The 110987-nt window shown below is 40.8% G+C and overlaps 7 protein-coding genes, 1 long non-coding RNA gene and 2 other non-coding genes across 12 annotated transcripts; 4 read left to right on the top strand and 6 right to left on the bottom strand.

Annotated features, from left to right (window-relative positions):
• Nucleotides 1-3529: 3529 nt before the first annotated feature.
• ube4a (ubiquitination factor E4A (UFD2 homolog, yeast)) lies at nt 3530-23862 on the bottom strand. The gene is made up of 20 exons (XM_049576052.1): nt 23772-23862; nt 20326-20491; nt 19956-20132; nt 14300-14412; nt 13899-14051; nt 13601-13760; nt 13308-13510; nt 12908-13099; nt 12463-12796; nt 12163-12289; nt 11719-12026; nt 11168-11300; nt 10848-11038; nt 10429-10529; nt 8632-8745; nt 8089-8263; nt 7806-7986; nt 7443-7590; nt 6761-6918; nt 3530-6131 (listed from the first exon to the last, which is right to left on the bottom strand). Exons 2-20 carry the CDS (start codon nt 20450-20452, stop codon nt 5996-5998), a joined length of 3231 nt encoding a protein of 1076 aa, XP_049432009.1. The 5' UTR covers nt 20453-20491; nt 23772-23862; the 3' UTR covers nt 3530-5995.
• A 1950-nt stretch (nt 23863-25812) lies between these two features.
• Nucleotides 25813-49883, bottom strand: si:ch211-235m3.5 (BICD family-like cargo adapter 1). The gene is made up of 10 exons (XM_049576062.1): nt 49326-49883; nt 45599-45814; nt 35682-35801; nt 33885-34031; nt 33221-33403; nt 30685-30849; nt 29475-29558; nt 28826-28938; nt 28431-28551; nt 25813-27480 (listed from the first exon to the last, which is right to left on the bottom strand). Exons 1-10 carry the CDS (start codon nt 49569-49571, stop codon nt 27241-27243), a joined length of 1635 nt encoding a protein of 544 aa, XP_049432019.1. The 5' UTR covers nt 49572-49883; the 3' UTR covers nt 25813-27240.
• Nucleotides 49884-54640: 4757 nt separating this feature from the next.
• im:7138535 (uncharacterized protein LOC797998 homolog) lies at nt 54641-63472 on the top strand. Its single transcript, XM_049576066.1, has 8 exons — nt 54641-54873; nt 55130-55236; nt 58114-58239; nt 58356-58606; nt 58695-58775; nt 58871-58987; nt 60524-60670; nt 60761-63472. Exons 1-8 carry the CDS (start codon nt 54830-54832, stop codon nt 60929-60931), a joined length of 1044 nt encoding a protein of 347 aa, XP_049432023.1. The 5' UTR covers nt 54641-54829; the 3' UTR covers nt 60932-63472.
• Nucleotides 63473-63611: 139 nt separating this feature from the next.
• On the top strand, nt 63612-66097 carry chchd2 (coiled-coil-helix-coiled-coil-helix domain containing 2). Its single transcript, XM_049576068.1, has 4 exons — nt 63612-63779; nt 64517-64775; nt 65309-65498; nt 65956-66097. Exons 1-4 carry the CDS (start codon nt 63730-63732, stop codon nt 65964-65966), a joined length of 510 nt encoding a protein of 169 aa, XP_049432025.1. The 5' UTR covers nt 63612-63729; the 3' UTR covers nt 65967-66097.
• Nucleotides 66098-66522: 425 nt separating this feature from the next.
• LOC125888614 (phosphorylase b kinase gamma catalytic chain, skeletal muscle/heart isoform-like) lies at nt 66523-75634 on the top strand. The gene is made up of 10 exons (XM_049576064.1): nt 66523-66784; nt 67623-67799; nt 69833-70011; nt 70250-70304; nt 70387-70452; nt 70535-70698; nt 72453-72543; nt 72677-72830; nt 72994-73119; nt 74522-75634. The coding sequence occupies exons 2-10, from the start codon at nt 67717-67719 to the stop codon at nt 74786-74788; spliced, it is 1185 nt and encodes a 394-aa protein (XP_049432021.1). The 5' UTR covers nt 66523-66784; nt 67623-67716; the 3' UTR covers nt 74789-75634.
• Nucleotides 75635-75765: 131 nt separating this feature from the next.
• LOC125888618 (uncharacterized) lies at nt 75766-78693 on the bottom strand. Of its 3 annotated transcripts, none has more exons than XR_007449347.1 (6): nt 78525-78693; nt 77513-77741; nt 77267-77343; nt 76673-76726; nt 76241-76346; nt 75766-75950 (listed from the first exon to the last, which is right to left on the bottom strand). It is a non-coding gene; the product is annotated as an uncharacterized LOC125888618 (long non-coding RNA). The 3 variants fall into 3 exon arrangements; XR_007449348.1 differs by having other exon boundaries at nt 76245-76346; XR_007449346.1 differs by having other exon boundaries at nt 75766-76346.
• LOC125889582 (small nucleolar RNA SNORA15) lies at nt 76041-76177 on the bottom strand. Its single transcript, XR_007449472.1, has one exon. It is a non-coding gene; the product is annotated as a small nucleolar RNA SNORA15 (small nucleolar RNA).
• LOC125889580 (small nucleolar RNA SNORA15) lies at nt 76495-76635 on the bottom strand. The gene has a single exon (XR_007449471.1). It is a non-coding gene; the product is annotated as a small nucleolar RNA SNORA15 (small nucleolar RNA).
• Nucleotides 78694-83534: 4841 nt separating the features above from the next.
• On the top strand, nt 83535-88265 carry psph (phosphoserine phosphatase). The gene is made up of 6 exons (XM_049576452.1): nt 83535-83655; nt 84429-84572; nt 84773-84907; nt 87087-87232; nt 87496-87644; nt 87729-88265. The coding sequence occupies exons 1-6, from the start codon at nt 83612-83614 to the stop codon at nt 87837-87839; spliced, it is 729 nt and encodes a 242-aa protein (XP_049432409.1). The 5' UTR covers nt 83535-83611; the 3' UTR covers nt 87840-88265.
• Nucleotides 88266-88267: 2 nt separating this feature from the next.
• Nucleotides 88268-103636, bottom strand: LOC125888831 (protein NipSnap homolog 2-like). The gene is made up of 10 exons (XM_049576451.1): nt 103494-103636; nt 101370-101509; nt 101232-101277; nt 100720-100814; nt 98696-98766; nt 98437-98577; nt 96141-96172; nt 91659-91753; nt 89471-89554; nt 88268-89292 (listed from the first exon to the last, which is right to left on the bottom strand). The coding sequence occupies exons 1-10, from the start codon at nt 103583-103585 to the stop codon at nt 89228-89230; spliced, it is 861 nt and encodes a 286-aa protein (XP_049432408.1). The 5' UTR covers nt 103586-103636; the 3' UTR covers nt 88268-89227.
• Nucleotides 103637-110987: the final 7351 nt, after the last annotated feature.

The following is a 110987-nucleotide window of genomic DNA, read 5'->3' as shown; positions in this document are numbered from 1 at the left end:
GCAAGGAAAGGGAAAAGCTTTTTGCAAGCAATATGCAGCATATTGTAATAGTAACTTGTATTTGTTTTATCATAAGGCAGGGGTGTTGCAATAAATCCTGCACCCCAGGAAAGAGTAATGCTTTGCTGTCCAACAACGTGTGCGAACCACTTTTCACTTGTCTTTTTAAAAAACTGCTGTAAAAATGAATTAAGCTGAAAAAAATTCAGCAGAGAAACATCTGTACCAAAGGGCCTCGTCACCAGGTACTCACCTGCAAGCTCTCCAGGTAGGGCTTTTGAAAACGGTCCCAGCTTCACTGATCCAGACAAAAAACTTTCACATAGTTTCTAATCCTTACAGGCCTTTGAATCATCTTATCATATTTTATTTTACATGCATGTACTTAATCACTTTAACACATCTCAATTACAGTTAACAATTAGGTTATTGACAATTAGGCCTAACTACAAAAAGGCAGTTTAGTTCAGCTACCACTAAGTGCATGCAAAGGGTACATTTAAACTTAGTTTAATCATATGTAATAAGTGCACAATAGTAAAAGTCATGATCATATTCAGGGCCAATTTTCAAAAATATTGAGGGGGACTTGCATTGCACCTGTAACACTTGTGCACAGAACAATGGAAAGGTGAGAGCTGCTACTTTTAGTAAAGACACACAATCCGATATTTCCTATTTAACTTGAGAGAGTTTATCAGTATTCATTAACAGAAACAGGTAATTGTTAACAATAAATGTTTAAAGGTCCAGTCTGCAGGATTTAGTGGCATCTAGTGGTGACATTGCAGAACTACAACTTCTCCCACAAGAGTGTAGGATGGGTGGGCAGCCTTTACTATCAAAAGAGCCACGTTTGACCAAATTAATACATAAAACAAACATATTTGAGCTTTATAATAAAGGTAACACTGTCTATTAAGTCTTAATTATCCTCTCAACATTACTAACAGGTCTTAATGAACATTTATTATGTTTTACCACAAAGTGGCTGCTCTGCAGTGGGATATTTATGATTATTTTGTACTTAAACTTTACAGCGTTGATGATGATAGTAAATGAAAATGTCCATGCACTATTAAATTCCATATTTCCCTCAAAGACTTTTCCTTATTGTGGATTTGGGATCCATAGCTAGACTAGCTGGAAACACTCAAGACTAGCCATGGCTATTGAGGTTTGACAAAGTTTAGAGGACGTATGATGCATAGACATATGATGCACATTTTAGCTGATGAAATGTTAAAACATTATTTTAATTTGGTGTATAGGCTACACATTTGTACAACTGAAGAATGTAAGAATCACTTTAGACCTACAACAATTGTACATGAACATTAAAATGTTAAAAAAAGAACTGTTAGGGGCATCAGTGGCTTAGTGGTAGAGCAGACGCCCCATGTACAAGGCTGTTGCCGCAGCAGCCCGGGTTTGACTCCAGCCTGCGGCCCTTCGCTCCATGCCTCTCCCACTCTCTCTCTTCTCCCCCTCACACTTAACTATCCTGTCAATTAAAGGCAAAAAAAATAATCTTTAAAAAAAGAACTGTTATTCATTTCCATATAATTTTTTCCAAAAGCTACAGGGCACCACTGGACAGCCAAATGTAGCTCCAGAGCCACAGGTTGCCTACCCCTAGTGTAGGAGAACTACCGTGGCCGACAAGAAAATGAAAGGGCCCCGTCTGGAGCCAGTTGGAGCGAAGGCTGTTGGTTTTAGGCACCACTTCCACTGATCATTTATTTGCAACCGTGTTATAACATGGTGTTCACAAATATCAATTACTGGAAAATAATTAGGCTGATATATTTAAGTCTTGAGGCCCTCTTTTACTGCTATAATAAGAAAAACACCCATTTTGCAAGGATGTTGCAAGGACTGAACTCAGTCATATTTCAAACTCATAATTATGTCTTTTAAGAGTATGAAACAAGTCAGATCCTCATTCACTGACATTTACATACTCAGCGCACCACACCCTAAAATGGCGGCAGCACCGTTGGCCTTGGGAAGCTTGACCATGGCTAATACAGGTAGCAACTTTGGCTTTACAGAAAAAAGACCACAAATACACAATATAAACTCATTCACACAGTATTAGGGTAACTATGTGCAATCTTTGACAGCGTCTTGTAAATTAATTATAATCCACAACACAAATTTCATTTATTTGCTTACATTATAATAACTTTTTTAACCATTTTTTTGTTAACTGTTATCTGAACCTTGGTTACAGGAGCACCACAGAGAAAATGTATGTAGTGAGAGATCTGTAGAAGGTGCTATTGAGCAGACTAGAGGCCTGTACTACGAACCCAGTTTAACTTACCCAGGATATCTCTTTGTTATCTGGCTTGACTAACCCTAACATTGTACATCTGGATAAGCGGTACTACAACAAAGTTGGTTATCAACTTGTTCAGTCAACTCTGGGTTTTCCTAAGCAGCCACCTGCATGTTCATGTGGAAGAGGCGGGGCTGTTAATTACATTTGACATCAACAGAACCTTGAATGAAGTAGGTTACTTTCAATCATATAATATGAAATGGTACTGAAAGTGTGTGGGACTGGAAAACAGTACAATGTCTGTGGCGTGGGATGTAAATGATATGTTGGTGAAGATTCTCAGTCATCCAGGTCATGGTACCAATTCGCACCTGGACCTATCTAACCCTAACGACACACAAGATGGCCAACGAGTCAACGACTCACATGTGAGGGTTCACACCCACATGGAGTTTAAAGCCTGTGACTCTACAGCAGTCAGTTAGAACTGAAGAAGCTCCTTGGATGAGAGGCAAAACATCTTCAAGAAACTCAAGCAAGTCCAGTTGCCTACGATGCAGCACTGACGTAAATGATACTTTGTGATCTTATAACGGAAATTCTAGAGACATTGAAAACACTACCCAAAAATAAATTACGTGCAGGTACCGCTGAGCTAATCCTTTTACAATGTAAGTCAATGGGAGAAAGTTGTTGGGCCACAGGGTATCAAAGACCTTCTCCATATGTAGATATACACAGCTTATTCTAAGGCAACAATTTTCATGATTCTCATTTACAGGTGATTCTATCTGACAAAAACAGTTATGAATATTATATATTTCTGCCAATATATTCCCGCTACATCCTACACACTGGACCTTTAAGTTCATAATGAACAAGATGTTTAAGTTACAACCAGAGGCAGCTCCGTGCACAAAAATGGGACCTCATGTGGCCCAAAGCAATTTTTTGAGCTCTCCTGTGAGAATTGTTAGCACATACAGTACATGGGGGATCTGGCTTTTAAGAATTTCTCATATAGTTGCTGAGATTGTCTGACATATAGATGTCACTACTATACAAGTTGCTTGGGAATAACTTAAAATACATAATAAAGCAAGTAAAGAACCCCTTAAACTTGAGACACAGTCAATACTATTAAAGATCTATATATTTAAAGTCTTTTGAGGCCCTCTTTTACAAGGGTGTTGCAAGGACTGAACTCACTGTCATATTTCTGAGACAAAACATAACAATGTCTTATTAATGCACATTAGTTTTATTTTTTAAATCATACTGTACATCCAAAATAAACATTTTAAAATCACAATTAAAAGAAAAAAATATTGCATTATAATTTAACCCATGTAATCATTCGGGTGGTAGATATTCAACATACAGTATGAGGGCATGCCAACAAATACACCTTTCTCTCACATGTTGCCATTTAATACAATACTTCATTTTGAATGAAAACCTTTTCATTCAAAAAGCAACTCACAAACAGGTCACCTCTTTCTGATCTTCATTCTTTTATATTTTTACCCCACAGCTTCGTGTATGCCCTAAAGAAGCAAACTCATAATTATGTCTTTTAAAGAGTATGAAACAAGTCAGATCCTCATTCGCTGACATTTACTGCAAGGCTGTTGGTTTTAGGCACCACTTCTATTGATCATTTATTTGCCCACATGTTAATACACTACGCTTGCACACAACAAAAAAAAACATCTGTTCAAAAATGCTATATCAGGATACATCTGTTAATCTGGTGAACGTTAATTCAAAAGATGACGATTATTATACACTGTCAGTCAAAAATTATTGAACACCCTGTAGTCTGGCTGTTTTTTTTGTTTTTTGGTTTGATCACAAGAAATGCATTAATTGTTAAGACCTTAAAATTATACAGTACATGAGAAAATTTTGGAATATTTAATCTTCTTGGAAACTAGAAGGGCACACAGAGAGCGAAATGCCCGATTTCGCAATGTTTAAGAAAGTGAAAATAATAAGTGTATCCACCCCGTGATTCGGATCCACTCCTAAATTTAATGGGTTTAATGGGTACACTTTTCCAACAAGTTTAAAAAAATCACCAGTAGTTTGTCCGTAATCCTGCTGACAAACAGACAAATGGCACTACAAACATGGCCTCCTTGGCAGAGGTAATATGATAGCCAGAACACATTTTGTAATCTCATGTTTTGCCATGATATTTGAGTTTAGAAGCGTCAACCTGAGAGGCCATTCGGTTCAGTCAAAGGTGCTCTGCATAAATAAGCAAATGTCTTGCAGTCTCTCTACATTTTTATTAAAATTAAACATGGCAGAAATATTAAGAAGCATATTTCTATGACTCCATAGCTCATTTCTCACATTTCCTTTCAGTCAGTTTGACTTTGGTGGAAAGTTTTGGAGAAATATAACATTTCAGGAACAGCTATCCTGTTTGTCCAGTTTGAACAAGTGGAATTTGAGATGTTATTTTGTGTCCCCGATCACTGCTGAGTGTCTTAAATGGACATTTCAAAGATTTTACATTGGAGTCGGTCGTTGCAAACGGTTGCATTATGACTTCTGTAACACTGTCAGGGGCTTTCTAAAATCAAATAAATTTTCACTTGCTAGTGAGATGAACTGCGAGCAAAAATGTTTTCCCGAGGACGAACTCCTCAAGATGCTCATCAATGTCACGCTCAACAATCAAGCATATGCAGTCTGGTATTTTTTGGTAAACTTCATATTATTTTTTTTGCATGTACTTGATCCTAAAATATGGTTAAAAAGTATACTTATTGTATAGTAACTGAAACCCAAATCCGCACACCCAGCAACCTATTAGTTAGCAAGCTCTCATATCTAACGAGGTCTTTAATTAGTGCTTGATTAAAGGCAAGTGCCCTTGAAGATGTGAAGACACTTTTCTATATATGTTTAAATACAGAAAAAAGTGTACACAGTATAGTTTTGTGCTTCAGGTGTCCTATTACAGTGAACAAGACTTTGAACATCTCCAAGTAAATCTAGGTTATTTCTACTAAAATAAAAGTCACACACACAATTAAATTTGGTTTTACCTGTGCATTGCCTTTAATTGCTAACGTTATTTACAATGCTGCTTGAGATTTAACCAAAAGTGCGGAAATGTTGGGTGTTCAAGAACTTTAAAAGGCAGTGCATACTGTATTCTTTGTGAAGGTGAAATTATGGTAAAATCAGAAACACTTCCACTCATGTTCTGCCTTAAGACTTCCCAAAAATACTTACCTTGCAGTATAAAATCTGGTTAGGGCCAGCTGGTCAGCCAGAAGTTCGTACAGTACATTCAACAAGTCCTGTTGAAACTGTTATTTCTGGCCACAGTTCTGATTGTGATAATAACTAATTAATACACAGTATTCAGGGAGAGAGGAACCAGCAGTTGCATCACCCTACTCAGGGCGTCATGGGAGTTGAACAGCTACTGTGTGGATCGGTATGGATTTTGAAGTTGTCACCAGCCGGTGGGCTACAGTTCGCCTGGACTGTTGTCACAGAAAGAATCCACTGAGCGTGAAGGCTGCATGAAAAGGCTGATGCAATGTTAGTCTGACCGGAGGAGTCAGAAGAAATCCACAGAGGCAGCACACCATGGATTAGCCGAGAAGCAGAGGAGCACGCGAGATGTGAGCTGGGAGGGAAAACAGGGATGCAGTCATTGTTTATCACAGCGAGGGATCCCGGCTAGCCACTGGGTCCCAGCTGCAGCCTCTCCTGCTTATGCTTATCCAGCCACTGTGAGATCTGCTGTTTGAGTTCCTCGTTTGGCCTGATCTGGTCCATGGTTAGAGGACTGCGGTTGAAAGGGTCTGTCTGGTCACTGCCAGGAGGAGGACATCATTAAAAAATGGTTAATTATGCAACTTAAACACACCAAGTTTTTGTTTCCACATCTCATCCACAAGTTTATTTTTGACCTTACAGTAATAGCGATTAATTAGGGCTGTCGCGGTGAAGGAACTTTCCCTGCGGTGATTAAGGGTGGCTCAGCAGCGCAATATGCAGTACTAACACCATTTTCTGATGTTTTTGCAAGTTACTTCATTTATTTTAGTGCTTTGTAAATAAGCTTTAGACTATTATATGGTTTATTATTGTTTTTTAAAATGCAGAACACAGAGGGGCAAAGAGGAGCAATAAAGAGGCGCAGCATGTTTCAGCTGAGACGCACTGGTTCCATCTGGTTACTATGATACAGAATATGTGCGCCAGTAAGTGTGTCTTTAAAGAGAGAGGATGGACCCACCAGTCTCTGTGGGTTCAGTATTAATTATTTTAATATATTAATAGTATTTTAATATTGCGGTTATTGCGACAGCACTATGATTAATCAGATAACAATAGATTAATATAAAGACGCAGATATCCCAACTTCTCTGCTCACAGGAAAGACAAATATGGTAATGATCATCACAACAGAATTTGTATGCTATGTAGGAAATAACTAACCTGAGGAGATGCCTTGCTATAGTGGAGCGGTCAACTGTCACATTGGATGAAGGGAGAAGAACAGGATCGAGCATCAGGGTGGACATGATGGGATCCAAGAATTCATCAGGCGCATCTGCATATGTCTCCTCTTCCTGCTGCTGTCTGTCTGCATGGGACTTTAACAGAGGCACAATGACAACAAAGTTTTTTAGTGTCTCCAAAAAAGATTGTATAGTAAAGATGGATGATATTACAGCTCAACAGAAACAAAGCCAAATAAAGATGGTTTCTGTCATTTTAGGTTGTTCTTATCACGCTGATGTTCGAGTGTTAATTTTTCTGATAAGTTTGGTTATAACTAGTTATTTGAGGCTATAAAAAAAAGGGGTTTGACGTCATGATTGACAGCTACGTGTGCCAATTCGTATGCTGGTGATTAATGACGCTGCTTGTAACTGAGAGATCGCTACCGCACAGACTCTGGCTCCAAATGATGTCACCAACGCAAGATGGCGGCAGCCATATAACAAATAGTTTGGCTTCATTTTTGTGCAGTGGGAGGAAAAGTATTATCCATCTTTATATACAGTCTGCGTGTTCCACCTGTATTCACCACAGTGAAATGTATAAATTGACAGAACAAAGAATTGTAAAAATGCACTCTAGTGTTATCTGGCACAGTTTGCAGGTCAAGTGATACCTTTATTTTATCAGCAAGGAGTCCAAAAGCCACAATCATGTCCCCAGGCTTGTTTATCTTCTTTAGTACCCTAACTGTTTGGGAGAAGAGTGTAGGAGAGTACGATCGTCCATCTTTTGGGACTGTAGCACAGAAATTCTCCTCATCACTGCCAAAGAGAAACAATCATTTTTAAAAAACTGGAAACCACTATAGTGATCATACTCAGCAATGTGTCACAGTATTTCTTCTCCAGAGGATTTGGCCGCACTAAAAGACAAGAGATTAAACAAAAAATATTTAAAAACGGCTGCTAAATGCTTTTTTTTACCGTTTTATTTTCTAAAGTTAACAATTCCACAAAGAGGAGTGTTCACAACATACCCCAGATTCAGGTAGATGGTGCAGATGTCAGAGACAAGCTGCTGGGGCTTGAAGTCAAACTCACTGAAGTCCTTGACTTTAAGGGCACCCATCTTAGGACCCACCAGGTGTTGCAGAAAGTAATTCAGCATGGAGATGATCCTCTCAGCCAAGAAGGGGTGCACAAAGATCCCCTTGATCTCTGAAAATGTGGAAAATGATAAAGAAAAACACACATCGGACGAATGAAGACAAAGTTTAAATGGGGGAATCAATATGAACAATCAAATCTTTTCTGCCTGACCTGAGGTGAGGAAGGCCAGTGTGCCGATGGTCTCATTTGACATGATGTTGTGGAAGCGCCCCAGCTGTCCAAACATCTGCAGGCTTGACTCTTTCTCTCTTCTGGCATCGGGGGCCAGGCCTTCCCACTCCCCTCGATCCCGCTCCAGCTGCAGGACCTTGATTTTACTCAGGTACTACAACACATGGAGACAGACTTATTTTTTTGTTGAGCTAATGAAAAAGACTGACAGTCTGACTAAGAATAAAAACACAGCTTAATAAAAACATGTTATTAGTCATGAAGATTTCACTTAAGATTTCCGGCGAGCAAGTTTATATCCCTCTAGTCAACAAAATCTGTGCCAGATTCCCTCCTTGTGTACAGAAATTTCTGCTTATGCAAAGCTAACCTTTACCACCAGTTAAAGTGAATTAACACCAGACAAACACAAGTGAAAACATAATGATAGTTTACTTCTACTACATACTAACTTATTGTAATATGATGGAAAGCTTATTTCCCAAAACTGGTGTAAAGTTTTGCATGTATGAATGATGTTACCTGAATAGCCTCATCCAGTAGGAAGATGGCATCGTTCATCAGTAAGTTGAGGAACCTGAGGAACAGAGGGGGGTTCATGGCCTCCAGGTTCTCAGATGCATAGTGCGCCAAATGCTGAAACAAGAGAAGTCAAACTAAATGGAGAGAATACTGGGATCAATCTGCTTAAAGTGATAGTTTTGATTTTTTTTTGGAAGTGGGACTATATGAGGTACTTATCCATAGTCAGTATTTTACCTACAGTAGATGTCTGTCAGCATGTCCTGTTTGGAGAAGCAGACAGAAGTACCGCCACAGCAACAAAATATATGTTAGCTATCTAAAAAATCCCTAGCAGTTTAAGTGTATGCTACATTTATATTACTTTCATCCCTTTATCTTCCTGTCAGACACCAATTTCCAAAAGAGAACTGAGTGAAACAACTCTTCAAAGCCACTTAACAGTAATTCTACCTCACAGGAAACGGGATCTACTGGTATACCTCTGCCTTGACCAGCTAGTTTGTTTGTGTTATTGTGTGACTTTGGTGTTTTTACAGGGTTGGTAAGGACTCACCTAAGTCACACAATAACACAAACAAACTGATCAAGGCAGCGGTAAACCAGTAACTTCCGTTTTCCGTGCGGTAAAGTTCCTGTTTGTCAAATGATGCTGGTCGCTTTGAAGTGAGCGCAGATAACAGCTTATGTTCTCAGCCTGAAAGGGCTGAACAATGACAAGGTGAAAATATTCTAAATATAGCGTGCACTTAAACTGATATTGATTTTTTTTTAGCTGGCTAAAATACATTTTGTTGCTGCCCCTCATCTACAGCAGTATACCTGCTTCTCCAAACTGGGGGCTTGCTGAACACCATCTACTGTAGGTAATACACTGACTATGGAAAAATACCTCATATGGCCCCACTTCCTGTTTTTGCTCTCAATCATTATATTTTTCTATTTCACTTACAAAAATTGTGGGTTACAAACAGCCAAAGCCATTCTTGGCATGCACCAAGTAAAATATAATAAAGCATAAATCCTGAACAGTTTACCAGTCCATTAAATTTTCTTTCCTCTGCTTTTCCACCACCTTTCCTCCCTACTACTCCTCTCACAACAGACAAAAATTTGAATGACATGTAGTGAGAGTCTTTCTGGAGGAGTTTACTTGCTGCTTGTCACCAAAAATCAATATCTGCTATTGATGAAGCTGCCCGATCATACACTCATATTACTCAGTAATACATCTCAAAGCTGATTATAATCTTGATGTACATCCACGACAAAAATGTTATCACCATATTTCTGTTTCCTATTCCTACATCTTGTCAGTGCTCATCTCATACCAATGTTACTACACACTACTGTTTTACATCTGTTCATACCTTTATATACACATATTTATATTTATCACTATGCACATGCATTTACTACATCCCTGTTTATATTTTGTTTTTCTTGCACAATCTCTTTTTCTTTCTTATACACTTTAAATCAGCATCGTTGAAGGGAGCCTGAGATTTAAGATTTTCATTGCCAGTAACTGCGTCTCTGTAACTGTTGTGCATATGATTAATAAAGTACTTGAACACTGTTATACAGCTGTTCAACAACATGTGGTCTGGATGTGTTATTATGCCTGTAGTGGTGGGTGAATTTGTAGGTGAGACTGTTCTTAAAGAACGGGATTTAATCTTGATATTTCTAGTTTTGGGACAGCAAACGATATGATTGAGACAGGATTAGATTTTTGAGGATTATCAGATGCACCCAAACAGTCTCACAGCATACCACTATCCAGCTTCTCATTACCTTGATACTTTCTCTGTAGTTATCTTTGCCCCAAATGTACTTGAGGATGGGATACATAGGTCTTCTGTAGTTGAATTTCTGTTCAAACTGATGAGGATCACCTGGAGAAAAAGAGAGGAAAACTAAATAAAGGCAAACACTGCAACTTTTTTTCCAGCTTCTCTCCTTATCTTTAACACACACAGGTGTGCACACACAATCTATCCTCTACACCTGACTAGAAAAAGACCCCAAATGATCCAAAGTCAATCTTTTACAGTACTTGTATTTTTTATGTGAATTCTTTTTAAGTGTGCATACTTGTGATAGCACCTGTTAAGAAATCTGTGGATTTAAATGTGGCTTTATCAAAAACAGTTCAATGCTGCATCCATCTACAGCGACCACTAGCAGGTCAAAACTTGTGAGGAATACAATACCTGTGAATTCAATGTCCACAAACACAGTGATGAGGGCCTCTGCCAGCTGAGCTGCGTGTCTATAGGAGCAGAAGACTCTTTCTCGCTGGTACACGATTGGCTGAGCAGCACCAGGAGCCACCGGCTCCATGTGGGGCATCACCGCCTCTAAGACCTCGGCAAGCTTTGCCCTTAAATGAGGGTTCTTCATCCTGTTGTGCATATAGGACAGGAGGGATTGAAGCTAAAATTCCAAGATGGTCTGCACCAATCAAGCCCCACAGCCACAGTCACTGACATGATAGATCAAGTCATGCACCTGTCTAAGCCATGTACCGTACCTCTCTACGTTACCCATGAAGACAGTGATGAAGTTAAGAATCTGCTCCAGGCTTTCTGCAGACGTCTCCAAAACATCGTCGGCAAATCGACGCAGGAAGATGAAAAAATCTCCCAAGTTCTCTGCAAAAAACTCTGACAAACAAAAGGCACACTTTAGTAATGACTATCATATGAAGGAATGTTCAGCATGAATGAATAATCGTGCTACAAGTGACTAACCACTTCCTTGAATGCAGTCATTTCAAAACATTTTGTCGTATCAACTATTTATTAAACCCAGAGTTAGAGATTAAACATCAGCTCTAAAAATACCTGTACTGACGATTTTCACATGACCTGAGCCTGAGTATTATAAACTCATTCATAAAAAGTTAATTTTGCCAATAAAATGGTCTCAAAAATCATTAATTACATGCTGGCAAGGTGTGGTGACATCCAGAGATAAATGCTGTTACATTCAAATTATGTTTCTATCAATTATTAAACACACTGTTCCACACGCTCCATTTAAGGAGGTCAAAAAGATTAAAAAGTAGAAGACCTGACGTACCTGGTACGTAGCAGAGCATAGTGTTCTGTAGGGAGGGCAGGGGAAAACTGAGTGCTACATGCTCAGGCCCCTGGTTCCCCATACTAAGCTGAACCAGCAGAGCAGCAGTGGAAGCTTGGAGGTTAAGGCAGCATTGCAGCATGGCAGGCTGCGTGGTGGCAGCTTTGGTTGACAGGTAAACAATCATCAGACGCTCGAACTGCTCCAGGAGCTGCTCCGTCATGGGGTTGCCTGTTCGCTGGGCCTCCTGACACGTCACCTGGAGCCGGTGGAGAGACTGGTTCATCTTCACCATCTGCTCATGGAGTCTACGCGTGCATGTAATGCATGTGCGCAGGTGCATGGACACAAAGAGAACAAGACAATATGGGTTACTGCTGACAACCGATACTCTGTTAAAGGTCTATATGGAAGTTGTGTTGGCGCTCGTTTGAAGATACGTACCTGTGGAAGCCGAGATGAAGGGTGAGTTGTGTGAGGATGAGATTTTCAGTCAGCAGGCTGTAGGACTGCGCAGACTCCACCGGCTGCTGAGGGGGCACTGGGATCAGACAGGTTTCCTTGTCGAGACCTGGTGTAACACATTTAGGATTATTTAGTCATGAAATGTAATGTATACTCCTCTGCTGCTACAGTTACAAACCCAAAACAAACACCAGAGCTGCTGCATTCATACTGATACATAAAGATGTTGAAATAATGCAAATAGACTTATTAACACTCATTTTCACATATATTATTAACCTGTTGCATGCACATTGCGATTGCGCCTCTCCTCTTCACTCAGCTCTTTGAGGGCGCAGTAGGTGGGGTTGAACGTGAGTAGTTTGGGCGACCGTGGCCTGCAGAAGGGCTGGCACAGCTTTAGCAGCGCCGCACCCAAGTTTAAGAAAAACGCATCCGAAGCATACATCTGGAAGAAGATCTCTGGCATCTGATTGGCCCAGATCTTGGCCCGGCCAGCGTTAGCCTGCAGACAGCTGCCCAACCACGAGAGCAGCAAGTGGCGCATCTCGCCAGATCGCTGGAGCAAGTTTTTCAAGATCTGGTAAAGCTTCTCGTGAAAGTGACCCATACACTACAACACAAGGAGAGTGGACATCATTAGCCCTGGAACATTTGTAGAGACAATCACTGAATAGTTTAATTTATTAAAAAAAGGCGAACAAACTGAAGAGAATCTCTTCACCTGGTGGATGTTGGCCTCCTGAACTTTGGTCTCCTGGGCGCTGGAGCGAGACGGGTTCAGGAAGTAACCATGTCCCTCCACCACACCCGGAGTTTTTAACAAGCAGGAGATACTTAGCACCGCTCCCAGTAAGGTTTTTTGGTACTGCAAACCATTGGCTGGGTCTTTGGGTTGAATGTGTTCCACCAGTACCTGAGACAAAAATAAAAAAGAACAATTGTTGGAAGGATTTGAAGAGTTAAACACATGGGAAAGGTTCAGGTAGCAGTGTGAAATATTAGCCCATTACTGTATATCCGATTATGATTTTAAATTAATTTGTAGTGGGTATTATAATTAGCAGTCAAAAGGAGGCAACTTTACAATAACATTTGCAAAGCATCCTTGAGTGTCTTCTGACCTTAGCAATATCTTTATTGTGGCTGAAGTAGAGCAGAACATCCAGGTAGGAGTAGAGGAGAGGCTGGCACAGGTCCAAGTCTTTGATGCGTCCCTGGAAGATATCAAACACTGGTACTATCACCTCCTCGAAGGTACGCACCTCCTGGTCAGAGAGCAGGCCAGCGATGACCTCCTCCACAAACTCGACCACCTCCTCTGGCTCTGAAACACAGCGACTTTGTAAGAAACTGAGAAGAGAAAATTCAGTGAGTACAGACGAACACATGGGAAAAGAAATAGTCCTGAACCTACGTGCTCCACTGAAACCTTCCAGCAGCAGGTCAAGAAGCTGTTCGTAGATATTCTGGCTGGTGTAGATCTCTGGGGTGAGCAGAACCGTCCGCGTGTTGGAAACTGTCAGGTTCTTACAGCGAACAGCAAACGGCAGTAACTTCTCTGGTACCTTCTTCACCTTAAGTCATGAATTATGGAAGAGCGTGGGTTATCTGTATGTTCCAATCATCAATAACGGTCTATAAACAGCCAGTAATCTCTGAAAATGGTTGCATCAAAGTGCTTCATATACAGTTTGATAGGGAAAAAGTCGCACCTCTTTTTTAGCCCTCTGGTAAGAAGCGAAAAGATATGGGATAGCACACTTCTCTCCAGCATCCCGGTCAGCGGAGAGATTAACAGCGCTGCATGATGTCATGTAGATGAGGTGGTTTCCTGGCTCTAGTACCAGCAGACGGTTAAACAGAGCCTGGAGGACACATAACAGACCATGTAAAACATTTTGCACATCTGCTTACTCACTCATTCATTTTCTAAGCACCTAATTTGTAATGCGATCCCTTAGACTTCTGCATCGATTTCTTACATAATGCATCCATGAATGGCACCCTTGGCACAGTGTAAAGGTGGTCATTCCTTCACTGACTGTACCAGACATTTAGTGGTTTATTAAGATGAGAGAAAGAAAATGGGAAGAACAGAGTGATGACATCTGACCTGCTCTATGTTATCCATGTCCAGCCAGTCCTGTCCATCCAGATCTGCAGCCATCTCCTCCAGGTAAACACAGCGAGGAGGGATCCCATTACCTCCTCTCAGACTGGGGTCACCTAGGGTTGAATAAAACCAGGGTCCTTAAAAATAAAGTGTGCTCAAGCTTTATTATACATAACAACCCCTGAAGCTTAAAGCACTCCAAGCATGAATACTGGAGTGGAGTGGACTGTAGTTAAGAAATGAATCAGCGGCATTAGCATCAACATTAGAATAAATAAGACACAGGAGGATTAAATGTGCAGCATGTGTTTTCTCTGCTTTATTTCAGACTGAGGTGGCAGAGGAATGCATTACTCTGTGAGAAAAGAGGGGCTTTTAGCCTGCGTTTCCTGATCATCTTGACTCATCCTCAGGCTGTCTCTGTGGTGGAGAGACCCAGCCAACTCACAGAGAAGCTTCACAGTGTGCAAGGTCTCTGTATTGTCTTTGGGGTGGTGAGTCATTTGTTGCAGTGCTTACTGGAAATTTAAAAACTGACTTTCAAGATGGCTGGCGACATCTAATAATACCACTGAGGACAACACAACACACTGTGCTATTAGTTAGGTACATGATCAGACACCTGCCTGTCTGTCTGTCTGTTGCTGTACGTCTGTTTGTTTCTGTCTGTTTATTTCTGTCTCTTTGTTCCTGTCTCTCTGTTTGTTTGTTTCTGTCTGTCTGTCTGTCTGTTTGTTTGCTTCTGTCTGTTTATTTCTGTCTGTCTCTTTGTTCCTGTCTCTCTGTTTGTTTCTGTCTGTCTGTCTGTCTGTCTGTCTGTTTGTTTGCTTCTGTCTGTCTGTCTGTCTGTCTATCTGTCTCTGTTTATCTGTTTCTGTCTGTCTCTGTCTGTCTATTCCTGTATGTCTGTCTGTTTGCTTTTGTCTGTCTGTTTCTGTCTGTCTGTTCGTTTGCTTCTGTCTGTCTGTCTGTTTGTTTGTCTGTCTATCTGTCTATTCCTGTATGTCTGTCTGTTTGCTTTTGTCTGTCTGTTTCTGTCTGTCTGTTTGTTTGCTTCTGTCTGTCTGTCTGTTTGTTTGTCTGTCTGTCTATCTGTTTCTGTCTGTCTATATGTTTCTGTCTGTCTGTCTGTCTGTCTGTCTCTCTGTTTGCTTCTGTCTGTCTGTCTGCTTCTGTCTCTGTTTCTGTCTGTCTATCTGTTTGTCTGTCTGTCTGTTTGTTTGTTTGTGTCTGTCTGTTTCTGTCTATTCGTCTGTCTGTCTGTGTCTGTCTGTCTGTCTGTCTGTCTGTGTCTGTCAGCCTGTTTCTGTCTGTCAAATGTTTCTTTCTGTCTGTCAAATGTTTCTTACAGACTGAAGCAAATACCACAGGTAAACATGGTTTACTAACAACTAACAGACCCTTTGCTAAGTCCCGCCCCCAGACACAGACTGGCCAATCGTAACATAGCATCAGTCCGCCTCAGACCAGCTGTGCTCCATTCGTTTCAAATTTCCTTCATTTTCAGGCTGGTTTTGTGGATTTAGAGCTAAATGTTGTGCCTGGGGCACGTCGTGTATTAATGATACTCATTACCCGGAGAGGTTGGAAAAAGATATACGTTTCTTCCCTGTTCCAAAACCAAAATCAAACCCTGAAAAGTGTAGGGTTAGCTAGCTAGCTACTGAAGATATAGCCTACTGAATGTATACACATGCTGCTTTTGCTTTTTAATGATTATATCAGTGAAACAAAGACCGACCCTGCTGTACAGGAACCAGTGAAGGGAAGCAGGAAAACTTTGCTGATATTCAACCAGCTGTGTGTCATCACATTGCGCACAGATGAACGTTGTTTGACTTCCCCTGAAAATCCCTGCCTATCCGGCGTGAAGGTCCAGGTGTTGGCAGCGGCATGAGGGCAAAGCCAAACACCGTTCATCTGCACACACTGTGATGTCACACAGCTGGTTCAATATCAGCAAAGTTTCCTTTTATATTCATTGTCTTGTGTGGCGATCAGCAGTGATGTGGTGGTTCACTTTTACACTGTGATCTGTAGCCTATAGTTCGGCTTTAGCTTCTAACTATCTTTGTCTTTTAACCTGTTGTTGCTGCTGAGTCAGTTTGACATCCTGGATATATCCTTCAAACACAGACTGTAGACCCCTCTGTCTGCTTCTCTCTGCAATCACTGTTTCATTTTTCCAAAAATATGATAATATTTCTTCAGGGAGTGCAGTTAGATGTGACGCTGTCCCATAATGAAGGATAGGTGGAAATCGGTAATGTGGAAATTGATGTCATTCTTAATGGACGGCTCAACAAATTTGCACACATGACGTATTCATCACATGTGTCATATCGATTTTGTAAGAATGTTGATGTCATTTCCAAATAGGGAATTGGTAAGATTTTATTGATATCAGTCACACTATTGATTGTGCTTATCAATCCTATTCTTTATTGATTCTCTTATTGATTTTGTGGAGGAAACAAATAAGGCCTACACATTTGAGCATTTTTGTAACAGAGGATATTCACCCCCCCGGTAACAAATGTGCTGCTGAATTGGTAGGCAGTGGCACTCGTGTCAATACACAGCATTCCTTCATATAAGCCCATGTTGCATAGAAAGATGTTTCAGCAGATAGCTGGTGTTTCCTTACTTGAAGTTAACATTTTACAGACATTACAAGAGCAGCACTGTTAGTTATCTTTCTTCGTTAAATGAAGCCATGCTTTGGACTGTTTCTTCCTCTCCAACATGACTTGTTCTTGTTCCAAGTTTTCAGCAACGTAGACGCATGAGTTTGACATCAAAGGGACAATGTGCCACCTTGTATGTGGGTGTCCAATCAGTGTTCATGATAAATGTAGTCGAATGAAGCAATAAATTCCTCAGTGTGTGATAAACTGACCAGGTAGGCTGAGTTCAGCTGCTGCAAAGCCTGTTGTTCTTCCTCCTTTCAGCGCCGTCATTTGACGCAACAGTGACGTGGATGGAAGGAGGAAAACTAAAGGCTGAATTTTGCCCTTGGATAGCCAGGGGACTACTAGATGCCGCTCGAGAACACAACTTCCTTGTTGTCTACGCTTGTGCTGCAAACTGGCTATGTTTCCAACAGTGAAAATAGTGAAAAGTGCAGAGGATGTTATGGATGAGGATACACTTTACTTTAGTCTTTTGGCTGACTCAGATATTCAGCTGTATTTCTCTGAGCCAGAGGATACAGCCGAAGAAATGCAGCAGAGAGAAGCTGAAGCTGCATGAGAAGATATGGATGGCAGGGACGTTCAAGAACCAGAGCTGCCAAGAGCAGAGCCCAATTGGTGGTGCCTTTGCTCAAATTGCCCTCCAATGCCAACGGAAATGGAAACATTTTGAATTTGAGCGTGGGTAGTGCTGTAGCTGTTGCTGATGCCAGGAGAGCCCTGAGAGAGCTTGTGTGTGCATTACTATACGTGAAAGTTTTACCCTGAACTTGGACAGAGGTGTGCTGGAGACCTTCAACTGGATCCCAAAGATATACTAGAAAAGACAACTGAAACTAGCAGGGCCGAGAGGGCAGGTGATCCAAGTAATCTAAGGTAACCTAAGTTAACACTATTTTGTTGAGTTGCCTTAGGGCATGCTGGTTCAGACTATGGGGCTTCCATGTTTTTATTTTGTTATGTGCAGCAGTATACAGTACAGGCCAAAAGTTTGGACACACCTTCTCATTCAATGCGTTTTCTTTATTTTCATGACTACTTACATTGTAGATTCTCACTGAAGGCATCACTACTATGAATGAACTATGAATGAACACATGTGGAGTTATGTACTTAACAAAAAAAGGTGAAATAACTGAAAACATGTTTTATATTCTAGTTTCTTCAAAATAGCCACCCTTTGCTCTGATTACTGCTTTGCACACTCTTGGCATTCTCTCCATGAGCTTCAAGAGGTAGTCACCTGAAATGGTTTTCCAACAGTCTTGAAGGAGTTCCCAGAGGTGTTTAGCACTTGTTGGCCCCTTTGCCTTCACTCTGCGGTCCAGCTCACCCCAAACCATCTCGATTGGGTTCAGGTCCGGTGACTGTGGAGGCCAGGTCATCTGCCGCAGCACTCCATCACTCTCCTTCTTGGTCAAATAGCCCTTACACAGCCTGGAGGTGTGTTTGGGGTCATTGTCCTGTTGAAAAATAAATGATCGTCCAACTAAACGCAAACCGGATGGGATGGCATGTCGCTGCAGGATGCTGTGGTAGCCATGCTAGTTCAGTGTGCCTTCAGTTTTGAATAAATCCCCAACAGTGTCACCAGCAAAACACCCCCACACCATCACACCTCCTCCTCCATGCTTCACAGTGGGAACCAGGCATGTGGAATCCATCCATTCACCTTTTCTGCGTCTCACAAAGACACGGCGGTTGGAACCAAAGATCTCAAATTTGGACTCATCAGACCAAAGCACAGATTTCCACTGGTCTAATGTCCATTCCTTGTGTTTCTTGGCCCAAACAAATCTCTTCTGCTTGTTGCCTCTCCTTAGCAGTGGTTTCCTAGCAGCTATTTGACCATGAAGGCCTGATTCGCGCAGTATCCTCTTAACAGTTGTTCTAGAGATGGGTCTGCTGCTAGAACTCTGTGTGGCATTCATCTGGTCTCTGATCTGAGCTGCTGTTAACTTGCCATTTCTGAGGCTGGTGACTCGGATGAACTTATCCTCAGAAGCAGAGGTGACTCTTGGTCTTCCTTTCCTGGTCGGTCCTCATGTGTGCCAGTTTCGTTGTAGCGCTTGATGGTTTTTGCGACTCCACTTGGGGACACATTTAAAGTTTTTGCAATTTTCTGGACTGACTGACCTTCATTTCTTAAAGTAATGATGGCCACTCGTTTTTCTTTAGTTAGCTGATTGGTTCTTGCCATAATATGAATTTTAACAGTTGTCCAATAGGGCTGTCGGCTGTGTATTAACCTGACTTCTGCACAACACAACTGATGGTCCCAACCCCATTGATAAAGCAAGAAATTCCACTAATTAACCCTGATAAGGCACACCTGTGAAGTGGAAACCATTTCAGGTGACTACCTCTTGAAGCTCATGGAGAGAATGCCAAGAGTGTGCAAAGCAGTAATCAGAGCAAAGGGTGGCTATTTTGAAGAAACTAGAATATAAAACATGTTTTCAGTTATTTCACCTTTTTTTGTTAAGTACATAACTCCACATGTGTTCATTCATAGTTTTGATGCCTTCAGTGAGAATCTACAATGTAAATAGTCATGAAAATAAAGAAAACGCATTGAATGAGAAGGTGTGTCCAAACTTTTGGCCTGTACTGTAGGTGCAACTCATAAACCTCAGCTACATTATGTTTTGGCCAATAAAGCAATAGCTATAGGCTAGTAGGCTAAAAGCTATGGGTGTCAGAAGCTTGAGAGCAATGCATCCTGGTACATGTAGGCACTGCTTGCAGGAGAACTTGGCTTTCTCTGTCAATATAGCATGCACTGAGGAATTTACTGCTTCAGTGGACCACATTTACCATCAACACTGATTGGTCATCCATCAGCCGTCTCATATCAATGGGTCCAACACATATTCAATAGAGCTGAGTCCGATGCACATACGGTGTATGAAAGGGGTATGAGTTACAGATCAAGGTCTGATTAGGATTCTCTTTTTACTTACTGTTGTCCAGAGTGATGAGAAATATTCGCTGGATCATGTGATTGACATTGAGCTGTTCGCACAGCTCCTGCCGGGACCGGAAGGAGCGGCTGATCTCTGCCACGGAGTCGTCATTATCATCAACACTGTCTGACACAGAGTTTTCTGACTCTGACTGGCTCTCTCCTGAGTCCTCCACTGTGAAACAAGATACAGGGGGTAACAATGAAACCATTTGGATATTCATACATACAATAAATTAAAAAAACTGATATTTCTTCATAATATCACTGAAATGATGTTATTTATATATTTGTGTGTATGCATTTTGATTCAGCACTGACTATACTTCTCATTCGAGGACTATAGTAGCTCTGATAACTCTACCCACCTGGTGGTTCAGCAGACTGTTCTGGTCTCTGGCCTGATGCGAACTGCCTGGCATCAGCCAGTGAGCTGAAGAGGGCAGCAAAGGGGTTGCAGGAGATGTTCTGGTTGTTGTTGCCCTGGTCAGTCATCTCATTGGGGCTCAACACTTATCCATCCAAGATCCCAGCCTTGAGGAGCAATGCGGACACAACAGCTATGTGACAATGGAACTACACTTACAAAATATAAATAACATACACACAAAATCAACATTCTTTTCCATCATTGTCCAACTATATCATCATCACCTCATGCTTAGAAGCAAAATGCAGAAGTGCACAACTTCAGCACCTTATCATTAACAGCTGTGTTTGAACTTGTGTCTCAAGGCCATAGAATAACTTTGTCTGACATTCTTTACCAAATTAGGTTCATATTTCACTTAAAAATGTGCCATAATATATGCAGTTCTCACTTTTCTGTAGGGGAGTTGTTTAAGTCAGCATAATAGGGTGCTCAACAGTTCTTAGGACAGCCTTCTCTTCTTCTTTGAGGTTTTAAGGAAGACGGTGTCCTTGATGTCACATTACTTCTTCTGGGATTTAATGCCCCTTGTTGCCCACTGCCTAAAGTCAACCATCAAAACAACCATGTTCTGCCTTTCACACTGTAGTCTACTCCTTACATCATATGTCTCATATGTGCAATTTTGCAGGAGGCTTGGGCGGCATCGAAGTATAACAGCACAGCACCTGAGGTCAGCCTTTACTGGCAGAATAGGGAGCTGCGCTAAGAAATATGGGGACAGTGAGTGGAAGGGATAACAGTAAGTAAAAAGAAAAATGCCTCTGCCCTTGTTTGGGAGTACTGCCACATATAACTTTCTCTTGAGATGACTTCTTCCTACTACAAAAGCAATTTATTAACCACATGATTTCATTCAGTACATCATCTTCACTCAGCCCACTGATGTGATGGTATCCCCAGAGACAATAAGTATCATCAGTCCTCCAGCAAGAGGGCACTAATTTTCTATGTATCCATTATTCTATGGGCCATTAGAACGTAAACCCAGCAAGACTTGTCAAAGTAGACTAACTGCATATTGGAAACACAGCATTGTAGGCTAGACAATAACATACATGCTACAATGACTTCTATCACTAGTAGCTAAGCTTTAGTTTACCGTCATATTCTGTAAACCCCAGTAAAATATCAGGAAGGTATAAAGTTATAAAAATTAGGTACTGCCCGAGCCTATTGTGCAGACATTTCCTGTCTTTGTACCCCATATTGTTTGCATGTTATAAGGACATGCTCTACTGTTTCTATCTCCTGACACTGATCACAATTAAATGCTGGATATTTAGTACTGTTCAGATTATAGTGTAAAAACAATTAACTGATTCACCAATTAGTCCACTGACTAGGAATGAATCAGCTACTATTTCGATAACAGATTAAAATACCTTGAAAGATTTAAATGCCTTTCCACCTTCAAATCCTGTCTGAAAACACACCTTTTCGAGCTGGCATACTTGTTCTGATTTAGTGGTGACACACATATTGAGATTTGCACTAATGATGCTTTTATAATAATGATTTTATACCTAATATCTATAATCAAGATTTTTGTCATTTTATTAACTTTTATTGTATATTAATACTGTTTAACAATAATAATAATAATAATACACTGGTTTTATGTAACGCTTTTCAGGATACTCAAAGACGCCTTACAGAGAGCAAGAACAGAAACTAATAATAATAATAATAATAATGATAATGATACAATCCATAGGGAGGTAGTAAGGAAATATTCCAGGAAGGGCAGGCGAAGTACACTGAATTTAGAGGTTAAAGGCAGTTTTGAACAGATGTGTTTTGAGGGTTTTCTTGAAAATCTTCTTAATACAGAATTGTTTGATTTTATGATCTAAAAATGATCTGTATTATCATTATCATTATCATTATTATTATTATAAAAACGCATTGGTTCCAGCTTCTCCAATATTCAGATTATCTGCTTTTCACCATATTATAGTAAGGTAAACTAACTATCTTTGGGTGTTGAAGTGTTGGTCAGACAAAACAAGATGTTTGAAGACAACAACTTTGGTTTGAACGAAATTGTGATGGACATTTTTCAAACAACAAACCAAATAATCAATCAATAGAAAAATAATGATGATGAAAATAATTGTTAGTCTCAGCCCTTTTTATATCATCCTCTCCTTCTCACAACACCTTCTCTACATTGGATTTATGAATAAATGTTTTATTTTGCTGCCTGATCCTGATGTTTCACTCTTGATTTTTTTTTCTTCCACACAAACTCCTACGGCTGCAACTATTGATTATGTTTGTTACCGATTAATCTGTAGATTATTTTCTCAATTAATCGTTTAGTCTTTAAAACATCAGAAATTAGCGAGAAAAGCCTGTTACACTATCCTAAACTAGAGCCCGAAGTGACTTCATCAAATGGGTTGTTTTGTCAATCCAATATTCCCAAACACACAAATATTAGTTACTGTTATACAAGTCCAAAGAAAGCAACAAATCCTCACATCTGAGAACATGGAAATATAATTTTTTTTGGCATTCTCACTTAAAAAAATGACTTAACAGTTAACTGATTATCAAAACAATTGCCTTTTTCTTTAATTCACTAATGGCTGTAGCTCTATTTAGGTCATACCCCACTGTTTCTCTATATCTGTCCTTTATCTCTTGTCACTGATCACATCACATTGCAGAATATTTTTGCTGTAATGGAGAGTGTAGTTATTGTTTAGATTACTGTGTCCTAGTTTCTATCTACTCATTGTTGAATCCTATTTACAATGTCTTCCTTTCCTTCTCATCATACTAACTTTACATTGGATTGATAAATAAATACCTTCTCCAGCTGCCTGATCCTAATGTTTCACTAGTGATTTATTATCTTCCACACTACTGATGAGCTTGGAAACTTTTTGGCACGACATTCAGAGAAATCAATAACACATCTACTGTCCGCTGCTGCTTACAGCTGCTCACGGAGCAGTGAACATATGGGCTGCCTGTCATTATCGCTCACTCGTGTGTTTTATCAGGACTCACCTCTTTAACGTTACAATGTGTTGTCACGGTTACCCATCAGGTCAGCTCAGTAGCATACAGATATACTCGTGTTACTTTGTGGAGCTAGCTCTCCAACTATTACGCCATTTCAAAAGTGTCACATCAGCCGTTCAGCATTTTAAATAGCAGCTTAGCTACTTGACGCTAGTTAGCTAACTAGCTAGCAGCAGCTAGTAGCATTGACCGTCCTGCAGCAGGGTTAGTTAGCTAGTTAGCTAACAAGCTAAGCTGTCATGGGGTCACCACGACTCTATTGCAGCATCGATTTTATAAACTATCCTATTCATTTCGTGTATTGCTAGTCTAAATAATGTATAAAAACGATAAAGAGGGCTGTCGTACCTGTTTTGACGGGAGGAAGTGTGTGTTTTTGATTAAAAAAAAATTGCTTCTCGAAACCAGTAGCAGTTCCTCAGTAAACTGAACTGTAAACGTCATCAAAATGAGACGGAGCGTCTTCTTTGCTGAGTAACTTTTACAAAACATGACAACAATATTTAAAATGGTTTAATAAAGCAACCTCTCTCCGTGAATTTATTAAATATAGTCAACATGTGTAAGTGCACTAAATATTAATCCAATATTCCCCACGTTTAAGCCTGATTCGCAGTCCATGGGCTATTTGTGGAAATAATTCATGACAGTTATGTAAGACAGATAAGCCTTAGGCACGAGACTACTTCCACTTTTGATGCCCCTGTTTTGGCAATGTTCCCACAATAAGCAATTTTGGAAAAATGTATTCCTGCATGTTGTTAATAACACTAAATCAGATTTTTACTCTGAATGATCTTGTCTATATTAATGACTTCTTTGTTTGCATGTTTTCTATAATGTCAATAAGGGCTTGAAAAAAAAATCATTTAAAAAATCAACGTTAAAGTGTCTGATACCTGTAGACACCCTGATCTCTAAATTAACAAACACTAATTAGCCTAACACTACTTAACTGAATCATTAGTCTGATCTTACTGTTTACCAACTGACGCTGCTGCTATTATAAGCTATAATGTCACATAACTGTTACTTTAACTTGCAATGTTTGTCTCCATATGTTCCTGTGTGGTTTTTTTTGTTTGTTTTTTATTTGTTTTATTCTTATTTTAGTGTTTTCCTCATTTTATTTGTCCTTTACTGTCTCTGTTTATGTGAACCTTTTATGTGTAGGCCTACTACTGTTGCCTTTGTGTTGCTACAACTGAATTTCCCAGCTGAGGAAATCTTATCATGCACACCAGCATGAGCAATATATATCAAAGATATATGGCATTTCTAAGCCAATTTTTTCCAGTATTTGTACTCAGAGTTCAGTAGGTGTCATTTGTTGAAAACGTGTCTTTCTTTTTTTTTTCTTTGTTATCTGTGATGAAAGACTGCACTGTCTGTATGAGGTTAGTTGACGTTTCAGCTTTTTCAGCTTGTTCTGTGTTTTTTTGCTGATGTGTGCTGACCGTCAGCAGAGGGCAGCAGCAGACTGCACCTCTGACTGGGTCTCTGGCGCTCAAACCTCGGGGAGCTGTCTGAGTTGGGCAGATGTGTCTGTAGATTTAATGCATGGTTCCCTCCTGTGTTTATGAAACTGTAGTTTGGGTTTGAGAGTTTGTATTTGGACAAAGGCTTGATGAAATTGCCTAACTGTTCTCAGATGTTGGTTATGTCGAGAAAAAAATGAATGTATGCATGGCATCAGTAAACAAATGGCTGAATTTAAAGCTGTGATAAAGATCCAGTAGTTGATTACTACTTCAGTCAAGTTCATTTAATTTATATAACTCAATATCACAAATCACAACTTGTCTCAGGGGGCTTTAAAATCTGTACAGCATATGGCACCCTCTGTCTTTGGACTCTCACTTCAGATAAGAAAAAAACTCCCCCAGAAAAACCCATTTACAGGGAAAAAATGTAAGAAACCTCAGGATGAGCAACTGTACAACTACTGCGTAAAGACCCCTTGACTAATCTTGGACTTAAGCTAAAGGTTTTTCAAGAACTGCCTTTTGTAATGAGACTAACATACACCCTCTTTAATAAGTTTGTCTGATCCTTTTACTAAAACATGGTGACTGTGCCAATGTCTCCTGTGTGTATTCTTTGGTATATGGAGAACAATGTCTTTGTGCACTCATGTCCTGTCCTGCAACTTTTTCATACTGCTAACACCCAGTGATGATGGCATTTCTGAGCATTTGTGAGTGCGTAAAAAGCCCAGAGGAGATTGATCTGTGTGGGAATTGTCTTAAAATCCATTTTGTATGGACTGCAAGTGACTTGCAAACATGTCAAGTTGTAAAAAGCATTATTTATTTTTAAGTACAGTGAATTTCTGGCACAGAGTTGCATTTTTGAAGTGCTGTTTCCTGCTGCACTGAATGTATAAAACTGTGTGGACCTAGAGCTAATGACTAAGGAGAAAACTGGACCCTGAGGCTGGACCAGTTGGGAACCACTGGTTTACGAGGCAGGTGTTTGAGCACCTGAGCATCATGTCATTACTGCTATTGAGGTTTTAACGTATCAGTCTCTGTGGATATGTTATAGGCAAAACTAAAATACTATAATGACGATTTCTGCAATTATGCTCAATAATTTTGTCAAAAATCAATTTCAAATGGCAACACCATGAAATGTCTAAGTAGTCAAGGAGGTTGAATGTTTTCTAAAGGCTCTCTACACTGAGTGCATCTCAAGTAAATCACTAAGGACAAAACATACTTGTTTTCAATTCAGTCTCATGGTCATCCTGGGCATTGCTGCATTCTGATATTGTTCAGGAGAAAAGTAGTTTCAACTCCACATTGAAGACATTTTCAGTCTTTCGATTCTTTTGTGTTTCTGTTATCAAATTCTCTTATTAGACAAAGTAGGACAAGACTAGAAAGAAAGACAATACGCAGGTCCTTCTCTAGAAGTAGGTCACCTTGATTTAGATCATTCCTTTGAACTGAAGAGTTTTCTAACGTAACATCTTAAAGTGTTTCTTGTTACTGGTCGAGCACTTATCTTGGCCATGTGTCATCAGCTGCCTGACTCTTCAGTTTATTAACAAAACCTCAAAGAATTATTTGATGTTTTATGAGATTATCCACTGATCATTCCAGATGTGGCCACTCAGACATCTTAGAAAACAACCCAGCTTGTACTCAGCAGCTTTAATATTGAACACTGAGCCACAGAACGTACACATACATGTGTCTGCAATACAGACTCGTTCCACACCAAGTCGTCATTCAGAGAACAAAAACAAAATTATAAAAAAATAACAGCTATTTCAGTCTACGTGAAAACATTCAGTGTTTCTTTTACAATCAACATTTTTACACATTTAGCTTTTAAACAAAACTGACAGTAACAAATGTAACGCCTCACATCAGACTTGGTGTGTAAAGACAGTTCAGTACGATTACAAATTGATCGTAATTTCCTGACCGTCTCTTTCTCTTTGATCTGTGACATTAAATAATCCGAAAAACTCATCTACATCTACTCTGTATAGCATACAAAGTCTCAGACTTAAAGACATTCACAATGTTACAAAATAAGGCACGATATTTACAGTCTCAAACCTTCAAATGTAAATCTGTGAAAAAATTAGTGTTCCAGGTTGTCACAGTTTAGATTTTTAGAAGGCTCAGCCTCTCAGTGAAATGTGCACGATTAAGTGCCTGTTCAACAAGTCTTTGTCCGCAGCGGCTCTGTTGTTCGTCACTGAATTACAAGTGTCTTTATGGCTTCTTTTCACCATACGTGACGTGCAGGAAGCTGCACATGTGACTTCTGACCTCTCTTCAGCACTCAGCAGGTACAGCACTCACTGTCCATTATTCGCCCCTTTCCCTCGTCTTAACCAGTCCCTCCAGGGCGATTGGGCTTTGTTCTGATTAGTGTCTGAACTCCACGTGGAGGAGGTGGAGGGCTGGCGTGTCCAGGTGGAGGCCGTCCTGCTGGGCCTGCGGAAGAAGGACACGCCGTTGTTGGTGGGCTTCTTCTGAGGATGCTCCGACTGCTGCTGGGTCCTGAGCTGCTGGTTGATGATGATCTGGATGTCGTCCTGAGGAAAGGTGGGGAGGAAGAGGAAATGAGCAGGAAGTCTGAGGAGCAGGAACTCGGTCTGGTGTCTCATGTCAACGAGAACAGCCCTCTTATCATTTAAACTCACTATGTGCAGCACAGTCATCGGACCAAATCAGATTCAAACACTGCTTGATTATTAAAGGAATACTTCACCCACAAAATGAGCATTAGTCATGCCGTGTTACCCTCAATTCATGAAGAAAAATTTATTTTTCTCAGATGTCTCCACGGAAACAGCCATTTACAAACTCTCACACAACTCGTGCAGTATAACCCAAGTCTCATTTATCCTGTCACATGCTCAGTACTTCCCCAACACATGCAATTTTGCTGAAAAAAAAAACCTTAGTATTGGAGTGTGGCTTTGAAGAGAGCACAGATTCATTTTCAGTTCTGTTTTAAATATCAAATATTTTGTATTAGAAATCCAAAGCCACTTTTCAACAGATTATTTCTGATTTATTATCGATTAAAATCATATATTTCTACTTTCCGCTAACAAATAGAATTTCACCACATGATAATATTATCTGCATTATCTGCACCAAAACGCTACAGACCCGACCCTCCGGCAGATGGCTCTGCTTGGCACAGTGTGTCAGCAGCAGACGGACTCGTAGACAGAAACACCTGCCACTCATATTCTTCCAAACTGACAAAGCTGAGAGAGATAAGGCTGCGTCTGTCCCTGACCTCCCACTGAGGACATCAAACTGAGAAGCATCCATCTCCTGTCTTGTCAAATTATCACCAAAAATGTGGACAACATGCCTCAAAAAGTGTTTTTTTTTTACAGTTATAATGCAGAGCTTAAAGGTGTGAATTAAATGCAATGATTAAGGGTTTCATAAAGCAGGAGATGTGCTTACAGATTGCTATTGGCAGTTTGTGACAAAGAGACAGCATGTGTAGAGAAAGGGATCTCACCTGCCAGGCCTCCAGTTCCTGTGACAGCTCCAGTTTACGTTGGATGGCTTCTAATAACTGGTTGTTCAGAGACATCATGTCATTTTTACTTCTCACCAACTCGGCCTCCATCAGGTTTTTCCTATAGAGAAATAATTACAAGTCTTTAGTCATATACAAGAATCAATTCAAATTTATAAATGTGGCTGCAAAGGTAGCTTTCTCTATGAAACCAATTAATTAATGGCAGTAATTCATTGATTGTTTTCTGAATATTCAACCCAAAATTTGCAGAATTATTATAGCAAATGTAATAGCAATCCTGTAAAACAAACAAATGCTGTCAAAGAAATTAAAATATATTGGATTTATTATCATTTGCATTGAGAACATTGAGGAAAAAATGAGCTTCTCACTTGGCTATGGCTTCATCTCGGTCTCTGATGGCCTGCTGGACGACTTCAGCCTGCTCCTGCATGCTCTGCAACTTGTGCTTCAGCTCAGCGTTTTCCTGCTGCAGCTGGACGTTCTGCAGGACGAGGAAACAAACTGTAAAATTATCCATTTATCTGTTTACACAATGATGACGTTGCTGTGGCAATCAAGTGGTTTCTGCCCTCCAAGGACTCACAACAACGGTGATTACTTCCTTTGAAATTTCCCTTTTAATCTTTTTATTCTTCTGTACTTTCAGACAAGCCAATTTGGGGTAGAAACTATGTTCTTTATTAAAGTATATTGTCAAGTACTCTGGCACACAACTGAAATTTTAAAGGGAGCATTTGATAGTTTGTGCATGAAGGTTTGTTGGACAAGAAAGATGTGCATGTGTTTAGTCATGCACTAAAGCTGGTAGCCAGCCGTCATTTCGGGGCAAAAGACAATCAACGCTGAAGGTAAATCTCGAATAAAAATGCTCTATGAGGTCACTGAATCTTTCTACAACACTTATATGGATAACACTGACAGTAGCACGGTCAGTAATGACTCAACCAAAACTAAAATAATGGGTCGCTATGTGCGCTGCTCCTCCCTGACAGACATGTTCGTTCATCACTGGGTTACCTGATCTCTCAGCTCCTGCGCTGCGCTCGTATTCCCACACTGATCGCTGGTCCGGTCAACAAAAGCCCAATTCAGCTCCTGCGACTAAGACATTAACAAAGAGATCAGGTGTCAGCCGTGCATTTCACAGAGATTTACACCAAAAAGGGGCCTCTGTGGTGTTGGCCTATTTGCAAAGTGCTCCGAGGGAGGAAGGGGATGGGCTGGGATATTCAGTTACGGGGATAAACGCCTGTTTAACGCAATGATACACAACTAGACAATTGTATATCCTTGCTTGTGGCAAATAGAGGCTTGGCGATGCAGCTATCAATTGCAACAATTCATTGGCATCCATTGCATAAACAGGGACACACTTTCTCAGCATGATCCAGTGTGACGACAGTATGGTGCCTCTGACAGCCACAAGGGGGCAGAAAGGCTGACTGTGAATAAGCTGATAAATGTGGTATGTGAGGAGGCTACTTTCTGAATCATTTGACCTCTAACAATACAAATAAAAAACAATGTGCGGAAGTTATTCCTCTTTCAGCACAGTTTCCTGTCCTGTCCTGTCTTCCTTAGAGGTTCAAGGTTGTCTCCCAACAACTGTGATATATTAAAAAATGTGCACGTTTTTAAAAAGAAACAAACTTCCTGCATCGTCCCACAAATGTGCACCTCTGTTTTTAGCCTCTGTCTCTCTAGCACTTTCATGTGGTGTTGGAATAATCGAAAAAATGAGTTTCTGACTCAGAAAATTCATGTGAACGCCCCTCAAGTCACAACAACTCGGAAAGTCTAAGACAATTCTGGTACACAACTTGCCAACATTGTCATCATATTCACAGAAAATAGCAGCTTAAAGTGCGTATTACATAATAATCTTTTGCTCACATGTAATCTGTAATGTGCTATCAGGTTGTGACCGTTAGTTGCTGTCCACATAGAGTGACCTAGATTAGTTAGAAAAGTTATTTTTTAGCATTAGCCCTGATAACAAGTCAGGTAAAGTGATATGTTAGTGGTTAAACACTGCCAAACGCTCTGAGCAACCTCAGAGTTTTTCACATATACTCTACATTTTTATGCAATAATTAAACATGATACAAAGCCTTAAAAGACGCAACAGCCACAGTGTAATATCCCCTGCCCTCCTTTGGTTTCAAGCATCAAGGTCAAGCCTTTTGTTTTGCATTTCCTCTCCTGCCTCACACTCTGTCTATCTCACCTGAGGGCTGGATGCCTGCGCCAAGGTTTGGGCCACTCCCTTCAGCTGGTGCAGCATGGACTGCAGGTCCTCCTGTTGATCCGTGACCTCTGACCTCCCTGAGCTGCTCAGTTCCTGGGTCAGCGGGAGCAGCAACTGAAGGATGGAGCCCATTTCTTGTGCTATCTGAGTGACACAGGAGAAGAGGCATGTTAATTTAAATCAATTAGGACTTTGAAGTGTCAATTTAAAGGGACAGTTCACCCTAAAATCAAAAATACATATTGTCCCTCTTACCTGTAGTGCTATTTATCAGTCTAGATTGTGTACTGCCCCTTTAAATTGAGTGATTTAAAATATTGTGTAACTCTTTCAACACAATTGTTATAGCTTCCAGGCTGTATATGTGGCCTGTATTAAAAAGCTAATGTTTCAAGAACTGGGTCAAAAACAAAGTATGACCTGTCCTCTTTTCCTTGTGTGACACTTCTTAACACATCAAATCTGTGATGAGTGACATCAAGTATTTACACACTGGGAGGTGCAAATATGACCTCATCACTTTATTTAACTTCCTTGAGCCAAATATATCACATGATGATAGTGATCTCATGATAGCTCAACAAAGACATGGCAGCAGGGATAACCATGTTATCTATGATACAGACGCAGGTGTGAACCTATGCTGAAAGCTGTAAACCAGTGAAACTCTCCCACAATGCGGCTATGACAAACAGGAAATGGTAGTGAATGACTCATGAGCGCAGCTATACATCACATTTTCCTGTTGGAACAAAACAATAACAGCAGACACACAGAGAGTGTGAACTAACAGCAACATATTTCTCTGCGTCTTCACTGGGAAAATCAGAATTGTCGCACCTCCTCATGTCGGTCCGTACGTCACATACAAGTCACACTGTCACACAGGACTTGCACAAAATGTTCTGTCAGCATGTTCCTCTCACTGCAACATTTATACACGCTCCCATATTTCAACTTCTACACCATGTCTTTCTGGTGCCATCATTCTGTTGTCTGACTTTACACCTCTCTGGAAAGACGTTTAATATCCTGTTTCCAGTCATCACAGGAAAACGATTTTCCCTCAAAACATGCGTGAATCATTGTGGGCAGGATCAAAACACAACGAGCCCAAAGCTAACACGTGTCGACCACAGTATGGAGATAAAGTCAGCGCTAACACAAAATGATCCTGGCTGTGTTTCCTACTTCTGGTAACAGACTTACTTTCACTTTGCACAATTACCCTGCAGCATTTACTGTAAGAAGAATTTGAAACTATTTTCCCATGCTCTGCCACTTACTCCTCACTTTTAAAGCCATCCACAACCTAGCTCCTCTGTACCTCTCCCAACTCTTGCATATCCACACCCCCACATGCACTGTCAGGTCTTCCTCTTCCATCAACCTCACTGTCCCGCCAGCCCGCCTGACCACCATGGGGTCTAGGGCCTTCAGCCACTCGAACTCCCTCCCACTCTCTCATCACTCTCCACGTTCAAATCCAAATTGTATTTTTATTTTATTTTTATGTTACTTTATTCCTTATCTCATTGACTTCTCTAATCTGCTTTTATTTTTCTATCTTTGCCTGTAAAGGTGACCTTGAGTGTCGTGCATGACACCCAAAAATAAAATATATTATTATTAAAATGTATTATATCACTATTTTATTCTATAACCACTGAGTTTTTCTACCATGCATATGACAATGAACCTCTTGAATCTAATCATACTGTCTCAGCACCCACACATGCCCCCCGCCATTATAACAAAGCTGGTTCTTCATTAAAACATGTCCTTATCCTGATTCAGCTGATATAACTGAGATATCTTAGGGAAAAAGTGGACTTGAGAGCTACTTTCAATCACAGATAAATACACACTTGGTGCTCTATTGAGTATTTCTGGTACAAGGACAGTGTATTCGTGTATGTCTGGTTCAAACAGATGAAGGAACACATCACCCAGTCAGTGTAATGGTGTGGCTCACCGATGTGTTTTTAATCAGTTTTGGACAATGGAGAAGAATAGGCAAAATCAGAATTTGGCATCACAGGCAATTCTGTTAATTGGAACAATTGTTTGTTTTGGTATTTCCATGGGATTTATTAAATATAAGAAAAAGAATTTCTCATATAGAGCATACAGATATTTTTTGATTTCACTGATGAGATCTTGGCCAAATCTTTCTCCACTTATGACTTGATGGTTTAAAATACTGAAGTCTGACTAAAGGGTGTAGGTCTTGTTTTAACATTAGGGGCAACACATATGAAATGGGGGCTTTGAGTGTTCTGTGTTAGAAAATTATGAGTGTCAAACATTTAACTTCCTACATTCTGGTGATTTTTATGCAACAATTTGTGCCTTGTCTGCATAAATTCATGGTGTAAATGTCTTTAACACTGTCAAAATAAAAGTCCTCTGCTGTTTTCACATTTTTAATGCATATTTTCTAAATAGTGAGGGGCACATATCCCCTGCGTTCCCCCTGAAATCTATGCCTGTGGCGAGTAATCTGCTTTGGTACCTCTTCTTTGCTGACTCCCAGCGCTGCTGTCTCCAGGCTGCTCTCCAGCTCAGACAGCAGGGAGGCGTCTCCCTGGCTCCTGCCTTCCTGCAGGGACACCTCCTCCTGAAGCTCCTCCACCTGGGCCTGCAGCTGCTGTGAGCGACCCCGCGCCGCCTCCACCTCCTGCCACGCCTCGGCTAGCTGAATCACAAATAGTAAACACACACATGAATTTAGAGACAAACTCAGCAGGTACAAAAGTGAATAAGACAACACTGTGACTCATCAGATTATATTAATGATAAACAGAGAGAGATGAATGTGATAACACAAAAAGGCCCAAGGCCATGTGTGTTATTTAAAAAGCGCACATGTGAGACTTGTTTCGAGTGACGTTCAGCACGAGAGAAATCCTGACATGCCAGATTCCAGCCCAACATGAAACTGAACGAACACGAGTGGAATCCAGAATTGCGAGGGAAAGTTACAATGACGGGGATGAGGTGATTGTTTAGCAATGCTCTCCACAATCCCGCCGAAACCCAGGCTGCAGGGCAGGGAGCATAAAATCCCTTTGTTATTGAAGGCTCTTTCATTCATACACTGCCTGTGCTGAGCTGTTTTGTGTCGCCTGGTCTGTGTGTGTGTGTGTGTGTCTGTCTATGTGTGTTTGTATACGTACCTGCTGGCTGTGCTGCTGGTTGAGTTGGTCGTGCAGAGCCAGGCGTGAGTGTAGAGAGGCCAAAGTCGCCCTTAGCTCAGTGTTTTCTTGACACACACACGCTAAACGCTCCTCCAGCGCCTGCTCCTTCTGGGTGAGACGCAGCACCTGAAAGAGAGAGAATTGAAGAGATCTTAAATTAACAAAATAAAGTTATTTCTTCTCGGAAAGAAAAACTCCCACTATTCCCTTGCATCACACCGTATCCACCAATGCTGATACATGAGAGTGTTTGGAGAGGTGCCGAAAACATCTGCAAGTGAAAAAATGACAGGTACTTTCCATCATTTGGAGAATGTTGCTTTGTTTCTCTGTTTTGGAAACAAGTAACCAACAGTATGGAGGCGTGACTGAATAAACCATCTCCAGAGTCTCCCCAGCTGTTTATCAGGAGACAGATCTCTTCTATCACCAGGTATATCCAAACAAGAATCTAGACTGGCATGGGCAGGTTTTAAAAGGACTGTCCTCCATCACTGGAAGAGCAAAGCTAGATTTTGCTTAATGATTAAAATTAATGAAGGATATTCTTCTTTTGAATCTGTAATTGAGAGGACTAATCGTCAGCAAGGGAAGTTCTGTGAAGTTGAGCGTCATTTTTAAAAGAATTTCATAAAGACAGAAACATAATAGGAAGTAAAAGTTACTACTTTATTGTGAAACTGCCCCATTTTTGTTGTATTTATTGTGCTTTTTTTTTTTTTTTTTTTTAAACTTTTCTTAGTTTTGTCATCTTATAATATTTATATTGGCTTCCTCTGTGTGCCCAGATTTGTTCTGTTAGGGGACGTACACATGCTGCGTTTTTTGTGCCCTCAAATTCACTCTTTTCAATGTAGTGGCACTTGTTCCCGTGCGCCTATTTTTCAGGGCCCAAGATAAACCCAGTTCAATTTTTGGAACACAGCAGCGTGCACCACGTCATGTGACAAGGAACAACCAATCAAAGCTGACAGATATCTTTCCTTTCTTCCGTAATTATCAGTCTGTGATAAATATGGAAAAGTTCATCGTCTTTGTTCAGGGCTGCCAGAGCTTTACATCTGTGCCACTAGGCAATAGGTCTACACACATAAACAGCACCTGGAAGAAGATCAGCTCTGCACTCAGGATTTCTGGTAAACAGGCTATGATGCAGTGCTTGTTAAGGTTGCTTGGCAACCTCAGACGCAAGCTGCCACCGCGCTCTTGAAAGCTGGCTCAAAAAAGGCACAAAAGTACTGTCCAGTGTCCGACCTCGCGTTTTCCAGGCAGTTAAAGACACGCCATGTGTACGGCCTCTTATCTGTTCTTCAATGTTTTACTGCAATGTAATTTTGTGTCAGAATATTCTGAAAGAGGCACATGAGACAAATAATCTGTGAAAAAAAATCATGTTCCTCCTCCTCTTCCTCCTGTTAATCTACTGGTATTTGCTGCAATCAATTGAGGTGCACCAAAAACAACCACTCAGAGCTGAGGAGTCTCTAACACAGCTCTTCATCATCAATCAATCACAGCTGGTGAACTATGGTCAATTAATCAAGTTTCTGTTACTGCATTGCCTATTTCTTGCCTCAAATGTTTTAGAAACATATTTTAGTGTACTGTTTAGCTGTAAAATAAGAACCCTTGTGTCCCATCCGCCGTTGGAAATAGTCCACCAAAGCACCAAGCACCGCCCACCAGCTGGACCAACTTTCTCATTTTACAGCTGAACAGTACACTAAAATATGCAATGCAGCATTTAGAGGTTCACATAGAGTTCACGGTAGCTACCTGCTCCTTCATGGCACTGATCAGCTCCTCGTCCTGGGGCCTGTTGTGGCTTCCTTTTTGTTGGAGCTCCTGTTTCAGAGCCTGCAGCTCACTGGACATGGCTCGCTCCACCTCCATCGCCTACACACAAACACACACCAGAGAGAAACACAGACATGAGATTCCCAAAATGGATTGAATGTATAGAGATGTGGCTTTTGGATTTACATGACAGCCTTCTTTGTGCATTTTTGTTAACTTTCAGGAGAGAGATAGACACAGAAAAAGTCCAATAACTATGACCAAGACAAGCAAAGTGGTATATTTGGATCTGTCAACTTGAAACTCCAAAACAAATCCCGCCTGAGGGATGAGCTTTAAGAGAACTGAGACCTCAATCTTGGATCTTAAAATAACCAAATATATAGCAGGAGGGATCTAAATCCTGTAATCTAGAGCCAGATGAGGACAAACACAATATGATACCTGACTGAAAGGTAGGGATTAGGTGACTAAAATTGAACATGTGTTTGGTTTTTGCTGCAGGCCATGCTGTACAAGGAAAATGAGTGTTTTCTTTTCTCCCTTTGGAAGACTTACTTAGAGAATATTACCAGTTTGGAACACAGTGACCCCCAGTGTGGTCTAAAGATAAAATCGAAGGGGTCACAACATGAATAAAAGGGTAAAAAAGACAAAAATAACTTTATTTTTTCTTCTTTTCTCTCATTTTTGCTGGAAATAAAGATATTTTCACCTCTTTAACTTATAACTTAAGTTATAACTTAACTCATAACGTAAGTCCACATGTTAAAACCATAACCTGAGATGAGAGTTCACATACTGGCTCATTTAGAGTTACCTTTTGGAGGTGACAGAGACACACAGGAGAGGCAGGGGAGACAGAGGGTTAAGGACTCAGCCAATAAGGACTCGGCCTTGTGCACTCTACCCAGGACTCTACAATGCACAGTCCTGCCGATGGTTTCACACAGCAGACAGGGCAAGAAATGAGGCAAGGCACCAGCTAGCTACCTACCTAACATGCATATAAACAACGTAGGATTTTAAATAAGAACAAAAATGCAAATGTTTTATGAGAGAGGAAAAGCATTCAGCGTGTTTGTCGAGCATGTTTCCTGTCTACATCTTAATTGTCAAACTGTCCAGCACAATGGCCAAAAATAATCTTCAAAAAATCTCCTTTAAGGCCAGACACAAACCAACAAACAAAAGAAACATGAATCCTGTGATGATTCATCCATCAAAGGAACGATTTTTAAAATTTCGTCATACTTGTTTATGTGAAAATTGGCTTTCTCAGCACGTATCTCTCAAACACAAGATTTTGAAACATCAAAAAATAAAATTCTGGGATCTTTGGAGTGCTGTTGTGCCAGATCTGAAGCCTCGGTGAACACCAACCAGTCACCCTCCCAATCCCCCTCCCGTCCCCCCAGCCTGGTCTGGGACTCTCAGGTCCCCTTACTCAGCAGTTTGGCGGGCCCCTGTCAGGTCCCATCACCGCCGCATAATACAAGATGAAAGGGCGGCCTCTGCGGCAGATGGAGCAGAGGGCATCTTGGTCTTGTCTGTGACATCATCATGCCACATTAGACAACAATGTGGCGGAGGGTAAACTTGGACATCACCAGGGTGAAGCAGAGGGGGGACCGCTTGTGTGTACGTGTTTGTAAGAGTGTACGGAGGAAGTGAGGCAGGCGTGAGGGCTAAAATTAGTGGGAAGTGTGTGTGTGTGTGTGTGTGTGTGTGTTTGTGTGTGTGACAAGAGCAAAGCCGGCACTGATGGACAAAAACAAAACATGGCATGCAGACACACTATGGAGAAGAAAAGGGGGGGGTTAAGGATGAACGTCTGTGTCTGTGTGCCGTCATTACTGCTGCCTTGTCTCGTCAACACGGGCCCCTTTTCCACAATAGAGGCAGCGACCCACTGAGAATCACCAAAACAGGAGTAGAAGGAGGACGCTCCATTTGGTAGAGACATAAAGATGATATCCCCTCACACGGCCCCCCAAGCCTCGGGCCCTCACCGACCCAAACGCTGAGGTATCTACCAGCTGACCACCCCAGCTACAGCCGAGCCCCTCAGGGAGCTCACAGAAAAGATGGCTTTCCCCTGGGATCAGGGGATGTTGGGGTATAAGGGGCGACATCAAAAGGGCAAATGAAAGATTTATATCTCTCTCAGTGTATATTGTCTTTCCCTTTTTGTTCCTGAGCTGCGTGATGCTGGCAGAGGGAGCAGAGGTCACGGGGGCTTGCCTCAATTCAGGCATCTCTTTTTACAATAACGGAAATCTCACAGCGAGGAATTTGTAACAGTTGTCCAATAACACAGTGATCCACAGCCAGGGCAGGTGATCATGTAACACTGGGTGGGAAACAGGAAGTGAAAAGGTAATGGGTTTTTCATCTGTTAACCAGACACAGAAAAATGATCATTTACACCCAGTTTTAAATATTTGGGCACCATTGATTAATTTGCAGGTTCGATTTTCAGTGAATCCATGAATCATTTAGACTATGAAATCTAAAAAACAAAAACAAAAAAACATCGTTTTCACTTAATTTCTGAGGATCCTCATTAGCTATAGCCAAAGTAGCAGCTATTCTGCGTAAAGTTTGATAACTGAATATTAATTTTTAAGCAATAATGGCTCATATTTGCTGGTTCCAGCTTCTCAAATGTGAGGACTTGATGCTTTTGGGTGATATCTGATAGCAATCTAAACATATTTGGTATTTGTACTTTTGGTTGGATAAACCAAGAGATCTGAAGACATCATCTTGGGCAGTTTTTCCCTATTTTCTGCTGTTTTTATACAGCAAACAACCAGCGGATTCATTGAGAAAATAATGCAACGATTAAGCCCAACCTGAAGCCCAATCAAGACACACAGAACAAAATCCTCTATTCCAGTTGTAACTGTGGGAGCAGAAATACACAGAAACACCGACACAACTCAACACAACAGAGGCAACAACACCCGCCTGGTAATTTAAACACATCAGACATGGAGCTTCTTTACTCTCTTTCTTTTGTGCTTTTGGTTGAACAAAACAAGATATTTAAAGGCATCACTGTAGGAGTTGAGAGAATTTTATTGACAGAATGGTTGACCGAGGAAATAATTGGCAGATTACTCAAACAGCTGCAGCCTGAAAAGAATAGTGAACAGAAAATTGCTTGTTTCGTCCAAAAGAGAAGTCCAAAACACAAAGACATTCAGTTTGCCATCATGTCTGACCAGAAAAAGAACCAAACCTTCACATCTGAGAAGCTGGTGCTGCTTTAAAATTAACCATAATGATTAATCAATTATCAAAATAGTTGCAGATTACATTCCTGTCGACCAACAAATCAATTTATTAACTAATTGTTTCAGCTTTACAGAGCATTAGAAACACCTGCTGGTATACCCATCCTGGTTTCACAGAAATACGTTAAATGGACACAACGTCTTATCAACACATTACGAGGCGGTGGGCACGAAATGGGTTTAAGTGACTAGCTGGCAAATTGAAAACAATGCCAAAAGAATGTCAGTGGTTTGTCATGGTGGACACATGAATTAAAGGATAACTTCGGTATTTTTCAACCTGGGCTCTATTTCCCCATGCGTATGTGTGCGTATGATTCATAGGTACAACTCTTTCTAAAACTGGTTCAGTACTGAGGGAGGCAGATGCAGCGGGGAGCTGCGAAACAAGCTAAAACCGTAACGGGGGCAAATGCATCCCGTATAAGTTTGCGCATTAAAAGTGCTTTTTTTCGCCACTGACCGGTTCAGATCGCCAGTGCTATCTCTGTAAATAGCATAGTAAATGTTACCCTTACCTCTGGGCTGTGTGACGTCATCTCATGAGAGCTGTGCTCCACTGTATCTGTAGCTCTCTCTACTCGTGGGGCAGCCGTTTTCTTGAAGAGGTGTTTTGGGATTGGATGTCTTCTCTTCTTCGGCTGGCAGTAGTCATCTTGGGAGAAGTGCAAGGCGCAGTGTCTGGACAGGAGTGTTGTTTTGTAGCACAACTAACCACAACTTCAGCATCTCACCGTCCAACAAAGGCAGCCTATGAAAGCTGTACGGGGTGTTGCGCGACATCCTGTTCTTGCAATTTGGATAAGCACAAACACGAACCATTGTTTTCAATCGATGCAGTAAAACTCTCAGCTGTACTCTGGGACAACCATCGCCACTCTGAGCGGCGCTCAGCATGGCTCCTCTGTTTTCTTCCGGCAACAAGCAAAGCTCTCGCGAGATGACGTCACAGCCCAGAGCAAGTGAAGGGTAAGGGAAACATTTAGTATGCTATTTACAGAGATAGCAATGGCGATCTGAACCGGTCAGTGGCGAAAAAAAGCACTTTTAAAGCGCAAACTTATATGGGACGCATTTGCCCCCATTACTGTTTAAGCTTGTTTCGCGGCTCCCGGCTGCATCCGTCTCCCTCAATACTGAACCAGTTTTAGAACGAGTGGTACCTATGAATCATACGCACACATACACATGGGGAAATAGGGCCCAGGTTGAAAAATGCCGAAGTTATTCTTTAAGTATATTAAACGAGAGTGTTCATGTAGGGCTGACTTGAGAGGTGGTGGATGGGTCAATCAAACATGGACTTTTATCCAGGAGACTACTTTTCGTGCCCCACGTGAGACCAAAAGTTGACGTAGTTATGTGACTTTAAGGACTTTCTGAAACTACTCAAAGTATGTAAGTTTATGTCACTTGTGTCCTGTACATAGTGCAACCAAAACAATCGTTTTTTTCTAAACTTGACCAAATATTTTTTTGTTCTCTAAACCTAACCAAGACCTTTTCTTTACTTAAACCTTACCAAAGTTCCGCTGTTGGTAATAGACTTTGCATTGGCATTGCCGTTGTGTTTTTCACTCAGGACGTTAACATGACATTAGAGAAAACTGATTTAATTGTAAACATGTTAGTCTGACTGAAATCACACTAATCGAATTTCTCAAAGTCAGACTAACACACCCAGACAATGAAATTGGGAGTTGATTTACTCCAATCGGACCCAAACTAGCCTAGGCACTCTGCACATGCTCGATAATTTCCACCCCAGGCTTTGACTCAGAAGTCAAACAGCATTAAATGCATAAAAGAAGAAGAAGAAGCCATTAACAACATGGTGAAATCTACATCCAGAGCTGTGTATTTTTGGATGGACGGGGTGACACGGTTCATGCTGTGTCAGCTAAGAGAGGTAAATATTTCAAAATACATGGATGGAATGAAAATGTGGAATGGTGACTGTCTGGTCTGTGACGTAAACTGTCAACCGGAAAAAGGTCCAATGCTAACAAGCTGATAGGGGGCATATCGTCACTTATCTTAGCGGATCTGGACATACTTCGGTCAATAAATGGAAATTCTGTCACATGTTTGTACTCTGGGACAAGGACAGTAGTCCAATTAAATGGCCTAGTCAAGCTATATACCGTAGCTCGACTTGACTGTGCATGTAAAAGTGCTGTATGAGAATGTGTTGCTCTAATGGGATACTGGTTAACAGCACCACACACTACAGCTTCTAAAAGGATCGTAAAGTTGAATCAGCGCCTCGCTATATAAGTTTACACAAAAGATGAACATTAAAATCTTTCTAAATGTAGGATTTATTGCAGGACATTTATTGCATTGACTTTTCTATCAGACTAAATCAGTTATTAGCAAAGTGTACTAAACAAACAGGCAGCTGAGTTGTTAGGCTGACTCTTACATCACACCTTTTCGGTCGCTGGCTGGTGTAAACATCATGATAGCAAAAACTGATGAATCATTGATGGTTATACTTCATTTAACTTGACACAGGTTAAAACCAGTGACCTGAACTTACCTTTAAGGATCTGTTATCGAATTCTTTTCCCAGTAACCAAAGTAATTTTTATCAACATTTCCAGCTTATCGTCCAATAGTCATACTCCCTTTCCAGTCTGGCATTTTTTACCCAGTAGGTGTGTTTATATCCAAATTTCTAACGCACTGATAACAGTTTGCTGTGGAACATTTTCTTGCACAAGAGTCAAGCTAAACTAGCAAAATGTCGGACTCTCCTTCTGAGAAAATACTGTCACAAGAATCAGATTTTATGTATTTCCTTGTTAAACATTCACTGAGTCAAGTGATACACTGACACAGACATGCAGCAGACACAAGACAAACTCATTAATGCTTGACTTCGGTGTTCTCACGCTGTGAGTCAGTGGCAGGAATGATAACATTTGTAATGTAATCAGAAGAAAAACACCCTGACACCAGTCAACACTGCCTCATATTTTAACACCTACTTTCCTCAGCTGCTGTCCAAACAGTCAGCACTGGACCATGTGACAATCTGGCACACGTCAACATTGTTTTTATGCAGCCGCTTCCTCAAATGCGCCAGGATGGAGAGTCTCGGCAAATCTTTCCTCTCACATCAGGGCTTTGCTTTGCTGGTAAACATGATGAATTCTCTCAGGCTTCTGTGGTGCGATATAAAGACGCCCTCCTCCAGATTCGCGGCATGCTCTGGTTACGCTCTCACAATTAGGATATAGTGTTTCAAGCTCTCTGAAACCTCTCTGTGTTTCAAGCTCAGTGAAACCTGCCACAGCATCAGTATATCAGGACTCATGCAAAGGTTTAGTGCTGTGAGTTGGATAAATCAAGACAATTTGGCATAGTTTCACTTTTTTCTGTCATTTGTGAAGAGCGATTCAGATTAAGCCTGATTTGAAACCCAATCAAGACAAATAAAAAATTACCATGTTCCAGCTGTAACTGTAGGAGCGCTTTTTCAAACACACAATGACAGGAATACACACTCACCGCAGCAGGAGCAGCAGCACCCCTCACCACGTCTGGTAAAGACACGTCAGACATGGAGTTTCTTCACCGTCTTCAACACATTCACCCTCTCATCTGGCTACAGAGTCCAGAGCTGCCCACTCTGATGCCAAGTAAAACATTTTCTCCACTTCCTCCTGCCCAAACAGTGATAGCACCCTTTATCTAAATTGACTTTTTCCTGAACTTCTGGGGAGTCTGCTTTCCTCAGTAAGTGTTTCAAAGATATTCATAGTTCCTTATTCTGTGGACCTTGACACATGGGAGGGTTGTTCACCGGTGTTTGGATTGGATTTTTAACTTTGCCAGCTCAGGTTTGTTCGTCACTTTGAAACAACACAAGGAACCGGCGTATGTAACGCAACTTGTCATGACCGTAATGTTTAGCAAAACATTCCCTTCTTTCTCAGGGTGGAAAAAACCCAAGGTTGTCCAGCTGTGTGATTCAATCAGATCCTCTATATTAGCTGATAAGAGGCTGTAAAATATGTCACTGGTTTGATTTTCCGCCCAGTGTTCCCTTAACATTCAACACTAAAGATCATAAACGTATGAGCTGATAACGCTTTGAATCAGCTGTATGTTGCCAGTTCTATGGTCATTACGTAATGCAAGAACCTAAGCACCTTGTTAAACGTTAACTCCATGTTACTAAATAAGCTGGACGTGGTTAAATAGGTGATAATGTTCTCATGCAGGGCTGAAATGAATGATTATTGTTAATGTGGCAACCATGGCTCAGGAGGTAAAGTGGGTTGCCCAGATTATCAGTGGTCCAGTCCCAAGTTTCTCCAGCCACATGTCGGAGTATCCTTGGTCAAGATAGTGAACCCCAAATGACTCCACCTGCGTGTGTTAGGTGAGTAGCAGGTGGCACCTTGTATGGCAGCTCTCAGCCATCAGCGTGTGAATGGTTGAATGTGGTCAGAAGACTGGAAAGGCGCTATACAAATGCAGGTCCATTTACCATAATGGATTCATCTGCCTTGCTCGAACACAATTGGTCATAATTTACTAGGGCCCAAGGAAAAGTCAAATACCTAGCTCAGTTCAATTGACAATCAAAACTTAAATATATTCAGTTTACAGTGATTAGATAGAATTAACGCCTTGTGTTTGTAGACCTCCACTAACCAGTCAAGTTGCAGTTACAGTTAAACATGGATGCCTCAAACACATCTTCAACATGGCAGCACAGAGGATCTATACAATCAGTACAGTTTCAAGGTGTGCACCCAAAATTAGTGTCACCAATTCAGTATCTGACCAAACCTCTCCTGAGTTGAGACGCTGAGTAATGGCCAGAAAAGTCTTTCTGCAAAACATGATGATGTCACAGTGAAGTTGACCTTTGACCTTTTGGATTTAAAATCTCATCACTTCATATTTTTATCCTGTTAGACATTTGTGTAAAATTTTGTCATAATTAGCGTAGGAATTCTTGAGTCTAAGGGTGCTTTCAGGCCTAGAGTTGTCTTGCTTTGGTCTGAATCAGGGACTAATTTTGTTTCAAAGTTTCATAATTGCCTAGAGTTGGTTTGTGCTCTCACTGCAGCATTTACAAGCGGACCAGATCAAATGCCTTGCTCGAGAAAGCTGCACCTGATTGGTCAGAATTTCCATGTGGGAAAAATCCAGGTAGTAAACAAAACGTTGAAGAAGAGTACACTTGCAGGATAAATGTGACACTTTCTAATGTCACAATGGAGGGACAACTACGCAGGTTGATTTTGGCGCTGCTCATCGTGGACTATATTGCTGTCATTGTTCATTTTAGTCAAACCATGCAGTTTGAAAACGAGGCGCAGCTCCAACTAGAAAACAATGTTTTGATGCATTGGATGTGCTGAATGTGCATATTAAGGCAGTACAGGAGGAGGTGCACATTAATAATCCTCCAGGACTGTAACATGCTCATGTTTAACCCAAACAATGCGTAATTTAACTGCAGTTGGTTCAGATCCAGGTCGGAACACGTTCTCACAGTTCATTTGTAACCGGACTGAGACCACCTCTTCAAGAAGGTCTCGGTTTTTGTGCCTACCCCAGTGCAATTGCTGTGTTCACAGGTGCCCAAACAAACTGCACTTAGGGGCAAACCAACTTGAGGGCAGGTATAAAAGCAGGTTTGTGCCCAATTAAAAAAAAACAGCTCCCTCAAGGTCTTCTTGAGGTCTTGTGTTCACTAGGATGGGACAGACTAGGTCACACTGACCATAACCTTTGACCTATGACCACCAAAATCTAATTATTTCATTGTTGAGTCTAAGTGGACGTTTGTGCCAAATGTGAAGAAATTCTTTCAAGGTGTTCTTGAGATATCATGTTCATGAGAATGAACTGACGGACAGACAACGCAAAAACATCTGTTGCTGTCGTGGAGGCATGTGAAGCAGAATATCTTCACATTTGAGAAGCTGGAAAAACAGCATGTTTGGTGTTTTTGCTCAAAAAATGACTACATCAAATTAACAAACAGGCATGACTAGAAGAGATAAAAGTAAACGCAGCATCTGTCAGAACTTTTCTGTACTTTCCTCCCTCTGAAATCATGCCATGGCATTAACTTTCACTCCCTTCCTTGTTTGCATATCGTTTCCATGCTGCGCCAAACCAGCACAGATCATTTGCCTGAAGCCAACCATTTTGTTTCATACTGTTTGACCAACTTCTGTCTTTCTCTGCTCAGATGAAAACTTTCCTTTTATAAAATCTTGTATAAGTGAGCATTTTGTCACAGCTTTGCTCTGAGGCTGTGAACAGCTCTGAGAGTTTGGCCTCGCTCTGGAGCACATCAGACTGAGTCAGAGTGATACTGATAGAGGTTGTGCAGAGAACATTGAGTTTCAGTGTGAGGATTGGGTGACAGCCCGTCTTATCTAGTTTGACTGAGAAGGCCGGCAGCTCTGGATCCACAGCTCAGGTGTTTGTTTCACAGAGGCTCAGTTACCTGTTACAGCCACAAGGCTTCTTTGAGCCAAGGTCTACAGCTCCACAGTTCAGCCAGAATAACTTCAAATACACACGCTGACTAAAACTCTACCCATGTGTGGGACTCACAGTGTTGAGCTGCTCCCTGAGTCGCTGTGTCCGCTCGCTGTGCTCCAGCTCGACTCGACTCTTGTCCCTCTCGGCCTCGCTGAGGGCCCGGGTGAGCCGCTCCACCTGGCCGCTCAGCTCCCTCACATCCCTCTCCAGGTCTCCCACCTGGCTCTCCCACTGGGACTGGCAGCCCTCCAGCTTCACCCGCAGCTCATGCCTGCCCTGCTCCAGCTCCTACACAGGGGTGCAAAGATCCATAATCACAGTTAATCCAACATATGCTGTTTATACTTCACATAGGTTTAAAATTATGAAGCTTATCACTTATAGGACATTACAACATTTTATTTTGAAAAGGAATCTGAGTTACAAAATGGACTCAATCAGGGCTGTGGAGGATTACAGGAAATGTATGACAGCTGGAATCTGAATGAAAATGGAGTAGTGAGGTTGCACTGTAGATTTACAATTGAATTTATATGTGTGTATATGTTGCATTAGAACCAAGACTACTTAATAATTGATTAAGTGTACCAGTGTAACTATCAATGTTTCAATTAGTTTCTAGGCAAATAAGTCCTTGCCATATCTTTATTGCACCTTCTACAGTACAGATGTAAGTCGTACTCACACCTGATAAGATTCAAGACTCAACATCTGATGAACACATTGGCACTGAGGCCATTATTTAGTCTGCTGTAACCACTGCAGTAATACTGATAACATGTAAAAGTCTGCAGACAGCCTCACTTCACCTGCTGCCTCTAGCTTCACCGCTGTTAGATTTGTTGTCTTGTAGACATGTATTAAATTTGGACTCTCATCACTAATTCATCTCAAGATGCTCAGTGTGTGTGAGCGTTTTGAGGCTCCAAGTAAATCTATGAGCCTCGCTGCTGACACTAACTGCAGTCCTCTCCTTGTGTTATATGTACAAATTAACTGCTGACGTCTCATAAGAAGTTAGTGTCGCACATGTTTGAGTCGTCGACAGCAGGTTGCCAATTTCTTTAACAACCTGTGAAGATAGCCTGAGAAACATTCCAGTAGAGATGTTTTTCGTGAGCTGGAAATACTTTTGTGGTTACTGAACAACACAACAGAAAGAGAGTAAAGTGAGAACACAAAGGCATGAACCTGATCGCACGGAGGAAACTTTGTGTGTATTCTTGTCAGTCATCTTCACTGATTAAATAGCTGCTGCTTTGTGTGACAACTGCTCAGTGCCAGGACAAACTATTAATTCTTGAACTTCTCATCCAAGGACGGTCTATGAGGTGTTGAAGGGATTAGAGCAGATTGAATCAGGTTGTATTGTTAATTAGCCGCTCCTCTTGATGAGCCCAGCCCACAGCCCAATGCTTTAGGGTGACCTTGATGTAAGAGTGTGAAACCTTTTTCTGAATGTTGAACTTTAGAGAGAATTCCACACCCTTGTTGTGAACAGTCTCCACTGCGCGGTGCATAAAACTCACAAAACACTCGTCTGAATCAGCCACAGAAATGGACCTGAATGATTTTTTTCCTTCAACAAACCTTGCTGACTGTCTGCACTTTCATATGTGCTTTTCTATTGATATCTATTAAACAGAATATTTATGTTGTCAAGTTTGAAGCAGTCTTTATATTGACACTGATTTACAATGTATATTGGGTAGGCCTATATTAAATGTTGTACAGTCTGTTGCAGATCACACAGTATGCTTACAATTGTTCACATTGTTTCTCACCACATTATTTGTGTTTTGTACATTATTGTATCACATGTTGCTCTCTATCATTACAAATGAATATTTAAAAACTCGATACAGTATAGTATCACAATATTTTGCATGGCATTATTATATCAAAAAAGGGATGCCAAGTACCCAATTTTTAATTATATATAAATTATTAATATTGCAACAAAATTAAAGGTCCAGTAGACACATTTTGCTGTAATAGAAATTGTTAAAGTAAGTAATTTGCAGTTGGAAAAAGGTAATAAATCAAACACTGTGATACATATCACAATATATATTGTTCATATACTCAGCATATCGCAAAACATATAAAATCATATTAATATTTAATCCTGACTTAAAGACAGACAATGAACTGAAAAATAATAACACAAGTATGTTTTCTTTAGTCTATAATCACCTGAAAATAAGAATTGTTGTGTTATTGTTTCCTTTGAATGCGCTGTTTATATCTACACAAAGCGCGGGTCCCCATCTAAAATCACCATGTTGCACCACCATGTTTCTACAATAGCCCAGAGCGGACAAAACAAATAGTGGCTCTAGATAAGGCCATTGACTTTGTTTAGTAGTTAGCAACCCCTCCGCGATGAGCCAAACAACAACAGATTTTTAGCGTGAAAGTGCTTCATTCAATGTTTTTACTGGTTTGAATCACCGAGTCTGTTTGTTGTGGAGAGGAAGAGACCTCTGCGGATAATTCTGCTCCCTGTAAAAAAAACCTGAACACCTGGGTCTTCAGTTATCAGAGCACACATTAGCTGATGCTGGGCTAGCAGCCTGTCTCTGACATACCGGACAGCATCGGAGAAACACTGAACTGTAACGTGAAGCTGCTTTATTCAGTGTTTTTATTGGTTTAAAGCACCAAGTCTGTTTGTTGTGGGGAGGAAGAGACCTCTGTGGATAATTCGGCTCCCAGTAAAAAAACCCTGAACGCCTGGATTTAATGTTATCAGACAAAAAAGGGGAGCACACATTAGGTGCTGGGCTAGCAGCCTGTCTCTGACATGCCGAACAGCATCAGTGAAACACTGATTTGTAATGTGATGCTGCTTTGATCAAAGTTTATACCAGGGGTGGGGGGGGGGAATCAATACAGCATAGTATTGCTATATATTTGAGTGGCAATATCGTATCGTTACACAGTGCCAAGTATAGTTTTTTTTTTTGTATTTTATGCATTATCTATATTACAAATACAAACTAAACTTTAGGTAGCCTACTAGAATACTTAAGAGTAATAGTATCAGTTGCTTTTTCAGTCCACTAGATACATTTTGCAGCTTCAAAAAATGGCTGAGGTGAAATGAAAAGAATGAAAATCGCATATTAACATATTTAAAATTGCAATAATATTGTACCTTGACATAAGTATCGTGATAATATCGTATCGTGGATCCACTGGTGATTCCCACCCCTAGTTTTTATAGGTTTACCTCACCAGGTCTGTTTGTTGTGAAGAGGAAGAGACCTCTGAGGATATTTCGGCTCCTGTTGGAAAAAATTCCTAAGAAATGGACACTGAGGAATCCTAACAGGGAGACTTTTCAGCTGGCTGTAATCTGCAATCCTCACCTCTAGATGCCAGTAAATGCTCCTAAATCTTACACATTATTCCTTTAAGTTTGGTAGGGTGTGATTTCTGGTGATTCCCACAAAATCATTTTGAAATATAATAATACAGTAACTGCCAACTAGGTGTATTTTTTTCACATTTACCATATGCGAATAAAGATAACATAAATTGAGTATAACTTTCTGTTCTGGATTCATTTTGTTCCCAAAGTTGCTCTGCAGTCTGATACTAGTGTAAGTTACATGAGTTGTGGGCGTTGTTGTTGAGTTTACGCACATTAGTTCAGTGAGGAAACATTTGATTTTCACAGCCCCCGTTTCAAATATCATCAGCAACCGTGTCGTCAAATCTTTATAAATCATTTTCCAATAAAAATCTTGCATTATACACAATATATTTAAAATAAAAGGCGGATGAGTCTTACCTCCAGCTTGTCTGCGTATTGTTCATGAAGTTTGTCGCTCTGCTCTTTCAACTGTCGGTTTTCCAGGAGCAATGCGTTTCCCAGCTGGGCTGCCAAAATAACCTCTTCCTCCTTTTGTTTCAAAGCAGCCACAAGTTCATTGGGGTCTTGATAATCAGTCATTTCCTCCGCGCCGTAGTCGAAGTAGAAATCCTCCTCCAGGTCCATTTTCTTGGGCTTGAAGCTCCATTCATCCAGCCGATCCATAATAACCGAGTTTAATCAAACGCACCACCTGAATAAATATTATTTTAAATACACAAAGACACAGAAACAAGTTGAAGTTGTGCCGCACATGTGTGAGTGACTTGTCCGTCCATGTCACCTGAGTGTTGCTACTGCTCTGAGTATCAGTGTGTGTGTTGGTGTGTGTGAAGCTGGAGGTTTGAGCTCCACAGTGAAAGTAGGCTGGTCCGTGTGTCGCCAGCAGACGACTGTTTGTCTCCAGGGGGATGTGGCTTCAGTCACCTGAGCAACTGTTACCAACCACACTGACACCTGTCCTCCTTCAGGACTCACTGTGTCATGGTGGGAAAATTCCACGTGGTATAGAAACACCTGTGCGATGCGTCAGTGGGGGAGTGGGGGGGTTACTCAGATAATTTACTACAGTGAAACTAGCAGTACCACAGTGTAGTAAAAATAATCTGTTACTTGAGTAAAAGTACAAAAGTATTAGCATCACAACATACATAAGACAGTTCATCACAAAATCTAAGTGACATATTTTCCATCCTACTTGTAGTGCTGTTTGTCAGTCTAGATTGTTTTGGTGTGAGTTGTCGAGTGTTGAAGATATCGGCCATAAAGATGTCTGCCTTCTCTCCAATATAATGGAACTAGATGGCACTCGGCTCAACAGCAATGTCTCTTTCCAGAAATCATGACCCTTGTTGTGAGCAATTTTCATGTAGGAACTATTTTCTCTCACCCCAACTACACCCACCAACTGTATCACTGTGCAGAAGGAAGTGGCCTCTACTCATAGATGAGAGGCTCCTGCTTGTGACAGTACAAGATGCAGACATTGATGGTGTCCTCCTAGAGACATGTAGGCCTATAGCTGCAGCCACGTTCCACTTGGAGCCTACACGACATGCTCCTATGCTCATCTGCCGCCCACCACCACTACCACAAGACAAACCCAGCAATGCAATGGTTCTTTGAACCCTGCTACAGCGCAAAGGGTGCAGTGGTTAGCATTGTCATCTCACAGCAGGAGGGTTTTGGTTTGAACGCCTGGGTGGGGAGCCCACAATGTCAGCTTGGGTTTTCTCTGGGTACTCCAGTTTCCTCCCACAGTCCAGAGTCATGCAGGTTACTCTAAATTGTGCGTAGGTGTGAATGTGAGTGTAAATGGTTGTCCGTCTCTATTTGTCAGTTCTGTGATAGTCTGGCGACCTGTCCAGGGTGTACCCTGCCTCTCACCCAATAGCCCCCAGCCCCCCTGCAACCCCCAACAGAATATGCTGTTACTGAAAAATGAATGGTTGTAGTGAATAAATGAAGTCAAACATAGCAGTTATCCACTTTATTGTACATTATACATGAAGACATGATTCACCTTATGAGCAACGGGATGTAACCCTTACCCTCGCGTAAGAATATCACTGTTGCTAATTATCATCGCATTGTAACAAGCACAAGCCTTTCGTCGATGAGTAGATGCACACTTCCTTCAGCGCGGTGATACGGTTGGAAGATGTAGTTCGGTAGAGAGTAAGTAGCTCCTACAGGAAAACATCTACTTCCATTATATTGGAGAGAAGTCAGACATCTCTGCAGCTGATATCTCCAACACTCGGCAACTCACTAAAACAATCTAGATTCATAAATAGCACTACAGGTAAGAAGAAAAATATGTATGTTTGATTTTGGGGTTCTTACGTCCCTGCCAGAGGTCTTGTGGAAGGGGGGGGGGTTACAAAGCGAAATGGAGGGAAGAATAAATTAGAGATTGCACATGGATTTCTAACTGTCCAGTCATTAGAATAGATCAGCCTAAAAATCAAGCATTTCCATTTTAATTTCACCATGGATGGATTACTGAACAGGCCTGACAGGCACAGGGGCCAAAGCGTCTGGGGGCCCCTGGACATCACCTGCAAAATGTTAGTTAAATTAACATGTAACTGACCAGGAAGAGACTTATAATGACCACAAAGAGATGCAAATGTACTGCAAAGACACACATAGTAACTACAACAATGGGCAAAACAACTATTAAAAATGACCAAAAAAAGACACAAAACAATAACAGAGACACAAAAACCACATTGTAGTTGTAATTGGCACAGGGGTGTGATTTTACGTCATTTTACCTGTTCATACACTGGTGTGACGGCTTTTAGACAAAGAGGGTAACTTTTTGGCTCTGAAATTTTCTGTTGAGTGTAATCACATCACGTAATATTTTGTTTCATCTCATTTTGCTTCAGTTATCCAGTTGTTTGTTTAAAAAATCATTGTGAAACACGTCTTTGGATGTCGGCATGGATTTCTTTGAATGAGTCACAGTTAAGAGCCTAGTCAGCTTCTTAGCAGCTTTTGTCCCTAATAGTCACTACACACATAAAGATGCATAATGACTACAAAGAGACACACAACCACCACAAAGTCTGTGTGTCCTCCTACTATTCTTGTCCATTGACATATTTTTGCTCAGGGGCCCATTGTCTCATAATCCACCTATGGATTTCTCTACATCTTAACTACCTACATCTCTCCCACTATGAGTCTTAGGTAACAGGTGTAACAGATGTCATATTTCCACAGGAAATGGAGAAATTACTCATGGTCCTATCATATTAATAATCATTGTCCATTTAAGGTCTACATTTCCATTTTTCTGTTTGACTGTGTAACATCCGTCCCACTCTACACAAACATGAATGCATCCTGCATATTTTGTTATGACACAGTTTTTATTTTCACCTCAGTGCGTCACAACACTCTTTGTTTAACATCCCATATGTCTCCTGCATCACTGAAAAGCCTGTTTTACTGTTGCTTATCCATATGAGCCCTATTCTGTCTGATTGTTCTCATTCTTTAACACAAAGTGTACCAATTTTTTTACCACCTGACATAACCCATGGGCGATATGACACTATGTGTAGGGAGATGATATAAGTACATTTATTGTGTCTGATTATTTTATCCATTAACAGTTTGTCAATGGATTTTACAACCAATTGTTCAATTAATTATATTGTGTGATAAAATTTCATAACACCCACTCCTACTCAGCCCTTATTCATTGTACAAAACACTTTAATAAAACTTGTCTAATGAGAAACTTTCACGATGTATGATCTTTTTAATTTTTAATTTATTTCGGACACTGCGCTCACTGCATGATCTGCACTGCACTGCACATTTTGGATGTCCAGAGTATATTATATTCAGGCCTGCAGGATTTTTTTTGAAGAAAACCAAAGAATCTGACTGCCAGTGATTCATCCGCCTAACAAGTGCTCAACAAGTCCACGCATGAGGGGAGTGTCTGCCTGTATTGTCTGACTGCGTGCCACAGGTCAAAGGTCAGCCCCCACAAGGTTTCATGGAGCAGTGGGCAGTGTCGGGGGAATAAAAGATGCAGCATCCTGACGCATGGCAGAGCTTTTGTTGTCGAGGGCGGCACAGCTTCTGTACATATGGCAGCAAACGTAGAAGGACATATTCAGCCACTGTCTTCATTGACCCTGTTCAATTTACAGGCTGCTTGTGACGTGAGTGTGACACGTGGTAAAGCTGCACACACAGAGGAGACCACATGAGTCACGCCGCTGAGGAGTATCCCACTTTGCTCTAACAGTGATGGAAACACAGAAGTTCAAGGTTTTCTGCTGTGAGAGCCTCTGTATGAAATATAAAAAAGGAATAGACTTAAAGTTGTGCCCGGGCAGAACTGACAACTGTAAAAGCCTCTGTGACGTTTTAAATCAAAGATGTCTTGTTAGTGCTTGCTGACAACTGTAATACTGTATATAACACTGTCAGTGTGCACAGCCAGCTCCACTGGAGCAAACATTAGCTGCACCGCCTGCATCAGCAACACCTCTAATGGTGTTGAGAGTGCTGAGTGTGTCAAATTATGCCGCATGAGTAAAAGGTACATAAATATTACAGGCACTGATCATAAAGAAGGTGAAGAGGATAATGCAGCAGAGCCAGAACATGGTGAGTGACACTATATAGTTTTACTTTGCACCCTTGAAGGCAGCTGCAACGGACCTCTAGTGGCTCCTGGTGGACAGAAATGTAAAAGCCATCACTGCGTTCCTCTACTGGAGGGATAGATACTGTGAAGCATGTTATGTCAGTATCACAATTTTTTTATAAGTCAAGGGAGAAAGTTTCTTGTCAAGAAGAGGCCGAGGTGGAGTCAGAGAAAATGGCAATATTAATAGTATTATGTTGGAAATACAGGAAAGTTAGGCTACTGTCACATACTATACTTACCCTGCACAGTTTCAGCTTTAGAAAATAGTGTAAAATAAAAAAAAATAATGCAAAACTTTTCTTTTAATCTCATACTTGCAGAATCAGTGACATCTTTGAATGTAAAATATTGGTTTTATTTTATTTTATTCTATTTTATTTTATTTCAAGAAATGCTTTCCATTTGAGCACAGTGATTTCATTTCCAACATGTCTTGCTTTGTTATTATTGTTTTAATTTTATATTTTATTTTTGGGTGCTTTATTCCTTTTTATTTTTTTTCTGTGAATGTTTTAAAAGGTGTTGTATAAATAAAGTTTATTATTATTATTATTATTATTATTATTATTATTATTATTATAAATAAATGGCTTAAGATTGTGTTATAGATAGCAATTTCTATGGTATAATACCATATCAATTATTGTTATAAATTATAACAAAATAATAATTATTTAAATGAATACCCATTGATTCAGCATTGCACTTGTATGTGGGTAGGCTATGTGAGCTCAATATGATGTTACAGAAATGTCACTGATTAATGACCTATCATTCTTTGATTAAATATTTTATTTTTTATCTAAATTGAATTATACTAATTGTACCGTTCTGTATTCAGTATATTTTTTTATGTTTTGTTGTTATGATTTCATATTTTTTGTTTATACTTTTTTAAATAGATGCCAGTGTAAAGCATTTTTGTATAAAGCCCCTGTTCTTTTCATCTCTATATATTTTCCTACATGATTTGCTCATATTTTTTTTTTTTGGTAATTTTTCTATTTAGTTAAAATGCATTGATTTATTCATGTATGTCTTTTACAGCTCATCGTTGCGTGAATTATTTTTATTAAATTGTTATACATGCAGTACACACTCCGGCCAGCAGGTGGCGGCATGTGACCTGCCCTGCCATTAAACACTGTAAAAAGAGGAAGAGCCAGTTAAAATGCGCTTGAACTTTCATGAGTTGGGTACAGCTTTCTTACTGTAACAGACTAATATCGTTATTGTGACAATGGAGAGGAGCTCAGGGACCGTGTCCGCCATTAAATCTTTAGGGTGAGTAACTGCTGTCTTGTTTGCTGCGTAGTTGCCTTTATTTTCTGTTATAAAATATGGCTCTAATGTTAGCAGTCCGTTTAAAGCTAATCTTCGGCACAGTATAACACAGGTTAGCTAGCTGTGATATATGAGCACTCCATTCTCTAGTTTACCTTTAATGTAGTATCAATATTCAGGCCTCTCCGGTGTATTTAGATAGTTGCCGACCTGCGGCAGGTAATAATTTCACCTGTCGTCTTTACTTCCTGCTCAGGTACCCGGGCAGCTCCTGCCTCTCCAGGTGTAACTGTGACGAGCTGCCCTGTCCGCTGCTCACCTGGCTGACTGAAGAGCTGAGGACTGTCTGCCCAGAGCTACAAGGTTTTTATTATTAACATTTTAAAGTTATTAAAGGGGAACACTTCCTAAATTAGGAATGCCAATATGTTATGTCCATGGCCCGGGAAAGTTTGATCAATATTTGTGAACATGAGCTGCTCTCTCTCAAAGCCAGAAACCACAGAGGGAAGTCTCAAACTTGTGATGTCATTGTATAAAGTCTGGAGCTGCTCCATATAGAAGAATAGAATAGAATAGAAGACTTTATTGTCATTGTACATTGCACAACGAAATTACGTGTAGTACCCTCGGCAAGATAACAACACAATAAAAAGGACAGACAGTATATAAATATAAATATAAAAAGACGTCAGTAAGGTATAAAAACAAAGTGCGTGAGAGATATAGCAGCAGTATAAAAACTTCAATAGAAGAGGCAGCAGGCAGTGTAAAAACAGCAGCAAGGTGAGGTAAAGTGCAACGGTGCAGTTCAAAGTGCAAAGGTCAGTTCCACAGTTTGGGGCTGGTGTGTATGTGAGTGCAGAGGGGTTGATGGAGGCCACAGCCCTGGGGAAAAAGCTGTTCCTCAGTCTGTTTGTCCTTGCTTTGAGGGCCCTGTACCTCCGGGAGGAGGGCAGGGGAGAGAACAGTCCGTGACCCGGGTGGGTGGGATCTGTGGCAATGCTGCTGGCCTTCCTCTGGAGGCGGCCAGCGTACACCAAGTCCAGGTCTGGGAGAGGACTTCCCACAATCCTCTGGGCTGTTCTTACCACCCGGGCCAAGTCCTTTCTGTCTTGTGCCGTGCAGCTGCTGTACCAAACGGTCATGCCAAGACAGAGGATGCTCTCGATGGTGCTTCTGTAAAAGTTTGTCATTAGCCTAGAGGGGAGTCCGGCCTTCCTGAGCTTTCTCAGAAAGAAGAGTCTTTGCTGAGCCTTCTTTACTAAGTGCGTGGTGTTCAGAGCCCAGGTGAGGTCAGCTGTGATGTGGATTCCCAGGAACTTGATGTTGTCCACACGCTCCACTACCTCCCCCTGTATGAGTAGGGGAGCGTGTGTTGTTCTTCTGGTCGTCCTGTAGTCTACAATGACCTCTTTTGTCTTGGCAGTGTTCAGGACCAGGTTGTTGTCCGAGCACCACCGGGCCAGGTGGTGGATCTCCTCTCTGTAGTGAGTCTCATTATTGTCTGATATGAGGCCCACTACAGTGGTGTCGTCGGCGAATTTGACAAGGGTGTTGGAGGCATGGATGGGGGTGCAGTCGTGTGTGAAGATGGTGAAAAGGGTCGGGCTGAGCACACAGCCCTGCGGCGCACCTGTGTTAAGGACGAGTGTGGATGATGTATGAGCTCCTATTCTCACCATAGACACAACGTGCAGAATGCTTGTTTTCTTTTTAATACCCAAATGAGCTTCATTCTGTTGTAGTGTTCTCAGCTGTGAAACAAATAATATACTTAAATACCCAGAACATTCCCCCAGGTGCTCACAGTGTCATCTGTAACATTTTCTCCAATTCATTTTCAATGGAGCAGCTCCAGACTTTATACCTCATGACAGTGCCGTGGGATTTTGTGCTAACCACACAGTATTATTGCAAGATCCAACCGGGCCTGTACAAACAGTTATCTTGATTTTTTTTTTTTTTTATTGACTGTATCAGTATGTTGTGTACACCCATTTCCTAATTAAGAGGAAAACTCTAGCTAAAAATGTAATTTAATTTAATGTAAAAAAAAAAAAACCTTCATGGGGAGCCTATTTGTAGCCATTCACACACGGGAATTATAAATATGTGACACATCCAAAGCTCTGATTAACAGCCAGTGTGAGGGATGATAATTTTTAAAAGGAGAAAGTCGTAAGTGGGACCATTGATCACTTTATTGCACAAAGCAAATTACAACAAAGCACCAGTGAAGACAACCTACCACTGAAAGAAAAGGAAAAAAACATCACAAAAGCTACCTGTCTTATTTTTTCTTATTTTTATTGTCTTATATTGTCTTATGAAAAGAGTGATAACACACGTTGCCCTTTTGTGTGCACCCAAGTTTCAAAACCACTGCCCTATGACATCACAGATTTGAGATTTAGCACTCTAACTTTTGGATTTGGGAAAGTTATTCATGCTAACTAATATTTTTGGACTATATTAGACCATAGGAATAAAATGTATGAAGTTTGAAAATGGGTGAAGTTCCCCTTTAAGTGGTGTTCCTTACTTCAAACTGTATACATAAGAATAACATTCAGATCCTGTTTGTTCTGATGTTTATCATGCTTTTCTTTTAATTTATTTTTTAAGAAACTACCTGGCAAATGACCTGAGATCTATTACAACTTCCTCTGTATTTAAACAGACAAATAGCGGACTTTTACGTAACTTTGTCTTTATGTCCCAGGAATATAATTAGTCACAATGTTTATCTGTATTTATAGTTTATGTCTGGGGTTTGTTTTTGTGGTTCTCCGGGTTTTGCATTGTAATTTTCTTCTGTTATTAAGATGAAAAGAAATAAGATAGACCTTTTATTTGTGCCAAAGATGCTCAGTATAAATAGAAAATAGACATTTTATTTAACAAGGATTACCAAATTTTGTCCCAGCTATTTACTAAGTAGGACATTTTAGAGTTGACAAATAAATTTCTAGTGGACAAAGTAAGCCATGTACTTGGCCAACTGCAATAGGCTAATATCAGCCGATATATCTACCTGCCACTAATACAATTGGACAGCAAAAGATGGTAATTTCAAATGGCCGTACAATGCACAGAAACAGAACAGAAACTGCACAGAATGGTTGTTGTATTTTGTTTACGGTATTCTTCTGTACTTGTTACTTGTTGCTGCATACATTTTTAATACAGAGCACTTGTACTGTGTAAATGAAATTACCTTGTCTTTCTTTTTTCCAGACTCAGACATGACAGGTCACATCTTGCTGGTGGGAGAACTGAGAAATGTACTGTCAAACATGTGTTCTCCGCTCACTGTGCTGACCTCAGAGGTGCTGGAGCCGTCCAGCCTCAACAAAGTCACTGGTGAGTCGTAGAGTGCGATGGGCTCTGTTGTAGAGTGGTGCGTTTAAGGTACTAACAGATGATTATAGTCCCTGTGGATTTGTGTATTATCTTAAAATTACTGTTCAATCCTTTAGAGTTCCTTGTATCAGAACTGCAAGCGGCTCGTATAATGAAGCATAAAGAGACGCATCCTGACGAGAAGAAAACAGGAGAGGAGTCTGAAAAAGAGCAGCGAGTTGAATATCACAGCACTGAGCTTTGTCAGGAGTGTGAAGATGATGATGACAAAGACAGAAGGAAGGCGGAGATGCAGGCAGAGTGGACCTTACTGCTGCACGCCCTTGACATGGATTCCTCCGTTGAATTTACAGATGTGTTGAAAGAGGTAAGTTTGACGTAAGAGATTGAGATGTGTCGTGACTACAAACTGGGAAGCACTGAGAGGATTTTTTTAACATGCTATTTCAATGCAGGTGGAGTCGAGGCTCGCTCGTCTGCCATCTGGAGACATGACGAACCCGCTTCTTAACAAGAGCCTCAGCTCAGAGCAGTGGGTATGTAGCCAGAGCTGTTAGCAGTTCATTACACGTCACACGTAATTGTTAAAACAAGTTTTTCAACCTTATTTTTCCTATTTTCTGTTTTTCAGATGAAAGTTAAAAAGATCAATCAACTTCTGACAGAGGACTATCGGTGTCGGCGGGAAATGATGATCAAGCGCTTCCAGGTTACACTCCAGTCATTTGCATGGGGAGAAAAACAAAAGGTAGGCACTCATTGCATCTGTTAGAACTCACTTTAAAGGAATTTTTCACCTACAAAATGACCATTTGTGTATCAATTACTCACCCCTTGAAGAAAACTTTGTTTCTCTTACATGCCTCCACAGTGAAAAAAGAATCCAAAAAGGCAAGCATTCTTCATAAATCGAAGTAAACAGGAACTGTGTTTTACAACAGCAAAACTATATCAAAACATCCTCAACTGACACAACTCGTGCAACATAATCCAAGTCTCATTTATCCTGTTTTATTCTCAGTACTTCCCAAACACATGCATTTTCTCTAAACACATTATGATTTAAAACAAGTCTGTACAAACAGTGTGCCTGGGTACACACATGCTCAGGGACGCTCAGGTTGCGCTACTTGTAGGCGAAGGAGTTTTAAATCATAATTTAATAATAAACATATTGTAAACAAGCTAACAAAGAGTTACCTAGCAGCAGACATTTCCTGCTAGGTAACAGATATGGCTGCACCAAAGAAGCGTAAAGTCGACAGCGAGGGCTGCTGCTTTCAAGAGCGGTGGAAAGTGACTCTGGTGCAGGAAGCAACTGACCCAGATGTATTTTCACATTATCTAATCTGGCCTAAAAAGTTTGGACACCTCTGCTTAAGAGAAAACGAGAATATGATTGGATGAGGAGACTTGGATTATACTGTGAGACTTTGTTAACTGATATTTGATATAGTTTTGCTGTTGTTAAACCCAGCCCCTCTTAACTTTTATTCATGAAGGATGTTTGCCTTATTTGGCAAATTCACAAATTCAAGAACAGTCACACCAATGTGGATCATTTGGTTGTTAGTTGGGTTTAACTGAGTGTCTCCTGCCCTCACCATGCTGTGGATACACAGCTCTGCAGCGAGCTAAACACACTTCCAATAAAGTTTGAAGACAGTTTAATTTCTTTTCTTTTTTTTTAAAGAATATATTTATTACATTTTTAAGATGCTAGTAGCTTGGACATGACATGACAAATAAATCTAATGAGTAGATAAAAATAAGAAAATAGGAGAAAAGAAATAATAAAAAAGTGGGCATTAATTACATCTCCAACCTTCATCACCTCCTACAGCCACACAAAGGCAGCATCAAACAAACAAACAGGCCGTATAGACAAATAGCAGGGTTCCAAGAAGACTGATTTACGGGTAATGTACAGAGACTGGCTAAGCTGATTTGGGAAACCCTGTAGACCAACCAGACGACAGTGTTGGTCCAGTGTACTTTGAGTAAGGGTCCCAGACTTAATAAAAAGCCTCTACTGAAGAGTGAAGCATACAGGAGATATATTCATTGGGAACACACTGCATTACCACCAGTGTGGCTAAAAATGACTCAATCTATATTAAATTTGCTGCTGACTACTTCTCTGTCAGCTGACTCATCCCCTGCTTGTTTCAACTCTTGTAAAAATATGTCTCCTGCTGCAGCAGATTATATGGGTGAAACAAAAGCATCAGTGTGCGTCATGATAACAGCAAACATCCCAGTTCAATTAGTCCTTTATTTACAGGAGCGCAATGAGGCGCTGGCCTCAGTGCCTCCTCTGTCATCCCTCGCCAGCTCCTCCCGAGTCTCCCTGCCTCTTCTGATCGCCGCCAGAGAGGATCAGTCCTTCATTGAGCCAATCAAAGCTGGGGAAAGCACCCCCGTCTACAAGGTACAACCGTAATCAGTTATCATGCTGGTGATTGTGAACGTCTGTAGCTCAGAGTATAGATGGCTTTTAATGTTTCTTTGTTCTCACTAGACGTTGATGGGCAGCGTACCGGACAGAGGAGGGCGACCAGGGGAAATTGAGCCACCTATGCCAAGGTGGGAAGATCGCAGATCAAAAGGAAACAGATCAGGACGAGGAGGCGGACACAACCAGCAACGACGCAGATTTTCAGATAAAAAGAAGAAAGGGAAAAAAGAGTGATGTTTTTCTCCCACTGCTTTATTAGAGAAATAAGTGATCATTTTTCTTTATTTAAATTAGTTTTATGAAATCAAATATGGCCGTTGAATGCAACATGTGATATAATTTTATAGTTCTAAAGATGTGCATAATTCTCAGTTATAGTACATATTCATACCTGAGTGTACTTTTCTAGAAAAGCTTATGATTGCTATAAAGCACTGGTATATTACCGGATATTTTTGTAATATTTCTGTTGAGAAAAATACTTTTTTTTTTAATATATGTTGGCTTTGCACATTTATATATAGCTAAAGAATAAACCTATTAAACACAGAAATGTATTGTTATTTTGTATAATCTAATGTACAGTGTTGCTTTTATGCTTAAGACAACCTAGCAATACCTGTTTAATTACCAACCACTGTTTAATGTGACGCTCTTCTAGCCTCCCTGCTTCAGGAAGATTGGGGCACTAATTGGTGTGCATATTTTGTGTCTGAAAGAAAACCTGATCAGTGCTGGTGCTTCCTTTAGGTGCATCAGTTTATACAGGGATACATCTGTACTCTTATTTCTAATGCTTGTGTTTAGTGTTGCTTCTGCACCTTGAGGTCATCCAGGTTCATTCACCTGGTTCTCTCGCATCTGCTGTCTCTCCTTCTCTGTCATCTCATCTCGCGCTTGTTTCTCCTCCAGATGTTGCCACTGGAATATAACAACACATACATTTTGACTACAATAAAGCCCTTTGCCTTTAAGCTTGATAATAAAAGGGTTCTTTTAAGGGACGTCAGTGGTTTGAGTGGGTCAAAAGAAATAAAAGCAAAAGTTTTTGTATCCCGACAGTGAAGTATAAGAGTATTTTTTCAACTTCAAATACATGCAAATCAGTCCGTGAATGATTTATTTGTGTTCCCCAGTAGAGCTCTACTCTCCAGATCCTCTGCTGTTCGCACAGCTCATCAATGTATTCCACTGTCTCCGAACCCTTACAGCGTTCAGCTTCCATCATGGTATCCACACACTTCTCCTCCTCTGACAGCTCTGCTTGGGTGTGTTTTTTCTTATGGATCTGGGTGTCATGTGTGACTTACACTGCCAGTAACTGAGAGGTTCACTTTCAGGCACATTTTTAAACTTTGCATAGACATATAGGTCCACGTGTCTACTGCTGCTTTCAACCTTGATGAGCTTTATGATCTCATCCTTTTGCTTCATCCTTGAGGCATTGGCCTGCTCCAACAAATGCTGCACCCAGTCTTGGGCCTGTAGCTCCACCTCAGTCAGTGCCTGGTTCTACTTATGGGACAGGTCTGCCTCACATAGATTTGACGCTGCCTTTTCCCTGCAGCTCTCTGGATGATGGGTGTAGGAGCTGCTGTTGAGAGAGTATGCTGCTGGCCTCTTGTGCTGAAGTCTAGTTTCACCGTATCTTTGAACACATTTCATCTGTGTATGAGAGACTTGCTTTGTTCCTGCTCTCATAGACGTTATCAGCAAACTGGAGGCCTTCATTTTGCTCTCCCTCTTCTGAGTTTTAATTATTTTGTGTGACTGAATCTCTTCTTCTTTGTCAGACCTACGGAGGACACTCCAGGTGTCGGGGCTTTGACCTTTCAGCTGAAGTAAGATCCCATCACTTTATTAAATAACATGAAAGACAACTAGATTGTTTCACTCTTTATTTGTTCACTTCTGCCACCACAAAGGGCTTATTGTCTTGATGCAAGTCAAAGGACAATTTTGATAGGGGTTTTCCATGTTTCCTTCAATCTCCTCTTCTTTATCTCCCAGAGTCTCCTGCAGGGCCTCCATCTCCTTGAGAACTTAGAAGTTTGAGGTGATCCTTGAAAGGGATCCTGGCGTAATGACAGGTGGTGGTATGTTATATAAATGGGAAGTGCTGCAGAAGGTGATCTCCACGGCAGAAAAAAATCATCCCCTGCTTCCTGCCCTCCCCAGAGGACATCTCACTGTTCAGTTTACTGCTCTCCAGCAGGCAGTGCAGGAGCATTAAAAACAGAACCAACAGACTAACAAACAGTTTCTTTCCCTGGGCCATCAGAATCTAAACTCCCATATCTCATAAACTGTCCTAATTTTCATTTGCAGTCTGGGTGACATTACATACATTAAGCGCAATAGCAACATCTGCCATTTATTGTTCATTATTATTTATTTTATTCCTATTTATTGGTGATGTGATTAAGGTGTTTTTCTGGGTTGTCACTTGTCTCCCTTTACTGTCATTGTACTGGTACAATGACAGTAAAGGACTTCTATCCTTTCTGGGTCACTGAAATGTAAACACCTTCAAAATATAACACAGTTATAAATGTGAGGTTTTAGCTTCACTTGAACTTGATTGAGATTGTTTGTTATTCATGTTAAAATTATATGTCATGCCTTATTCGCATTACCAGTATGTGTCTTGCCACTCTGAACCAGTTTTGTACACAAGGAACCTCTGTGTCTGTTTATGGACAAACAGCAACGGATTAAAAAAATCACCCAAGGTCACTGGGTTGACTTTTACCAGGGGAAAAAAATACCTACGTTACTAGTAGACGCATAGTTCACGCTAAAGAAAATATATAGAGCAATTAAACAAATATAAAGACAAGAAATATACACATGTATATATTTCTTATGAAAGTACCCCTGTTGTCACCGTCACACCGGAAGTTACCCGAGACACAAATGATGTAACACCCAGAAAGTTCCGGACTAGCTAAAGGTCGACGCTCAGCTAACCGCTCAGTACTGCGTCTCTATTTAACAGCCAGAAACCTCACAAATATACACATAATTTAAAAATGCCGAGAGGAAGCAGAAGCAGGACATCCAGGATGCCCCCTCCAGCCAGGTAACATTTTATTATCTTACATTTAATAAAAGATTTAATGCAGTTGTGACGGGATGGTGTGAAGGCTAATGTAGCTGCTAGCATGTTCAGCTAGCGCCTTACAGTTACTCATGTTAGCTTGTGCTAGTCAGATACATTAAGCAGCCAGAACTAACTTATAATGTTTATTATTGTATATCTTGATGTCTTCCTTTTGTACAACTTAATGCGATTTTCCTCTAGACTTTATTTTTGTTAAGCCACACTCTGGTGGTCAGGGTTATAGCTATTTGACACCATATGGGATTATGTTAAGTGTAGTATTATAGTAAAGTTTAAATGTGTTTTGAATGCCTCTAACTTATCTGGCATCATATTTGCTTTACTATATAACTTATTTATGTGATATGGGACCATGTTACCCACATCTAGTTCAGATTAAGTGCTGCATTAAAGCTGTGGACTCAAGACACTGAGCCCAACATGAGTCTGTCAGTATAAATAGCCCTAAACTGCCCAGAGGGAAGCACATATCAGTGACCTCAAGTGACACCACATACAGTTTCACACTGATATTTTCTACTGTTTAATCACCCTTCTGCACACTTGTCATTTTAAACTCAAGAAGGATCCCATGGTCAAACGTTTGCCCTGGTGAAAAACTTAAATATTTACAGTCACTTTTCTTTAGAGCCGTGACCGTCTTGAACTTCAGTCAGCACTTTTCATTGTACACATGTACGACTTTCTCTTTACAGCCGGGCTCCACCATCACCACCACCTATGGCCAGAGCTGCACCTCCTCCTTCCTATGCCCCGGCTCCAACGCATGCTCCTCCGTCTGCCGTGGGTGCTCCGGCCGCAGCACCCAGGCAGCCTGGTATGTTTGCCCAGATGGCGACTACAGCCGCTGGCGTGGCTGTGGGCTCTGCAGTCGGACACACCATTGGCCACGCCATGACTGGAGGCTTCAGCGGAGGACACTCAGAGCCTGCCAGGCCTGACGTTACATACCAGGTAAATAAACTTTGGTTAAGCAGGTCACAGGACCGGAATAGCCTCAGGGCAGATTAGTTTGTCTAGGTAGGGAGCAGTAACAAAAACAGGCACGTTTGGGGGTTGTTGGAGTAGTGTTAACTTGTAGGCTGCCAAATCATGTCAGGTTATCGGGGAAGTCTATGTGCATAATCATACTATTACCTTTACCTGGGTCTATTTATAGTAGGCATTAAGGTGTCTGAGTGCTGATTGATTCCACCTGCTTGCCTGTCTTTTAAAAATCTGAAGGGAATCGTAAAGCTAAGCCACTTGTCACATATCTTGGCACGTAAGATGTTTTCAAACATTTTGACACTTGCATGATGGCATTTCAATATTTTATGGATGGATAGGCTTCATTTTTCAGATAGTATTGACAAGAAGGTGTCACTTTTTATCTTTGTGTTACACTTATAAACAAATATCAGACAAAAATCATGAACTTGCTCTCAAATTACGAATGCGTACGGTATATTTGTGAAAGATCCCATCATCTGCTTTGTGTCTTTCAGGAGCCGTACCAGGCTCAGCCCACCTACCAGCAGCAGCCACAGTCCATGTACATGCAGCAGGAGGCCCCTCAGCAGCAGCAGGCCTGCTCGTATGAGCTCAAACAGTTCATCGAGTGTGCCCAAAACCAGAGCGACTATAAGCTCTGCGAGGGCTTCAGCGAGGTGCTGAAACAGTGCAAGTTCGCTAATGGTGAGTGAAAATGGGGGAGTTGTATGAAATAACATTACATGTAAATTAAAAGCTTGTTGATAGATGTTTATGGCAGTCCAATGGTGCAGTCTGGGACCACTAATGTAATTGTAGTGTTATAATTTTTCTTTTTTTTTTTTTTGCACGCTCCTGTTTTATAACAGATTGATCCATTGTCTCCAGAGTCTTGTTTCTGCTGCATTGTTACAGTTGTCACACAGCCAAATAAGGAGGTCTTATGTAAGCACTTTGTCATCGAGGCGTCACAGCCGAAGGACTTTGTATTATGCAAGTCATGGTTCTGATGTAATGTGTTGTAATACACCATGTGGCCACAGGGAGGTGTCAAAGGCTTTTTCTGAATGCTTCCAGCTTATTTCCTTCTCTTGTAGGATGTTTACATTTGCAGAATGAAATATTATAGATGGGAGGTTTAATTACATTTTTTTCTCCACAGGTCTGTCGTGAGAGTGAGACAAAACCCTGCAAAGTGAAGAGCACACATAAACTGTAATAAATAACCCGGCTGGATGGATACGAAGAAGGTGTTAATCCACAAGAGATCAATAAACATGCTTTAATTTGACAGTTGATCATCATCAGACTGTGTCATTGTGTTCATTCTCAGGACAGTGCTGCAGAATTTGTAATAATAGTCGTATAAATAATGTTTATATATATTGCTGCGAGTTGATTTCAGTTGTCTGTTTTTCATTAGTGCTTTTAATTTAAACTGATGAGATGCAAATGTAGATCATAACTGTAGTTTCCACCTGTGTGTTTGCAACAAGTTTCAAAAATAATAAAGCACTTCAATCAAATAAAAACAACATCTAGGGTGTGATGATTTATTCCACTGGACTTTCTAAAAAGCATTACTATATTTACATCTTTCTTTCATAAGATGTCACAGAGGTCCTGCACCTGTCACGTCACTCCAGCCTCAGTGCAAACCCACGTGTTAGTAGTTGCATGTGGAGTAGTGTTGGTAATGTAGGACAGCCCTCTCTGTGATATGGTACGGGCAGGAGCTGCAGGGTGTTATTTCATGGATCTGGTTTTTGTGCGGACACGCGTCCAGAGTGTGCTGCTGGCTGTGGAGGCAGCAATTTATTTTTGGCATCTGACATTAAGGCTCACCCTTTGCAATGGCAGCAGCCCCTCCGAGCCGCGACAGCACCGGGCTTTGACTGCAGCTCTTTGTCCGTCCTCTGCCACTTTGTACACAGACTCGAGTGATAATGATGGATAGCCTTTATATCAGGGACTGAGCGACACGGGACACGGTGAGTGACCGAGCCATTTGTTTCTTCTCTTTAATGCATTAGTTGGTTTCTGGAGCCTGCTAAAGGTCAAATAGTGACAGAGGATGAGAGGAGATCTAGTTCACACACTGTGGCATATTGCTTTATTAGTCTAGGCTCCATGATATGTCGGCTATGACACTCAGTCTCGATCCAAAACACACATTGATCGATTATTAGAGCTGTGCAATCAATATGAGTAAGACAAGGCGACATTATTTCTGCCTGTAACATTAACAAAATCCTTAAAGTAAGCCTCTTCAAACCCTCTTAAACCATTCATTGTAGCCGAGGTGAAATGTGCATGAAATAAGATCTTACATGCAAACCATATGATCGATTAACAAAACTTAATGCACTGTTGCAGATTGATCCATCCAACAGTATGCTACAGTAGTTAAGGAAATGATTTTAAATATTTTTATTATCGTTTAATCTACCATTTATTTTCTAAATTACTGACTAATCACCTCTTAAATGTCAAAAAAATATTTTTAAAAATGCCCATCACAATTTCTTAGCCCAAAGTGACATCTATAAATTGATTGTCAGCTCAAAAACATTTCATTTACACCTATATAAATATGAAAAGAGCTGCAAACAGTCACCTTTGAGAAAATGCAATTGGCAAATGTTTGGCACTTCTGCATAACTGGAACATATAATTGCTTATCAACACAGTGGCTGGTTAATTTTTCTTACTAAGTAGTCAACTAATCATTGTAGCTCAACACTTAAATGAGTGTGACCATGACCTGCTGACATATGAGGCTTATAAGTGCATTATCATTAGTGGTACTTTCCCATCTCACCTTTACAGAGCTGTGTTGTGGCAGTGAAAATACAAACCGTTGTGAGCTGTGAGAGGAGAGCAGTCGTGCAGCCTCGGTGGGTGAACCGGCATCACAGGCACCATGACTAGAGAGGAGGAGGTCCCTGACTCGGTGGGAGCCCAGGAGTTCTATGACAAGTATGAGTCCAAGGAGATTCTGGGAAGGTATGTATATTAAGTCTTAAAATAACTCACAGCAGGCGTTTCCAATCTGAGGGTCAGGACCCTCATAAGGGATCGCACGTTTAAGTTGAGGAGTCACATGATTCCTCTGATATTTGTTGAAGTTGTTTTCTTATTTTATACAGTCTGTGGCTGGAATGGACAATTTTTTTTAATTAAGGACACAAAAAAGGACAGTAGACATCTGCAACCATTGATGCAACTCTCTCTCACATTTAGCTTGTCATACGTTGGGCAATGGTCTTTGCCTTCAGGTACCTCGGCACTGAGGCACCCCTTAGCGGCAGTTAGAAGTGGAGGTGGACGGGTCAAACAAACTTGGACTTTCACCTGGGAGACTGCTTTTCGTGTTCCGTGTGAAACCATAGATAATAACGTAGTGTGCTACTATGTGTTGCATACTACGCTGTGACATATTTGATGTATGTCACATGATGTTACATTAGTAACAAACGTGCATATAAACCTAACCATGTGCTTTTGTAGCCTGTGTGAATTTAATGAGTGGAAACTGTACATTTCCCGTGAAAACGGAAGTTTATATTGAAAATACACAATGCATGTAACAAGAGTAAACTGACACATCGTTCCTGAGCTTTCAAAGCTGATGCTGTAAGGGTACATAATAATGATAATAATGCATTTTATTTATAGGCGCCTTTCAAAGCACTCAAGGACACCTTACAAGACTACAAGTTAAAAAAACAAGCAGCAAAGTGTCTATGATCATAAAATCCATAATATACAACAACAGTTAATAAAATGACTAGACAAAAATCCTAATTATAAATATTAGGTATAAAATCATCATCAGTGCAAGTCTCAATATGTGTGTCACCATTAAATTAGACCAAATATACCAGCTTGAAAAGGTATGTTTTCAGACGGGATTTGAAAGACAGAATTACAATAATCAATAGGAGATGTAACCAGAGAATGACCTAGAGCGTCACAGTTTGAGGTGTAGGGCCACTGACCAAGCATGGGTGAAGCTGGGAGTGAGAACTTTGATGAGGCGAAACCAAACATGTTGCTTCATACTAAAGGTACAGTTTGGAAATTAAGCTCATTCACTTGATGCGAGTTTGATGAGAAGATTGATTTTACTCTCAGATTGGAAAGGGAAATCAATCCTCTCATGTAGCTCTATGCAAGAAATATTTCCTCAAAATGTTACGGTAATCCTTTAAGGAGTCACAAGCCGAAAATGTTGTGCCACTGGCCATCTTTAGTTAGCACAAAGAAATACATTTCTTTAAACTGTGGTCCAGAAATTCACAGTTTTTCCAGCTTTTTTTATTCAACAGCCTAATACAGTTTAATACAGCTCAACACGATAGTAATGTGCATTAGACTTAGACCCTGTTGGTGTGGACAGCACAGACACAAGCCGAATGGTCTCCCTGAAGTCTCCCTGTGAGAGATGTCAGCAGCGCCTGAGCTTTCTGTCTCATTGTCATTCCCCACCATCTGTCAGACGGGGGTGCTGTTATGTAAAGCACACAGTGTCCAGGGAGGCAGCATTCATTAACTTCAGCGTGTTTTGGACAAAGGGTTTAGTGTTGAGAGCTGCCTGGGTTTGGATGGCATGCTGTCAGATTACATAATTTCACTCCCTTTCTCACATGCGGGTCATGAGGTCACGGGATTTGGACATTGTGTTCAGCTGCTCTCGTATTCTTCACATGGCTCAGCCAGCTCCACAAACCGGGGGCAGAGAGTTGGTTTCATTCAATGATTTTCTGAATGATTCTCTGACATGGATTTCAGTGGTAAAAATTACAGCTGACTTTATGCTCCTCACATCACATCGACATGAGGGTACTCTCCCATGGATGATGCTAGAGTAGTATATCGGATGAACCCTTCTGAGAACATACTGTCCAACAGTCACAGAAATTCCTGACCAAAGCACACAAACATGTTTTCTTTGAGTCCAGCTGTACAAACACAAACCCCTGAGGAAATAAGTGACCTGACCAAGCTGTAGATAATAAGTGCTTACTCTTCCTCAGAGGAGTGAGCAGCGTGGTGCGTCGCTGCATCAACAAACGGACGTCTCAGGAGTACGCAGTGAAGATCATCGACATCACCCCCTCGGATAAAATGACCCCGCAGGAGATCGAGGAGATCAGGGAGGCAACAGTGAAGGAGATCGACATCCTGAAGAAAGTCTGCGGACAGAACAACATCAGTAAGAACATTTGTTCCCCCTGAAAGTCAGATTTGAACTAAAACTGTGTGAATCAGCGGCTATATTAAAGCATGAGTCTACATTAAGAGTCTCAGAAGACAAAGGAGCTTGTCTTTGTCCCACTAACCTGCTCAGGAAGTCAGTGTTGGCCTTTGCTCTCAGGTGATCCACCTATTAAGTGTTGTCCGTCTTCATTTAATACTCAGTTTACCTTAGATGTCTCTCCTCCCCTCTCCAGTACAGCTCAAAGACTGCTACGCATCCAAAGCATTCTACTTCCTGGTTTTTGACCTGTAAGTATCAAACCTCAAGTTTCACAAAACTCAAATTCAGTTGAGCAGCAGCTGTTTGAATTTTTCATTTCCTTTCCCACAGGATGAAGAGGGGCGAACTTTTTGACTACCTCACAGAGAAAGTTACTCTGAGTGAGAAGGAAACCAGGTCAGTGAGTGTTTTATACACTAAGACGAAAGCGATGAATTATTCTCATTCTTTATAGACCTTAAGTGTGTGTTGGTTTTAGGAAGATCATGCGTGCTCTGCTGGAGGTGGTCCAGTATCTCCACAGTCAGAACATCGTCCACCGGGACCTGAAGCCTGAGAACATCCTCTTAGACGACGAGATGAACATCAAACTCACTGACTTTGGCTTCGCTGTGCAAATCAAGCCAGGACAGAAGCTCAAAGGTCAGTGAAAGCTTGCATGGAAACCAACCGGCAAACATAAAAACAATATCTGAATACATATAAAGTGGAAATAGACACTTTTCATTGTGAAGTACATGTCGATTGCATGGTGTAACTGTTTTACAATGGTCACACCATCAGCATTTATTAAAGCTGTTTCACACCAAGCAGGAAATTTCATCTGAAAATTTAGTATAAAAATGTTTAAAGACTGATTCTGTGGCTTCTTCTTAATGCTTACACACACCTGTGCAACATTTGTGCAGGGGCAAAAGTATTTGGACAGACCTTGATTTCAGCAGTTTTTCACCTGCAGAAATTTGATCAATGAAAACCTTTGTTCCAACTGATGCCATCAGTTGTTATCAATTTGGTTTCTCAACACTCAATACTAAATGAAAAACAGTGTGATGACTGCCTCAGCAGCCAAATGAAGGGCAATATATGGCTTGAGATGTGATGAAGATGGTTCTGTAGTTAATATGCACTTGCTGACAGTATATGTTTGTCACACCTGCTAGCTTTAGCATTACATTTGGGGTACAATTAGTTCATGTATTGTGTAGTTTACGTTAGCCATTTAGACATTCACCGTCTGGAAAATTCTCCTACTGCTTGACTTAATTTGCTATTCGTTCGTGTTACAATAGAACACAGTAACATGGATAATTTGCACTGGACCCGTTCATTTCCCGTAGCCGCTTATCCTGTTGGGGTTGCAGAGGGGATTGAGTCTATCCCAGCTGACACTGGGCAAAAGGCAGGGTACACTGTGGACGGGTTGGCAGACTATCACAGGGCTGACACATAGAGACAGACAACCATTCACACTCACATTCACACCTACGAAAAATTCAAAGTCACCAATTAACCTGCATGTCTTTGGACTGTGGGAGGAAGCTGGAGTACCCCCGCTGACACGGGGAGAATATGCAAACTCCGTACAGGTTTTGAGCCCAAAACTACTGCTGTGTGTGACAATGACAATGCTAACCACTGCATAGTTGTCATGCTGAGAAATCACATGTAGATTTTAGATACTCCTGCACTGCAGTTTATTATTGCACTGGTGAGAAATGGCTTTTAGACTGGTTCCGCCTAAGCCTCACTTTCACTATGCATACCTGTTTGTCCCTGGTGTGATCTCCCGGGAAAATTACGGCTCCATTTACAGCACAAAGGAAGTGCCTCAACCACTGTGCAACCAAAACAGGAAGAGGATGGTGTTCTTGTTTCCCTAGTAGCTATCGGGAGCTAGTTACCAAAGCGTACCAATGTAAGCATTCAGCATGTAAGAGCATTCACCAATATCACGGGTTGATTTACATCTAAACATGAGCACAGCGGATGTTCTCACCCCAGCATATTCAGCTGAGGATATATGAGCGTCCTGCTCTACTATGTTTACAACCTACAGTGCAGAGCCAGCAGCTGCTGGCGGTCAGCGGAGAATCTGGGTCTGGTTGCACAACATGCCCCGGTCTGTCTCTTAGCTGCTCTTACAAAGGTTAAGATGCAAGAAGACACTGATCTATTTGCTGTAGTCCCAGACACTCAGGGTACACTGACCTTTCAAATAAGACTTCACCAATGGCAGGTCAAATATCTCATGAAACTATGCCTCATATAATTTGTTTAGTGGGTGAATATGTAATGTTAGATTACCTACAAACTGCACTCTTATGAGTAGACTTTTCGAGCTTTGTAAATATGGATACTCAAAGTTCACAAGTTTGATGTGTCTCATCATGCAGAGGTGTGCGGGACCCCTGGTTACCTCGCTCCAGAGATCATCGAATGCTCCATGGACGGAGGGCATGCAGGATATACTACAGCTGTGGACATGTGAGTGTGCAGAGACAAGAACACACAGTAAAGCCAAAAGAATGTCGGATATAATATATACTAAACAATACAAAACAATGTACATACCGTTCAAACTCTGTAAGCTTGCTTCTTTCCGGGATTCTGCCTGCAGATGGAGTTCAGGCGTGATCATGTACACGCTGCTCGCAGGCTCTCCGCCCTTCTGGCACAGGAAACAGATGCTGATGCTGCGTATGATCTTGGCCGGGAAGTACGACTTCTCGTCTCCAGAGTGGGAGGACCGCTCAGACACTGTGAAAGATTTGGTAGGCTCTTTTCTTCACCTCCACTTATGCCGGTTAAATTAACAAGACTTAGTCTGACTAAGTGTTGATGCCGCTTATGACAGTTAGTAATGTCAAAATTTGAAGCTGCCGTGAGGTTTCAATAACAGCAGAATGTCTAAAAGTCTCTGTTTTGTTACCTCAGATCTCTCGCATGCTGGTGGTGGACCCAAAGCAGAGATACACAGCTACAGATGTCCTCAACCACTCGTTCTTCTCAGAGTATGTGGTGAATGAAGTACGACAGTTCAGTCCATACAGGCGGTTCAAGGTGAGACGTAAATCCACATACACACAGCACACCATCAATGCTTAGAGTTATTTCCAATGTGTCCAACAGGTTCACTTCATAAAGTCTGTGTAATATATCATAATATATGTCATAATGCCTGTAAGAGAAACTAAAGGCAAACACAAACATCTTTTTGGCTTCTCTGACTTGACTGGAAAAAGTACTGATCTTTGAGAAATGACACCCCAGTGTAACATATTAAAGTGTCCTTGAACACACCAGGAAGGACAGCTTTCAAACTGTTTCATCACACAGTGACCACGTTTACGTGCATATTTTTTTGTTTGTTTGTTTTTTGCCCTTATTCTGAATAAGACAGTTCCTACTAAGCTGCTCACATGGCTAATGAAAACAAATATTCTGAATACTCCGATCAGCATGCCCTAACATGTTGTTTCCCAAAGTTGTTTCTAAAGTTTTTCAATAGTGGTAGACGTTTTCAGCCATGCAAACGCAGCCCTTCTATTTCAGTCCTTCAACCACTTTCTTGAAAAAATCAGCATTCTGATATTTGCACACATCCAAAAACCTGTTAATATCCAAGTCTTTCATAACGTTTAAAAGCAGGTGTGTTTTATCATCCAACTAGAAATGTGGATGTTTCATTTGGGCATGCATCTCTACCCCAACCTTACAAACTGTTGGCGAGTTGGTTTCATTCACAGTATATTTATGACAACACACTGAACCAACCACAAACAGGCAAAATGTTGTGTGTTGCAAACATCAGTTAAAACACCATTGAGATACATATTTAGAAGGTGCTGTATACGTGAAGGTGCTGTATACGTGTACAAAAATGTTCCTATTCCCTTGAATATTTATTGTCTGTAACCGCTTATCTTGTCGGGGGTCGCGAGGGGCTGCAGCCTATCCCAGCTGACATTGGGCGAGATGCGGGGTACACCCTGGACAGGTTGCCAGAATATCACAGCGTTGCCACTTAGAAAAAGACAACCTAACTAGTAATCTGTATCCATTACACTTCAAAAGTAACCCTCCCAACAAAGTCTTATTTAACTTTGACCATTTTAGAGTGTATTATGAGACAAGTTTTAGGTCTTTAAAGGTTAAATTTCAAATAAAATTAATCTCATTGTGTGTTGAAATGAATGAAAGCAAATGTTTGCTCAGGAAAATGGTTCAACCCCAAAAGCTATGGTGTATTTAAGAATGATAAAAGCTGGTGTAACACATTCAAACACATTCTTTACACACACAGTCCTGAGAAGAAGTCTAACTAGGCAGAGTAAATGAAAACACCTGTGTGGGTGAACTACAGGTGTGTGCAGGGTCTTTAATACCTTATATTATATATTATTACAGTGATGGACACGTTCCCTTTCTTTACATTAAACATACTCTACTCTTTCTCCTTCAGGTTATCTGCATGACTGTCCTCGCCACAATGCGAATCTACTGCAACTACCGCCGTGCCAAGCCCGTCACCAAGGAGGTGATCAAGAGCGACCCGTACGCTGTCAAGCCCATCCGCAAGCTCATTGACGCGTGTGCATTCAAGATCTACGGCCACTGGGTCAAGAAGGGCCAAACTCAGAACAGAGCAGCACTTTTCGAGAACACTCCCAAGGCCATCCTGCTGTCGCTGACTGCTGAGGCTGATGAGCCCACCCAACACATCTGGTAACAAAGCACTTACTCCTCAGGACAGATGTGCTGCAGGCTAACGGGGATATTCTGCTACTCAGCTCGGCTTATGTACTCTTATCTATTGTACAAAGAAAATGAACTGCCTGACAGGGTTAATCCAAGTGTGTCTTTAACAAATAGAGCAGAATTTGCTCATGAAATTTGAAGTGCATTATTTATTTATTACAGTGGGACTGATTTACCTCAAGAAATGTGGCAAACACCCGCAACAATACCACTGTTCAGCACCTGCTTTCTTGTAGATTAAAATAGCAGATTTGCTAATAAAATGGCTGTTTAGAGAAAAAAGAGTCAAACGAACCCACTGTCAGCTGTATATGATTATGTGCTTATTCTTTGATGCCTGTCTAAAGTTAATAGAGCCAGCAGCCAGCTCATTTTGTTATCAAAGAGACAGGTTTTTGTATGCAACAGTCTCCCTGTCTCAAACGTGGACACAAAGTTTCCACCTGATCTTTTACTGGAGGACATATGAACAACTTTTAATGTTTCGTTGAAGATTTAGAACATAGATTTCAATGTTAAATGATAACGTCTATAAAATCAAGTGTAAATGATGCCCTGGAGTCATAGGTGACATTTGTTTTGTCAGAACTGTGAAGCCTTGGCTCAGCAGCCAGAGCAAATCTTACGGCAATAACCAATTAAATTTACCTGACTGGAATATTAAACAGTGAGCCTGCATACTTGAAATGGCACGGGCTTACATATTTGTGTTTAAACATTATGCACGATGTATCGTTGTGATAACAGCTTCAAGGGAGGCTGCACTTTAAAATGTATGCTATGGATTTATTTATTAAAATATACATTCAATTTAAAATCTGAGGTGTTATTGGAAAGATCCTGAGTTTTTGTGATGCTTTTGGATTTAAAAATATCTGGGTTGTATTTTTCTGTGTACAAAAACTTTAGGGAAATGGTAGAAAATGAATACACAAGAGACATTTTGAACACAATTAGAAGTTTATTTCAACAGAAGAGTGAGATACATCTTTCAAGTCTCGACAGTTATCCTGGTGGTGCTAGTTTAAGCACAAAACGGATTTCCAGTGTTGAGATGTTGGTAGAGTGAAGTTAAAACAGACAAAGGAGTCGCCTTTCCCTTACGTTCCTGCTTCAGATGCAGCCACTGGTATCTGCAGAATTTAGAAAACAGAATAAAATCAATACAAAACCAACAGGACTGCTGTCAGAGCAGCGTCTCATATTTCCAAGTGTACCATCATTGTTGTACTCATTCCTGTACAGTTGGATGAAGCTGACTGAAGCACTCATCCAGTCATTCAGCAGAAATGAGACCTGGCTTTCGCATGGTGTCTGACTGAATCCAACACAGACTAGCTGGAACAGAATTCGGCCATGCCTCAGTGGTGACTTCTTTAGTGTGAGGAATACTAATGCTGCATAACAGTGAGTGTTAACATACCAACCTCGGGCCCTCACAGTCTGGAAGTCAGTCGTGGCAACTGTGTTTCTTTTGGCCGGTGTGCATGCATCACTGCACTTCTCCATGAAACACATTTCCACAAATGCTGGAACAAGAAAAAGTGTAACAGAGGCTAATGAGGTGAGTTTGTGCTGACATAATATGTTACGTGAGACATGTGAGACTTATCATGATGCAAACAGCTGCAGCTTTGTAAGATATAATTAAATGCAAAGCGTCACACATTTAAGTGATTCTGTATCCACTCTGACATCAGAATGAGGCACATGCTTAGCATCCTTACTCTGTTGTTGAGTCAGCGTGTGAAAACATTAATTTAGCATGGTGTCTGACTGCACTTACTACTGCAAGAGTAAAACAGAATTCGGCCATGCATTTAAAAACATGCTATTATTATGAAGGATGAGTTACCGCTCCATGTTTCTACTCTTGAAGGATCAACAGTCCCATGTTCAGACAGGGCATCTGTAGGAGAACACACCAGCTCAGTAACAGAAAGCAGGTGTTTGTAAGTGTTGAGAGGCTGACTAATATAAGATTGGCCAGGTAACTGGGCTGACAAGTGTTTGCTTTTCATATGAGGTGAGGAATTTCTTTTTCACCTGTGATAAAGATTCATTTTGACAGGTAACGTAGGCACCATATTCTGTGATTGAGGCCTTGACAGAAGGACATATTGACCTCAATCAGCCCTTTTCACAGAGGGTGTAGGTTTGGATAATAAAATTAATGATGATCCAATTCCATTGGGCAGCTTTGATTTCAGGTTTCTGGTATTGTGCGTGCTGGCTCACTGTCTCTGCAACATTTGAACAGAATGAAGCTCTGCTTAATGTAACACCTGTGTTTCTCCTTCTGTGAGAAGTCACAGTGTCTGCTTTTGAAAATATATCTGCCTTTGTCGTACTATTAATGTTGCTAACTTGACAATGAACAGACACACTCTCCCAGAGTTTAATATGTAAACTCCAGGATAAGACACAGTTCGTATCTGCTCCTCCTCACCTCTGTTGCATGTTGTGTTTCAGCCTGGGAGCTCCTCCATGATGAGTCAGGTCAGGCCATTTTCTCAATGTGTCCTCCTGTGCAGTAATCATAAATCACAAGTACACCAACATGTTAATATCACCCCTTGGTAGTAATTATATTCAAATATGCTCATAGACAAAAGACAAAGCAAAAATTTGCTATGCTAGACCGGCAACCTTTCACAGGTACCTGAAATAATCATTAGCAAATGTAATCACATACGTTGAAAGGGGTCAGCTGAGGTGGTTCGGACATCTGATCAGCAAGCCTCCTGTTAGAGGTGCTCCGGCCACGGCCCACTGGTAGGAAGCCCTGGGGCAGACCCAGAACACTCTGGAGGGATTACACATCTCATCTGGCCTGGGAACACCTCGGGGTCCCCCAGGAGGAGCTGGAAAGTGTTACTGGGACGAGGGATGTCTGGGGTGCTTTGCTTGACCTGGCCTTGGTCCTAGATAAAATGGATGGATAACAAACATTAATACACTTTACAAATAACCTTATATTAATATTATGATAAAAATGTCATTTTTGTTAAGTACTGCAGCTCTGACTGTGGTTTGTGCCAGTGGCTACAGAAGATTAACTGTTTTCAAATGTATTAGAAAGTGGAAAAGCAGAATGTAAAATGAGAGTTATATACGCTTCATCACTGTCAACTGTCATAGTTGTTGTAAAATGTAAGAGTGTCATAAAAAAAAAAAGTTTAAAAGTCACAGTATTACAGTGGGCCATGTGGTTTAAAAAGTCAGTGTGTTAACTTTTCCTGTGTGGCCTCGATCATGTGCTGGCTCCCTAAAATGGCACTGAATCATCAAAACTTTGAGGCCCCCTGATCTAAGATTTTTGTTTCAAAATTATAAAAATAAATAAATAAATAAAAGGGTTAGTAGGTTTAAAGTTTCTAAAAAAATGTCCCCAGACCCCCTCATGGCTTGGATGTAAAATGGCCACCCTCCCCCACCAGGTTGAATAGGTGACCACGGCCCTGTAGCACCCTGATTTGTTCTGTGATGATTAATTTACGTTAATAGATTCTTAATTTCCTACATAAATTGTACACCTAGTAAAACACCTTCACTCTTCTCTATCTGACTAAATAGCTGTTTCCTAACGACTTCCAGCCGTGATACAAGCTATGACGTCAGCTAACTCACCACCATGTGCACCACATGTTGTAACATCCCAAACCGCTAATTACAGACATCACCCTGAATCAGACAGATGTAATTACCTGAGCCGAGCTGCAGCATCATATTGTCATCATTATTCGAGTTGACTCCTGGTCCCGTCTCTCAGAGACCTGACCGACTGACAGCGACATTTTATATTTCTCCGAGGCCAAAGTACCTCTGTCCACCAGCTCCTGTGTGGAATGTAATGGCATCGACCCGTTATCAGTGAAATTCTTCTTCGTTTGCTTTCATCTTCTTCTTCGTGTCCTTTTACCGTTCTGAGCTGGTTTATAACGGCATTGCGCTCATTACCGCCACCGTCTGGACGGGAGTGAAAACTGCAAGACCTGAAAACTAAATCCGAGCATCATTTCTGTAAAGGATGCTCACCTTACTTTTAGGTTGGGTTTTAAAACGTGTCTTTTTTTTTTAAACCAAAGTTGGTAAACAATCAAAAACAAACAAGCAAACAAAACTTCCTGGTGGTAATGGGCCTTATCATTTCTTTCACTTTTATATTCCTACTAGTCAACTGGCCCCTACGCTAATATGAGTTACTGTATAAATAAACTTAACAATTCCCATTTTTTTGTGTGGATGATTTGCTCTCTAGTGCTGATCCTGCCTATTTTTTGTGTGAGTTTATTTAACTCTAAAAACTATTTCAAATTGTACATACAGTAGGTTACCACTTCCAAAATATTACAACTAATTTAAATTGACCAGCTGTATTATTGCAACTTATTAATGAAATTAAATTAAATTAAATTTAAAAAAAAAAGTATTGTCTTGGTTGAAAGAGTCTGCATCTGTGAGGGTCCTGGGTCTTGTTGATGAGGCCAGCTGCAGTCGGGTTGAAACTGTTCTTGTGGCATGAGGTTTTAGTCCTGATAGTCCGCAGCCCCCTGCTAGAAGGGAATGTTTCAAAGAGCCTGTTTACACCTGGTATTGACATGCATCTTTGGTGATCAAGTGATCAGCTTGAAGTCTGTCTGTTCACACCTGGCATTAGGAAGCATCTCCACATGTGTCCCAAGTGACCACTCAAGATCAGATCTCACTTCTCTTTATTCGCAAATAACACATAGCCTACATATCATTCACCACCACAGGATACTACTAGTGCAGGAGTGTGAGCTCCACACTGAATAGAGTCCAAGAAAACCCACGCTATCACAGGGAGATCATGCAGGGAGGTAACAGTGCACCATCGTGCCTATGACCCAAGACACATATAAATACCTGGTGTAAACAGGGCTATGTTATGTCATTGTTATTGTTTAGAAAGCATTACTTGGCAAGTATGCTACATGTTACACTAGAGGCCGAGTCACACTCACCACACCTCTTTTGAATCAGTAATGCCGGCATGCTGTCTAAAGTCATACACTGGGGCGGCATGATAACTATGTTGCAGTGTGTGTGATACCTATGAGGTTCAGCTTCCACTTGAGGTCTTGGGAGACGATGGAGCCCAGGAGGAAGAAGGACTCCATAGTGTTGACTGGAGAGTCTGAGGGTGATGGGGGCAGGTAGGGCTGCATATTTCTGGAAATCCACAACCATCTCTAGGCTACTGTCTACAGAGCGTTGAGCTCTAAGTTGTTTATCCTCACCTTGTTAACAGGCGGTTGATATCAAAGTTTTGATGACTGAGTGCCATGCAACCAGTAGCTTTCTACAAGTTGTCATCCCTGACCTGTCAAGTGCTAGTTATGAGGTTGAGTGTGATGCAGTCGCTGAAAAGGGTATTACATCTACACTGTTGAGAATGACAGTACTGAAATGAAATGCAAACGATTAAAATATAATACATGCATTTCATGTCATTTTCAGAGGCTGCACACAATTTTTCTGATGGCACACTTTGAATAATTATGGTGTACATGGAGAGGAGAAGAGGGGAGGGGATGCAACCTTAAGGGTAATTGGTGCTGTTAGGTTGTGAGTCAGAGACATGTTTCCGCAGCTTCACATGATGCTTCCTGACTAACAGGAAGTGTATTATCAACCTGCAGGTGGAGACAGGCACCTGCAGCTGGCAGAGCTGGTCCTGCAGCAGAGCCAGGATGATGGTACTGAAGGCAGAGCTGAAATCTACAAACAGGACCCTGGCTCAGGGTTCTAAGTAGTCCAAGTCTGTGGTCATTGTGATCTTTATTTTCTTTGAGGATGGGGGTGATGGTGGAGGACTTGAAGCAGGCTGGTGCAAGACATGTCTCCAGTGAGGTGTTTAATATGTCTTTGAACACTTGAGGCAGCCGAACAGCACAGGGTTTCTGTCTTTTCAACAGCCTCTCTCCAGCATGGAGAGGAGGCCCCTGCTGAGGTGGAAGAGGAGAAGCTGGGGTCCTGAAGCTGGTGGATGGGGTCACGGAGGATGGTGTCAGGACTGTACTATTGTCCAGTTGTCCTTAAGTCATTCAGGTTGTTTCCTATATGTGCAAGTCATTTCAGTGAAGTGGGGGGCTTCAGGTTTTAAGTTGGTTATATGTCCTGAGCCCAGAAGCATAGTTGTTAACTGAGAGGCTCCATACAAGACAAGACAAGTTAAGTCTTTGTTCACAACAGAAGGGAAATTCAGGTGTTGCAGCAGCACAAAGACAGAAATAAGAACAGACAAACAGAAAAATAAGAAAGAACAAAATAAGAGAAATACACAACTATTATAAGAGAAAAAGTAAAACTATGACCCATACAAGAGCGACTAAAGACAAAGTCACACGGTCAAGTGACGTGGCAGCCAATGAATAATAGCAGCTAGTCAAGCATTACGTAAACAGTGTGCATCAGAGCAAATTATACTGTAATTAAGTATTTATTGTTGTCCCTATTGATATACAACAAAACCAAAATATAATGCAGTTTATAATGTGGTACGACAGCATAATGTATTAACATAGTATAGTATAGTATGATGTAGTACAGTATGGTATAGCGTGAGGTTTAAGATATAGTATAAGGTGCAACAGTAGAATACTATGATAATATAATATTGTTAAGTATAATGTAAAGTAGTAGGCTATAATACGACAGTAAAACAGAATATCAGATACAATATGGTACAGCCTTTAACCCGTATGAATTAATATTTTATCCTTTCATTTATTACTTTTAAATTAGCTCCATTTTATTCTGTGCATTGAATTGCATTATATGTATTTACAGTGACGATAAAAGGAATTGAACTGAATTGATTTTTGGGGGGGGGTCACACATAATATGGCACAAAATCCATAAATGGGCAAAAAAAAATCATTTAATGACCAAAGCACTGAGTTTGTGTCACACAGTGGTTACAGGCTATTAAACAGGCCGGGCGTGCGCCGTGGGTGCTCAGCTGCGGAGAGAGAGACCTCCGTGTTTGAGACGGGAGCGGGAGGTGGGAGGTCCGACGCTTCTAGCGAGAGGAGAGGGATACATAAAACAAAATAAGATAAAATAGGGAAAACCTATTGGAGGTCCGAGACTTCCAGCGAGGGGAGAGACAGAAACAAACAGCCAATGTGTGTCTGTGTGTGTTACGTTCAGGTGTTGTCACGTAAATAACAGTGCCCACGCAATAAACAGGACAGACAATAGGATTTTATTTATTTTACACTACATTTTCACTGAAAGCTGACCGAATCCGACCCGAGCCCGAATAGGCTACAATTTATAGCCTAGCTACATTTTTGACCAAACCCAGCCCGACCCGTCGGGTACCGTCGGGCTCAGATCGCCACACTCTAGTGTGTGTATGTGTCCCCTATTGGGGCCTATCTGAATTTCTGTCTTTGAGAGATATTATTTTGTAATATAACTGAATTTTCTATCCATACATATAAATTTTAAATATATTAAAATTATAAGGCATCTTTGAGTAAACTGCGAGTATCATTTAAGTAGGCTATGTCATGGCCGGCCAAGTGTCCTCTTTTTTGGAAATCAAAATATGGTCACCCTACACACTTTGAAAAACAAAATATAGCTACACCACACTTGCAGACACATCCTTTATCTAATCTTCAAAATAAAAGGGAAATTTATTTATAAATGGATGTTCTTGCCCTCTTCTCTACCATCATCATCATCACACAATTTCTTCACACTCAATTCCAAAATGTATTTATGTAATTCTGGGCTGATCAAATTCATCTTCCTTTAGACAAAGCAAATATATATATATATATATATATATATATATATATATATATGTGTATATATAATATTATGTATAATGTATATATATTATTTACGCTGCATTTCTTCTGCATGGCGTTTATATAATTTTCTTATATGTTTTATTTTTAAAATAAATGATTTTTGATGTGACGATGTGGTTTAATTTTTACTGGATTGCTGTAAACTGATTGGCAACTTCAGTGTGCTTCCCGTTGTCATTTATATATATAAATATATATATATATATATATATATATATATATATATATATATATATATATATATATATTCTGCATTATTTTACTTTTTTATTCTTATATTATTTTTTATTCTGTTTATTGTTATCGTTTGTTTTCCTCCACAAATTGAGGGGAGGTCTGTTGTATAAGCAGGTTGCTTCCTGACTTCTCCTGACACATTTATTTTTTAAATAATGTCGGGCTCGGTTCGGTTCGGACAGAAATATGCTGCCCGTGCCGCACTGTAACACACATACACACAAACACACGGAAAACCAGACATTATCATCAGTTTATAAAAGACCCCCGGACGTGAAAAGTGGACATGTCCGGGCAAAAGAGGACGTTTGGTCATCCTAAAAGTGTGTATATCCACAGAGGTATCATCCAACAAAGTCAACAGTGTGCTCCAACCCTGGCTGGACAGCAGACTCCAGGTCATCAAGCCCTTATAAATCAAGCCTGGATCACTCACTGTGGGGGTCACGGGTCGACTCCTTTATGTAAAGCTAAAACTTCCATTTTATTACTAATAAACTTAGATTGACACAGTTACTGTGAAGATAGCTAAGAATATAAACCGCGCTAATGTACATTTACACACGAGCCGTTAGTCGACCGTTGCTGTCGTCATGGAAGCGAGCCAGAGGGTATTGGGCGGTCCCTCACCGGCTTCCCTCTGATTGGCCCAGCAGTCATTGGTGCTCTTCCTCGTCGGTGAGCCCATTGAGAGAGGAAGGCTAATGCTGAGGCTGCTGGTAGTGCCTTACCGACGCTGCTCCCACTGGTGAGTACCACAGAACGACTCCTTCATATGTAGTCCCTGATATTACCGTGGTTACCCTAGTTAGAGAAGCTGACAGCTGAGCAGAGAGAGTGTGTGTATGTGTGTGTGTGTGTGTGTGTGTGTGTGTGTGTGTGTGTGTGTGTGAGGCGCTCATATGAAGGTGGTACGGACAGGTAACTTGCCCTCTGAGCCAGCTCACGGTTATCCTTAACGTAAAGACATGACTTATTTAATGCCAGAGAGCACCAGAGAGCTACTTTCCACCAAACCGCCATCAACATCTCGTTCCCACCGTCTTCACGTTTGTTTGGGATTTTGATGTCGCGAGCACGGTGCCGGGGTGACGCAATCCGTACAGAGGATGTCCACAACGGCCCCTCTTATGGTTTGTTTAGGGCCGGCTGCTTTACATAACATCGCATTCTTGCTCGGGACACGTGTTTTATTTGGGATCCGTCGATGCAGAAACGTGTGCACATAGGTATTTCAGTCAATGGATGTGTTTGCTGCTCCACTGGATTGAAGACATCCACTGCACACTGGGCTTAGGGCAACAATGAAGTCATGCAGCTGCTGGGTTTAAAATCACAGACCTCACGTTTCACCAGCAAATTCATCCCGGGACCCTGGCTATTAAAGACTATTAGATTTACCCTCAGATGACTTCCTAATGTAGACCCTTATCTGTGCCATCAGAGCTGGGAGTGCTTTTGAAATGCTGCTGCTGCTGCCTGTGTTGGAGTGTCTCACACTGTGTACTTTTCTTTTTGCAGCATGATGGCAACACTCTCACAGACAAAGGAGATATTCCGGAGAGCAGAAGCTGTCTGTTTCGATGTGGACAGCACGGTCATCAAAGAAGAGGGCATAGATGAGCTTGCCAAGTTTTGTGGTGTGGGGGATGCAGTCACTGAAATGTATGTGTGTAACAGCTCAATGCTCAATTTTCATAATCCATACTGTTAACCTGATCTTGCATTGCATATACATTGGATTTGCACCTTCTTTGCAGCTTTCAGACATCTTAGACGTTTTATATTTGCACTCCTCCCACCCTCGGGATAGTTAAAAGTACACCTTTATATTTTGCGAATCTTTTACCTGTTTCACAATCCAGGACTCGCAGAGCGATGGGTGGCTCAGTGACGTTCAAAACAGCCCTGACTGAGCGTCTGTCCATCATCCGTTGCTCCAGAGAACAGGTGAACAAACTGATAACAGACCACCCGCCTCAGCTGACTCCAGGTATCAGGTGAGTGTGTGAAGGTGTCAGTCATTCAGTCAATAGAGAGTGTCAAACTCTCTATTGATCTCAGATGGGTCGGACCAATAAAACTATCACATAACACCCTGTAAGTCATCAGCTCCAATATTTCCCCTTTTTTCTGTGAAGAAATACATTGTGTGGACATTCATCCTTTTACAAAACAGCCTGAGATGTCAAGAAAATTAAGCGTACTTTCAACAGTATGTCTCAGTTTTTCCACATTCAGTCAGTCCACTTCTCACTATCATTACATGTGCATTTATCCATACATTTCCTGATACAGATTCTTCTAAACTGAAGCTGCTGATTGACAGTATTTTGCACAATGTTTAATATCTTTAAACATGGTCATAGTAAGTATTCAGTTTATAAGAGAGAGCCGTACCCTGGCCAGGGTGGAAAAGCCTCTGATGCAGAATTTTACATGAAGCAGGTAACACATTGTTTAACTTGCTCCTGAAACCTGGCACCTCTTAAGCACTATTTGGACGGGATTAGTTTTACATGGGCACGTGGGGTAATGTCACTTTACCAGAGGATGTCGGTAATATTAATGGCCAATTCGCACGGAATAAGAAATATCAGTAAAACTACAACAAGGGGGTAAATCTATTCACGCACCGCCGCCCCCTCCTGTCATCATGTGCGTATGACATTGCTTCCCGTGCGTAAATAATATAGCCTACAACATCGAATTATTATGAACTGATAGCCTACTGGTTGATTTTATTGTCTTTTTTTTATTAGCCACATAGCCCTGCTACATTGCATACTTAATTTACCTAAAGCAATCAGAAGTCCCGTGCCTCAGACAAGTGCTTGCGGCCTTCTTTTGGTTTTGAATCGTCATCTAGTGGGCCAGATTGAACCCTTTGGCGGGCCAGTTCTGGCCCACAAGCCATATGTTTGACACCCCTGACCTAAGAGGACCATGTATGATGAACAACCCTCTGTGTAAGGGGCTATAGTTGCATCTAGTGGGGAGGTTGCAGAACTGAAGCTTGTCATGTGCCAAGCATGTAGGAGAACAACATGAAAAGCGGGTGACTCTCTCTAAGTGTTTGGTTTGTCCATTCTGGGCCACTGTACAAACAACAAGGTGGACTCCATGAGAGAGGACCTGCTCCATATGTAGATATAAACTGCTCATTCTCAGGTTACAAAAACAAGATGGTTCGTTTTTTCAGGTGATTATGAACTAATGAAAACATAGTTATTAATATTATATAGCATTTCTGCCGACAGGTTCTCCCAAATCCCACACACTGGAGTTTTAAGAATATAAAAATAGAAAAACGCACATCAAGAATCTTGTAGGAAAATACCAAAACTGTATTTTAAAGGATAATGGTTAATTTGTTCATTTGTGGTTTATACAAACCTCTCATCGCTGATAAGTCATCCAGTGTTGAAAATACAGTTGTATTATGAGCATAAATTGTCTGCAGGTTTAACTATCACAGTGGCTGACATGGCCGACAGTTTGGTAGAAGTTTACACAACGTCTTCATAAGCAAATATGAGAGAGCTCGCATTAATGCTGTGTATGTATTTGTATCACTTCAAACCTGTTCTGCTACTTCATGCACATGCATAGCTGCTTCTTTACTCACATCAGCTTTTATATGTATGTGTGTTTGTATTATGTGAAGGGTGTCAAACTCATTTTAGTTCACAGGCCACATCCAGCCCAGTTTGATCTCAAGTGGACTAGATCAGTAAAACCATTGCATCATAACCTATATTAACAATACCCAGAAAGTTTAAGCTTTCTTTTAGTGTAAAGAAATACGTTCTGAAAACATTCATCCATTTAAACAGATGACGAACAGCCTGAGAGGTGTTGAGAATAAGAAGTGCAATTTCAACATGTCTCAGTGTGCTACCACATTCAGTCAGTCTACTACTCGCTGTCTTTACATGTGCATGTCTACATATAGTTTCAATGCCTTTAAATCTTTATAAGTGCATCTATATTAGGTGTGCAGAGTCATCCAGTGGGCCTGATTGGATCCTTTTGCAGGCCACTTGTTTGACACCTCTGGTTTATGTTCAACGCTTCCTGACCAAATAAGATTTTACTACTGCACACTATACCAACATGTTACTAAAACTGCACTGATGTACTGTGAGTGTTGATAAATGGCCCTTCGTCTCCATCCAGGGAGCTTGTGGACCGCCTGCATCAGCGCAACATCAAGGTGTTTCTCATCTCCGGCGGCTTCCGCTGCATCGTCGAACACGTGGCCACTCAGTTAAACATTCCTCTGCATCACGTCTACGCCAACCGGCTCAAGTTCTACTTCAACGGTGAGATCTAGATGTGACCTTTCTCTGTTTTCATACAAGTGGAGCATTGTAAGTGTGTCTTGAAAATTAAGTGTATGAAGTAATGAAGTGTCGGGCCAATGAGTGGACAGACGATGCTTGAGTCCTCCTTGTTAGTTTTGGTCAAAGCAGTCTCTCAGATCTCATTTCAAATCTTTTCCTTCATCTCAAGTGTCCGGCTCTGTCGTCAGCCTGTTGTGAGGCATCACTCTACATCTCTAAATTAAACTGTGTGTATTTTCCAGGGGAGTACGCTGGTTTTGACGAGAGCCAGCCCACGGCTGAGAGTGGTGGAAAAGGAAAAGTCATCAGCATGTTGAAGGAGCAATATGGCTTCAAGACCGTGGTGATGATTGGAGATGGTGCTACTGATCTAGAGGCGTCCCCTCCTGCTGTAAGTATTCACATTAATAATGCTGAAAACCTTCCCTCTCTTGGAGCTATGGTGTGATGATGGACGTGTCTCTTTCATCCTCAGAGTGCTTTCATTGGCTTCGGTGGGAATGTCACCCGGCAGCAGGTTAAGGAGAAGTCCTCGTGGTACGTGACAAGTTTTGGGGAGCTGCTAAAGGAACTGGAAAAGATCTAAAGAAGCTAAAAAAGATCCCGTTACTAATTTTAACATTTTATATTTGCACCTACTGTAAGGGTGTGCCTTTGACGGTTTTATCCCCTGCACACTTTTCCTCCCCTTCTCCCTTATAGATTTTTCTTATGAATGAAAATGTTTACACTAGTGAAACCAATTTTACCTTCACAGGGGGCGTCGCCCTGCTGATTTTTATACTAGATACTAAAAGAATAACCAAACACTGTTTATGTGACGGTTAAGAAGATTTTAGTGTTTTTGCACTTTTTGCATCAAAGCCTTTTAGGTAAGCTAATACAACTCCTGCATATTATGACAGGTGCAGTGTTTTATTTCTGTATGGGTACTAAGAGCTGTAACCACACGTCAGTAAGTGTTACGTCCTGTTAAGAACACCAGCATTAAAGAGAAGAGCATGCTGTCAGAGATGTTGTCTGAACCGCTTTATTCTGTGTTGGCGTACTTGTCCTTACTATCCACTGCTCCCCTCTGAACTGAAGAACAAAACGACAAGATAAACATGCTTCCTTTAACATTAAAATCTGATATTACAGTATGCAGCAGCCGGATCACTCAGCCACTGATAGATAACATTTGTCTTGTTGGATAAAAACCTGTTTTCAAAACCAGGCATGCTGTCTTTACAAGAAAAGAAAAGGTAGAAGCCATAGATACACACACAGCACCATGAAACCGTAACAATACCATGACGGGGAACCCAGGAACGTCAAGAAAAAGCAACTGAACGGAGCAGTTTGCCAAAAAATGTTGAACTCAGTCAAATATAAAATGAGGTTTACATTATATACCACTTTATGGTCTACAGTATTCATGAATATACAGATGCGTTCTCTCACTTCACTCAGCTATGGCATGGCTTGCATCAAAGTGCTCCTCCTCAGCACACTTATGACATATGTGTTCCAAATTTACAATAAATAAATAAAAAGCTGCTGCATTGTGCGGAGTACGTCAGCAGCACTATTCCTCCTATATGCTCTAACACTTAGACACAGCTGCTTGTCTTTTCAAGTAACTTTGGTTCGAGATTAACTCTCTGTGGACCAGTGTTAATGTGGCACCAGACGACCATCGAGGCGGTTTAAATTGGCCAAATTTACTTGTCCTGTTCCAGAACCCAAAAAGAAGTTGTGCATTGCCAAGGCCTGTAACTGATATTGACTATTTTAATATATTTATACATGGTAGGCATTGTTGCCTCCTCTGTCCTGGTGACATCTTGGAAGTCGTGACGCAAGGACAAGAAAACAGAAGGGATGTTGTTTGGCAGCACTGACAGGAAGTTGAAACCATGATAGTGATGCTCTGGAGGGATGTAACATTCACAAGGGGTGCCACTCTGTTTCAGCCTCCAGCTCGGCTCTCGTTCACTTCAGTGGGGAAGCCTTTGTCGGGATCATGATCCTGGAATCCATATGTTGAATGAGAGGAACTGGAGAAAGGTGAAAAGAGAGATGAGTCAATGTCCTCATAGGTCAGAGTCCCTCTGATATTGTTCAGGTCAGCAAGCTCTTAAAGTTCAATATGTTGTTACTCAAAGACAAGCTTTTGAAAGTTTTCAGTCACACAGCTTTGGGTGTCGGCCACCACATTATGTTTAGAAAACTCACCTGTGTAATACACCACCTCATCCCAGCCCTCCTGCTGCCAGGCACCATTCCTTGTGTCTTCTCTGGACTGAAGGTCTTTGTAAGCTGCAATCAATAAACCACACATTATAACATGGCTTATAGTAAATGGGATCATCGCACTAAAAGTCAGCTTAATTTAAAGTTTGCTTAACTTAGGGCTGCAAATAACAATCAATGTATCATAGATTAATCAAAGTTCTAATAACTTATTTTTCTGGCTTCTTGGTGCAGTGGAATTCAGCTGTAACACCAGGTGATTATCACCTTAAAAAGCATTGAAAATGTTTGAAATTTGATTGTTGAGGTGACCGTTTTGGCAAACAATGCACATCACGAGCATTCATTTGGAGTGAAGTTTGTGTCCACTCAAGAAAAATAAGTCCAATAGTCATTGTTCTTTTAGCTCTATTTTGGTCTCCACCAGCTCCTGAGGGAAAAAGCTATTTCTCTAGCTGCTAAATGTTCACCAGCTAGTCGCTAACTTTACCTGCTGTTTGGTGACGGGCAGGCAGTCAGTTTATCAGGCCACATCCACACTAATACATTTTTATTTTAAAATGACAGACTGGTAGCAGTAGATTTCCGCACATTTACATCTATGCAGTGTTTCACTTTATTGTTGAGCTCTCGGCCTTTTAGACCTTCATCAGAGCATACATACATCATCATTATACATGTGCAGAAATCTTTTTCTACCAGTCTGGATTTAGTAATGTTTCCACTTGCCAAGACCAAGCTGGGTGGAGCTGGTTGTTCTGCAACATTTTAAAATGAAAAAAAAAAAAAATCTTCGTACACAAGATTGTTTTAGCACTATTTCAGAAGTAATCTTGGTCCTTAATAACACACCAGGAAACGCATATTATACGACAATTTATGTACACTGGGCCTGCGCGTGCCAGTGATAAGAGGAAGCTGGCTGTCTATTTGATTGTCTATTCTGCCATTGGCTGTTTAGTTACAGAAAATACTACATAATTGACAAAAAGTGAGACCAAGTATTTCTTTACTTGGACTGAAGATGTTGTGGAACTGTTACTGAAAATAACACATGAGTATAAGGTGGTCAAGGCGGTGGAAAACAGATTGACAGTCATTACAAAGCAAATATGGCATAACAGAGTGGTACTAGGAGCGGTATCAATCGCCGGAGGAAGCCACTGCAATGGGAAAGCAGTGCCCACAAAAGGATAACACTACGAAAGGTATGTAGAGCTAGCGATCTATGTTTTGTCTCGACACTTAATGGCTGATAAGACCCAAGTGGGAAGCAAACTTGGATGTCTGTGTCATTGACTCCAAAAGTCCCTCAAATTAAAACAGGTCAGCAGCATTTTCAAAGGTCTCCGTTTCATGGATTCCAAAATTACAAAAGAGCAGTGTTGACATTAGGGGTTAACATAGCAATAGTCATGCGTTTTTAAAACAGAAAAGTATTAGTGTGGATGTAGCCTTAGAGTGTTCTCACACATAATAGGTGTCAGCTGCTGCTGGAAAAGCAGATTGGAGCTGTGAGACTGAACCATAACAAGTCTGTGAACCAGAAAACCAAAACAAAGAGCTGAAAGTGCAAAAATGCCCTGAAGAGCTGAGTAGAACTGATAATTATGTGTCATGTCACTATGAGTCACGCAAATCAAATTACACATAGTCATTTGATCTATTGTTTGTGTAAAAATATCAATAAATGCAGCTGTAAGTTCATAAAGTAATGAAAAATGACCAAGGTGACAACTTTAAAATAGCTTGTTTTGCTTAAACAGTTCAAAACTCAAATATATTTACAACAAACGGAGGAAATCTTCTGTAGAAACTGGAAGCCGCAAATCTGTAGGTGTTTTGCTTCTTAAATGACTTATAGGATACTGCACACATATTTTAGAGCTGTAAATTACATTGTATAACTGATCTGAATGAAACACATCAATACTAGTGCTCATATTGACATTTCTTGCCAAATTTAAAAGGTCATCTACTCCTTTAAATTAGACCTGAACCTTGCAAGGCCAATGCTGGCAAAGACTCATCTACATCATGAAATTCAAATAAAAAAGAAGGTTTTAGCATCCTCTAACTTAACTAGAGCAATGAATGATTTCAGCCCTAGCACAAGTATCTACATGCTGATGCTGTCAGTATTTTCCACAGAGCTGATATATGACCGTACCCCAGAGGTGATGGACCATATAGAGGTTGCCGATCTGTGAGAAAAACCCTCCCACAGCTTCTCTGTTGTGCTGGCGGTATCCGATGGCTCTGGCCCTGCGAACAAGAAAAACTCCAGTCACGACACAGGCCAAAAACCACCAAGCTTTCATCTGGCATAACGAGTCCAAACCTGCACACGAGATATTTGACGAGCCTTCAAACAAGGATTTCAACATCATCTCTGAATTTATCCTGGACTGTTTTTAATTTACACAATCGGGTATTTAGTCTGTTCTGGTAACGTAAGCTAAACGCCACTGGTCTGACACAGCTGTTATTATCCATTGCAACATCACGTCCAACCATAAGATGTGACGCCATTACTTACTGTATACATGTTTATGAAGCTAAGTGCTGGCCAAGTCCATGTGAAACGAGCAGACTTGTGTAAGTGGAATGTTTTAAATTTATTATATTTTCCCCCCAAAGCAAATATGTACTTATTAAAATCATAATCACGGTCTGGATGCAGAACTATAAAGCTTCAGCTCATGTTGTTGTAACTTGAGGGGCAAGTTAAAGCCTTTGGCTACACAAATTATATTAAAATGACTTTAAATTGCTTTGTTGGCACAACGCACTGGACTATAGAGGTTTGTTCAATACAGGCTGGTTAAAGTCAGCATGAATGCAAATGTAAGAATAGAGTAGTCGCTTTAGGAAAAAGTGACCATGCCCTAACATGATCTTTTCATCAAAGGTTTTTTTTCCCCTATGATTATTTAAATCATGTCTGCTTTTAGGAAGAAGGGCAACGTGAAGCCTCAAAGCAGAAAGCCTGGATGATATATTGGACTCGTGGATGAGTTAAAGCTTTTGCCCTTTGGACGTCATCCCCGGTGCTATTGATATGCTTAATAGAGGAAGAAGATGTACTTTATTAATCCCCGAGGGGAAATTGAATTTTTTTCACTCTGTTGTCATGTACACAGGCCCGAAATACACGCACATGCACAAACAGGATACATGGATTAAAGGGAGAGATGTCAGAGTGAGATGGCTGCCCATGGACAGGCGCCCTGAGCAGCTGGAAGTTCGGGAGGTAAGCTGGTGCCTCTCCAGCTACCAGTCCACACTGCATATTAGGTCTGGACAGAGACTCAAACCAACAACCTCAGGTTCCCAACCCAGGTCCCTCTGGTCTGAGCTTCTGCCACACCCTGACTGTATTTCTCGCACTTCCTTTGCACTCTTGAGCAAATTAATAGTCTGTCCGAGGCAGAGAGTTATCATAGGAGAGAAAGGAGTCCCACGCTTTGTGCAATCTAGTTGGAGAAAAGACATTAAATCCTTTAACCCAGAAGTTGTGCCAGGGGGGCTAGGGCTCCTCCACTGTAGCAAATTGTGCCGTTTGGCTATGAGGGTAGCAAACGCAACAAAAATCAACTTGGTATTTAGTTAGCCTGCCCTCAAGAGGACACAAAGCTAGTTAGGAGACATGGGTTTAAGGAATCTTAAGAACCCCAGAGAGGGTGTCAAAATGCGGCCAAAAGGATTTAAGCTTTGGTCTTCTGGGGTAAGAGAGATTCCTTTGCACTTGTGTACATGTGTATCCTTCTTTATATGGTATGAATTTTCATTTCCCTGCTCTAGCTCTGTTCATTTTTCTGTTCATGTGTCACTGACAATTTTCTTTATATTCTGTTTTAAGTTTTTATGTTAACCCTGGCTGCAAGACAAATTTCCCCAAGATGGAAAATAAAGATAACCTTGAACCTCGACATTCAAGTATTTTCAGATATATTTACATTTAAAATCAACTACAAATGACCATAAATGTGGTAACTGAACAAAGATACAGTTGACAGTTGAGGAAGGAATGCACATTTTGGCAGTGCAGACATCAGCGTCCACCCCCCACTGGATTGGCCTCTTTATCCACAATATCCCAATTGTGTGTCTTTCCTGCTTTGAATGATTAATGCCCCACTTCCTGCTGTTTACATACTGTCTGATAGTGTGTGGGTGTCCCCTTCAGGTCTGAATACAAATGCCCTCTTCCTGCCTTTTGTTACCATTTGTACTTGCATTCCCTGTAATCACTGCCTTTGTCCCTACACTACTATTTACACACTGCCTAATCACTGCTTTGATTTTACTGTATACACACTGCCTGCAGGACTTAGAGGGCTTTTCTGTGATTGTTGCGGCCTAAAATGCCTGATTTTTTGTTACTATGTTGTGGGAGCAGGGGAAAACTGCAAGAATAGTTGCATTTTTTTGTATAATTCATTAAAAATCAGAGGCAACTTGTTCCTGTGAGAACAAAGCCGCACTGTTGTTGAGTTTGTGATTTATACTACACTAACATTACCACCAACCATGCACATTTAATCTAACTCACCTTGATTCTTTTAGCATGCATAATTCTCTACTTGCACAGTTTAGTCAGCAAGTAGAAACTAGATCTAGATGTGGAGGCAACAGCCTCTACCAAGGTGATTTCTCTTGTCTGTTGCACAAGTGTTTTAGTCATTCTTCAGATTTGTTTTTTTTTTTACAATAGAAAAGTTTTTGTCAATCGATGTTGTTTGTGTTACACCATGACGCTGCATGTGGTACCAAACAGTTTACTCCGCTTTTGTTCTTAACATCTGAATTAAATTTCGCAGATGATCGGCGCTGGTTCCGCATGATTGGGCCCATGGAGCAAGAGCACTAGAGCAGTGGTTCCCAACTGCCACAGGGTTCAGATTTCTCCTTAGTCATTAGTTCGAGGCCCCAAAGTTTAATACATTCAGTGTCATACTTGTGTTTGGCCATGTCATTGGGAGAGGTTGCTATCTCTGTCAAGTAGCTGTGTGTCAGTCACTCACTCTACAACAGAAATAGAACTTCATAATAAAAGCTCTGTGCTGATAATTTACTGTAATAAAAAATAAAGGGTGTTTTTTTCTTTATTTTACAAACTTGAAACATTTTACGAGTCACCTGCGGTCCATTCGGAATGGGTCCGCGACCTACTTTTGAGCCACGACCCACCAGTTGGGAAGCACTGCACTAGAGACCTTCGCTGGCCAAGCTGACTACTTCCAGTTTAGCGCATCACTAACTTAAATGGGGATAAAATTATTTAATCTTGCGGCTCTTGTACACTTTCCAAATTTTAGCGGATTGAATAGATTAAATCTTAACAATAAAATGAGACATTTATCGGGGGTTGTGGCATTAAAAAATGTATCCACTGATTTACAGATGTCCCTTTCCCAGTGTGAATCTAGGGAAATAGTCTTTTTACGCCCAGTGGCATCATGTGACGGACTGGGGGGTTGTAATTACACTGTTTGGCTGCTACAAAACTGGCTTCAAAGCTTATTGCACTTTCTGGGGGCCAGGGATGTCATTTATAAAACAGTACTTAGGATTCATACTAAAAATGTATGTATGGACAAAAGCCAAAAATGGCGTGCCCTAAAAAATACTCAGCAGTTTCTACAATCACCCTTCCACCTCACCATCTGTGTTGCCAATTTCCCATCTCCAAAATGTTGGTAAGCATGGGTCAAAGTTACTCCCATCAAGTCTGTTTTTATAAACCACAACTTTTACATGGGAAATGGCGTACGCCTCTTTCAGGCCTCATTTCGTTCGTACGCAATGTTTATAAATGAGACCTCTGGTCTGCATTGTCACAATAGAAACAAGGAAGTGAGTTCGGCACAGTATGTGCTGACAGGTAGGACTGGTGAAACTTTCGGAAATGTTACCATTATTGGACAAAATTGAAAGGTTGTGCATTGGTTGAATTTGCATTTATTGTTGCAATCACAACATTGCAACGTCCTGGAGGGGCTTTAGTGAAGGCTTGTATATAAATGCTCCCTTTCCATTTGTGTCAGCTCACTGGCTTGGATCCAGTCGTCTGTGTCTGTAAGTTCACCAGTGTGCCGGCATGCTTCATTAAACCCACACAAATGATTTCTCCAACACCGTATAATGACATCTCAGTAACACTAGAGTTATCTGTTACAGCCCATGTCTCTCATAAAGATGCAAAACAAGTTGTGAAATGTAATCCAGAGGATTTAGAAACAACTGAGAACAACAAAACAGTCAGATAAGCACAAAGACCAACACATAAATCCAATACATGAGAATCAGAGAAAAAAACAAAACACAGAAAACTAGAATGTGTGCAGAAAGCTCGTATCTTTGTTTAAATAAATTGCAATCAACCACACTGTAAAAAAAATGACAAATGTTGTCCTGTCAGCTCAACTAATGGGTCGTTATTCTGAACTATTATGTACACACATTTGTAGTGTACATAATATTCCACTTAAATTTGAGTCTTGGCTCGAGAGCATGACAGTTCAGCTTCAAAATAGTGCCTCCCTGTGGGACAGCTCTCATTAATGACAGCGTGGTGAGGAAGGTTTCATGTAGTGCAACTGTTCTGTAACTACACTTCAGTGAATCAAATGTATTCAGGCTGCCTTACCAGTAATTACCCCACTCGATCATGGTTCCTGGCTGGAAGAAAGAAAACACAATATTCTTCATTACATTAGATCAGCTTTCCAATCTGTAGATTGATATCACACCTTCCTCTTCTTTCCAGAGCAAACACATTATGGTAAATAAATGGTGAAGACGTAACACAGGTATTCTGTCATTGGGAAGACAAGCTGCAATAACAACTACGCCCAGAGGCTTCTTCAATCATTCTCTGGTGTTTAAGACAACAAACGCCCTGCTGCGTTTTGAGAAGTAATCCCAGTCAGTGATGAGGGATAATAGCGTGCATTCATCACATGTCACAGAGAGTGCGGATCTAGAGGCGGTTTTTCCTGTCAGATCAGAAAGAACGACTTAATCTGCAGGGTGTTGTGTATATCGAGTATTACGCAGGACTAAGACTGCTTTTAATTTAACCATTGAGCAGCTGCATTGCACAATAGCACAAATGGTGGCTGAGCACCGCTCTCATCCTGAAGACACAGGGCCAATACATGTTGTGCAGTGGCTTTGTGAGTGCGGAGGTAATTTAGAGGTCACGGAAGCAACGCTTTTGACTTGGAGATCATCACTTTAAATAAAGAAAACACAAGCTATGAAAAGTGAAAGAGTAACGTCGTCCCTTTCTGAGACAACTCCTGCGGAGGTGACCTACAGCCCTGAAGCCCCGGCTGCTGCAGAAGTTAGCAAAATAAGACCTTATTTGTACTGTGATAGCCACTAGTGGTGATAATGGAGGACTTTCCCTGCACAAAAATGTATAAAACATACTGGTTATTAGTCATTTATGCCATAAAGAAAAGTTAGTTCAGAGCTGAGGTCCTGTTATCCAGACTAACGGACCTGACAAACAGCTGACGGTCTGCAATCGGTTAATGTTGGGCCATTGGTAAGTGTCGCCCCCCTAGTTTTTGTGGTACGTCCTGCAGTGTTAGCACTAGTTGGCCCTTGTTGGCTCTTTTCCAGCAGATTCAGCATTTTGCATCAATTCTGCATCAGAGACAGCGGAGCCCATTGGTGAGAAGAAATCACTCTGACTGCCAGCTCAACTCAGCGCACGAGAAGAGACGAAGAAGTGAGGAAGACAAAGAGAAGACTAAATTCAAAAGGACATCAAACAAAATGGTTATATCAGATATCAGTGTTTGTTTTAGAAATTGAGCTCTTTAGCAGAGACGCTCCGTAATTGTTTGTGGTTTTGTTTGCTGGCGGTAAACATCCTTTGTTCTTTCAACATCAGGTTCTGTTGTTAATGTGCTAATTAGCGTCAAGACGGTCTTCCAATTTCCCTTTTTGAATGACGAATACAGACGACCACCACCTGCTGGTATGGAGAGTAATTTCCTCTCACACAGGCGCAGAACGTGCATGCTGGTTGGCTGTGGGCTGTAGTCTCTGTCGTGTGTTCAAGTGCAAGTTTTTGGCACGAGCGACGTGAGATGCTGAAATACTTGCAAATTATTGCTACTAGTTCTTTGATGTTGGTTCGGTGTGTTCAGGCCTGAAGGCATTGCGGCGTGTGGCTGGGGCGTTTAGCTGCAGGGTTATGCTGTGTTGTGGGAGTGTCACTGAAATGGTGCATCTGTGGCAGAGATGAGGGTGGAGACAAATTATAGAAAGCCAACTTCCCGATCTCAGCAAGTTTGTTTATGTTGACTAAGTGTGCAGAACTTCTTTGCATTATCACCACTGTCATATCTTTACTGCCACACGACACACGTGCGTGCACACTCAAACATAGGCAGTACTCTTTTTTATAGGATAGTACACAAATGGTGATACACACTGGTAATACATTGGTAACTTTATTATTTCTTTTACTGACAATAATATTGAACTATAGAAAAAAGTCTTCTAGTCTGATCAGTGGTTACGTGAATTTTTTGTTTTGGCATCCCCTGCAGCCCCACTATCGCAGCCTCAACGCACTACCCACCTTCAAATGACTGGGAGGAGTGGTGTTGTCACAGCAAAGCCTGATTTGTTGTGAATGCAGCCTAACCAACACAAAGCTTTTTTCTTTCGCTGAAAAGGAATTTTGCAGTGTTTAACAAAAACTATTGTTTTTTTTTTTCTGTCGACTCTGTACACACAACAGCCATCGTATCACACGTCTGTGCCTGGAGGAAGGCTCACTGCTCTGTTTTGTGATTTGTGATTTTGGGCTATTTAAATATTATGACATCAGGTCAGGCTGAGCTCACACTTTCAAACTCACTCTATCACAAACCTCCACAGCACTGCTAATGATGAGAGAAACTCTGCAGTCTGTTACCCACCCTGAGCTGGTAGGACCTGAGCTCGTAGATGTTGGGGCCCTCTCGGGGCACCGGCTCGTTCCAGAAGCTGAACTCCAGCAGGAGCTGATTTCTGCGAGACATCAGCATCTTACCCCGCTCCTTCCTGTACGCTGTGAACTCCTGCCAACGGACGGACACCAATCAATACGCTTTACTTCCACTGATGGCTGTAATCTGTCATTTGCACACCGCTAAAGCACTAAACAGGGGAGACACAAACATCTGAAGGAGTCTTTACCTTGTTCTGCTTGAGCTTGTTCATCACCTCTGTTAGAGCCGGGTATCCACCTCTGTAACGCCACAGATGAACTGGGGAAAGGGAAACACATTTATCATGCATGTAAAAATCACACAAACTACAGAAAGGTCGACTGATTCAAAGGAGAATCACTAAATAATATGATAAAAAACATTCTTCAAACCCTACGACATAAAAGCCTTAACAAAATTCTTCTCCCTTTGTGAAAGGGTTGGATCAATATATATTGTATTGTGTATGTCTTTGTAAAAATGCCCCGTTAGATAAACTGCATCCTGATAATTGACCATTAGCTGGTATGACGACACGAAATTCTCCTCACAAAGAGTCCATTAGTCTGCACAGGTCATATCAGGCAATGAGACGGAGTTATTTGTCTTTGATACACGATTTAATGGATAAGTTAATGGATAAGTAAGTGTTTGTTTCTCTACAGGAATACAGAAAACACACTGGCCCAATTTTAATGAAAGTTGGTGGAAGTGTGTCACACTGGCCGAGGAAGAACCTATTAAACTTTGAAGACAATTTGCATCACTTTACAGATGCATAAATTATTTTTCTCTTTAGTTAACGATGCGAGATAAGGCATCTGGTGTTGGTGGAATAAATGCCATACATCGAAATATCCACTAGACAGTTGTGACGTTTAAAATTGACAAAACATAGCCAACAATGACTCTATATCACAATCCACATTTACAGGCACCAGTAATCCTCTGGGGTGGCCCCACACATGTAGCTGCTCAAACTACGAACCCATCGGGGTGGTGGTTTCATGGGAGAACAGGTACAATTGTAACAATGCTCCTCAATCTAAGATGTTGCTTTTAAAACATAAATATACATATATCATGTCGTTTTAGACTAAGCATTTGATAACTGTACATATGTACGTGATAATAAAGTGTTTTCTGGTTTTCACAAATAAGTTTCAAGCATGTGAAACATTTCAAATTTACAATGTACATGATACATGCACAGCTGAGATGATGAGGCTTCAGCTAGTAGTGCTGACTCGAACGCATAAATACACATTACCCCAAAAATCCCAAATAGCCCATGAATTAAGAAATAGTAATCCAACATTTATTATGCAACAACGTTAATTATTATGAGTTAATCTCAGACGAAGACATTTAAACTTGGTGATAGTTTTGTGACTCTGGCTCGCTCTTATCTAACCTTAGTCACCAGCAGTCCAGCATTACTGAAACTGAAACAGTCACGTGACAGGCCTACACATGCGCCAGCACGTTATCGAAAAGGTAAGCGTCAAGAACCGTTTAAAAATTAATCAAGATGACCTCCAAAAATTCGAGTGCCAGACATGCCAAAGGAAACTGGCACATCACAAACCTACAACAAGCTTGGCAAAGTCACCTGAAATCTCAAAGTGACATCTCACCTGTCCTGCAAAGTACTCCATTTTCTACGTAGCTATTATGGCTAATGTTACTGCAACTTGCATGCTAACAATGTGGCTAACTGTGACTTTCTTTTGGGTGCATCGACTAAAAACTGATGTTTCAAGAGATGTGGCTAATGTCCTCGTCTCTCATTAATCCCGCCACAATATTTCACTGAAGCTGAAGCTTTGATGCCCAAAAACTGGCATTCAGGACAGCCCAGAGTTTGGCATAATTCTAACAATTTTGAACATTTACCCAGACATAAAAATTGAGTTTGCAGATTTGCCCATCATAGAAGACTGGACTATTAGCCTTAGCAGAGGTCTGAGATCTCCAAGTGCCCTTCTAGGTCAATATTGCATTGTGCTACTAACAACTCATGCAATATAATGTAGTTGTGGAGTGAGAAGAATAAAATGACTGACCCTGGAAAACAGGTATGCTCATATATAGGTAGTACAATAGCTTCCCTAGGTTGGTATATGTGCATGCAAGTCGTATGTAGTGTAACATGCCTGCTGATTTGCAACCTGTGCAGACTGCAGACCTGCCACACTGCAGATGTCTGTGTGTTGATATTAGTAATCCTACCAGCCTGGTCTTGTTCTCCATACCAGGTATTCCAGGTGCCCACCAGCTCACAGGGGTAGTACTTATCAGCATGGATGGAGGGCAAAACATCCTCGCTGTGATGAATGACAAAATGAGACAAACACTGAAATCCAGTTTAACCACAAGTGCATTTGATTTTAATTAGCAGTCAAGTCTCCTTAAGGCAAAATCCACTTCATACCACAAAATGCAGAAACAATCACATGTTTTTCTGGTCACGTGTCGTCTGTCTAATGTTGCAAGACCAAATATAGTCCTCAAATGGCAGTAGACAGCCTCCAGTCATCTTAGGTATGAGAGAGGTTAGTCTGTGGAGGACTGAAGTCATGCCAGCTTGTCAATCACCTCACAGGAATAGACTGCTCAGAGATGTTTTTACAACTGCGTACTAGGCTGTCCTGGTCTCATATTACTACAACTGCTACTACTGTTGCTTAAGTACAAGCTGATAACAGTGTGCAGCTTAGACAGTGATATTAAATAACACTCACCACAGTTTGTTGTATGCATCCAGGCACTCTGGCTTGACATTATGGACTGAAAAAGAAGGTCATACTTCAGAACAAGGTCATCACTGCTTTAGGATAAATTGTTTATTTTGAAGTACAGATACTGTGACGTGAACTTACACTGAATTTTGTACAGGTTATTTTCCTCATTTTTGGTCAGTAGGTTGGCATGTGTGTCTTTCCTGGGATCAACTTTCCTCACAAACAGTGACTTGAACCAGCTGTCCTTTCCGTTTCTGCTGCTTGATGCTGCAAATCCCCTGCAAACACACACGAGTCACAATGAACAACAACTGGATGGGTGAGACCAGTGTGAATCTGCAGCAAGACTGGTTTCCTAATCTTGATTTCTGATCAGATGTTAGATTTGCACTCAAGCGGAATGACTTACATGTGCCTGCAAGCTACACTGATAGAAAATATAATAACACTTCATTTCAGATTTGTAGCAGTCACTGTGCAGAAAGATTTTACAATACTTCAGTCAAAATACAGACTAGGCTTGAAATCTCAGCACCTCTGATGTGTTTAGTTTACACACTGTGATCCAGCAGGTCACAGCATCCCACAGTCTGTGGTGGAAATTAATTTAACACATTTACTCAGGTACAGTTTTGAGGCATTTCCATTTCTGCTACATTATTATTTTACTCTACTACAATTCAAAGGCAAATACTGATGTTGTACTTTTTACTCCAATTAATTAAGATACTTTAAGTTTTTAGTTACTAGTTACGTTACAGATTCAGATAAATAATACAAGATATAATGGACAAATATGATGTATTCTTAAGGTAAGATAAATTTATCTCACACCAGGGAAATTCACACGTTACAGCAACCCAACTCAACAGCAAAAAAAAAAAGTGGTTGAGTGCTAAATAAAGTTAAAAATACGATAAAAATACAAACAAAATACAAGTAAAATAAAATGATATAAATCCATCAATGCTTTACACACAGTTCACTTATACAGAGAGTGTATGTGATTGATAGTTGCATGAGATAACCGAAATGTAGTGTAGTTATTTTACTAGAAAAATATAAATATATAAATCTTATTGCACACTAAGTGGTTAAATATAGCACAGTAGGAAACCGCACAGGAACTTACACGGTATTAATGTAAAGGATGTGTTCATGTACATGTATACGGGCCGATATATCTAATTATACCACATAGTATAATTATATAATGACAGACAAAAGAATTACATAGTATAAGCATGTGTAATGTGTATATAACACATAAAATATAATGTGTTATGATATAATAGTATAAGATAGGATATTTATACCTGGGAGAATACACAAGCTACTCAGCAGCATATAAAGCAATAAAAATTTAGCTGCAACACTAAAGTGACGCTCACATGAAAGCATCAATAATTATCTGATCATATAAAAATCTGCATTATTCTGATCATAATTTCACTGTACATATCACCTGTCACTGTCAGTACACACCCTGCAAGCTGTATACAGCACACTGTACATAATCATCCAGCCCATGTGTACACACTTGGTATTAATGTCTCTGCACCAACTGTATAGTTTACAACCTACAGGACACTTGAACTGGATGTAGACATTTAATTTTTTAATAGTTGGGCATTGGTGCTTTTTGTAAATACTTATATAACATATATATTTTCATCTATTCTTTCCATATTTGTGTATGTTTTACCTTTATTTGTCCAGCTGTGTTGTCCTTGTTCTCAGCTGTTGTGTCTATTCATGTGTCAGTACACTGGAGGCAAGACAAGGCAAGTGTATCTTGATGCTATTAAAATGTTACCTGCATGACTTTTACAGAGTATTTCTACACTGTAGTATTGCTGCTTCTCCTATCAGATGTGAGCACTTCCTGCTCCACTGCTAACTGTGCATCCTTCAGTATTACACACTGCTTTAATACATGAGCATCGCATTTACACAACAAACCAAATTGACCTTGAACATTTGGGATGCTCAGTAACAGAAGATGACAGAAACTTGTACTCTTTCACCGCCACCCTCAAAAACACGCAGCTTTACAGTTAAACATGTCAAACCAAAGTGTTTAAGGTGAAGCTCTGCTGTGAGACACAGCTGAAGGCCACTGAGGGCTGGCTAGCTGTAACCGGGCTAGCTAGCCCCAGCTCATCGTAGCCACCACACAAACCTGCTGAAATACAGACACAGCAGCGGACTACAGACACCACAGACACGATAACTCCACATGTACACTGTACACTGTCCCACCTGCTCCATACGACGAGCTGTCCGGCCGACTGGGCCCTGCTTTTAGCCCGACCCAGACCACCGCTGACTCTGTGAAGGACTCCTGTCGCCATCTTCGACTGTCCTCATGCACACGGTGCAGTTACAGCGTCTGACCACCGGGGGCCGCTGCTGCACCGCGGCGCTCACAGCTCATGACTCGGTCACAGTCACCTCTGTCGGCCACGTGTTGGAGACACAAGCCCCTGACTAGTACCCTAACAAATTATAACCCTAACATACATTCATTCATTAAATCAAAAATATGTCATTAGTGCTCCTGCTGCTTTGTTAGTGACTTGAATTGGAGAAATATTTTTAATCTTCCACACAAATACCTCCTTATTGCTAAAGTAAGGGAAGTGTCCTTCAAAATAATACACACATCATCCTGCAGGCCATTATCTTCTTATGTTGAAGAAAGACATTTGAGTTAACTGTTAATTTGGTGAAATGTATCTATAAATCATGCTGCACTACACCTTTTTTTGGCAGTGATCCTACTAAGCAATTTTAGAAAGCTGTGTCCTGGTAGCTGATAAAACTGACTCTGAATTTTCTCCTAATTGGGAAAATATACTGTTTTGTATTCACAGTAACAATATAATCAATTTGATGATCATTCTGGCAAAGTATCATAGGCTACTCATAAATCCAAATTTAGCCACTCTAACCCTTTATTTTTAGCATTTGAACATGAAATTAAACAGTACATTAAAACCATTTTTGACACAAAAAATAAGAAAGCTGCAAAATAATCTATCTGTGCTCCCTGTTTAATGTTTTCATTTAAAGGTTCCCTTGTTCTGATGTTGTTTGTAAAATTCAGTCACACCTCTGGCTATAGTACAGCTTTTAAACAATGGCAGATAAAACCATATCTTGCACTGGATTATGATGATTTGCTGATCTGCATTTTGTAGAGGTATTTTTAGTGTAAGATATTATTTATTTATTTATCTTTTCTATATTTCTAATTGCTACAATGGGTATAATGCTGATTTGTCCATGTACTATGTTGTATTTCTATGGCTGCAGTATGGGTGTAGGGCTCAAGACAAATGTCTCATTCTGTAGGACAATAAAGTTAATCCAGATCTTGATCTTGATTAATGAGTTCTTTGTTTCTGTATTTTCTGTGTTGTCAATAAAGACTTTAAAAAAGGTGGTGGAAGATACAGCCTATTGAAATCCTTTACTTCTGTAAAAGTACTAGTACCACTCTGCAAATTAGTCTGTTACAAGTAAAAGTAAAAGTAAGTAAAAGCATGTGAGTTTAGAAAAAGCAAAACCAAAATGTCCCCTGTGACTGTTATAGTATTATATATCATTAGATTATTATTATGCATGCATGAATGTAAAAATGGGATTTTACTGTTGTAGAATTGTAGAATTTATTCATAGGGTAGAGTCAAGTAAAATGGGACAAAAGAGGTTTTATATCTTGGGTTCCTCAAATTTTGAATGTGAAATATCCAAAAGATTTTTTAATAGGCTTCTTTTTTTTGACAAATTAAGTATTTTCTTCTCCCTGACACTTGGCCATTGTTCTTCAAACACTTTGATTGTTTTAACTTTGTACTTCACAAATGCATGATGACACTGTTGAGCAGAGAATAAAGGCTCTGCAAATAAAGCTTGAGGTCTTCACAATGCCCTTATCCCGTGGGGCTTAAGTTTATATCTAGCCTTTGAAATTAACAAATTTATTCAGTTTACTTCAGAGAAATACATGAAATAATGAGAAAAAGGCCTATTTTATTTTACTTTTTTAAGGATGTCTTGAACCCCATAAACCCCATGAAGTTCTGGGGACTCCTAATGGTGGTTGGGACCCCAAGGTTAGGAACAACAGGATTAGTGAACTGTGCTTTTGCTACTATTAGATGGCACAAAAAAATGTCCACAAACAATAACAACAGGTTTAACTTAAACAAAATGCAGGTGCTGCAAATCCAAGTTGTAATGTCCTCATGTGAGGATGCAGGGTCTCAGGAGGTTTCAGTATTTTACTTGGCAACTTATTGTCTTTATAGAAATATAGCATACATAGATACATACATATACATATATAGATACATAAAAAGTTCTACAATAATTTTAGGAGGTTTTCTTGGGAATCTACCAAAAGTGTCTCAAATGATGTAACTTATTATTATTTTCATTATGGATTAATCTGCTGACTATATTCTCCAGTAATGTAATAATAGAACACAATAGATGAGACCTTAAGTGCTGTATTGTAGCGTATCGACCTGGATGAGTGAGAATCTTCACCAACAAGTAGCTGAGATGGTGAGAAATCAAGACACATCGGGCAAATATCTCATGCGCTTTGTTTTCAGAGGGTCTGATAAGCGTCCACATCTATAAGAAAACTTCTCATGACTCTTTATAGAGGCATCTCATCTTATCAATTCAACATCTGAGAATATTGTATAGATTTACAATGATTAAAGCATAGCACTCATGCTGTGTATTGAGTTTCTCCAGCAAATAGTTTCCTAAATTATAAAAATTTCTCCATATGTGGACAGTTAATGAATAACTGTTCAGTTGACTCTGTTGTTTTTTTACTTGTTTTCTTTTAACTGTCTGTGACATTTAATTTTTTTCACAGCAGATGTTTATACTTGTCACAGTAGAGAAAACAGAGATGAACTGATATAAATAATGACGGCTCTCTTTTATTAATAAAGCCATGCCAATGAGCCAGCTCATTACGAGGGGCCTGGAGCTACAACACACAACACAAGTGCATCATTTATTGAAGTTATTTATAACACCTGTTCTTGTGCTGCTGTGACATGTCGAAATGTCTGCGGTGACAATGGGCCTATTGTCTGTTGTGGTGGATTTTGGCCCAATGAGAGGCTGGTCCCACACGTTGTATGTCTGTGTTGCATCACGTCCAAAACTAAAATCATCTGCAGCTGGCATACCTCGGGGAAAAACACAGTGTCTGGCAGATATGGGAGCTGTGGATATGAAGATGGTCAGAGTTGGGAGGGCTACTTTAAAAATGTAATTAGTTACAGATTACAAGTTACCCTGTTTAAAATGTAATGAGTAATGTAACTATTTTAACTGTTTCATCAAAATAATGCAACTTATTACACTTGATTATGATTTGATTCCCTCCTCCTCTTCCTACTGCTTCTGATGGCATTCGCTAGAATCTACCATGGCACACTGAAAACAACCAATCAGAGCTGAGGAGTCTCTGACCCAGCCGTCAATCAAGTCAGTCACTGCTGGTAGCTGTGGTCAAACTGTCAAACAAGGTAGCGCTGATCCCCCGCGACCCTCAAGAGGATGAAGCGGTTAGAAGAAGATGAAAAACCCACATCACATCTGTATTGCAATGAATTGTGGGTTATTAAATTAACAAAGTCTGCTGAAGTCTGCACCCCAAGCCGACTCTCTGGAAGTCTGCAGAAAGTCCGCATGAGGCCCCTCGTGAACTGGATGAATTGTAGCTTTGGACAGCCCTAAGCACTCCCAGACTTCCCGGGAGTGCTTACGCAAAGTCCGCGAGTCTAAAAGTGCGATGAAGTCCGGACATTTGGATTCAGCCTAAATGTCCACACTTGCAGACTTGCAGCCTTTGCGTAAGCACTCCCGGGAAGTCTGGGAGTGCTCAGGGCTGTCCAAAGCTACAATTCATCCAGTTCACAAGGGGCCTCAAGCGGACTTTCTGAAGACTTCCAGAGAGTCTGGTTGGGGTGCAGACTTATGGATGTGTAAAACAGTTAATGATAGTTAGGTCTATTAAAAATGTAACTTGGCCAGAAATGATATTCAACCACATCATGATACAGAGATATGTATAAGTCTAGGCTGTAGAGGGACTGAGAAAGTATTTTATTATTGCCTATCAGGCTGTGTAGTGTAATAGGCTAAAAATTGGCTGAAAGACAACAAAAGAAGGTTTCTAATGTCAGTTATATCCAATTTATTGAGTTATAGTTCTGTCCTTAGTTACAAACATTTCTGTTTTTGAACGCTGCAGCCTGTTATATAGAGATGTATGAATACATTTTTGTATAGTCATATCTTGTTATCTGCAGAAACAGATGAGTTCAGCACTGTTCATCAACTTCTGTGACATATATATGAATGTGACAGCAGCAATAGTTGCACATTTCCACAGCAACGCATAAAACAGTCTGGAGGGCTGTCTATCAGCAGCTTGCAGTCTCTGCCCTTGCAGACGTTATGTGATGACAGTAAATATTACAGTCACACTACATACAACTGAAGTTCACAAGGGCTCAGTCAACAAGTCCAGAGGGTGGACATTTGGATTCAGCCAAGCTGTCTAGCAAACTTGACGACGTGGCCAAATGCAAGTATGATGCTGAATTTATCCCTGTGTGGACCTTGAACTAATGCCTAAGGAGCTATCTGGACCAGTTGAGAACCGCTGTTTCTGAAAACATTTGAAAACACTTGCAGTAACAGAATTTCGATTCTTGAAGTTATTTTTCTGATAAAAGTTACCAACAACAGCTTTAAGATATGTGCAACTTGGTGTTCATGGTGGTCAAATTGTTCCCAAAACATGCTACTCCAGTTGAACAGGTGGGGGTGCTACAGCTCAACCCACAGCCTGTCACCAGTAAATTTAGTGCACCACTGTGACCACAGTCCAGTCAGATAAACAGTATGAACACACCATTAGACTCAGTGACATTGTATGAAACATATTATCATATTATCTTTACCTCATAAACTGGAACACCAGAGTCTGTACTGGATTTGGCAGATGGCATATAGCTCACACAAAAACCCAAAACTAGATGAGCAGCTGATTCTTGTGGTGCAGTCTGGCCCTCTCATCCTTCAGTACATGCTGTAAGTAATGGATGAACTGTTGTGTGTGCTGTCTGGCCTTCAGGAAGAGCACATCACAACCAGTTGCTGGTGGATGATGGAGAAGTTGAAGAGGTTGCAACCACGGAGGAATTCAGCGCAGTTGAGATTGATTTATTATCTGACAGAGTGACTACGAAGCTAACGGGGACCACATTGCAAAAGCCTACTTGGCTTTGGGAGAAAGACTACTTACCACCGGTGGAATTCAGAATCTATGGAGGGATTTGTTTTAAGTTCAGGGACATGAATCATGAGGGAGTGTTTTCCCTGTGAAACATTTTTGAATAACAAAAGGCAAAATGTGGATATGTCTGGGAATTCAAAGTATGATCGTATCCGCTGAAATTTGGCTCCTGTAGTTTGGAAATCTATCAAGGTGGTTCGTTTGGGTAAAGAAAAAACCCCAAAACATTTACTCAGTTTTCACCCCAGTGCATTGTTTTTTATGTTGGACTCATTTCCTATTTCATCGGGTTGTGTATTCAACAAAATTGACACCTCACCAGCTGCTATGAACATCTGTATAGATGTCCAGTGGTGCTTGTCCCCTTTACAAATCATTACAGTGCAGTTCCTGTGACGCCAGTTTTAATCTCAATGGCATGATCTGTATTTATAAAAGAACTTTGTTAGACGTGGAAAACTTTCACAAAGGGCATATTTTATTAATGGAAGCTGTGAGATCAGCTTTAACAAAAAACTCACACTGCTCTAGCTGCACATACACACCTCACTGTACACCTCATTACTGCTATAGTAAAATGTAGCATGTTGTGGGGTCTTACCACCCTGTTCAATTTGTGCCTTTCTTTTACATCACATGCAGAAAATCTCCTAGTACAAACCTTTGCAGAAAGTAGAAGTGTTCGACTGAGCAGCTTAGATATTTTAGGGGAATAACTGGCTCAGATCCTCAATCTAGAGTCTAGTGTGTCACACCCCAGGACTCCTTTCTAATATCCAACTTTTTCTCCTGTTGTATGCTTCACTTAAGAAACATCTGTGTATAAAATCACTTACGATCAATGCAGGATTTTCCCCAAAACACAATGTACAGACTCATTCACAAGTCCCTCTCAATCACTTATGACCCACTAAAAGTGTGTGGTGCTGTATTTTTCTGTAGAGACGCTGCCCTCGGCCTGTATTTTCTTATGTTCCTCTTACTGTCAGTGTTTGGGATGTTAGTGTGTGTGTTTCCCCACAGCAGTCATGTAAGGTCAGGGCTTTGTAAAAAGGTAGCGACCAGGTGCCAGACCATAAGCAGAAGGCATCCAAGAGACACAGTAGTGAGGCGAAACACCGAACGAGAGAGAATCTGGTCTTGGCTTTCATTTTTATTCACACTGGCAAGTGTCTTTACGAATAATTATCTACAATCCTGCATAGTACACCTTTAATATCTTGTATCACCAATAGTAGTTTTAGTTGGGTGTACCTCAAAAACTGGCAGCTGGAATGTACTGTATGCCTTGTGCTGTTTTCATGACTTAATCAGGCTAAATGAGACAAAATCTTAAATGCAATCACAACTCAAGGTCCACTTTCTGGGTTTTTACAGAGCTCAGTTGAATTGGAGATGGATATGCTGATGTGCCAACCAACTGTTATAATTTCACATGATTTACAAGAATGAACAATCATGTTTCAAATCTAAAATAGCCTGCTTTGCCTCTATTTTGGGTCCCACTGGCCTTTGCAGGAATGAGGATAAAACAGGGTGGAGAGAGTGGGCCCTCCAACAATGCACTGGGTGGAGAATGGGTCCTTGTGAGTGACTGCCACCTTTAAAATATGCCTGTGTTCAAAGAGGAACTCATTAAATTAAAAACAGTGCCATTTGCTATATGCCCTTGAAGAAGGCAAACCCATCACCATCATGTTTATTTTTTATTTATAAAATAGTCAATAGCATGGCTCCACTTATTAATAACCATAGATGCTTATTTTATAACTATAAATCTACTATAAAAATTGTTAAATTCAAAAATAATATCTTAATTTCTGGGTTTCTTCTGTATTTTTGTTATATACAGAAGTACAATGATGATTTCTGGGTAAAATGTATGTTGATGTTTTCCAATGTCAAGTCTGTGATCATGTGACGGACAATGTGTGCACGATAACCTGCACTGGGGACTGTCGTAACTACCTTACACTACTGATCTCATAGCAAATTGGCCTCTAGTTGTAATTAGTTTTATTTCACTGCTAATTATCCTATATTATTTCTAATGTTGTAATTATGTGTTTCTTCACTGTTGGGCCTCTGCCTCTCACACAGCACTTTATTAAAGTCTGCCATTGAACAGCTGCTGTATAGATTTCTTTGATGCATGTTCCTTATTTCTATAGTACAAGACCGCATCGGTGCTTCCCCGCAGCTCTAAAATCAATTACAATACACTCAGATTTCGCTTTTGGATATAACACGTTTCTCTAAACCGAGGCTTCGAGAAGAACAGCTGTGAAAACAGCTGATATGAATCCTCCACTAATGCACCAGAAAACCATGGACGCTATTTATCAGGGAGTTAAGAAATATTAAAAAAAAAGGTCTTTGCTTAACTCTCTTGAACCCACATGACTAAATCCCTC

This window comes from Epinephelus fuscoguttatus, linkage group LG5 (genome assembly GCF_011397635.1).
Source record: "Epinephelus fuscoguttatus linkage group LG5, E.fuscoguttatus.final_Chr_v1".
NCBI classification, from domain to species: domain Eukaryota; kingdom Metazoa; phylum Chordata; class Actinopteri; order Perciformes; family Serranidae; genus Epinephelus; species Epinephelus fuscoguttatus.
This window is presented reverse-complemented; position numbering and strand designations above follow the sequence as displayed.

Excerpts from the sequence above, each read along its gene's own strand:
- ube4a (XM_049576052.1), bottom strand. The coding sequence starts at position 20,452 with ATGACTGACCAGGGCAACAACAACCAGAACATCTCCTGCAACCCCTTT. Across the intron at positions 14,413-19,955 it reads TCTCATCACTCTGGACAACA|GTGACCCCAGTCTGAGAGGA; the intron begins GTAAGTAAAAAG and ends ATTCAACCCTAG. Across the intron at positions 13,511-13,600 it reads GGAAGGTTTCAGTGGAGCAC|AGCCAGAGGAGGTGGTCGAG; the intron begins GTAGGTTCAGGA and ends GCTGTGTTTCAG.
- psph (XM_049576452.1), top strand. The coding sequence starts at position 83,612 with ATGCTGAGGCTGCTGGTAGTGCCTTACCGACGCTGCTCCCACTG. Across the intron at positions 83,656-84,428 it reads TACCGACGCTGCTCCCACTG|CATGATGGCAACACTCTCAC; the intron begins GTGAGTACCACA and ends TTCTTTTTGCAG. Across the intron at positions 87,645-87,728 it reads TAGAGGCGTCCCCTCCTGCT|AGTGCTTTCATTGGCTTCGG; the intron begins GTAAGTATTCAC and ends TTTCATCCTCAG.
- im:7138535 (XM_049576066.1), top strand. The coding sequence starts at position 54,830 with ATGGAGAGGAGCTCAGGGACCGTGTCCGCCATTAAATCTTTAGG. Across the intron at positions 58,776-58,870 it reads GCCTCAGCTCAGAGCAGTGG|ATGAAAGTTAAAAAGATCAA; the intron begins GTATGTAGCCAG and ends TCTGTTTTTCAG. Across the intron at positions 58,988-60,523 it reads CATGGGGAGAAAAACAAAAG|GAGCGCAATGAGGCGCTGGC; the intron begins GTAGGCACTCAT and ends CTTTATTTACAG.
- si:ch211-235m3.5 (XM_049576062.1), bottom strand. The coding sequence starts at position 49,571 with ATGGATCGGCTGGATGAATGGAGCTTCAAGCCCAAGAAAATGGACCTG. Across the intron at positions 30,850-33,220 it reads TGGGAGTCAGCAAAGAAGAG|ATAGCACAAGAAATGGGCTC; the intron begins GTACCAAAGCAG and ends TGTGTCACTCAG. Across the intron at positions 28,939-29,474 it reads CGCAGGAGCTGAGAGATCAG|AACGTCCAGCTGCAGCAGGA; the intron begins GTAACCCAGTGA and ends CTCGTCCTGCAG.
- LOC125888614 (XM_049576064.1), top strand. The coding sequence starts at position 67,717 with ATGACTAGAGAGGAGGAGGTCCCTGACTCGGTGGGAGCCCAGGAGTTC. Across the intron at positions 70,012-70,249 it reads CTGCGGACAGAACAACATCA|TACAGCTCAAAGACTGCTAC; the intron begins GTAAGAACATTT and ends TCCCCTCTCCAG. Across the intron at positions 70,453-70,534 it reads CTGAGTGAGAAGGAAACCAG|GAAGATCATGCGTGCTCTGC; the intron begins GTCAGTGAGTGT and ends TGTTGGTTTTAG.
- chchd2 (XM_049576068.1), top strand. The coding sequence starts at position 63,730 with ATGCCGAGAGGAAGCAGAAGCAGGACATCCAGGATGCCCCCTCCAGCC. Across the intron at positions 63,780-64,516 it reads AGGATGCCCCCTCCAGCCAG|CCGGGCTCCACCATCACCAC; the intron begins GTAACATTTTAT and ends TTCTCTTTACAG. Across the intron at positions 64,776-65,308 it reads GGCCTGACGTTACATACCAG|GAGCCGTACCAGGCTCAGCC; the intron begins GTAAATAAACTT and ends TGTGTCTTTCAG.
- LOC125888831 (XM_049576451.1), bottom strand. The coding sequence starts at position 103,585 with ATGGCGACAGGAGTCCTTCACAGAGTCAGCGGTGGTCTGGGTCGGGCT. Across the intron at positions 98,767-100,719 it reads TGGAGAACAAGACCAGGCTG|TTCATCTGTGGCGTTACAGA; the intron begins GTAGGATTACTA and ends CCCTTTCCCCAG. Across the intron at positions 98,578-98,695 it reads ACAAGCTCAAGCAGAACAAG|GAGTTCACAGCGTACAGGAA; the intron begins GTAAAGACTCCT and ends GTCCGTTGGCAG.